Consider the following 126807-nt stretch of genomic DNA (forward strand, 5'->3'; position numbering starts at 1 on the left):
AGATTATCTATCTCATCGTGGGCTGCCTGTTTGTGGCTTTGTGGTTGCAGGCACATCAATGTTCCTGATAGCATCGGGTCACAGGGTCACCTGGCAGGTTTTGTGCCTCGTCGGGTACTGAGGGCACTTGTGATGGCTCCCAAGGAAAGATCCCTCCGAGGGAAGGAGATAGAGGTGAAATTAGGCTGGTTCAGTTTAATAGCAGCTTGATTGGGAGGCTGGAAGCCGTGTTCTTTACGGAGCCAGACTGGATCCCGGTGTGATTTTGGCTTGTGAGATCCCAGGACGTGTCGCTGGAAGCTCCGCGCTGGCGGTTGATGCATCTGCAACCACATCTGTCTGAGCATCCATGCTTATTCCTTTTTCCTCTGGCAAAGCGTGGATATTCTTAAGGAAACCATTTGCAAGTGGTTGTCTCTGCTGGCAGGTAGGATGTGTGGGAAGAGCTTGCAGAGAGAGGAGGAAGCTGCTTTGGGGGGCTCTCATTTTGGTCCAGCCAGAGCATTGCTCCATGGCAGCTCCCAATGGGACCAAACGTGACCGAGAGGAGCTCCTTGCTCCTCTAGCCACACCTGGCAATGCGGGAGCCGTGATTCCATGCTGTTTTTCCCAGGATGGAGAGGGAGAGCCGCTCCAGCGGTGGCCAAAGCCTGGCTGTGGGTTTCGCTGTCATCCCTGCCGCGTGGGAGAGGCGCTGCTGAGTCAGGTTGTTTCTTCCTTTCGTGCCGCTGCTCTCGATGCTCCTCCTCGGCCAGGTATTCGGCTCAATTTGGACCGGGCTGGGCTCCAGAATCTGCCTTTGAGATTTGGCACCGGCCTTCTTGGCCACCCCGCCAAGCAAGAGGGATGGAAACGAGATGGGGAAGGATGTGGGGGACACGATGGAGGGACTCGGCCACCTCCATCACCCACTGCGTCCTGCTACTCCCTGTGTCCATGCAGCCAGGTCTGCCTTGTCTCCTGACCTGCTCAGATGAAGGGGACACTGTCCAAAGTCCAGGGACTTTGATCCTGGCCATCTGGAAGATGCCTTGCCGGCTCAATATGCTCTCCCAGAGGAGAATGATTTATTTATCAAAGTTCTCTAATTGCTGTTTATTAAACGTGGGTGATGCACGAAACATAAACAACGAATCAGCAGTTGCCCCAAGGGATTGGAATGATGAAGCTCAGGCAAGACGGAGCCGGGGCCGAGAGCCGCGGCGCTAACGAGCGGCTCGGCAGGACGCGGTTGAGCCTCGCCGGGCACGCGAGGAGCGTCTGGAGTGACACATCACGGGGGAACGGCCGAGCGTGGGACGAGGCTGGCAGCTCCCGGCTCCTGGAGAGGTTGCCAGGTTCATTTGGGGTTAAGGAAGGCCAGAGGGGGCCTTAATTCAGTCTGTCACCCTCGTGCTGCGGCAGCGAGGATGTTTCCAGACTCCGTGATGTGCTGGAGACGGGTTGGTTTTTTGGGACTGTGATGAGGGGCTTCATTTTGGAGAGCCTTGGTCCATGCGGTGGCTCTCCAGCTCCGCCTGGCTCTGCCTGCAGCAAGAATCGGTTTTTTTCCCCCCAAAACAGGCGTCACTCGCAAGGAATGTGCTGAAGGGCCCGGGAGGCAGGCCGGGACCTGCCCACTCCTGCTTCGCACTCGGGAGGTTTCCAGCCTATCCGTGAGCTCACGTTGCTTCCAGGAAACCTCAGGTAGTGAACAAAATAATTACGCGGTGCTGGCATGGCCCGTTCCTGCGCGGGCGCCGCAGCCTCGCGGGGCTGGATTCCTCCCTGGCAGCCGCATCCTGTCGCCTCCCCACCTAAAGCGACTTGCTTTTGTTTTAAAAGCCACTTTGGGTTGCTTGAAGGCGGTTCCAGAGCCTGCAAACTGCTCTGCTGCCCGTCTATCCCTGTTGTCCCCATGGCAGCTGGGTGTTCACCCCCTGCTCCGCTCCGTGTCCTGCTAGAGGTTCCTTTCAGGACCTTTCTGCAGCTCTATAGAGCCACAACGGGAATGTGCAGGCTCCAAATCCCCTTTCCACTGATCCCTCGGGCTCCCGTGGGGAAACGGCTTCTCCTTCCCCCGTGCCAAAGCCGACGTGGGTTGCACGGATTCGCTGCTGCGGATTTCTCAATCTGCGCTTGAGCCGGTGACTTCACCCCTTGCAGCACCCGGACCCGCCGCCCCGATCGCAATCTGGCCCTGTGCTCTTGTGTCACTTTTAATTGGGCTTTTTGTTTCCGTGCTGCGTCACTCGCCCGAGGTTTGCGGTGCCAATAACGCCGCGTCGCTTCCGCGGGCACTGCCAGCCTTGGCTCCCGGGGGGTCCCTGGGGGTTTTTGGGGGTCCTCGTGCCTGTTTCACAGGGGTAGATTTCTTGAGGGGAGAAAAAAGACCCAAAGCATCGAGGCTTGGGGCAGGTTTTTGCGTTGTTTCCACACCAAGGTGCTTTGGAAAAGATGCAGCCCAGCCCTTTGGAGGTGCCAGGCATGGCACGCTTGCCCCCTGGGTCCCTGCATGGGGACAGTTGTGGCACGCGTGGGTTTTGGGGCAGGTTGGCACCGTGCACGGGCCTCACTCGGTGCCTGGAGGCAGAGGGAGGAATCGTGCACGGGCTTTTCTTGCTCCGGCCTTTACGAGGGTGGTTATGTGGCCAGGCCCCACACGTGTGCCGGGGCCAGCCCTAAAGCCAGGAGCGAGCCCGTAATCCCCGCTTAATCCGCCACCTGGGTTGATTCATCCGCATTTCGAGTCCCGAGGTCAAATCCGGCGCTCCTGATTCATGCCGGCTGCGTGCCCGGCAAATTGGCAACCTGGAAATTGGGTCCTGCCTCGAAGGGCCTCTGCTCCCCGCGGCATCGCAGAGCACCGCTCTGAGCCCTGCAACACCCACAACGTTTTTCCTTCTCTTTTTCCTCCCTGCAGCCCAAGCTCTTCCGTGTCGTCCTCGTTCAAGAAGGAATCCTGCCGCAGGGATCGCGGATGGCCCGAGGGTGGCCGGGGACGTGCGAGGGCTCCGTCATGTCGCAGCGTGGGTAGGAGCGGGTTCATTATCCTAATTATTATTGTCATTGCTGAACGTATTGATGATGGCAGGGCCTGCCCCAGACCAACCACTCCCTGTGCTTCCGTGAGCACCCCAGGATGGCTCCCTGCCAGCTCCAAGGCTGCAATCCTGCCCTTTGCTCCTACAGTAAAACTTGGCGCCAATGGTCCGGCTGGGAATGGAGCAGAGGGAATGAGGGTTGCACCTTGCTTCCAGCCTCTGGAACATTTGGGTTAAAAGCTGAATGCTGGAGCAGTGCGTTCGAGCAGGCACGGGGCCATCTGAGCAACATATCAGAGTGTGTCCCCAATAGGATGAGAGCCCTGCCTGGAACGGCAGCAGACACCTGGAAATACGGAAACCCAAATCAAGGGAGCTGCTTTGTGCTCATTCCTCCGTTCCCCTGTTTGCAAAAAATCACCCATCTCTGGGAGCTGAGCTGGTCCCTCTGTAAACAGAGATTATCATCTGAGTTTGGTTATCAGAGCCATAAGGAAACGGTCGTAAGAAATTAATCATCCGATTTCTGCCTCCTCCTCCTCCTCCCCTGACTGAGGTGCTGGTGAGGAGCTCGTAGCTCTTCCCAGTTTATCCTGCTTGTCTTTGACTAATTGCTGCTTCTCGGCCCTTCCCAGGTCGTTTGGATGTTCAGAGGCTGAGATGTTTAGAGAAGACCCCTGGGACCACCAGGGCTTTAACATGCCCCTGTTGGATGTGTCAAATTCCTGCAATTCCACATGGGGAATGGGCTTTCTGTGGATCTCTCTGGGCTTGTCTGGGAGTCGCTGTCTCTGGAAACCATATCCCTGGCTGCTCCCAAGCCCTCTCCATAGGAGATGGGCAGTTTATGCTGAGTCTGATGGAGATTTTGCAGACAAAAGGCCTAAAATTCAGACAAATATTCACAGCCACCCACTGGGCAACGTGTAGCTTTGTGCTTAGGGAGTGGAGTTGGGCGATATGGAATTTACTCCTGCCTCTCCCATCTACTTCCTGTCGTCGAGACAGTTTTTATCTCTCCAAGGCCAGGAAAAGCGCTACCTGCAGCTCAGCCTCTTTCTGCATTGCTGCTTTTTTTCCTTAGGAGCATTTATGAAGCAACAAATTGTCTTGGAGAGTTTGGATTTTGCAAAAGCCGTTGGGATTTGCAATCGGGGCCAGAGGTTGCAGAGCAGCTTCATTCCCATGTAGGCACCGGGATTAAAATAGTTTTCTATTGTGGGAGCTATTGAGAAACCCAAAATATTAAGCAGCCAGCACGGCAGCCACCCCAAATTACTGCTGTTTGCACAGCCCCTGGCTCAATGCAATTGCAAACGGGTAGTTTTGCGTGGTTGTTGTGTTGGCTACTTGGTATTTAGGGGGAAGGAAGACCTCAAAATCCAACCTGGGCTGCTGGAGATGGTTGGTGTCAAGCAGCCTGTGCCGTTGCCTCTGCCGGTGCTTTGCAAGATAAGAAATTTTCCTAAGAGCATTTGTGACTGATGACTGTGTAAGATAAGGTCCCTCCTCATCCCATGTCACTACAATTCCTGGGAAGTGCATTGCTCATTAATTCTGATCCGTGCCCGGGTTAATACCTGCAGAATCCCAGGTATTGATGCACCGGCTTTAGCTCCGCTCCTAAAAACGAGTGGCAGTGAAGCACTCCCACGGTTTCCATCTGCTCTGCATGGGGTGCATTAGTTTGCAATGCAAGTAATTAAACCAGGAATGTGGGAATATCTTCTTGCTATGGCTCTAATCTTATGGCCGTGGGCTGGAGCGAGTGAGTCACGGGCAGAGATGCGTCCGTGCTGGTCAAGGCCAGGCTCCAAATTCGGTCACTTCTTACCTGGGTTTTCCCTTTCTCATCCCGACACATGCAGTTTCCCTAAAAACTAAGCCCTGTGTCAACAGGTCTGCAGGCTTCATCCCAGTTCCCACATTGGAGTATTTTAATTTGTTTGTTTGTTTTTTCCCCCCGCCTAAGACTTTAGCTGCAGGAACGAGACTCTGCTTTCATGTAAAAAAAAATTCTCCGTCTAATTGTGATTATACATAATTATAACTTTATTTATAGTTATCCCGGCGTGATTTCTTGCAATTGTCACATCTTGTAATTTGGAGCAGAGGGCAAAAAGAGAAAGATTTTTGGGGAAGTGCGAAGGAGGCTGCGAGAGGGGAAAGGGTGGCGGGGAGGACGTCGGAGCCGCTCGCGCCGAGCGCGATCCCCGCCAGCCCGTCTGCCTGGGCTGGGTCTGCTTGTTTGCCCTGTAGCTTATGGCAACGTGCAAAGGTTCCCGTGCGGCGCCATCCGCCCCGGGCGTAAATCCGCGGTAAATCCGGGGCTCCGGAGCGGCTGGAGATGCCCCGCGGTTCCCCCGCTCCCTTGCGGAAAGCAGGGATGGAGCTGGGCCAGCGGGAGCTGTAGGCTGGCTCCGAGGCAGCCAACAGGTTTCCAACACCCGTGGCAACCTGCGGCTGTTGCTCCCGTGAGGCTGTTGGTGCAGAGAGGCCGCAGAGGCTCCCGGAAGAGCCGCCTCGTGATGAGCCGAGCGGATTTCCGAGTGTTCAGTTTGTTCAACCTGTTGATTCCACGTGTCCAGCCGCAGTGGCGATGAATTTAGAGGAATCACAGCGGGTCCAAGAGAGCTTTGCAAGCTCTTCCTGGCCTTAAGGTCCATTATACAGGGGGGATGACCAATCCTTGGAAGAAAGGCTGACAAGAAGGATGGATTTCCTCACTTTCCACCCTCCTTGGAGTCACTGGCAGTTGCCTTTCTAGAAAAATCGCTTCCCTGTAAATAGGGTTGTAGGGATGTGTCACTGCATTGAGTTTTATAGCCCGAGCAGCGCAGGGAGTTGGGCTGAGCACGTTGCTAATCCTCTGCGTTAAATAGCAGCTCTGACTTGACGTGGCTCAACTTGGGGCCTTCCTAGAGCACATAGGTGACATGTGCCATGGCACTGGGGACAGCAGGAGAGCGCGTTCGCTCTCCATTGAGGCAGAGAAAGATCCGTGTTCGTGGGAATTATTGATAAGTTGGAAGCTTTTATCATCATGCTTAAATCAGCCTAAAAGGGAGGAAGCTGCCCTCACGGCACAGGAAAAACCTTGAAAATGGCAGTTTTGTGGCTGCTGTTGTTGGCTGTCCGGGTGTTATTCCCAGCTCCGTGGTGTCACCCTCGGAAGGTCTCTTGGGCTGCCCCGCTCCGTGAGCCCCCCGTGACGCTGCCCGTGCTTCAGACCCCGTTTTCGTGACTCACGGCCGGAGCTCTCCGGATGGTTAATCTCAAACCAGGACTGCGCTGTGCAAACGCAAACCCTTACGGGCACTCCCTGCCCGAGCAAGCTTTGAATCCAAACACTGCAAACTAAACACAGCAAGAGCCAGAGATAGCCCAGGGGACACGGACGGGATGGTGAGGAAACACCATGATGTTATCAAGCAATGTAACAACATGTTCTTAACGTATAACCCTGCTTAGCTGCAGTTTTCTTCATCTTCCAGGGGAATGTGGCCGTATTTGATGATTTTAGCCCTTTCTGGACTGGAGCGGAGGACCCTGCGCATCCTTATGGAGCGGTTTCCCCTTGGAGACATGGTGTTGGTGCATGGTGATGTGCAGGGCTGGCTGTCGTGACACCGAGTACAATATTCACAGTGACAAAGCACTCGCTTCCCCGGGGTGTGGAACCGGTTCACGCTATCGTGTGTTTTAGCAGCCCTGGAGCCCTAGGGGACATTCGCGTGGCTTTGGAGGCTGTTGTTTGTCCATCCGCTTGGGAAACTACGCGACGTTACCATGGCAGCTCAGCAACACAGGGAAACTCTACCTGGGACCTCTTGGAATTGCCAAATCCTGACTTAACCTGATTCAAAACTGGGTTTAAACGTTGTCAGGGTAGAGGCTCGAGCTTGCAGCGCTGCACGGGGTGAATTAGATTTTTCCAGCCCCTATTGCATTGACTAAGTTGCTACCGACAAAAAAACCCAAGTTTTGAATGGAAGATGGACTCAACCTCCCCTAGAACTGGCAGCAATTAAGATGATAAAATGGCTTTTTGTGGATCTGACTCCTGATAGTACAAATCAGGGTGAGGTTCAGTTCTCTTTTTGCTGAACTGCTGTTCCCTGCAAGGCTGCTGAGAACAGCGCTGGCTTTATGGTGCTTTATCTGACAGCAGGACTGTATTTTCCTTGGATGGATTGCCTGATTCCAGGCCAGACTTTGAAATCTCATGGCAGGATTTATGACCTGATAGTAAAGGGAACCGTCCCTGTGCAGCTATTCAGAAATGCAGAAAGCTCTCGAAACTCTTTGCCCCTTCTGGATAGGTGCCCAGAAATTTAGGCTGCAAACTGACCTGTTCCCTTTCCAGTTCAGACTGGCACCCTGGTCGCCACCTAAAACACCCTTGTTTTAGTGCTAGCAGGAAAGAGAAAACAAATTAAAGCAATGCTGGGCTCCTGCTGCCAGTATAGTGTGTGTCCAAGGATGCAGCTGGTTTGGATTTGCGGGTCGAACCAGAAGCTGTGGCCTCTTATCTCCTTTCTGCTATTGCAAGGGGGGAGCTCAGCAGGGAAGACACAAAAATCCGTGCACGTTCCCTCCTCTTGCTCCGTAACATCCTTTTACTCGAGCAGCAGGGAACGGAGAGGCCGGGAGAAAATAGGGATCAGACCTGTCCCGTCTTAACGCCCTTCCAAGGGATCCCGGAGCAGGTGAGAGCTCGGAGCGCCGGGGAGGCGCAGCGCAAAGCCAGCTCCGAGCGCGGGGACGCCAGGTGTCCCCTTTCCGCCGCCCTTCCCAGGTTGCCGGAGGGGGGGAGGCTCCAAGGCCCGCCCAGCCAAAGCTGTAAAACCTCTCCTTCTTCTGCCCTGCAGGCAAGCCCAGCTCTCCTAACGGATAAAAGGGGAAGCCAGGCGGAGAACTCGCTCCTTCTCCGGGTCTCCGGCACAGCTTCGTCGAGCTCTTTGGAGGGAAAACGTCCTTGGAGCAGCCATGTCCCGCTCTGTGAGCTTCAGCTCTCACTCGGCCGTGCCGGGGATCAGCCAAGTGCGGGTCAGCACCGTCTCCTCGACCCGCGGGGGACCGGGTGCCGGCTTCGGCAGGTCGGGAGGCTTTGGCAGCTCCAGCCTCTATAACCTGGGCTCTGCCAACAAGCGGATCTCCCCGGTCGGAGGTGTCAGCTCCTACAGCGTCCGCTCGGGCTACGGTGCCGGCGCCGGCTATTTTCCCCCGAGCTATGGGGGCATCCAGGAGGTCTCCATCAACCAGAACCTCCTGACCCCCATCAACGTGGAGATCGACCCCAGCTTCCACCGGGTGCGGAAGGAGGAGAAGGAGCAGATCAAGACCCTCAACAACAAGTTCGCCTCCTTCATCGACAAGGTGAGGTGACAGAAAAGCTGCTGGCTCTGTGGGTGCTTCTTATGGCAGGCCTGACCCAAAGCTCAGCAGCGGGGAGGTTCACAGTGACACAAATGGGCTCAGGATCAGGTCCACAAGGGCTTGGTGTGTTTTACTTGTCCCCATCTGAGATAGCTCTTATTAAAACCCTGCTTGTGTTGCCTTCCACAAGGGGTATTACCCCTTTTAGGCCACCTTTGCTCCCCTGTCGTTCAGTATTTTTTGCTCATAAAATGGGTGCAGGCTTTAAATCTGAACCCCAGGACAACTCCAGCAAATGTAGAGGGGATTTTAGAGAGGAATTGACCCAGTAGAGCAGCCCTTGACACAAATCAGGGTTTGCTGTGTTTGTTTCCCCAGACTTGTATCTCTGTGGCTTTGCTCTTTGCAACCCATTCATCTTATGTCCTGTGCTGCAAATTTGAGCTCAGGCATCCTCAAAATGCCAGGAATCCGGACCTGGAGTTCATGTAATTGGCTGGCTTTGAAGTCCTTGCATGGCTTTGCTCAAGTGTTGGGCAAACAGGGTTTGCTTATCTTTAATTAAATAGAAAGCCTCACCTGTCAGAAGCTGAGCCCCAGAGTAGCACACAATGGGCCCACATGGTCTTTATCACCCTTCCAGTATCTAGGAGCTGCTTCTGAGCAAACCGAATTCCTCAGATGCCTTCCCCAGGATCCAAGCTCCTAAGTCACGTCCTTTGGGGGATGTGCCAGCTCCCCTTCCTTGCGCTTTCACAAATGACCCCTTGCTTGGTTTTCAGGTCCGGTTCCTGGAGCAGCAAAACAAAATGCTGGAGACCAAATGGAGCCTCCTCCAGGACCAGAAGACCGCCCGGAGTAACATTGCTCCCATGTTTGAGGCGTACATCAACAACCTGCGGCGTCAGCTGGACGGGTTGTTGAATGACAAAGGGCGTCTGGAGGGTGAACTGAAGAACATGCAGGATCTTGTTGAGGATTTCAAGAGCAAGTAATGTATCAGCTTCTCATCTAACGGTACTGTGAGCTGACACATTGGTTGGTAGCTTGGCAAAGATGTCTACAGCTTCCCTGCTAGGGAGGGAGACCTTTGCCACTTAGGTGGATATTCCAGGGAAGCTGCCTGGATTCTTCCAGGCATTGAAACACAAATCGAATCATCCTGGGGCTCACATTTCACCATTGGGTCTCCTGCTCCGCTCCAAGTGGCCCATCCAACATTTAGGTGGTCCCTCAGGAGAGGTGAATCTCACCCCACGTGAGGGACGTGGTTGTGACCACCCTTGGCAGGGGAGGAAGCCACAGGTAGTGCAGTAGTTGCTCGTTGTTCTCCCAACTTGGGAGCTCTGCATGTTGGAGCTTGTTCAATGAGCAGCTAACAGAGCAGGTGACCTGCAAAATTTAAGGGGATTTTCTGTCCAAATCCCCTTTTTCTATCTAAATTGTGTCATTTGGGAGGTGTTCTATGAAGAAAGTAGCCTTTGTCCCTGCCTGTGCCCAACCCACCTGTACAGAGGAATGCCTAAAGAAAAAAGAGCTGGCAGACTGGATCGGACAGGAACTGAAAACAAACAGATCTGATAATCCCCAGGGTGTGTTGAGGGAAAGTCAATACTCAGTAATTCCCAAGTAGGTGCCTGGGAATGATGCTTCCCCCAATCCTGCTCCGTTCTGTCCTGTATGCTCATCCGCAGCTGCTGTAAATCCACCTTGCTTCTCTCTAAAGCCACAGCAAGGAGCTGCTTTGCACCTGGGGAATTTATGGCCTTACGTTAGGTGAACACAAAGAAAGGTGCCCTGCTACGGATTTATTTCTCTAACTTCGGGTTGTCCTAGGAAGTTAAACCCCTTATTTAGTGAGGAGAGGGAAGGCAGGTAGGATTTAGGAGCCTGGGGTCCCTGGGAGGGAGCAAGGATTCAGGAACAGAAGTTTGGAACCTGCTTCTCCTTGCTGAGGATGAAGAATATCTTGTCTCTGAATGTCAAAATCCTTCTGGTGCTTCGTGGGTCTGTTGCTCCTCTTGCATATCCTCATTCTGCAGAGTAGTTCACTATTGGCTCCTAGAGCAAGGGGGAGATTTGCTCTATATTTGCACAAGGCTCCCGGGGATCATTCGGTCCCTGATTCAGTACCTAGATTGACTAAGGGTGCGGTTCACAGTAAGCCAAGGGTGGGAATGCTCCGTGTCCGTGCCGGCCACGTGGCCTGGCGCCGGGCACGCCAAAGTGCGATAGCGCCCTGGGCTTCCTGGGGCACCTGCCCCATTAACGGAGAATATGGAGCAATTTGCCAGTTTGTTGGCTGGCTCCATGGAGGCCCCCCCAGGAAATGAGTTTGACAAACCATTCCAGAATGATTCCAGCTTTCCGGCAGCCTCCACTTATTCCTGGTGACTCTTATTCCCATCTGCGCCATGCTGCAGACTGCAATACAGTCATGCAGCTTCCAGGGCATATATTACCCTGCAATAGCAATAAGTGCAGTTGCATTGACCCCAAAGGGACAAGATCCATTTATGCAAGCTGCCAGGGCAGCACAGAGGGAGAGTTTATGTGAAGACAATTGCAATTGAAGTAGCTGCCCAGAAAGCAAGAAATTACAGAGCTAGTCATGCAGGGACTGTATAAACAAACAGAGCTGTGTTGTAGCTGTGACAACAGCAATTCCCAAACAGCAGGAAAAGAAAGTGTTTCCTTTCTAATGACCCCTGCTTGACTTAGCTCTCTGAGTGAGAGCTACAAGGCAGCTCGGCTAGCTGGAACGTTGTGTTTCAAGTGCTGTGGTTTGTGTTCTCTTCCCTGTCACGCTGTTTCTTGGTTGTTTGTCAGGCAGGGTTCGGCTAGCGGATTCTGACTGTTCATTTTGGCAGGTTGGCAGCACTCAGTGCTGAAAATCAGGCTCAGATCCAGGCTTGGAAGTAGTCTAGATCAGTGGGACTCCGCTGAGGGACGTGGTTTGTAGCTGCTTCAGTTCATAGCACCTAAAGGTGAACGTGCCAAGATTGGCTGAAGCCTAAATGAGAAGTTGATGGGGCTTTGAAGTGAAACTACTGGGTACAAAATGAGAGTAATTACGCTTAGCTCTTACCAGCACGTGACCACCACCTGCAAAATGTTCTCAAAAGTCTGGAATATGGGCATGCAGAGTGACAACAACATTAACGAATGCTTTGATCATCACAGAGGAGTCTGTTAAATGTGTTTGCATCTCTCCTGGATTTGTATTCCCTCTCTTTAGGGGGGTGGCTAGTACGAAAGATGAGAGCTTCAGGACATGACTACAATTCTGCAGGTCATCTCAAGGCGCTCTCTTTTTTCTTGGCAGATATGAAGATGAGATCAACAAGCGCACAGCAGCAGAGAACGAGTTTGTCGTGCTCAAGAAGGTGAGTGTTTGCCTGTGGTTGCAATCCCATGGCCTTGCAGCTGCCCCCTCTTGTAATCCAAACTGGCGTTGGATTTGCAAGCCCAGCTCCTTGTGTTGAGCCTCCAGACCATGCAGGATCCTGCACACCAGCAGTTTCCTACCCTAGCAGATGTTTTCAAGTCACGGTGGGGCGCTGGGCAAAGGGGCATGGAGAATAGATGAGGTAGGAAACTTGATGGGCTCATTGATTTGGAATCATCTAAGGCAGTGTGGGCTTATTCATCTAAGCTACTGCAATTGTCATGGATTATCACTTGTTTTTTTTAGGATGTGGATGCTGCCTACATGAACAAAGTGGAGCTGGAGGCCAAGGTGGATGCGCTGACAGATGAGATTAACTTCCTGAGGAGCCTCTATGAAGCGGTAAGGTCCTTTCTGCAACCATGTGAGGTTGAGGTGAAGCAGTACATTTCCTTCTAAACTAATCATTGCTTTGAATTCTTGTCTGCCTCCCTTTCCTCTTCTTCTCAGGGTCTCTCTTAACTGGCTTCCAGAAGAGAGATCCTTAAAAGTCAGTGGTTAATATTATTGCTTTCAATGCAGGGTCTCTCTTAACTGGCTTCCAGAAGAGAGGTCCTTAAGAGTCAGTGGTTAATATTATTGCTTTCAATGCAACTGGCAGGAACTTCGTGAGCTGCAGGCCCAGATCTCGGACACCTCTGTGGTCCTGTCCATGGACAACAGTCGCAACCTGGACCTGGACAGCATCATTGCGGAGGTTAAAGCGCAGTACGAGGAGATTGCCAACAGGAGCCGAGCGGAGGCCGAGTCCTGGTACCAGAGCAAGGTAGGTTAATGGGGAGAGAGGGCAGTAACAGCTTCTGTTACTGCGTGTGAGGAGTGTGGGAGCCCGGCTCTGCTCTCTGGTGATACCGGTGCCTGCGGGTGCAGGGGGGTTGGACTAGATGACCTCTGGAGGTCCCTTCCAACCTTAAGCATTCTGTGATTCTATGATTCTGTTGCAGTACGAGGCGCTGCAGGTCACGGCTGGCAAGCACGGAGACGACCTGCGCAACACGAAGAACGAGATCTCGGAGATCAACCGCATGATCCAGCGGCTGCAGGGGGAGATCGAGAACGCCAAAGCCCAGGTGAGGAGCTGCCCTGGCTTTCCTGCTGCAGAACAGCGAGGTTAAACAGTTCAGCAGGAATCTGGAATTAACACACGTCTTGTTAGAAGCAGTTTGGGGATAGCTGCAATAAGGAAAAAGAGTCAACTGATGCTGAGAGGTAGTTGGGTTGTAGGAGAGAATCAGCTCCCAAGAGCCCGGGAGGGCAGAAGGTGCCTTGGAGCCATTCCCAAAGGGCAGCCTGTGCAGCACCCTGTCCCACACTCACATTCCTTGGGCCCTCTCACTTGCATCTCTGTCCACTCCCTTTTTGCAGAAGGAAGCCCCGTGTCTGGGCATGTAACAGGATTTTTACCGTTATGGGAGTTCTGTTTGCTTTCTCCAGAGGAGATTATTGCTTTATCAAAGGGATGGTGAAAGTCAGACTGGAGAGTGGTACCGACCCTATAAAAGGGTTGGATCCTGGCTATGACTAAGGAGCCTGCATGAAGCTGGAGATAAACCTTTGTGATTCATCCAGTTCTGTTTACTTGGTTTCAGGGCAGGGAGGCTTCAACACACATTTACAAGCAAATAGTAGACCCAGTGCAGCTCCCTTGAATAATGAATGAGAGCACAAAGCCCATATGTTTGTTGTGATCCCTTCCTGCCAAAAACTATCTGTTTGGAGGTGCAGGGGGCACCGCTGAGGGTGCCTTAGACTGTTACCTTGATGTGGCCCCACGGGGATGTTTTTGGGTTAGGTCTGTGTTGGTTAAGTGCAGGTCTGCTCGAGTCCGTGCTTGTCTTGGAGCTTGATGGAGACCAACAGCAGGAGAGAGAACCTGAGCCTGTGTTAACCCTCTGTGCTGTGTGCAGGTGGGCTGGGGGTCACCTGGGAGTCTTAGGCAGGGGAGAAAAGCAGGGGCAGATGAACCACCTTGTGAAGAAGATGCCTTGGGATGAGATGAGCCTTCCTTTGCAAGCTGCTCTCCCTTTGGCATGGTGAACAGCAGCGATGTGGGCATGAACTTCTGGCCATTTGGTTAGGGCAGTGACTGCAGTGCTCTGCAGAGCCCTGGAGATGTTCCCTAGATGCTGGAAGCCTCTAGGTAGGAGAAACCTCCACTGCAGGGACAGGATTCCCACTGACATCTCCTGCTCTGTTCCACAGCGTACCAAGCTGGAAAATGCCATTGCTGAAGCTGAGGAGCGCGGCGAGATGGCCGTCAAGGACGCCAGGGCGAAGCTGGAGGAGCTGGAGGCCGCTCTGCGGAAGGCGAAGGAGGACATGGCCCGGCAGCTCCGCGAGTACCAGGAGCTCATGAACGTCAAGCTGGCCCTGGACATCGAGATCGCGACCTACAGGAAGCTGCTGGAGGGAGAGGAGAGCAGGTGGGTGCAGCCTGCGGGTTTTATGTGCCAAGGGGAGCAAGGCAGCCCACCACTGAATTTCCCCTTCTTTGCATCCTGGGAACGCTGCAAGGGCCCAATTCCTATTTTTGTGGAGAATGCAGAAGACAAAATCTTGCATTTTAAACTGATTTTTTTTCAGCCTTGGAAATTTTTTTTTAGTACAAGAGCCAAACTGGAAGGTTCTGGGGAAAACTGGATACTTTTGAAAATGTTCAAGCAAAAACCAAAGGAGCTCTTCTCCAGCAAACCTTTGCTCCTGTGACAGGCAACTTCCAAATGGATCAGATAGATCCCCTTGGAGTTAGGACAGAGCTGTTGTTGCTCTATAATCCCCCCTTCTTCCCCTGAGGTGATAACAAAGCTTGTAAATGTAGGGCCAGAACAAAGCACTGGATGGCACACTTATCTTGTCTGAATTATTTACAGCAGCAATAATAATAATTTACCTCCCTTGTGCTCATCCTCAGAAGCGAGGCCCTAAGGGAACACTGAGTAATACTGTCTAACCTGTGCTCTTCCCTTTTTTTGCCTTTGTGTTTTTCTTCTCCAACAGGTTGGCTGGTGATGGAGTTGGCAACGTCAACATCTGTGAGTTGAATTTTTTCTTTTAATAATTTACAATAGTGCCTTGCGGTGCCCTCGGTTTCTGCAGAGTTAACCCCTCTCCTACATGAGAGGCCCTGGGTCAGACCTTGATGGTCTGACTCTATGGCAGACTCCAGCCCTACATTTTCTGTATGAAATTTAACTTGGAGGGGCAGGATGATCCTTTGGTTTCTTTCCTCTTGGAAAGAAACCTAACTTAGCACAGAGATAAACCCAGGGACCCGGACTGTGATGAGTGGAGGGCGCCTGGATTTTGCAGGAGCTTGCGGAGAGTTTTCATCTGACTCCTGCAATTTCAGAAGGGCCTTTTTTTTTTTTTTTTTTTGTGAGGGTGCCGTGCTTGGAAGTTCCCTTGGGCTCATGCTTGGTTTGCTTCTTTGTGTGGTCTTCTAGCTCTGGTCAGCTCCAGCGGCGGAGGTGGCTACTCCAGCGGATTGCGGGGAGGAAGCCTTAGCCTGGGAGCTGGAATGGGCAGCGGAGCCCTCGGCTTCTCCTCTGGAGGTGGCTCCACGTACACCGTGACCACAACCTCGTCCACCAGGAGAAGCACCAGGAAATAAACTTGGAAACCATCATCGGTACCCAAATACACGGGGGGGGAGGGAAACCATAGAAAGAAAAGTTGTGGTGCATTTTGTAGAATAAATTGGCTGCAAAATTTCTGCAGTGGTGAATGAATTGGAATAAGACATACCAGAGGACCTGGCCCTGCTGCATCATGCTCGAGGCTTGATCCTGCACTGTTGACCTTGGTGGAAATCATGCCACCAAGAGCGGGTTCAAGCCTGGAGGGTGAAATTTCCCCAGTGAAGCAGGTGGGATAACGCTTATATGTTACTTGTGTGCTTGGTACCCCCTGCTCAGAGCTGAATTTCACTCTTTGAAGGGCAAAGCAGTCATTTGAATGGCAAGCTTTTATGCATTTCTGCTGTGGTTTTGCAAAAGAGACCAGAAGATTATCTTCCTCTGAATATGGTTTGGAATACCTTATACCCTTGGGGTCCTTGGAAAATGCCAGCCTTTGTTATGACTTTCAGTCTGGATTTGTTTTCTTAAAATACACCAGGAAGAAAGCAGTGAAACCGTTTTGGATTTTTTTTTTCCTTGTCTTGTTTGGAAATTGGCCCAGAATTGGAATCCAAGAAGTCTCTTCAGTAAGAAATTAGCTTCACTCAGAAGACATTGCAAACAGTTTTACTTTCAGGCTCTTTATAACAATGTAACTCATTAACAAGTTCTCCCAGTTATTCCTTCCCCGCCAAAAGAAGCCTAAAGTTTAAGGGATATAAATTTGCTTAAAATTATAAATAATGCAGTAAACTGAGAGATAACACACCCTCTTCTTGGGCATCTCTGTTTACCACTCTGTATTTCAAAGCATAACTAGTGATATTTGTCTCTGCTACAGCTAGGAAAAAGCATGTTTTGTTGATGCATCATTGCATTAACTACTTGTTCCTGCCAAAATATTTCTTCAGCTTCCACGTGCCAGGGCAGTAGTTTATTACTGCAGTAGGAGGAAAGAAATATGAAATAAACGACTTGAAGCTGCACAGAATTGCTGTGTTGCAACTCAGCCCTCTCCCAGCATCGTATTTCTGGTTGAAGTTTTCCGCCTTTTGGTCTGAGAGTTTTGTCATAATAATAAAGATTCTCTGTTGCATCCTTCTTTGATCCCAGATGGGGTCCTTGTTTGTGCTGCTGTGTGTCCTGGGATGCTCAGGAGCTTGGATCACCATGAGCTGTTGTCATCTTCCTCCTGGAGTATGGGCAGAGCCCCAGAGCAGGGTTTAGGAGCTATGGGCTTTGCTTCATTGAGTCTTTCACCTTCTGGGTGAATTCTCCCTGGTTTGCACCAAGTCCTTGTCTGTGGCCTCACAGGGCCAGTTCATTCAAGCACTGAAGGTGGCCCCTGCTCAGGGCTGATCCCAGGTCCTCTCTGGGCCACCCTCTCCCTCTTCTGACCAGAGAAGAGCAAGACAGTCAAGGAGACACCCATCTACTTCTGTCCATCTGCATCTGGCCAAATCCAGGAGGGGATCTGGGCCATGCTACATTAACAGCTCCATCTTGCTGCTTTTTGGGAGAGCCTGGGGTGTGTGAAGGGCTTGTGCAGCAAGAGGAGCCATGGGGCAGACCTGGCGTGAGCCCTTGCTGGAGTCACAGGGGCAAAGGCCACCTGGAGACTTTGTGGTCATCAAGAGAAGCCCTTTCCTCTGTACTGAGGATGGTTATGAGGCTGCCAGGTTTGCAGCAGGTGCTGCATGGACCCAATCACTCCCATATCTACTGAGCCTGCATGTGGCTTTTGCTGCAGCCAGGGAGGGGAGGCACCTGGTATGGCCAGCAGAGCCCCCCAGCTCGTGCCTTTTGTGTCCTGGGCAAAAAAAAAGAAATTAAAAAAAAATCCCCTGTTGTTAATGGATGATTTCTGCATTTTTTTTTTGCATCTAACCTATCATGGGCCCCTTCCTTTCCCTTGCCAGCAGCCAAGGGTGTTGCAAACCCCCAGCCCCAGGTGAAATGAGTCCTCCAGCTTGTGCGCAGGTGGGAGGAAGAAGAGACCCATGGGTCATCTTGAGCTCTGGGGAAAAGGCTCATAGCCCTTCTCGTTGCATAGGGAGAATAGATGTGTCTGTGGGTGTGTTATTTTGCCCTGGTTGAGGAAGAAAGTGCTGGGAGGGTTTTGCCAGGATGGAGGATTTGGCACGTGCCTGCTTTAAACCCCTTCAAGCACCAGCAGCTCTTGGGATCCTGGACACGAATGAATCCTTTTCCCCAGCTGAAGGCTTCACATAAAGGTAAATGAGTTGTTCTGCTGGTTTATTGGAGATGCGAGACTAACACGAGGATAAAAGCCATTGACAAGCATCGCTGGCAAAAATACACAGAGGCATTAGAAATAAATCACTTTCCATTAGAAATCTATCACTTTCTCCTCTTTTGGTTCCCCGATGTCAAACAGAGTAAGGTACTTAATGCTAGTGCTGCAATGTGCTATGCCTTGGAGGACTAAAAAAGCACTCGGAGCTGGTCTCGTGCTCAAGGGTGGATCTGGCTCCCTTGAAGATGCTGACAGAGGATTTCGTGGTCCCTGGGACCAGTTAGAGGGATCAGCCTGTTTCCAGCCTGACAGCAGGCTCTAACCTACGGCACAAGGAAATGGGAAGAGCAGGTCTCCTAACAGTAACTTTGCAAGCAATAAGCAATGCAGATGGCGTTGGGAAAACAGCAGCGTTTTCTGCTGCTGTTTTCAGCTGGTGAAGCGAGGATCCTCCTTTCAACCCTTGTGTTTAATATTTTGCCCTGTAGGAGGTTGTAGTGGATGAGAATTTGATGCTGGAGCTATTGCTGTATCCTCCCGCGGGGGCACAGGGAGCACAGGGATCTCCGGAGCTGGGGATGATGCCTTTGCTGCAGATGCCTCCTCCAGCTCCCAGAGCTCCACTTCTCAACAGGGTCCTGCTGCTGCAGGAGTAGCTACCAGCAGCACCTGCATCCACATCGGCGGCGATTCCTCCCGTAGAGCGGCGCACGGCTGCAAAGGAAGCGTTTCAGCTCAGCTTTTCCATCCTGCAGGACAAAATCCCTCAGGATTGCGAAAAATAAGGATGTGTTTTATTACTTACCAATATTCACCGGGCAGCCACCGTCTACATATGACCTAAGGAGAGGGGGAAAATGAAGGTAAGACCCAAAGTCCCTGTTTGCTCTGTGTCCCTATAACTGGATACAGTTGGGTGCTCTTGGGATGCAGAGAGATGCTGGCCGGGCCAGGGAGGGGTTTGGACCTGCTGCAATCTCTGTTCATGCCTGTGAGGAAGTTTTCCCGAGGCCAGTGTGTTACTGGAGCAGGGAAAAGGTTTCCTTTTGGTTCCACAAGTGCAAGTGTGAGCATGTCCTAGGCAGAGGCCTCCGCTCCATCCCCTCAGTTAGCCAGGATGCCCCTTTGAAGGGTTTTGGTGCCACCTCCTAGGACACCAGTTCTCAGTGCCAAAAGGAGGTGCCGGGTTACCAGGCAGCCTGTGAAGGGGGTGGTGGTGTTGGCAAATGCATTGCAAATCCTGGCAAGCATTTTTCAGGATTGTGTGAGCTCTCACCTGCTCTCCTCTCCCTCCAGCAGCTTCCTGTAGGTCGCGATCTCGATGTCCAGGGCCAGCTTGACGTTCATGAGCTCCTGGTACTCGCGGAGCTGACAGGCCATGTCCTGCTTCGCCTTCTGCAGAGCGGCCTCCAGCTCGGAGAGTTTGCACTTTGCATCCTTGATGGCCACTTCCCCTTGCTCCTCCGCCTCAGCAATGGCTCCTTCCAGTTTGCATCTCTGGAGGTAGGAGAGACTCGTTATCGCCGCTTATTTGTGTGTGCTTTGAATAGTTCAGGGCTGCTCAACCTGCCTCTTCATGGTTCACCCATCTGCTACGTTGGACCATCCCACTTTGTTTGGATTCTATGGCTAAACCACTAACCTAAGGACGTTTCTGCTTAGCTTTGGTGTATGTGCTTCTGATGGTAGTAAAGAGGTAGGAGTTATTGGTTGTGCTAACCTGTTTATCTCTGTCCATGTTCTATACTACCAGAGTGTTGAGCAGCTGACGTGTTTTTCCTCAAAATTGGCTGTTGTTCCTTTGCTATAATAGAGGGGTTTTGGAGTCCGTAGCCTGAGAACTGGAATTGATACCTTGTTGTCCCTGAGTCATCCTCACCTGGGCTTTGGTGCTTTCAAGTTCTCCATTCAGTCTCTGAATCATCCGATTCAATTCCATAATTTCATTCTTTGTGTTGTGCAAGCTGTCGTCGTGTTTGCCAGCGGTTTCTCTCAGTTCCTCGTACTGAGGAGAGAGAAAACGCAAAGAAAATAAATAATCAGGGCAAGGAGATGAGTCAGAAGCTGGGTCCTCAATCCTGGATCTTGAGCTTTGACACAAATCTATGGCACTAGAGGGAAAGGGATGACTCACTTAGAGCGGAGCTGCTCTGTGTGCAGGACGTTATGATGTATCATACATTGGGAGAGCACAACAAGTAGGTAAGAAACAGACTTTTCAACCCAAATACAGAAATCTGAAGCAACAGGTGCTTCACAAAAATGGTACATGAAGTAGAAAGTGTCTTTCTAAGTGCTCATGGTGACTCACCTTGCTGTAGTACCAGGACTCTGCATCAGCCCGGCTTCTCTTGGCAATGTCCTCATACTGAGCTCTGACATCAGCGATGATGTCATCCATGTTTAGGCCTCGGCTGTTGTCCATTTGCACAATAACAGAGGTGTCCGGGATGGATCCTTGCAGCTGAGCCATTTCCTAGGAGAGGCATCAAACTGGTTAGCCTGGTCCACCAGTGCTTTCCCTGCTCATTTGCACTGTTTGGAGACAAGAAAATGTGTTCTCTGGGTGTTGCCACCTCACCCTCACTGCAGAAACCCCCAAAAAGGATTTCTGGAGTCTTCTTTTACTACCCAAATTGAAGCAGAATCCTTAGGATCGTGTCCATGGAGGAGTAACTCGTTTGAAATCCGTAGCTTAACCAATGTACACAGAGGGAAGAAACAGTAAAAATCTCCATGGAGGTAAGTGTTGAGCCATGGGAGTCTAACTCCATGGATCCCTGAAAGAGGCCTGGAGTAAAGGGAAAGGAAAAGCTGTTACCATCTCATACAGGCTCCTCAGGAAGCTGATCTCTGCAATGAGGGACTCCACCTTGGCTTGCAGGTCAGCTTGGATCATATAGGCACCGTCCGCATCCTGCAGCGGGTCAGAGAAGGGTTTATGAAATAAAAGAGCCTTCTGCTTAACAGCAGCGTGCAGTGAGATTGCCAACTCTCAGGGCTGCTCTTTCAAAGACCTAATTTTGCCACGTTATTAAATCATTTCCCTCTCTTGTCCTCTTAGGCACAAGAGATGATCACTAGACACGGAAAAGAGGACAAGATTTTGACCAGTTGGGGTACGCAATGAGCCAAAATAGCCAAACTCCCCTAAAACTGACTGCTTTAAGGTGGGATTCAACTCATTTATTAAAATCTTCTGCAAAGTTGGTCTTTAGGTCCCTCTAGAGTCTCTGGAGAGAGAGCGAGAGGAAGACGCTCTCTGCCTCTCTTCCCAGCAATATTGACTGCTCTTGTCATTATAAGCAGGGAGGAATCAGTTTGAAATGCTCGTACCTTTTTGAGCAGAACAAACTCATTTTCGGCACACATTCGCCGGTGATTTTCCTCCTCATACCTGCAAGGAGAAAAGATAATTTCGCACCCATTTAGTAAGCTTAGGCAAGAATATGGATCTAATCCTCCACCACCGCTTCCAAAAGCTTATCTTTATCTTTTTTTATGCTTACTTTTTCTTGTAATCTTCCAAGATATCCTGCACGTTGCTCAGTTCTGTTTCCAGCTTGGCTTTGTCACTTCCCAGAACATCCAGCTGGTTCTTCAGGTTGCTGAGATAAGTTTCAAACATGGGCTCAATCTTGCTCCTACAACGTTTTTGATCCTGCAGGAACCTCCATTTGGTCTCCAGCACCTTGTTCTGCTGCTCCAGGAATCGGACCTGAAACCCAGAAGTAAAGAATTCAATGTTGGTGATAGAGGAGAGAAGTTACAGTCTTAGAACTAGCAAAATGAGAAATGAAATCTGAGCCAGGCAAATTTAGAACTTTTAAAGTCTGTTGAGCAGCAACTTTTCATGAGAAGGTTGTTCAGAAGAACAGCTCTGCTTTTTGGTTAGGCTTGTTGAAACAGCACCAAAGTAGACTGTGGTAAATCAGAGGCAACTTGGCTGAAGTTTTGAGTTTAAGGGTCATAAAAACAGAGCAAAGCTTGATGCTCATTTGCATGGAGGCTGCTTTATACCATTCTTGAACCATGAAACTTCTCTCACCTTGTCAATGAAAGACGCAAACTTGTTGTTGAGGGTCTTGATCTGCTCCTTTTCCTGGTACTTCACGGACTGGAGGTTTGGGTCCACCTCCAGTTTGAGCGGCTGGAGCAGATGCTCGTTGACTGTGACCTGGGCAATGGGCGTCTGGGCTCCCGGGGCTCCACCAACTCTGTAGCCAAAGCCAGCGCCTCCGTAGCCCATTCCCATGCCGGGGATGCCATAGCCGAGCTGCAACGGGTGGTAGCTGCCGATGGCCATCCTAGGTTTGTAGGTGACGTTGCTGCCCACGCTTCTGCTGGTGACGTATCCCAGGCCGCGGTACCCAGCGCCGCTACCTCCCCAGCACGAAGCGGAGCTCACGGTGCATCTCATCCCGTTCCTCGGGATCACGGCGGAGCAAGAGCCAAAGCTTCGCACGGCCCCGGCTCCAGAGTGGACGTGGTAGGAGCGGCAGGACATTGCGACCCGCCGGAACGCGGACGAAGGCAGAGGGAGAAGCTCGATGAAGGCAGAGGACGGGAGCTGACCCAGCGAGAAACCCTCTGCAATGAGGACCGGAGCTTTCACCTTTTTATCTCCCAGGCAAATGGGCTTTGGCTGCACAAGCAGCCCAAAATGACCGTTTTTGAAGATGTTTATGAGCTTGGGGTGTTTGGTAATAGCCCTACTTGGCTATTTTGCTGAATAGTGATTTGGGCTACTCTTAAATGCATGCCCAGTGTTCAGTTATAGGCTGTGTTTCTAATTTAAATGGGAGGGAACCCCTGGCCCCATAAAAACTACATTTGCCAACCTCCCTTTTTTTATAGTAAACATAGAAGAAGCAGAACCAATCTTTTGATGTTTGAGGAGCATTGCAAGAGAGGAGGGAATGCTGCTTGGCTTTACAAGCAGGGAAAAAAAGAATCAGAATTAAACTGTGTGGAACATCCCAGCCCTTCAAACACAGGGTCCCATCCAGAGTTGCCCCTTCTGGGAGTCCAAGTCATATTATTCATATTATTTTTTTTCTTCTGTTTGACCTCTGTCATATTTCTAGCTGTGGGGATGTGTGACTGATACCTGTGAGACTGACACCATTCTTCTTGCTTGCAGCACCAGGCTGAAGTGCCCTGGGTTGAGTAGAGTTTAAAGAAGAACCTTGGTCATTTCTTGGTCATTCCTTTCTAGTAGATTTGTCTGGCAGATCCAAGTTAATGCAATTTCATTATTTCTTATTTTATTTTCCAGCAAAAGAAGTAGATTCAGGATGACAGTGGCACAAGACAGACAGAGAGGTGTTTCCTAGAAAATAAAACAGGTCAATTTTGGCCATATCGAAAGGCCTCTGAGCCATGGGTGGGAACCCTCTCATTTTTTTTGCCTCCAGTAGAATAACATTGAAAAACTCAGCGCTCTCTTAAAAACACATTTGCTTTCATCCAATTTTCTTGGCATTCACGATGGTTTGAGCACATGTTCTGCTCCATGAAGAGGATCAGAGAGAAGTTCTCGCATGCAAGCCTGAAAACTGCCCTGCCTCATTTAGCTGGGCAACATTTGAAGGTAAGGCTGTGTGGGAGTTGCATGTGCTAAGCACTTTTTTGGAGCCAGCCTGAAAGGACTTCAGAGAACTCAGCATCTTTCATGATTGGGCCCTGGATGCTGGAGAAGAGCTGCTACATGTGATAGTTGGCAACTTGCGAGGTGCAAGAGTGATGTTGGCTTCTCCCCTGGCTTTCCCTTGCTGGGGTTTTTAATTACAGAGCTGAGCGGAGCGCGGTACCGCCAGCTTGTCTGAGCCAGCCCGGCTCCGATGTGCTGACCCGACAGAAACCTCCGCTTGGGAGCATCCCCGCTCAGCTCGTGGCCTGGCCGCGCTCCTGGCTGCTCGGGAAGGGGATGGAGATGGCCCTTCCCGGCTTTCCTCCGGGGCAGCAGGCAGGAGGAACAGGGGCTTTGCTGCAATGCTCATACGGAGCCTTTCCAGGGAACCAGCCTTTCCAGAAGTTTAGCTCTCATGCGTGGGATCCATCTCCCCCAACTTTGAAGCATCTTATGGAGCTGCAGACAGCTCCAGCCAACTGCCTAGAGCCCTTTCGGTCCCATGCAGAGGGTTGGCGTTGGTGGGGAAAGATTCATTTTACCCCAAATTATCCGTTTCGGTCCTGGGACCGGTTCTGATGTAGGTGTTCGTGGCCAGGCGAAACCCGTCACACCTTCTGGTCCTGCTTGGTTTGACTTGGAAAAGCTCCCAAAACACTTGGGTATTCCTGTTTTGCGGCCCCTTTTTGGCAAAGGCTTTCTACTATACTTAGTGTTTAAAAATTTTGCTTGTTTAAAACCTTGTTTTAAAAAGCTGTCCTGAGAGGTGGGTTTCATTGTGGCACTCAGAGCCCGTGCCATGCAGTTCCATTGGTTGCAGTTTATTGAAGAGGTTTGATAAAATTGGTGAAACAGTTGAGCAGAAGATGAGATTCAGTGGGCTGGTTATTTTTTGGCACATAGTTCTCCAGCCCTTTTTCCTTCTTCTTTCCCTTTTCTTAGAAAAACAAGCTCAGAATGAAGGCACTTAGATGGAGATGTGGTTTTTTTCTAGGTTACATAAGATTGATGTTACCGAAGGCTGCTCTTCCTCCTTTTTCTTGGGCTGGTTCTGCTTTCCCAGATGCTGGTGTAAATCCTGCAGCTGCTCCGGATTCGCACCAGAGCATTGAAGCAGGAGGCAGCCCTGGGAATGGCTGGGCTGAGCTCTGCTGGCTGTAGCTGCTCATGGATTTTGTGCACAAAAATTAACTAGTCTTGAAGAGACATCTCTCCAAAGCAGGAAATAACAAAGGGAATGTGTTTTCCCTTAATGGGAATGAGATAACGTGACTCGTTGAGTGCTCGTTGGCTTGATGCTGCCAGCAGGAGGTGGTGCTCCACCTCTCCTGCTGCAGTGAGTTGTGACACAGCTCGGGAAGCTCCGCTTGGTTGTGGTTTTCATAGAATCATAGAATGTTTAAGGTTGGAAGGGACCTCTAGAGGTCACCTAGTCCAACCCCTGCACACGCAGGGTCACCTAGAGCACGTGGCACAGGGCTGCGTCCAAGCGGGTTTGAAGATCTCCAGAGAAGGAGAATCCACAACCTCTCTGGGCAGCCTGTTCCAGGGCTCTGGCACCCTCCCTGTTAAGGAATTTTTCCTTAAGTTCCTGTGGAACTTTTGGTGCTTCAGTTTGTGGCCATTACCTCTAGTTCTGTCGGTGCGACCAGTGAAAAGAGGCCGCCCCATCCTCCTCACTGCCTCCCTTGAGGTAGACACTGCTCAGGTCCCCTCTCAGCCTTCTCTTCTCCAGCTGAACAGGCCCAGCTCCCTCAGCCTCTCCTCATAGGGCAGATGTTCCAGGCCCCTGATCATCCTCGTAGCCCTGCGCTGGCCTCTCTCCAGCAGCTCCACATCCCTCTTGTCCTGTGGAGCCCAGAACTGGACACAATACTCCAGATGTGGCCTCACCAGGGCTGAGCAGAGGGGCAGGATCCCCTCACTCGACCTCCTGGAGACTCTTCCTGATGCCTCCCGGGATCCCATTGGCCTTCTTGGTCAGGAGGGCACCTGCTGCCTCATGGTCACCTTGTCGTCCACCAGGACACCCAGGTCTTTCTCTGCAGAGCTGCTCTCCAGAAGGTCAGTCCCCAGCCTGTACTGGTGTCTGGGGTTATTCCTCTCCAGGTGCAGGACCTTGCACTTGGCCTTGTTGAATTCCATGAGGTTTTTCACCACCCAGTTGTCCAGTCTGTCCAGGTCCCTCTGGATGGCAGCGCAGCCCTCATGCATCAGCTACTCCTCCCAGTTTGGTATCATAAGCAAACTTGCTGAGGGAGCATCTGTGCCTTCATCCAGGTCATGGATGAATAAATTGAACAGGACTGGACCAAGTTTTCCAGAAAATCCTGATGCTTGAGCTGCTTCCCGCTCCTGAGCTGAATCCCCTGGCCAAGCATCTCTCACTGCTGGAGCCCTCCTTGCTTCCGTGCTGGAGCTCTGGCACCTTTCCACTTCCATAGCTGTGTCCGGATGAGACCATGGCTGTGACGAGCAACCCTAGGAGGGGGACAGTTCATTTCTGATAGCATAAGGGAATTTCAGTCTTTGGTTTCACATGTTGATGGTTTTCCTTGGTGCTCTTCCAGGTATTTCAAACCCTGAAGTATATACTGTGTTTTTGTGGTGATAACGACTAGCTGCATGACTCCTTTGTGTGATGTTATCCTCAATTCCAGGACTTTTTAAGGAATAACTCAGTGAATACTCAATCTACTGCTTAAGAACTACATTAATTACAAATATTTGTTGTGCAAATATCTTCTCCAGGCAGTCTGGAGGAAAGGGAGGAGGAAGAAGGAAGAGATTGTTATTTAGGATGGTTTCAGTAACAGTTTGACACCAGTGATGGTGACATTCGATAACCAAATATTTTGGAGTGTTTCATGTCTAAATGAAGTGATGAGTCTCTGACAGGAAGGACAGGAATTGAAATAACACCTGTGACTGCGTAGGATGGGATGTGTATTCTGTTCCTGGTAATTTTGGGGGATTCATCCTCCTCAGTGACGCAAAATAGCACAGCCCAGTTGATGGACCCGAACCAACACAGTGATTCTTGCAGAGATCTAACCCAAAGGGTGATGCTCCTTTCTAAGAAAACAACCACAGTTAAAGGTTTAGCCAACATTCAGGCCTCAAACCACACAATGATGAATGTCCAGCTGCCACCTGGCTTGGGTTGAGTTTTGCTGGCAGTGCAATGAGCTGCACCTGCTGCAGAATAGCAGGTGAATATGAGTGAGTATTTAGTGGATAGGAGCATGTTTGGGCTTGCTGGGAAAGGCTAGACAAAAAAAATCCTGGTTTACTGGCTTAATTTTCACATCCTCACCATGTTCTGGTGCTAGGATTGAGCCTCTACCCAGCTCGGGCACCTTGATTTCTGCAGCAATATGGTCCAGGTTTGGGTAGTTTTTCATTACACCTTCTTGGGGGCAGTGGAGGGAGGGAATTAATGAAGAAGAGCTGAAGATCATCTCCAAGATGACTCCAAGATCCTGACCTGGATCATATCTAGTCCCAAGAGGGACTTATGTGAGCTCTGGATGAGGGGCTTGGAGCAAACACGAGCTATTGCCAGTGCCCGAGCCAAGGCAGCCCTGGCACACCTGGGTGTTCCTCCTCCAGGAGGAATGACTACATGTTTGCCAAGTGCTTTGCCCAGCTTGGCACTGCTGGATGAAAAGGGTTATTTGCATTCAAATGCATTTTGCCTTTAAAAACTCTGTTCATTCTTTGTTATTGGCACCTCACCTTCTTGAACAAACTCATTTTCCGCAGCCCTGCCATGGTTGTTCTTCTCATACCTGTTGGGACGTGGAGACGAGCGTTCCTTTACAGCATCCTGCAACCAGCTCCCATCCAGGACGGACACATGGGAATCCCTGCTCCGTGCATGGATTACGCGGAGCGTGATGAGAAGGAGACGCTGAGCACTAAAGCGTAGAGGTGAGGAGGAAGCAATAAGAAAATTTAAGCTCCATCCTTGCTCTACCGGGGTGCATTGTAGATATGTTGCCAGCTGCTGTGCAAAGAGAGCCCTGGGGCCAGGCAGTGGAAAGAGGCCATCTAGGAAAGCTGCAGGCCCTCATTAAAGGCACGTTTTATCTCTCCAGCACTTTTTGGTGCAAACGGGAGCCCTGTGCTGCTTTCCTCAGGCCGGGAGGGCAAGGTGGAGCCGCGTTGAGCTCATTGCACCACACCTGGGTTAGTCAGCAGAGCTGGGCGCCCCGACGCCAGCTGCCCCCGTGGCTTGGGGATGCCAGGGAGGCAAGATGAGGACTCGGAGCGAGCGCTCCTGCTCTTGGGAACGGATCAAAACTATCCCAACCGTGGCCGGATGCCCAGCGCAAATGAAGCCAGGTAAATGGCAGAGATGAAAGACAGGAGTTCAAAGGAAGGAGTCAGTGTGGCTAATAAAGCATGCCATGCTGGCGTGACCCTTCCATGGGGGAAAAGCTTCAGATTTCCTTGCAGCAGGAATAGCCGATCCTTAAAATCACACTTAGGTCCTAGCTGTGCATAGATTCGTAGCGTTCTCCACACTTAGCCACAAATACATCCAAAAGTAGAAGGTGGAGGATAATTTCTCTGCCTCAAGGCAGTCAGGTCTGTTCCAGGGCTGTTGGTGAAGGTGGCAGGAGGTGATAGACCCACGATCTCCCAAGAAAGGAAGAGCACAAGGATTTTGGCAGCATGCACGTGTCCTTGTTTTGAATTGCAGCCTGCTCCTAGCTCTCATCTCTTGTTTTTCTGGTTCAAGATTGACAATTTAAGCTCCTTATTCACGTCCATTAAGCTGCATATCCCTTGTGGATATGGTAGCAGATGCTATAGCTTGACAGATGTTTTTCCAAAGTGCAAGCAAGGGATGAGAAGGAGCAGCCTAAAGAGCCACTGAGCTGTACTGAAACCCTTAGCCAAGACCTCAGTGACTTCAACGGGATGGAAAATAAATCCTGATTTTCAGAAGTGCTAAAACCACCTGACATATCAATGCTAAGGGGCTTTATTATATATATATAAAAAAAAAAAACAGGGGATGGAAACACATGAACACACTTAAAATTAGTCTTTTTTTCTTCACAGCATGTCTCTCCTGCAAAGGAAGGAGAGACAATTTGAAATGTGAGTGCTTGATAGTCTTGCTAAGATTCAGTTTTCCAAAGACTCATCCTGGCCCTTATTAAAATGACTGCAGGGATCTGAAACCATTTGAAAAATCTTATCAGGATACACGGAGCTGTTGAGAATCTTCTCCTGAACGGTGAAAGTTTAGCCTTCTCTTTGCAACACTTGAGAAGTTTTTCTGTCTTTGGCATTAAATGTCTCTGGATGTCTCTGGTCTTTCAGCAGGTAGAGTGGTGCTGGTGAAAGCGATTGGGACCAAGTCTTGTTCGTTCTTCTTGAGGTCTCACCCTTTTGGACTGAACTTGGCTTTGGTATGCTGGGCACGTGGCTGTTCCCAACCCGTTAATCACCAGGCTCACCTAGTGCAATGGGCTGGCAACCTTCAGGCTCATAAAACGAAGGAAAATTTTCCAACCTGTACTTTTCCTAACAGTGATTACCAGGAGAAAAAAGTACCCAGAGGTTCCCTTGGGGGTTGTTTTTAACTTGGTATCAATGGCAATTTAGTTTGAAGCTGGTGATGCTGATGTTGCTACAAGAAGGAAGCTGGAGATGTGGAGAATGTCCCCTTGCCATCTTTGCTGAAGACAAGACAGATGTTGCTGCTTGTCCAGACCCAGGCAAGCTGTTCCTTGGTGTCTCAACCTGCGCTTGTCACCTTTGCAGACAGTGCCTCAACTGCTTGGACACACGGATGATGGTGATGGTAATGGGCACTTCACTTTTCTTCCAAAAGAGGATAAATTTAGGGATGTAATAGGTCTTTTCCTTTTCCAATTATGGTGATGCTGCTGATGGGATTTTACTAGCCCCTGCAGCTAGTGCATGTGCAGAACTGCCTGATCTGAGTAACCTCCGTGCTTGGGCAAAGCTAGACTTTGCCCTCCATGACTCATAAATCTGGAAAGGTTGCAGGGTTTGGGGTGTGATTAAGGTGCAATAGAGATGCCGAGATGCTCTAATGGAGAAAGTAAGATAGAAGGAGGCTTTCCCTTTCTTTGCCTGGCAGGAAGAGGAGTTCCGTGCACTTTCTTCTTTGATATGGGAGGTGCCTCTGGAATTGCAGTGAGTGTAGAGGAAGGAGGAAAAGGCCTCCACTGTTACGCACACGACTTGTGCTTCCCTTCAGCTCTGTTCTGCTGCCTTTGCCACTTTTATTTTCCCTGCAGCCCTGTAACTTATTTGGAGTTAAAAGAGGATGCGGCAGAATGAATTCCACATGGCTTTTATTAGTCAAACACCAGGAAATGAGGCTCTCACAGCAAAATAACAAACAAGAGCAGGACATGATTTGTATAAATAGGGATAGACTATTCTAAATCTTCTAAATTCTAAGTCTTTTGCAAGTAATAGAGTAGGAACTATATGCAAAACAAGGTGAAACCTGGCACACACGAGCTAACGGAACTGAGGTCTGGCTTTAATAGCATCTTTTGATTGAGGAGGTGGTAGAGACATATTTCACACTGGAGCTGCTTCCACCTCCCACGCATGATCCAGCCATGCCCTGGCCACTTCCAGAGCTGAAGCCGATTCCTCCGGTGCAGACTCCGCTGCCAACACCGAATCCACTGCTACCACCAAGAGTGAGAGAGTTTCCACTTCCATATCCCGTTCTGGTCACAGCTGCAAAGGGAAAACAACGTATTTGTAGATGTCCATGAGCACTGACCACTGAGGGGCAGAGATATGATTGCAAAGGTCACAAATCTGTCTTTAAAAGAGACTTACAGATATTCACTGCACTGGCACCTTCTCCGCACAGCCTGTTAGGGACAAAAATGAAAGACAGAATTCAAGAGGAGACCACAGACACAAACTGATTGAAAATGCAGGAGAACTTCCAGAGAATATTTCAGATGGAAAGGTTGCATGAAAGGCTGCTGTCTTCCAGGAAAGCACATCTCCCTGGGAGATTGCCTTTAAACAAGCTTAGGGTCTTTCTGAAGGTGAGAAGACAAGAGTCTGCAGCTCCATTGCAGTCCTGGAAACTAGGACCTAAAATTGCACCCACCTGCTCTCCTCTCCCTCCAGCAGCTTCCTGTAGGTCGCGATCTCGATGTCCAGGGCCAGCTTGACGTTCATGAGCTCCTGGTACTCGCGGAGCTGCCGGGCCAGGTCAGCCTTGGCCTGTTGCAGGGCGGCCTCCAGCTCGGCCAGTTTTGCCCTGGCATCCTTGAGGGCCAGCTCCCCACGTTCTTCAGCTTCTGCAATGGCAGCCTGCAAGCTGGCACACTGCGGGAGGGAAAACAGGGATTGGGGCCTCCATCCAGAGCACAGACCAGGCCAGATGCAAAAGTCTGGATTAAAGTTTGGAGTTTGATCAAATTTGTCCCCGAACTCATCTATGTCCCAGACTTGGTCGCAGCCTGGATTCAGTCTAACTTCACGACACAAGATTTATGGCCACAGGAGGAGTGAGGAACCTTCTGCCGTTTCTGCTGCCCTTTACCTGTTTCTTCACGCTGTCGATCTCGGAGTGCAGGCGCTGGACGTGGCGGTTGAGCTCGGAGATCTCCTGCTTGGTGTTGCGGAGGTCGTCCCCATGCCGGCCTGCTGTAGCCTGCAGCTCTTCATACTATTGATGAGAGACGAACGACTGGTCAAGGTAAAATCCATGGTTTTGGAGTAAAACAGTGTGTGGGGTGCAGGTGTTGCACTCAGAAGGTTGGGTCCCTTGACCCCAAATTAGCCCTTCTAAGATGTTCGGTTTGGAAACATCTGGTGTTATAAAAACCACAGTGGGACCTGCCTCCCCTTGGGAATTTGGGGGAGGGATTTGGGGTAGGGAGTGTGATTTGCCCCTTGCAAACTTGCTGGGCACCCACCTTGGACTGGTACCAGGACTCGGCCTCTGCTCGGCTCCGGTTGGCGATGTCCTCGTACTGCGCCTTGACCTCTGCGATGATGCTGTCCATGTCTAGGCTGCGGTTGTTGTCCATGGTCAGGATGACCGAGGTGTCTGAGATTTGGCTCTGCATCTGAGAAAGTTCCTGCAAAAGCAGCGGTTTTTGGGGTGAGTTGCAGCAGTGAGAATGCCTTGTGCTCAGAGGGAGGTAAAGCTGAGTACACAAAGGGTTTTTTTCCAAGAAACTTTAGGGAAGCAAGTGATATTCTGTGCCAAAAGGAAACAGAGGGGAAAATGAAGGCAATAACTTGTATATTGTGAGGAAGATGATGCTTACTGCCTCATAGAGGGCCCGGAAGAAATCTATTTCCTCTAGGAGGGAGTCCAGCCTGGCTTGCAGCTCTGTCTTGTTCACGTAGGCAGCATCCACCTCCTAGAAGAGAAAACACATCACAGAAATAAAGTGTTTTTTTGAGGAGCTGAGGAAAAGGTAGAGTATTTCTTGCTATGGGCCAGGAGACAGAGCGTCCACCCACCTTCTTCAGGATCACAAATTCGTTCTCCACAGCTGCCCGCTTGTTGATCTCATCTTCGTATCTGGGGGTGGAAATGGAGGGTTTGTCTAGGCTTGCAAAGAAGTCATTTTGTTCAGAAATATTCACAAGATCGAGCTCTGATTTCTTGTGTTTTGCCCTATGACTTTCTGCCTGCCACTTTTAGTCATGGTGAAGTGAGGTGAGTGTCTCATATGCAAAATTAATCCCGGGCATTACTCAGAAGATGATATCAGAGGAAAGGCATTCCTTTTTGATTGCACAGATGCAATGGGGAGCTGTCACAGCCCACCTTGTGCCCAGTGTGGGTCACAGGGGAAGACACTTACTTGTTCTTGAAATCTTCAGCAAGGCTTTGCACCTTGTTGAGCTCCCCTGCCAAGTTCTCCTTGTCTGCCAGCAAGCTGTTCAGCTGCCTCCTGAGGTTGTTGATGTAGGTCTCGAAGAGGGGCTCGATGTCGTTTTTGACAGTTTTGTGCCCTTGTTCTTGCAGGAGGGCCCACTTGGTCTCCAAGACCTTGTTTTCTTGCTCAAGGAATCGGACCTGGAAAGGGGAGGTTGGTATTTCAGAAAGGCAGTAATTTCAGAAAACCTTACTCTAGAGAAACAGAGTACAATCCTGCAAGGTGCAGAGTTCTTGCTGAAAGGTAGGAGCACTCAGGGAATTTCTGAGAATATGTCTGGAAACAGATATTGCAAATTTGTTGTTAATTTTCTTGTTCATACAGCAAACCCTGCCTCCTTACATCCCTGTCACTATTACCCCTCTATTAGCTGGTCTGATAATATCAGGATTGAACTAAATAACTCTGTGTGCAGGGCTCAAAACTCCCTCAAACTGGGTGTCTTTCAGGTTTTACTCCCAGGCTGAAAATGCTATAAATGGCAGTGCATGAAGAGCAAAATTGCTGATAATGACCTGTGCTGTTTTTATTTGCACTTTCCCCATTGAAGAATCAGCACAAAACAGTCAAGAAATTCCTGTCTCACCTTGTCAATGAAGGAGGCAAATTTGTTGTTGAGGGTTTGGATCTGCTCCTTCTCGTCCTTACGGATAATCTGGATGTTGGGGTCAATCTCCAGGTTGAGAGGCTTCAGAAGGTTCTGGTTGACGGAGACTTCCTGGATGCCCCCGGTTGGGATAGCAGGGAATCCAGGGCCTCCCACACCAAACCCGAAGGCACCACCAGCTGCACCACCGAAACCACAGGTAATTCCAGAGCCAGCACCGAAACCTGCAGGTCCATAGAAGCCACCACCCCTTCCAGCCACGGAGATTCTCTTGCATCCACCAAGGCTGTAGAGACTCCTGCTTCCAAAACCACCCAATCTTCCAAACCCAGCGGTGGTGCCGCAGCTTCCACCTTGGGATACGGAACGTGAGCAGAAGCTGGTGCTGCTGCAGGCGTTTGGGATGAAGGCAGAGGCAGCGCTGAAGCCAATTCTGCTCTGGTTCCTCACAGCGCACTGGCGGGACATGGCAGCGGATCCAAGCAGGGCGAGAGCCGGAGTGAGAATAAAGCAGGGAGGAGGTGGCTGAAGGCAGGAACTCGGAGCTGTCCTCCCCCAGGCTGAGACCGGCCCTTTTTTATACCCCTGCAAGCTGGGGATGGGTCTGGTGTGATGCTCATCTTCCTGATTGCCTGGGCTCGGCGCACCCAGCAGCGATGCGAACAGTGAGTTCACCGTGAGCACATGCACCTACGAAGCACTTAGAAAGTGCAAGAATTGCATTTTTCCGTGACAGTCATGGTCTACCTGTTGAAATACCGGTGAAAACACTAAAAGCTGCCTGCTCAATGCTTGTTCACAGCATTCTTCTCCCTCTCTTCCCTTGACCTCTGCCATCAGATGGTTCCCCGTGTTAAGCAAGTGCTCACTCAGCATCGTTGCAGGGTGAATCAATCCGTTTCTTGTGTAAGGGCGCATTCTTTTGCCATGCAGTGGTCCAAGGTGTGAGATCTTTGTTAGTGTGGGTCTTTGTTTTCCTGACGTTGTGTTTCTGAGTAAGCCCCAGCAGAGCATCAACATTTCAGGTCTCAACTTGTTGGGAGTTTGGACACTTGTTTTCAAAATCAAACAGGAGGTCTTTAAATCAGAGCAGATGCAGAAGAGAGAAGGAAGTGATGGAGGGACAGCCAGTTTGGTGATGGGACATTAATATGAGTTTTGGACCATCAGTTATTGCAGCTGGGGAGTGGGAAAGACACAAATGATAGTTTTCGGAATGGCATTCAGATCTTTGCTTTCTGCAAAAAGTGTCTATGTTTCGTTCTGATTCAGACGGACAGATGATGAAATACCAGAATATGCCCCGTGAAGGAGTTTCCGTTGGCTGTTACAACACAAAACCTGACTTGGTAATTTGTGCAGGCTTCTCCTTCACCAATTTTGTGCCGTCCCTTGACTCAGTGGGTGACCTTGTCTCTGCTTGGTGTGAAGCCTGTTCCCAGGCTGCCCTCCTCACACCTAGTGTCTTCCTTCTCCAGTATCTCTTACTCACAAGGAAATCTAGGTCTGGGTCTTGCAGTGCTGTTCAGACAACTCCTTGCAATGTTCCTGAGAAAAGTGAAGTAGTGATTTTCCCAGTCAAAGCCACAGCTGCTCTTAGGAACAGCCAAATGCACCCTGTGCAGAAACACTGTGCTCATGCTCACTTGTCCCCAAGCAGGTGAGATGCTCAAAGGTCTCTCCCGGTTACTTATTTGGGTACCATAACTTCGGTGATGGACCACAATCGGTCCCTGCAGCCCTTTGGGCTTGCACCCTGCCAGGTCTGTGTCTTATCAGGGTCCGTGCATGACCTGAGCACCTGCTCATCCAAGGTATTAGCAGCGCAGAGCAGTTGTGGGGAACCTTCCCCAGTCAGTAAAAAGCCACATGTTGCCTCTGGGATCTGGAGCAGGACTTTGCAGAAGCATCTTTCAAGCGCGTGTTTGTGCAGGTCGTTACGTGCTTAGAGGTTCTCAATTGAGTTTGGCCAGAAGGTCCCTGGAGGGTAATTTGCAGATGTCCCTGATCTCTTTTTTGCCTCTCAGACATGCCTTTTTTTTTTTTTTTTTACTTTTTCCTGTCTATTCTTTTAATGTTTTCATTACACACCCTGGAATGAAGCTGGAATAACTGTTCTGGGAGTGTTTCGGCTATTTGGAGTTGCAACACGCAGCAGTTCCTAAGAGAAGAGGAGGTTTTTGTGACTAAGCCGCAGATTGTCTGTGTCCTGGAGAGCTCTGTGGAAATGCTACAGGTAGCAATTAGTGATCGGGGAGTTTGGAGGAAGAGTTCCCTCTGCACGCCGCAAATCCGAGCCCCTGAGTGCAAGCAGCATTCATTTTGCTATGACTAAGGTCTTCAGCTCAGCATTAACGTGGGCTGTTCTCTCCTGCTGGAATGCAAGCCCCGGGACATCGCTGTGGCTCTGTGTAACTGGTCGAGCAGGAGAAGGCAAGGGACGTGCTGACCAGAGCCCTGCAGCAGAGCAAGGACAGTTGTCCCTCATCCGTGTAACCAGAGATGCCAAGCCATGTTCATTGCTTTGGTATCTTAAAACGTGATGCCCAGGACGTGGTGGTGTTCTGGCCTTCATTTTTCAGTAAATGAGGGGTTTTGTAATCTCTATAATCCAGATGTTGATGCAACGGGTCGCATCTGTTTGCCTTGCCTGTTGGCTGTGTACATCGAGTCCTGTTTGGTTAGAGCATTTGTTTGGGCAGTGAGGAAGACCATTATGTAGCCTTGCCCCGGGTGATGTTTGGAGGAAGGAGAGAACTTGCTCTTCCCCACAAAGTCACCATATCCTCAGCCTGGAGAGACACTGGAGCAGGACATGAGCCACAGCAGAGCCAGGGGCAAACCTGCAGGGTTCTGTGGAGAAGGAGATTTCCCGAGGGATATGGAGGGGAATGTGCAGAGTTTGGAGCACCTGAGAAAGTCACTGTGAGCTGCTGGTTCCAAAAGCAAACCTGAATACAGCCTCTCCTTCAGAGACTGTCAATTTCCTTCCACTCACCCATCTCTTCAAGGGATTTTAAGAATCCCATTCTACCTGTTCTCTGCACTTACTGATATACATGAGGAGTTGGGTGGGGTTTTTTTTGTAATTCTCTATGATTTTTTGACTCTTGGTCCTCTCCCAGGGGCAAAGAAGCCTATCACTGTTTTGTAGCTCTCAGCCAAACGATGCTTTGCTTTAACTTCTCAATTTCTCCCCATTACTCAGAACCACATCTAAAATTGCTACACCTCCTCTGGTTTTCTCCACCTTCTCAAAAAGAGATCTTGTCTCCAGTGCACTCTAGGAAAGTGAAGAAACATTTGGATGGTGAAGACTTTCTCTTCCTGATGGGTACACAGGTCACCGAAGTGTCCTGTATTTAGTTCCTCCCATCCTTAGACTAGCGTCCATCCCATCAACCTGCTCAGGAAGCTGTTGGTGCTGCTGGCCTCTAGGTTCAGGTGAGAAAGCTCCCAGTAAACGGAGTTCCTAGGTGGATTGATAGTCCTGAACAAGTCGGGTGCTTGCTCTGACACCCTGGGAGTTAGTTCCCTCTTGGTGTGTGCCTATGCAGGTACATAGAATTATTATGATTGGAAAAGACTTTCAAGGTCATTGAATCCAACCGTAAACCCATCATGTGCTCTGCACATCCCTGGGAGTCAGGCTGTTGGCCTTAGGGTGGTTGGAAGCTACAGGATAAATGAATCCAGGCCCTCCTTTCCCCCCATGCCTGGTTCTTGCCTTGGTGCATCTTGCATTTGGCTTCCAGGTGTCCTACTTGCACGGCACAAATCATATGGTTGGAAAAGACCTTTGAGATCAGGTCTAATCATAAGCCCCTCAACACTCTACCTGTTCACCTGTGTCCCTAAGCACCTCAAAGACCCGGTGTGTTGAAATCAATGGCAAAACTCTTCTTGATGCTGCACAATGCCTGTGTGTTTTGACTGCTAGTGGGGAGTCTCAGGCAACATGAATGAGGAGCAAAAATCTGTGCCTTTAACTGGGCAGGGCCCTGGGAAAAGTGCTTGTTATCTGCATTTGCATTTGCTGTTCCAGGTCTTTTAATTAAAAGATCCACACAATAGAATAAATTACATATGCATTTTATTAGACAAACACCAGAAAGTGAAGAGAGACAAACAGTCATGGGATGTATTTTATATACAAAATCTGGGCAAAAATGCTGAGCTGTAACAAGCAGGTTGCGAATTTAAAAGCTGGACTCGTGTTCAGTAGCAGAACCCTACATGGCACGTGCTAGACAACACCACTGAGAGTCCCTAAAATGAGGCTCTTGTGCAACAAGACACAGGGTTTAGAGGACTAACTCTAGGCTCTTGACCCCAACTATGCTTTAATAGAGGACCATTAAGGTGTTTTTGGGCGAGCGGGGGCGTCTCAACTGCAATCTTTAGCTTCGGTAACTTCTTCTGGATGAGGAGGTTGAGACGAACTTCACGCTGGAGCTGCTGCCGCCTCCCAGGACGTTGCTGCTAAGGCCAGGGCCACTTCCACAGCTGAAGCTGTTGCCCACGCTGCAGACTCCCCCTCCCATGCTGAGGTTGCTTCCTCCTCCGTATCCCGTTCCGATAGTTGTTCTGGTCACGGCTGCAAGAAAGGGAAAGGCAGAGCTCTCAGGTGTTGGCCTCTCCGGAGCAGAGGTAAATGCAGAGATTGGGGATTTTCAGGTATTTCAGACACTTACAGATATTCACTGGCACGCCGTCCCCAGCCAGCCTGTGAGGGGACAGAACGCAGCAAGGTGAGACATGAGCAGCTTTGACAGGGCTGATGCAGGATGTTTCTTAGGGACTTCTCAGGAGAAAACTAAAAACTGGGCATAATCCTTGGATGCTTCCCGCAATGTTATTCCATTCCCATCCTTTCCCCCTCCAGGATACCCTCTGCACTAAGGGCACTGCCTTTAGCCTATGCCCGTTAGAATTGCTGACATGTCCAGCTCTGGAATTGCTCAGAAACATCAGGATCAGAAGGGATGTATTTGCCACCTACCTGCACTCCTCTCCCTCCAGCAGCTTCCTGTAGGTCGCGATCTCAATGTCCAGGGCCAGCTTGACGTTCATGAGCTCCTGGTACTCGCGGAGCTGCCGGGCCAGGTCTGCCTTGGCCTGTTGCAGGGCATCCTCCAGCTCGGCCAGTTTTGCCCTGGCATCCTTGAGGGCCAGCTCCCCACGTTCTTCAGCATCCGCGATGGCTGCTTTCAGGTTCGCGCACTGGAGAAGAGAAACCCTTAGACAAATCCTCCATGCAGCACCTAATTTTTCTTTTTTTCTGCCTGAAATCACAGGGTCTGCTTCAAGCAGGGCAAAATCCTGTGCGTTTTCTGCTGCCCTTTACCTGTTTCTTCACGCTGTCGATCTCGGAGCGCAGGCGCTGGACGTGACGGTTGAGCTCGGTGATCTCCTGCTTGGTGTTGCGGAGGTCGTCCCCGTGTCTGCCAGCCGTAGCCTGCAGCTCTTCGTACTGTCGATGGGAGAGGAACACCCAGTCAGGGTAAAGGGAATCGGCTCGGGAGGGACCCGCTGTGTGGAGCGGGGATGTCTATCCTGGAGCTCAAACCAGCAGCGGGAATGTTGCTGCGTGATAAACCACCTCAAAGGTTGTATTATTTTTTTTTTGAAGGAGTCTTTCCTTATCAGTTCGGGAAAAAGAGATGAAGGGAACGGACTGGAAACCCCCAATTCCTTCACCTTAGTTTGGTACCAGGACTCGGCTTCAGCCCGGCTCCTGTTGGCGATGTCTTCATACTGCGCTTTGACTTCCGAGATGATGCTGTCCAGGTCCAGGTTTCGGTTGTTGTCCATGGTGAGAACGACGGAGGTGTCGGAGATTTGTGTCTGCATCTGAGACAGTTCCTGAGAAGTGAGCAGGAGATGGGTGAGCTAATTGCCTTTGGAGATGTTCTCATGTCTACAGGTGAGCACACAGATCTGGGAGAGGCTCCAGATCGTTATCTAATCCAAGGCAGTTTGGGTAACTCTGAAGAGGGAGAAGATTTAGCATCTCCTGAGGGGAGAAGTTGCAGGTTTTCAGAGAAACGGAGGGAGGGAAGCTCTTAACTCCTAGGGCTGGGGAGATGGTTGTACTCACTGCTTCGTAGAGGGCTCTCAGGAAATTAATTTCTTCAGACAGCGCATCTGCCCTGGCTTGTAGTTCCACCTTGTTCATATAGGCAGCATCTACATCCTGGAAGACATGATATTTAGGTAATGCAATCTAAACACTCTTATTATCTAGTGAGGAGAGTGCTTATCTTTGGTATAATAGTCCAGGGAAGAAGCCTTGCAAAAGTTTTTGGAATATGAACGAGCAGCTTTGTAAATGAACAGATAATTAGAGCTCTACAAGCAGGCACTAAACTGCATTCTGCGATTTCCTCTCACCTTCTTGAGTGTCACAAATTCATTCTCTGCCACTGTGCGCCTGTTGATTTCATCTTCATACCTAATGGAAGGAGGCAGAAGGAGCGTTTGTTTAGGCAAGTAGCAGACGGAGGTGATTTTACTTTGCTGGAATGAACTTCCTTAAGAACATTTTGCATACAATGCCCTCCTGTAGAGCATCTGAACCAGAGTTCCTAGGCTAAATTAGTTAAAACAAGTACATCACTTTTTTTAAGAATCTGTTATTCATTTTTTCCTACTTCTGGCCATTAGTCATACTCCTTCTGCCTTTCTTAAGCAAATTAAGGATGCTATGCAGAAACTCAGACCTAGCATGTAATTTTTTTCTCGGTAAGTAATTTAGTTAATAAGTCTTTGATCATGTTCCAGATTATTCCCCAAACGTTTTGGGTGTTTGGAGCTCCGTTGCCGTAAAACTTGAGAAAACGGCACAGGCTTTGCTATTAGGATTTTCTATGTCCTGCTATGGTTTTTAGCCTGGGTTCCCTGAATGGCTTAAGGATGAAGGATGGGGAAGGATGGCACCCGCACGGGTAGGTAGATCGCTACCTCTGTGGACTTACTTCTTCTTGAAATCCTCAACCAGGTACTGCGTGTTGACCAGCTCTCCCTCCAGCCTTCCCTTGTCGCTCAGCAAACTGTTCAGCTGCATCCTCAGGTTGTTGATGTAAGTCTCAAAGAGCGGCTCGATGTTGTTTCTAACTGTTTTCATTCCCTGCTCCTGAAGGAGGCTCCACTTTGTCTCCAGCACTTTGTTTTGTTGCTCAAGGAATCGGACCTGCAAGCAGAAATATCCTGAAGTGTTTTGAAATAGCAGTGATTCTGGGGGTCATTCCCTGCAAATTCTGTATCTTGGTGCTAGCTGAGGTGCAGAAGTGCCCTTTTCAGCAAGTCTTTATCCCCAAATTCTCACTTGGTAGAAGAGATTTGCTATTTAATTACAGGGGCTCTGCTCAGTATCACAAACTAACCCTGACTACAGATTTCCCTGCAGCATGCTTCCATTTCTTCCTTTGCTAAAATAGGACAAATTGCAAATATTTTGTGAGTGCTGCATGCAAAATCAGATAAAGATCAAATCAGGGTTTGCATTCTTAATCAGAAAAGAATAGCAAATTGAGAGTTCCCCTTCCCTCCACGCCAGATTTCCAAAATAAGGTAGCATGATCCTTGAAAGCAAAGAGGAGCTGTTCAGCTGGAACAGAAATAAACCTGGTGCCTCTCCTACCAAGAGGAAATGAGGCAGAAAGTGTCAGGTTGGATTTGCAGTTTGGAACTAACAGTCCAAACATATTGGCACTGTTTCACTGGTAGTTTTAAATGTCTTTTAGGAAAATTCACTCAATGAGAAACATACTTCTCCCCAGCTCCAGTTTGCTTTCTCAGTCCTTTTAGATGGGCTGCTCACTTTAACTATCTAAAAGCCTGTTTTGAAGGCTCCTACAGTGCTCAGTGCAGAAAGCCCAACTCGTCTAAAAGGATGGGATTGTCTCCTAGAGCTCTCTTTCTCTGCTGCCTACTAACATCAAGTAGCGAATGAGCAGGACCTTGAATACTGGATGATTAATCCATAACAACCACTACATAGTGGGTACCGTTCCCTGGAATTCCTGGAGACTGCAGCATGTTCCAGTTTAATTCCTCATTTCCAAGTTCTTTTTGATCAGCTTACGGGCTCACACAGCTCCTAAAAAAGGGTCTCACCTTGTCAATGAAGGAGGCAAATTTGTTGTTAAGAGTTTTGATTTGTTCCTTCTCCTCCTTTCGGATCCTCTGGATGCTGGGGTCAATCTCCAGGTTGAGAGGCTTCAGAAGGTTCTGGTTGACCGAGACTTCCTGGATGCCCCCAGCTGGGAATCCAGGGCCACCCATGCCACCACCAAACGCACCGTATCCGTAGCCAGTGTTACCTGACATGCCAAAGCCACCACCACAACCGTACACGCTACCAGCGCCACCACCAAAACCTGCAGGTCCGTAGAAGCCACCAGCCCGTCCAGCCACAGAGATTCTCTTGCATCCACCAACGTTGTAGAGGCTTCTGCTTCCGAAGCCACCACCGACCCTAGCAAAGCCACTGCCAGCACCGCAGCCTCCGACCCGGGTGACGGAGCGCGAACTGAAGCTGGTGCGGCAGGTGTTGGGGACAACGGCAGAAGCGGTGCTGAAGCCACTTCGTCCCCTCTGGATCCGCACGGTGGACTGGCGGGACATTGCTGCCGCTGGGACTGGGAGAAGGATGCTACGGCAAGAAGAAAGAAGCAAAGGTGCTGGCCTGGAGCAAGGAGTAGGAGGGAAAAAAAGATGAACCTGTGCTTTCCCCAGGCTCAGGAGAGCCCTTTTATGCATTTACGAGCCTGGGATGGGTTTGATGAGGTGGATCATCCTTCTGATTAATTAGGCTTGGCATGTCCGACAGCATTCTGGAGAGCGGACTCACCCCGCACACACGCCCTTCTGAAATAATATAGCCAGGTTCTAAGCAACAAGGGGATTGTTTGGAAATAACTGTCGCCTTCTGCCGTCCTTGTAGACCCTCGGCCCTACCAAGGAGTGTGAAAGCTGCAGTGAGTGACTTGGGGCACAGAGAGGAAAGCAACGTTCAAAATTCCTGCCCCTCACCAGCAAACTTTCTCCCTTGGGATTGCTTTCACTTTTTTTGTTCCCAAGTGGGGTTTTAAACTGTTACAATTCCTTGTATTTTATGCAAAGGAATCCATTCCAGGCAAAGCAGTGTTTTGCAGCGTGCCCTGCAGCAGGATGAATTGTTTTATTGTGGGTTTGGGGTGAAATGTTCTGTTCAGTTCCCTCTATGCAGCATCAAGAGATAATGCAAAAACACCTTGTCTTCCAAGGCTGCATGGGCTCAGCATCCCGAGCGCTCCGGGAAGTCCTGCCTCTGCATGTTTGTTCTTCTGGCCCTCTTAAGAAAATACCAGAATGAAAATGGAAAATTTTGAGCAAATCTCGTGTTCATGTGCAGATTTTGGCAGTGTGCAGCACTAGTGCAAAGGATGGTGCTGATACCTGGGCTTTGGGGGCTGCAATTTTGGTGTTTTAGGAGGATGGAAGCAAGCAAGCAAAGCAAAAAAGCAGGAGAAAAGATTGTGGGAATGGGAACTTCTGTGGATCTGTCGGCTGTGGGGAAATGGAGCGCTCCGGCGCCGTTCCCAATGCACCCTTATAAACACGACTCCCCAAGATTTAATGAGCTCTTTCAGGTGGGCACCACGTATCTGAAAATGGGACCTTGTGCACTCGAATTCACTAGGAAAGAGCCCCGCAGGATTCTTCCTGCCTGGAGACAACCCGCCACAACGAGACCATGGATCTTCCCTTTCTCATCCCCAGGTACCAATACAGCCCTTGACTTTCCCTTTAGCCCTGCAAACGGATCAAATCAGAAATCAAGCAGGAAATGTGAACAAAGAGCTTCATTTTGTGGGGCAGCAAGTGTTTTTTGGTCCTCATTGTGTTTCGGGGAGTTCAGGAAAAAATGATTCATGCATACTTTGTTTGTAGAAGCGGGATAAAATTACAAGCACTTCCCACCAAACGGCTTCCTCCCCTCTTATCTGCAAGCCTGAGCAGGTGCTGGCTGCAGTACAGGTATAGGGTAATATTGAGGAATTACCCCCTTGGAGGGGAGCTTGCGTTGAGCTACCCCTGCCTTGCAAGGCAATGTGCTTAATTAACCTCCCCCTGCTAAGTGCTCCGTGTCCCTGGTGTTTTCAGGCTGCTTTCCTTCAGATGTGTTGCCCTTGCAATTTACTTTTTAAAAAGGGAGGAGGGGAATAAGGCGCAATTATTTATTTTGGTGTCAATTAGAAGAGCGAGCTTTTGTTGTAAACAAGGGCTCGCTCCTGCAGTTTTTGCCCGGCAGGGCTGTCTCCCTATGTCCGTGGGAAAATTGGGAGCAAATGGATTGCAACCAGTGCATCTGCACACAAAAAGTAGGGAATTGTGGATCGATGTTGGAATTTGCCTATCAATGGACATAGATCATGGCTTGCATGCATGCAATTGATCTTTCCTTCCCACCTCCCCATGACACTTGGTTCATGGGAGCTGTAGCAAAACACTCGGAAGTGGAAGCGAGCTGCCAATGGCTCCTTTGGGAAGATAACTTTGGCTATCTAAAAGGATTTCTGTGCTTGAAATAGCCGTGATCAACAGCAGATGATGGATCCTCCCTCCTAAGAGAGATGGAGAGCGATTTCCAGGGGCTTCCTTCCATCTCCAGCACGGTGCAGGTAGACCAGCTGGCTGACTCAGGGCATACAAGGTCAGGCAGCTTGAAACCCACCCCTGGTTACCAAGCGTGATGCGTCAGGACTTTCCTTTTCCCCTCAGGGTCCTTTTTACATATGAAACTTGTCTTTTTTTGGCCAAAGAATACGCCAGCTGCGTTGGAGTCCATTGTTAATAATAGTAATAAAGCAGCTCCTCCAACCAAGTGAAAAGAAATTAATTTTTTTTTTTCCATTTCGCATTGGCACTAGGGTGGAGGTGATGTGGTTGTCACTCATCTGGAAGGAATTTGAGAGGAGAGGTAATTACAGAAGGCAGAACGGCGAGCGCCAGGAGCTGCAGCTACAGGTTTGGGGTATGGGGTGATGGCAGTGGGGCCCCCACCCTGCTCTGTTGATGAAACACCGGGTTTCCAGGCAGCTCCTGGGGGAGTGTCTCCCATGCACTCTGCAGCTTATTCATGAATTTGCTTTTTGGATGCAGGTGGCTGCTCTGATACAGCCTTTTCGTGCTCCATATCATTCCTTCCAGTGTTATTTGCATTCCCTCAAGCAGCTTTTTTTCTCCTAATTCAAAAAAAAGGGGGCTGTGTTTGGACCAGGTAAGAACCCCTCGATGTGCCCAAGGTTAAGCAGGCTCCAAAGCCTCCTTCTTCCCTTCCCCTCTTCATTTTTCCTCCCCAGACTGAGCAGAGGGGCAGGCCGATGTCAAGGCAATAAATACATCTTTGGGTGTATTCTGGCCATACCAAGGCAATAAGGGCAACTCGGACCCCCGGAGTGAGAAATTCTGGTTGGAATTATGGTTAGAAAAGACCTTTAAAATCATCAAGCCCTAACATAAACAAATCACTACCAAATTTGACTTGTTTTCTGTGTACCTGGAGAGTGATGAGATGGTACCTCCTCTCTGCCCTCTCTTGGCATCTCTGCTCTTTTCCCCAGAAATCTAGGTCTGCCTGGTGGATATCCGCTCTCAGTCTAGGCTGAGATGTTTCAAAGTGTCTCTGTGTGTTTTCCTTGCAAAAATACATATATTCATAAAATAAGAGTGTGTCTTACCTACTTGGACTGGTTCACCTGTGCTACCTAATCTCAGTTTAATTATCAGTAAAGTCAAGGCTGTAATTTAGGTTAATTGCTTAAATTAAAGCCTTTGGGTTAAACTTGGGTTGCTAACCTAAATTCAAACCGTGCTTATTTTGACTACAATTTACTACTTCATCTCCAGGTGATGACGATGGTCACCCTGAGCTTTTTTCCATGGGGGACCACAGGACTTGCAGTGTCCCTGCACCGCGGGGACAGGAACCTCCGAGAGCTCCCGAGCGGGAGCTGAGTGCCCGGGAATCTCATTTCCCGAAGGGATGAATTAGGATGAACTCCTCCAAAGCTTTCCCATAGGTGTTGCCCTGTGACGGGTGTTACAGTTCTTTGAGCCTGTTCCCAGCAGTATCTGGAGGCCAGTGAGCTATAACCATAGATGACTTTGAAGTGTAGGTGTGACCTGCTTTCTCCAGATAATTATTTTCTGTGCTTGCACAGAGACACCGATGCAGCCCAAGGTTCTGGAATAATTTCACCTTCAGTTTTGCTGTTGTTGACAGATGCTTCGTGCAGAATGGGGAGGTCCCATTTCCCCCTATGGCTTGTGCTCTGTTAGAAGAGCCTCTGGCCTTAGGTAGGCATCAGTTTGACAGCTTCATCCAGTTCTCCTGCTTAGTGTTGGTACCCAAAGAAAGTTAAGTATCTGAAATGCTGTTTTAACTCTTTGTGAAGCCAACTTTAGTCCAGGAGCAGGTCTGATGGGCTGAGATCTTCAAGGAGCTCCATGTGGAAAGCAGAATCTCTCAAGGTTGAAGGTTAGCACAGCACTTTTGTCACGTCTCCTCCTTTCTCATGGCCTCAGGGTGAGTGTTTTCTCCTGATAAAGAGCACTAGGCCCTTTGCTGCTGCAAAGCTGTTTCAGACCAGCCCTGCTCCTGCACGTGCCACGTCCCACTGCTCTCCTGGATGTCCCTGTAGAGCTTGTGTGAAGTCGAATTTCCCCTCTATGAAAACGAAGCAGAACCACCCAATGCCATTGCTAGAGTGTGCAGCTGGTGAGGTAATGAGGATTATCCATATGTCCCAGAGGCCACGCGTTTATTTACATTGCACTGCTAGATGCCATCAAGTGCTATGCTGCATGCAGCAGGATATTGCAGCCCTGTTTAAATAGCTCGACCTGTACCATGCCCTGCAGATCCTAGTGAGGAATATTGCCCTACAACTGGTTTTGCTGTGTCTTATGCACCTTCCCTGCAGTCATTGTCACATTTTGTTTCATTTTCAGGCTATATAAACCATTTAGAATTAAAGGAAAAAATAATAGAGTATGAGCTGTTTGATGGAAAAATCAGCACTTGAGTCCAAAGCTAGTGTGTTTCATGTGGAAAAGAGATATTTCCATAAGAAATACCACCAGCAAGGCGCTTTCTTGTTTCTCTTTCTCCTCTTCCTACAGCTGCAGAGTAAATTGCTGAGAGGCCTCGAGGGGTCTGCAGTTGACTGCAGGGTCCCAGGTGGGTTTTCCATATGGGATCCTTATGCCTGGATTACGGGCAAAGGACGGTGGCATTGGACTGATGGAGGCTGCAGAGCCGCCCGGGTGCCACGGGATGGATAAGGACATGGCACATCAGCTGGTAACCAGGTTTCACTGTTGATTGTGGCCCACGCTCGTCATGGTTCAGCAATGTGTTGTGTGCAAGTCCGTGCGTCACGACCCGTGCGCTCGCGCCCTCGAGACCGGGTCTCCTTCCCATGCACTGGAGGGGAGACTCGTGGGTTTGAGCCCCAGTCCCACAGCAGAACTTCAGGGGTTTGGAGCTCTTGCACAGCGCTTTTCCCTTGCTCTGGGTCCCCACCTGCTGGAGACCTGGCACTGGGTTCTCCGACCTCTGTGCTCGGATGCACTGGATCCGGTGGGGACCTGAGCCTTCCCCCTGTTGAGTTGTGCAGTGTCTTCTCCATTGCATGAGCTGCGTTTGCCCTGCAGTTGGACATGGACAATATCCCCTTTCCTGTCCCCCGGGGCACATCCGATGTTGGAGTTGGAAGGGGCTAAGAGTTTGCAGCGCGCCAGGAATGCGGGTTGGCTGACGTGGAAGAGGGGCTGCTCTCCTGCTGGTACTGATGTCGCTGCAGATCCCATCCCCATCTAATCCCCTGCAGCACCATCCCCTTCCCACCCTCGCTGTAATTTCCAGCTGCTGCCTTTGCCTCCACGTTCCTCCAGCTGCTGGCAGGATTCATGCATGGTCTGAAACGCTACAGGAATGAGAGCCAGGGAATCCCCGCGGAGCCACAGGAGGGAGCCCGGGAATGGTGAGGAGCTGCTGGATCTCCTCCATGAAGGTCTATAAAACCTGGTGGGTACTGGGAGATGGGTGCTGAGGCAGCTTGGAAGACCTCTGGTTCCATAGGAGATATCTAGGGAGACCTGTGTGTACCAGGGCCACCTGGGTGCCCAAATGCCACATGTGGTGAGGTGTCTGGAGCTTCAGCCCCTCTTTTGAGCGCTGCCTTCCTTCTCGATTGCTCCTTTTGGTTACAGCAGTGTTCAGCTCTCTGATATGGAGATCCACAGCCCCTGCCTGATGCTTTTGGGAATTGCCTTCCTTTTCCCACTCCCCTGTGCCTTGCCACTCCAATATCTGTGGTGATTCAGCTCTTGGCTCACACCTGGGGCATCTTATACTCCCTGTGGCAAAGTTCTCCATCCATCTAAGCCTCCTTTCCACTCACCCCTCTTGTCTTAGGGCCACCCCAAAGTCCAAATCCTAAACCTGAGCTTGATTTCCTCGAGGCAACAGTCCTTTCTCATGAGAAATTTGCAGAGAGCCCTCCCTCTAGCTGGGGACGGCACCCACCGGCGACCAGGCCCACGGGGGAATAAATGCAGTCAGAAAGCAGGAGATTTAAAAATGACAAATGCTCTTTATTGGACATACAGCATGGGAAGTCAAGAGGTTATAGCCATGAGGACAAAGAGTTAGAAACCAGTGTGGCAAGTCATATATGCAAAAGCAATAACCTATCCCACAGATATCTCAGAAAACAGAAGGGGCTAGAAATATCTTTAGTTGCAAACAGAACATTTGGAGGTTGTAACTCGTGTAGCAGACAGGTTTTAGAGGGCCTTGGAGCTGTTTTCCCGCTGAGGACCTGGATGTGATTTCACAAGGCTGCCGCTATGATCTTCTCTGCAGAGTTGTGCCTGGGCAGCAGTTAGCAGCGAAAATGCGCTGCAGAAATTCCCCAAATCTGAAGGAATCGGCTGTCCCCATTCAGCAAAGTGCTTCTGCTTCGCCTTAAATACATGACTCCAGAGGGGACGTGAAGTCGGAATGGAAGAACAAGGACTGTGCTGAAAGAGGGCTGCCGTGGGGACCGTCCTGCTCTCCAAAGCCCTGTCGGTGACAGAGGTTACAACCTATGCTTTAGCCAAAGGTGCTCCAGATTTTTGGATCCTTGTCTCACCCCATGTTCCTAGGGACGAGCGCGAAGGTTTTGAAGGAGGAGAGGGTCTAGCAGAGCTATTTACACCATTGATTCGCAGGGCAGCACTTGCTTTCGGAAGGCAGGAGACGCGCTGTCGCTGCAAGCCGGGGCTCGCCGTCCTTATCTGATGGTCTTTTTGCTGGTGGTGGTCTTGGACACGATCCTCACGCTGCCTCCCGTGCTCGAGCTGACGCCTCGGCCGCTGCCGGAGCTGAAGCTGCTGCCTCCGCCGTAGCTCAGGCCCCCGCCGAGCCCTCCGCTCCCGCTTCCCACGCCGAAGCCGCTGCTGCTGCTCATGCTGTAGCCGCCTCCGCCCACGCCGAGACCTCCGCCAATGCCGAGACCTCCACCCATGCCGAGACCTCCGCCCATGGAGCCGCCGCCGTAGCCCATTCCGCTGGAGGTGCTCACCACGGCTGCAAGGAAACACCGTGTGCGCCCGTCTTGAGCCCTTCTGTCTCCCCAGAGCCAGGGGCACCCATACGGTCACCCCTGCGCTGGGGGGACAGGCCACGATGGGTAGGAGGTAGATTTACTTACAGACGCTCACGGCTCCGACTCCTTCTCCCGCGAGCCTGTTGGGAAAGAAGGGAGGGAATAAGTGATAATGCCCAACCACAGGTAAGGGAAAGCTTAGCTGTTGGGAACATCTCATATGACTTCCATGGCCTTCAGGAGGGACCATCCTCTGATGGGGCATGTCTACATCCCAAGTGAAGGGGCATGGTGCTGACGCTGAGGTTCCTTAGTTAAAAAGATGCCAAGAGCTGGCCGAGCTCAGCCTTTCCTAGAAAGCTCAGAGGTTCAAAACACCTTGATTTCGGTTGTTGCATTATATCACTGGGTGTTCCTGTCCACTCCTGACGCAAGGAGAGGGGACCCTATCGAAAGGGCAGCGCCCACCAGGACCAAACACCCACCTGCTCTCCTCTCCCTCCAGCAGCTTCCTGTAGGTCGCGATCTCGATGTCCAGGGCCAGCTTGACGTTCATGAGCTCCTGGTACTCGCGGAGCTGCCGGGCCAGGTCTGCCTTGGCCTTCTGCAGGGCATCTTCCAGCTCGGTGAGTTTAGCCTTGGCGTCCTTGAGGGCCATCTCCCCACGTTCCTCCGCCTCAGCGATGGCTGCTTGCAGGCTGGCACACTGCAAGAGAGGGAAATGGATTTAGTTATTGAACTCTTCGCCTCCGTCCTGCAGCGGCTGCTCTGCCGCAGGCTGGAGCTTCCCCATCCTACCTGTTTCTTCACGCTCTCGATCTCGTTCCGCAGCCTCTGGATCACCCGGTTGATCTCTGAAATTTCTATCTTGGTGTTGCGCAGGTCGTCGCCGTGCCGCCCAGCGGAGACCTGCAGCTCCTCATACTGATGTGCAGGAGGAGGAAGAGCACGTGGGGGAAGAGGAAGAGCGTCGATTAGGGCCTGCAGGGCCTCGAGGCCGAGGAGGGTGAGAAGCCCATTGCAACACACAGAGGAAGATAAATTCCTCCCTGGAGTAGCACTGGGATCCTCTCCCTATTTGTCTTGTCCCCTGACATCTAACATGATGCCAATGAACCACAAAAATCAGCCCCGTTTGGCATGGTGGGTTACCCACCTTGTTTTGGTACCAGGCCTCAGCCTCTGCCCGGCTCCTGTTGGCGATGTCCTCATACTGTGCCTTGACCTCTGCGATGATGCTGTTGAGGTCTAGGTTGCGGTTGTTGTCCATGGACAGGACCACAGAGGTGTCAGATACTTGCTGCTGGATCTGGGACAGTTCCTGCAGAAGATGCAAAAAATGAAGTCAGATGTTTGATATCTGGAGTGTAGTTAAGAGAAGTCCTCAGAGTTCTCTTGGTCAAGCTTTCCTGATGTTTCCTCTTGTTTTCCCCTACTCAGTATGTTCTCTGTATGTCCTCTTCTGTCTTACAGCTGCATTATAACTTCAAAAAGAGACTTAAAGCACCTAGTGTGGTGGCCAGAGCTCTGTGTTGCCATATAAGAAATGACCAGGCACTGAGAGCTGTGTGGTGGGGAGCTGCAGAGGACACTCACAGGGGGCTGCAGGCTGCTTACCGCTTCGTAGAGAGCTCTCAGGAAGTTGATTTCATCTGCCAGCGAGTCTGCCTTGGCCTGCAGCTCAACCTTGTTCATAAAAGCACCATCCACATCCTAAAGAAAAGAAAGTCGAAAATTTCGGGTGATCCGAGAAAGCATGAGGGGCCTCAGGACATCGGTGCGACCATCACTCTGCTTCCAGGTCTGTTATTTTTGTACTGCTATGGTCAAGGCATAGTGTTGGGCATGTTGCTTGTGAGCCAGAACGAGGTCTTTGGTCAAAGGGCAAAGCTCTGACTCTTGCAGATGTGACCAGGAGTCAGAAGAGGACTGAGCCACACATCTCACGTTTTGTAACTGCAGGCAGAGGACCAACATGCCATATAGTCACTGTCATGGAGAAGGTCATGTCCATTCAGTGACCTGACAGGGAGCTGGCCCCATCCTCAACATCCCAGCATCACATCTTCACGCAAGACCCAACTGTGAGCTTGGTGGACCCCAAATCCCATTGGCTTTAGTTGGACCCTGTGTGCTGAATTCCTTTCAGGGTCCATCCCATAGCTTCCAGTTTCACTCACCTTCTTGAGGACCACAAACTCGTTTTCTGCACCGGTGCGCCGGTTTATCTCATCTTCATATCTATTAGGAAAAAAAGAATGAGAGGGATTTGTTGGAAATGAAGTGCAAAGCAAACATGGAAGGCAGAGATGGGACCAAAGTGGTCCCATATTATTGGTTGTGGCTCATGGATATATTCCTAAGTCACCCAGTTGTTTACAATCCAGAGTAGATGCAGCGAAAATGATTACTGACTCTGAACCTACAAAGACTCCATGGTGTGAGTAGTCCCAGCTAAAATTAACAGATACTAATCACTGCCCTTAAAATGCAGTTTATGCATAAATGTGTGCAGAATTAGAGCCCATTTCAATAGGAAGGCAGGAGCTGGTATTCTGGGTGACCTTTGCCCAAAGCAAAGTTGTGCAAAGGCTTTCAATGAAGCTGCATTGCAATACCTGCAAATATATAATAATGGAAAAATTTGATATTTGATATTATAATAATGGTAATGGCTCTGAATAACCTGCTGAGCCATTTAATTAAAACAAAAAAGTCTGTGATTCTTGAGCCATGGTTGTGCAAGAGCAGATCCTTGTGCTCAGACTATGCTTCTGTGGAACTTTTTATGGCTCTAAGCAATATCTTCTCATCAGATAATCTGGGCAGGGCTTAGCTAGAAAGTAGACAAAACATGTAGGCTGCAGAGGCAGAGACACAGATTTTAAAGGCAAGTTCATGCCAGTTCTCTAAATAAAATTTGCATAGCTATCCCTGCAGAGGGATCTCTAATGGACATGGGAAGAAGAGAAAAAAACAACATTTGACTCAGGATTAACTGCAGACTTGAAATAAAATCCAATCATTTCCCATGTAGTAGCTGCAAAATCCAGACAATCTCCTTGGTCTTTTTTGGCCTGATCATGTTTATTAAAGACCTGGTTGAATAAAGGGAGAGATTTTTCTTGCAGGAATTCAGCTACTTAAAAATTAACTGCCTTAAAACAAAACAAAAATTACCTTAAAACAAAACAGCAAAAAAAATCCCAGCAGAAACCACCTAAAAGCCCTTTTTGAGAGGCGGAGGCAGAGCGCATGTCCTTAAAAGACTCCATCCCACCCGGACCAGGTAACTTATTTTATTAGGGTAGGATAAATTGCCTCCCCTGGGGAAATCTTTTTCTCTGCTTTATTGAGAGGTAGCTCAGACCACAGCCTCAGAGGTGCTGAGCATCTTTCACGTGGCCAGAGCTGGATGAGCTCGGGTACAAGCAGATAGCCCGGGCCCTTCCAGAAAGGCTGGAATTTCCTCTGCAAAAGAGAAAAACACAGTTTTTTGGGGAGATTTTGAGAAGCGGCAGTTTATGGCTGTTTCCATCCCTTCTGCATGCCCCTTATGCTGTGCATTTTGCCTTCTCCAGATGTTTAGTCCCAGGAAAGCCATGGGATAAGACCACAACCCCTGTCACACTGGAGCAGCTTCCCGCGGGCAAATGAATTCAGTGCTAAATGCTGATCCAGCACGTACGAAATCTGGCATAACAAGAGGTAACTCTGGGACTGGATTTTGCTTCTGAATATTCATTTTGCAAATAGGGTAGGGAATCTGGTGCAAATCCCAGGCATATTCCTGGAGGCATGAATTGCCAGCCCCCTTTTTCACGGCTCTTAAGCATCTAGACTGCAGAGCACAATTTCTTACTTGTTCTTAAAATCTTCCACCATGTCCTGCATGTTTCTCAGCTCCGAGTCCAGCCTCCCCCTCTCTCCCATCAGATTGTCTAGCTGCCGCCGGAGGTTGTTGATGTAGGCTTCAAAAAGGGGTTCAAGGGACTTCCTGGTGACTGTGTGACCCTGTTCTTGCAGGAGGGTCCACTTGGTTTCTAATACTTTGTTCTGCTGCTCCAAAAACCTCACCTGGGAAGACAAAAACGGGCACGTGGTTGAAAACCACATGAGCAAGGCACATAGCCCATTGCAAAGAAAAGGAGGATACAGAGAAAAGAGAGGTAGAAAGACATTGGGAATGTAGGGCAGAAACGGCTCAGGTCTTTCTGGGCAACTTTAGGGCACCAGATATACCAGAGCACCTGAGATGCTCAATGAGATCCATTGAGGGTTGCTAAAGAGACCCAACCCCAGTATTTGCAGCTTTAGATGATCCGCTTGGCTGCCTTAATGGTTTAAATTGGTGGGATCCTATTGAATTCTGTGGAATTCACCATTTTACATCAGCAGAAGATCTATCCAGCCCCAGAGAAGCTTTTTGAAGGGGGAGACATCAGGGCAATAAGCAAGATGCTAGAAAAACTCCTTCTTGCAAAGAGGAAATTTAAGACAATTCTTAGTTTTTGGCCAGCGGGAATTTCTAAAGCCAAAGTCATGCTGGGATTAGCTCAAGAAAGTCCCCAAATCCAAAGGAAGTTTCTCTCTTTTGTTCTTTCCTGCAGCACCCGAGAATATGCACAGACCAATGGTTTAAGACCAAACTCTCACCTTGTCGATGAAGGAAGCAAATTTGTTGTTGAGGGTCTTGATCTGCTCCCGCTCCTGCGTTCGCACCTTCTGAATTTCGGGGTCAATATCCAGTTTGAGCGGTGCCAGGAGGCTCTGGTTGACAGTCACTTCGTGGATGCCGCCCGGCGGGCAAACGGGGAACCCAGGGCCACCTCGACCACCAAATCCAGGACCTCCCAGCCCAAATCCACTGCCCAGCCCGTAGCCGCCACCACCACCAGCTCCTCCTAAGCCAAAACCAGCGCCTGCTCCACCACCATAGCCAACACCAAATCCTGATCCTCCACCAAAGCTGTATCCACCACCGGCTCCGCTCCGTAGACCTCCACCGACTGAACTGTAGGAAATTCTTTTGTTTCCACCAAAGTTATAGAGACTTCTGCTTCCGAAGCCACCACCAGCTCCGAAGCCTCCTCCACCTCCGGCTCTTCCTCCTCCAACTCTGGAGACGGAGACGGAGCTAAAACTGCTCCTAGCACCACCGCTACCTCCTACGATAGCAGAACCTGAGCTAAAGCCCCTCATGCCCCCACCAGTAGATGATCTGAAAGAGATCCGACTCATGGTGGCTCCTTTAGCTGGAAATGCAAAGAGCAGGAACAAAAAAAAAAGTGGTGAATTAAAGCTGAGCTGCAGGAGAAGAGCAGAGGGCAACAGAGACAGAAACCCCTGTGATGGGAGAGCTTGGGAGCCTCCTCTTTTATCTGCTTGGAAAACTTGGCACGGGAATTCAGAACTTGACGTGCCTTGCAGCAACTTGCCTTGTCAAACACACCTAGGCTACGGCGAGGAGTTGAAAAATGCATTGTTTGCAGGCAGGGAAGTAACGGAGCGATCGAGCTCCCCCCTGCTGCTCTGAGTCACCAAATCAGAATGGGATGGGACGACTCCCGGAGATCTGCGCTTGCTCCGGAGCAGGACGCAGCACAACTCTCCCAAGACCCCAAGAGCTGCTTTTCCTTGCAAGAGCAAGATCATCTTCTGTGGGCTCACTCACTTGTGTTAACAGCACCAAAATCATTGCAAAATTCTGTTTAGGGTTTAACATATTGAGCAGCAGAAAGGGCAGGAGGGGATACCTGCAGAAATAGAGGCTAAGGCTCCCCAGTTTGGCCATGAATTCTAATCAGCTATGAAAGCCTTGAAGCCAAAGGTGATGACTTCTCCGTGCATGTCCTTGGATTCCTTTCGGGAAAGGGCCCTAAGTGATCACAGTGTGGGCTGACAGCCCTGAGCTGAGTGGCGATGGTCTCGTGGCAGCGTTTTCTGAGATCTCACCCCAAAATGATCTTCCCTTGTTGCAAGAGAAGCAGGACCCGAGTTATTACTTGGTGTGTCTTTCAGCGACAGCCTTTCTGAAATCACTCTAAACTACCTTAAGTATCATTATGGGACTTATAAAATATTGAAGTGTTGATTGAAAGGATTGCATTGCATCAGGTACTGCATTAGAAATCATGTCTAGTGCTCTTTCCCCCACAGTTTTCACATCATCTCTTGCTCTTTGAGTGGTTTTGTGCAGGGGAATTCGGCAGCGTTTGCATTCGGGTCAGCCACCCCTCCTGAGACTGTAGTGGTAAGACTTTGGTGAGTCACTTTGGGCTTGAGCTTTTGGGTGAACCATCTCCCAGGCGCTTCGATTGACACGATATTGTGTTTTAGGACAGCCTAAAGGTCTGAGAGCCGAGACCCGCTTCTCCCGTGTCCATGAAGAGCTGGACACAGGTTATAAGAGATGGGGGTCTCCTCCCAGGCACCACAAACCCTCTGCAAACTCTGGGCCACAGTTGCATCCTTGAGTGACGAGGGCCACTGATTTCCAGCAGGCCACTTGTCAGATAAGGTGTTGAGGCAGTGAGATGAAAGCCCAAGCAAGAAATCAAACAGATTCCTGCACATTTGGATACGTGAGCAATCACTGCAGGGACTTAATCCAAAATTAGCGGCTTAAGGGTATCTGTAGCATCTCGTAGCTTGTTTCTCTTGATGTTTTTCCAAACGTTGGGTTTTTTTTTTTTCTTTTTTTTTTAAGGCTGGGAACTTGAATGAACGTGAGCAGAAGGTGTTCCTTCCCTCCCTGCCATTGCGAAGGGCAAATATCCTTCGCTTCCAGCATTCCTGTCACTGCTTTATTGCCAATAAGGTGAGTCACGAGCGCCCGAAGCTGTCGGGAAGGCCTCGGGTGGGAGCCGCGTTGCAGCGCGCTCGCCTCGCTGCACCGGAGACGTCTTGATGGTAGCAAGGGGGTGCTCTCGTCTCGCCAGTGGAGACGTGGGAAGGTGCTGGCTCCTTTGCAAGGCGCTGGAAACGCAAAGTTTCGCAGGAAAATTGCACCCACGCTTGCCTGACCGGCCCGGGAGCTGCTGAGGCTGCCAGCAAGCCCTGATTTCACGTCTGATATGCAGAGGCATCAATAAGCGCGTCACATCAGAAGCAATGCCGTAAATGCTACTGATTTGACGTTGATGCTAGAAATAAGCAAACGGTGTCACAAGCACAAGAGATGGGCAGAGATTTGGGGATTTCTTGGCCTGTCAGTCCTTGGCAGATGCGAATGGGCACCTGTGTGCCCAACCCAGGGGAACGGGGCCAGGCAACGCCAGCAGCAGAGCTGCCCTTGAATTCCAAAGAACTATGCAAAGTCGCACCTGGGAATCTGCACACGGGCTGCAAACGTTTTAATTAGGGCAATGAAAAAGGGTTCGGGTTCAAGACGCTCCTCGGCTCTTCTAGGAAAGGCGCTTGCTGCAGACGGGGGTAATTAAGTAGAATATTACAAAGGGTTTTGAAGAGCAAAGCCGACAGAGGCACCAAAGCAAGGGAAGCCTCGCAGGATCGCACAGCTCAGGGACTGCAGGAGCTCAGCTCCCTGCGAGCATCTCCTCTTTTGGACCCTGTTATTTGCCTTTTCTCACCCTAAACTGGTAGAAAGATGTTCAAAACTACACGGTTGGTTAACATTGGGCTGGAATATTAGTTCCTCACACCCATTTAAATCAGCATTAGCGCGGGCGAGTGCAGGAGCTCGGAATGACTCAGTTTTAACCGGTGCTTATTTTTGGCTCCAGCAGAGGCCATGGGGCACTTCTGTCCCTGGCCTTTGCTCTCCGCTCCTGCTGCTCCTTTCCTTGTCGGATCCATGACTCCCGTTTGTCTTTGCAGCTGGAATTCAGCCGTGCTTTGCCGGAGAAGCTGCGAGCGCGTGTTGGAAAGCTGCTCCCTTAGCGTGTGCTCACTTGCTCCTTCCCGGTTGCTGCTCCGAGTTATGTAAAGCCGGGATGCTGTGAGGTCAGGGAAGAGGGAAGCGTCTGGCTCTTTGAAATGCAATGAGCTGGGAATATTTGTCTGAGGGTTTAGGGGGAGGTTTTGGGGCTGTGAGGGCTGCCCCAAGTAGCTGCAGCCTTTGTGAGCTGCTCTGGCTCCCCGAAACCCAGCCCAGCTCTAGATCCTGCGGATAAAATCCTCCCCCAGAGCCCTTTAAGGCTTGGTTTTGCTTTGCCTTTTTAAGAAAGACTGGATTTTTGCCCTAGCTAACAAAGCTGGCCCAAACCCTCCCTGCCATGAAAGAAAAACTTTTTGGATCAACCCACAAAATATGCAAAGACTCAAGCTGTGCTTAATTGTGTTGCTGCATAAACAGACAAGCAGTGTCTTCCCCCACCCCCGCCTCCTCTTCCTCCTCCTCCCTCTCTTCCCTTTTCCATTTCTTCTGGGATGACACAGCGGATCTTGAGCTTTTCATTATTTCTTTTCAAAATTTGAAAACTTTTCCTCCAAAGTTTCCTTGGGTTTGCTTTCCCCCCACTCTGTTGTAGATTCAGGAATATTTCCTGCTACTGATTCTCTCTTAGACTAAAAAGAAGCAGCCTCCAATAAATTACAATCCGGTTTTACTGGAACACGCTCCAAAAAGAGAAAGGAAGGAAAACACAGCATCATTTCAGTATCAAGTAAAGTAGAAAAAGCCACAATTTGAGGTTTTTAATGGTGCTTTCACAAAAATAAAAGGACTCATTGGATGCTAGAGGGGTGAGTGCAGCTTTTAGAAAGGGGAACATCAACTTTGGGTGCTTCTTTACCCTCGTGGCTGGGCCCCTGGGCTCCAGCTTCTGCTTACCGTCAGTCCCAAGTGCTGGATCGAAACACGACTCTGCTTCTCTGCTTTTCTTTTGGCAAGAAATCCTGCTGGTGGTGGAGAAGCTGAAATCCTCCTTGGATCCTGCTGGACACGGCCCTCCAGTCAGTTTTTTTTTGGAGTGATTTTCAGCAGGGTGGGCATTTGCCTTGATTGCTGCTACCAGCATAGGGGAGGTCAATGAGACTGAGGCTGTTGGCTGATTTTTGTGCTTTTTAAGCCATTTGCACCAAACCTTAGCATGAGACAACAGCAACCCAGGTTGCCACCGAGCACTGATGAGGATGCTGAATCCCAATGGACTTCAGAGACAGCTGCTATTGCTCGCACAGTTGGAGGTGTATTTTAAGAAGCTTGGCTATATCTGGGAGAGAGAGGAATTTTCCACTGCCACTGGGGTACTTTGGGGTGATCCCAATGGACTCTGTGCTCGTACAATGAGAGATGCTTTAAAAGGGGCCCTGGGCTTGCAAAGTGCTGCCTTGGTTCTTTCAGCAGCCTCCCAAGTTGTTTCTACATAGCAGAAATGTGTGATAAAGATGGGCTGCCTCCCTTGAAGGAATGAGTTTGGGTTCTCCCAGCAGTGAAGACCAAGCAAGTTGGATTAAAGCCACATTCCTAGCCCATCCCTGGGCTTCTGTGGACCAGAACTGCAAATGCTAACCCATGCTAAACCCTCTGCTACTGCATCTTCTGGTCTAGGTGATGGGCATTAGCTGGTGCTGGACAGCTAGCTGCAACTACAAGCAAGCTGCTCAGCCTCATTTAAAAGATAAAAGCAACCTCAAAAGCCTCCCATTTCTCATTCAGAAAATCACTCGGGCCTGTGTTTTCCTTTTTCGGGTCCTTGGAGAAATCTGCTTAGTGTGTGTTCCACTGCTTTTCCTGAATCGGGGCCCAAATTCTTAGCAACTACGGTGCGAGGAGCAGGAACGGGGTGGCAAGAGGAGAGGATGGTGTGCAGGAGCGATACAGGAGCGCTGGCTTTGTGGAGGGTCTCCCATCAGGTTTATTCAGGCTGCACGGCGTTCTTCAGGCTTTGGCTTTTGATACTCTTTTTGCTGGAGGAAGTTTTGGAGACGATTTTCACACCGGGGTTGGTGCCTTTTGCGCTTCCAGAGCTGAAGTTTCCTCCGCTGGTGCTCAAGCCGCTGCCGCCGCCGCCTCCTCCGAAGCTGTGACCGCTTGCGATGCCCAGACTGCTGCCTCCTCCCAGGCCGAGACCGCTTCCTCCTCCATAGCCACCTCCAAGACCATGTCCTCCTCCACTTCCAAAGCTGTAGCCTCCACCGCCGCCTCCTCCAAGACCAAAACCGCTTCCACTGCCTCCTCCAAGACCAAAACTGCTTCCACCTCCTCCTCCAAGACCAAAACCACTTCCACCGCCTCCTCCACTTAGGCTCAGTCCACCAAATCCTCCTCCTCCGCCAGCCAGACTTGAGCTGGAGCTGATCACAGCTGCAAGAGAAACAACCAGACACTCAGGCAGCTGCTATGGCCATCATCTGCTTCCAGAAAGCACCATATGATCCTGAATCCCTAGGGATTTAACCTGACTTCCATTCTCTGTACAAACCACTAGAGGCTCTGAACGTCTTCTATGGAGTGATTGACTTTTTATGGAGTGAAAGGGCCCAAATTGCCCTTTTCCAGAGGTTCCCAACATGCCCTGCTCCAATGGACCCAAGACAAGACAAGGTTTGTGGTACTTACAGTAGCTGATGGGGTTCAGTCCCTCTCCGCTGAGCCTGTTGGAGGGCAGAGAAGGGCAGGTTAGTGCAAATGAAAGAGACACTTGAGGAGACCAACCTGCTTGCAGGGAGAACGCGCTCTCTCTATTCTTATTGCTACAGGGATTTCATTCCCACCTGCTCTCCTCTCCCTCCAGCAGCTTCCTGTAGGTCGCGATCTCGATGTCCAGGGCCAGCTTGACGTTCATGAGCTCCTGGTACTCGCGGAGCTGCCGGGCCATGTCGGCCTTGGCCTTCTGCAGGGCATCTTCCAACTCGGCCATCTTTGCCTTGGCGTCCTTGAGGGCGAGCTCGCCGCGCTCCTCGGAGTCTCCGATGGCCGTCTGCAGGGTGGCACACTGCAAGGGAGGGAAATGGGGCGCCTCCTAATTGCTGCTTTTCTTTGTGGGCAAGAGTCACCCCAGGAATAAAACCATTCTGGCCCTGTTATTAACGAACAGTGGTTGTTAATGAGATCATTGATCCATAGCCTGGAAACAGTGATGTGATACATACAGGCTGAGGATAGAGAGTAGTAACCCTTTCTGGAGGGAATTCAGCACTCTTCAATGAAGCCTGTCATGGTCCAGAGCTGTTGAAGCCCATGAATGACAAGACAGTAGCAGAGCTGTGGTACTAAGGGACCATGGCATTTGGCTCTACAGGCTCTTTTTGCCAGTCCTACCTGGTTCCTCGCGTTCTCTATCTCTGACCGAATTCTCTGGATCAGCCGGTTGAGCTCGGAGATTTCCCCCTTTGTGTTGCGCAGGTCGTCTCCGTGCTTCCCAGCAGTGGCCTGCAGCTCTTCAAACTGTAATTCAGAAAGAAGTGTAAACTTCTTGCAGAAAGATGCAAAAATGCATCCATTCAATCTATGGGTCTGCTCACCTTGGTTTGGTACCAAGCCTCAGCCTCTGCCCGGCTCCTGTTAGCAATGTCTTCATACTGAGCTTTGACTTCAGCTATGATGCTGCTGAGGTCCAGGTCCCGGTTGTTGTCCATTGACAGAATGACAGCAGTGTCGGACACCTGCGCACTGAGCTGAGCCAGCTCCTGAAAGGAACAACACAGTCATGGTCCTGCATGTACCTTTATAGATGCCACCAACGGCGGCAAGCTCTGTGCAGGGGTTGACTGTAGGACCGGGGGAGAAGATCTGTACCGCGTCGTAGAGAGCTCGTAGGAAGTTGAGTTCATCGGTCAGGGCATCCACCTTGGCCTCAAGCTCCACCTTCGTCATGTAGGCAGCATCCACATCCTGGAAAACAGCAACTCCAGTGACATCTGCAGCACCAGCAACTCCTCTTTGCCTCAACCAAGAACCGGTGAAGCTCGGAGATTGGGCTACCCTTTCCTTGCAGCAAGAGTGCTGCCTGAGTGGAGAACCGTGCTTGGCACATCCACCTGAAGGAGCACCTAGGGTGCATCTCTTGGCCAAAAGAAGTGTTGTCAATAACCTCGTAACGGGATGAGGATGGAGTGCAGGTAACTTGGTGCGAGATTCCTGGCACTGGTGACAATCTCTGCATCTTGCCCAGACAAGTGTTTATGTAAGTTATGGGTCAAGAGTTGGAAAATAATTTGCTTCCAGCCTTCTCGATGCCCCTCATTTTAAGACTACTGCCACCTGTGAAATCTTTGGAGTTAGCTCTGCTTTGGTACCACCTTCCATCTCACCCACCTTTTTAAGGACCACAAATTCATTCTCTGCTGCTGTGCGACGGTTGATTTCCTCTTCGTATCTACAGGGATGAAAGGAAAGACGTGCTGGATCACACCATGGTAAGCAGGAAAAATTGTACAGGTAGGACTGTGAGACTGCCTGGGCTGGGGGTAAGGTTTGCAAATCAGCCTCTTGGAGGCTGCCCTGCTCCAAGCTGCGAGCATCTCTTTTCTCGAGGGCTTGAAACAAAACATTCTGGCATAATGCAGATGGAACAAGGAAGGTAAAGCAGTCTATATAAATGATTTTCCTTTGCAAATGCCATCTCAAAACTGTTTTCTTCTGGCTCAAACTGCCTTTGCTGACTAGAAAAATGTTGACAAACCTCCTTCCTGCTGCTGGGGGAGGCACCTTATAAGAGCTATATCTTAGAGGGTGATTAATGAGGTGCCTTGTGATGGGCTGGGGATACTTGTCTCCTTCCCCTCTCTACCTTAGGAGGTTTGATGAATATGTCAGACTAGATATTTGATCACAGAAAAGCCAAATTTAATTGAGATTAATCCTGCTGCATAGTGCTAAGCTAAACCACTTGCATCCCATTTCACCCAAGGGTGCTCAGGTGTGCCCTTAAAAAGGCACTCACTTGTTCTTGAAATCCTCAACGAGGTCCTGCATGTTTTTCAGCTCCCCATCCATGCGGCCCCGCTCATTGAGCAGGCTGGCCAGTTGCCGTTTCAGGTTGTTGATGTAGGCCTCAAAGAGCGGGTCCATGTTGCTTTTGCCCGTGTTGTTTTTCTGCCCCTGCTCCTGCAGGAGGGTCCATTTGGTCTCAAGCACCTTGTTCTGCTGCTCCAGGAAGCGAACCTGAGCATTGGGAAGCAGAAGGTGTTTAGTGGAAGATACCTATGAGCATGTGGACAGACAGAATCAGTACCTGAGACTGACAGATGGTACAAGCCAAGGGAATCCCGAATTGAGGCCAGTAAATCTAGCTCTATATGTCCTCCTCATTATCAAGGTCTATGTTAACCCATCCATGACTAAGCAAACCTGACATCAGTGGGCAGTTCTGCTCAGAAGCAATTTAACTCAGCAAGTTCATGAACAATCACTAGAAAATGTGAGTTCAGTTATACCGTCTTTTGCTTTCTTTAACAGCTTCCACTTTTCCCTTCCTTATAAGTGATATTTTTTCCTCCTCCTTTAAGCTAAGATTTGAGTAATACAGATTAAAAGCCAAGGAAGGATTTAACATGAGTCAATGGGTAAAGGACTGTAACTCAGAGGCAATAAAACAGTTTAGTCCTGTAGCTGTTTAGAAGTATGTTCTCTTTCGATTTCTTGAGATTTGAGGATAGGACATGCACAATAGCCTGAAGATTTATGAAGCTGTATTTTAGTAGGTGGCAGACTGTCTCACTCTGTCACAATTAGGTAGAATTTAGGCAGAAATCTCACCTTGTCGATGAAAGAAGCAAATTTATTGTTGAGGGTCTTGATTTGCTCCTTCTCATCTTTTCGCACCTGCTGGATGTTTGGGTCAATCTCCAGGTTCAAAGGTGCCAGGAGAGTCTCGTTGATGGTCACTTCTTGGATTGTACCGACTCCAGGTGGGCCAACGCCAAATCCTGAGGGACTTCTGCCACCACCCAGCCCTCCGCCAAATCCTCCCAGGCCACCTACTCCACCAAAGCCAAAGCCTCCACCAGCTCCATGTCCACCACCGAAACCAAGCCCATAAGCACTTCCACCAAAGCCATATCCTCCACCAGCACCACCACCAGCACCACCTCCACCACCAAGAGCAAGTCCAAGTCCACTTCCCAGGCCAGAGCCGCCACCAGCTCCACCTCCAAAAGCAGCCCGGTAGCTGCTGCCAACACCAATGGAAATCCTCTTGGTACCACCAAGGTTGTAGAGACTCCTGCTGCCGAAACCAATGCCACCGCCGCCGCCACCTCCTCCAATGAGCCTTCCAACACCACCGCCACCTCCTCCGGGTCGTGCCATAGACATGGAACTAAAGCTAGCCCGGCTGCTGCTTGGAATAATAGCGGAGGCCACGCTGAAGCTTTTGCCTCCCCCTCCAGCTCTCATGCTGTAAGTTTGACGGTTCATGGCAGCAGGTGATAAGAACCCAGCACAGAAAAAGAACCTGCAGGCTAGGAGAGGACCTCTCTCTGAAGGAGGAGAGCATGGCATGGCCTTTTTATCTCTCTGGTGATTGGGGCTTGGTTGCATGGAAGTCAAGAGATCAACTTGGTGCCTTCATGGTTTTGACGTGCCGGGCAGCCAGCTGTCTCATTGGACTCGTTAAGCACTGATTGCACTTGAACACACCTATGGATGCTTGTCTGCTCAGCTAGAAGAGTTATCTAACTCCCTGGTTTCTGGTGGGGAGAGCCCAGCTGTAGGGCTAAGTCTTTGTGTCCTTGCAGATGTGCAGACCCCCGCTGCCAGGCTTTGCAGAATTGCAATGTTTGCAACATTTTCTTCTTCATATTTAAGATCTCAAGTCCCTATCAGCATTTATGCATCCTGGTGGTATTGCATGCTCTGTGCACATGACTGGAACTCAATATATGCCTGCATATTTTCAGGGCAGGAATCTACATGCTCCTTGAAATACATTCATGTGCCCAAGTACTGAAAAACATAAAGTATGAGCTAAAGCCCCACTGGCTTCTCTGGAAGAAAAATTAATCAGGTGCTTCATGTCCTACTGAATATAGAAGCCCAAATATATGATTAACCCTGCAGAAGTGCTGTCAGTCAGGTTCAAACCAGGAGAGTTGGCCAAATTTCCCATTGCAGTGCCAAATTCCCAGGTGACACCAATTTCCCTGCTGCTCTTTGGGAAATGTTGAGCTAAATCTACCCAGACTGCAATCCATGGACATATATTGCCTTGATTATTTGCATAAAATGCAAAGCCCGGGCGCGATGGGAAAATGAGATTGGCTTTATGCTTTCGTGACCCCCAAAAAAAGGCAGATTGTCCCAAAGCTGACAGACGGGTTCGCATCAGATGTTAGAGCTGAATGAAGATGATGGGATTAAGGGTGCGGTTGCCAACAAGACAGAGGGAATTGCCATTTTAGGCTCCCACACTCTTCTTCCTTCAGCCTACTGCCCATAAGGTATGCAAGCAATGCAAAGGCTGGGGTGAAAACTCACAATTTCTGGACCTGGCTGGCTTATTGCATGCAGGTGGCTGCTAGGATGGGCTGGGGTTCCCAGGTTTGTGCCCAAATGTGGCTCTTTTGCACAGCTCTGGCCACTCACTTCAGCTCTGCAAGACTCAGAAATCTCCCAAATGCACATTCAGAGTGAGGCCCACCAGGATTTGACCCTCTGAGCCTGCTTGGGCTCCAACTACCCCAAAAAATCCTCAGTCTGGAGCTTGTTCCTGGCCTTCCTTGCCAAAATAGCCTGATCCACATGATCCTCCACAGACAGACAGCAAAAAAACAAAAGAAAAAACCCATGGGTTTTGCAATAGTTGGGAGTTGAGAAGGGCAGGGAAGATTAAAGGTATTTTCCCAGAAAGAGGACAGGTATGAGAGCTGCTCGGCCACTTTGGTACCCCGGGGAGCTGACGGTTATTGGTGTGCAGTTATTGCTCTATAGCTGGGTGATGATCAACATAAATAATGAGCTGTTTTGGCACCAGGAGCTTTTTTTTTTTTTTTTGTCTGTCTATTTGTGCTTGTTATTTACATACAAATGAGTAGTTGAAATCACAGGCATTGGGACAGAAAAGCTGAACATAACCATGGCCAAAGACATCCTCTCTGGGTGACTGGGAAGCCCAAGTTTGGCTTTCTCCCCAAGGGCTGATCCATGGGGTTTTTCATTATCCCCCATCCCAGATAGTGGCTCTAAAGCTTGTTGCTTATTAAAAATAATTAGTACCTGACGATCATTTGGTACCTGATGATCACATCCACTAAACCATCTTGTTTTCCACCAGAAAAGCCATGACATGAGAAGCCCAAACCCACTGCCCTCTGTGATGGACGAGCGGTGGAAGTGGATGCTCACAGGAGGGCAACCAGCAGCAGATCCATCACCATCCCACCGACATGGACAGACGGAGCCAAACGGGGTTATTTAACTTATTCTCCAGCCAGTGGAGCAAGACTGCAGTTTAAAACAGAAGTATTTAAAGAAGAAAGTGCCCAGTGTTTTGTTTTGGAAAGGAATACTTATTTTCTTTTAAAATGAGCCCGCTTTTGTTAGAAGGTCTCAGGGGTGGAGTTGAGGATTTTTTCCTACTACTTGAGCTGGTTCCCACTGATTTCTTTACACAAGACCTGCCTTTTTTTGTTCTGCCTCCAGAGATCCCAGACACTGAGGGAGATCCCAAGCAAACTGCTGATCCCACGATTGGATACATTTCCTGGTTAACTCAGCATTTCCAGACTTCCTTGTGGCTGTGCTCATTTCTGGATGGAATAAAGGTATGCAAAAGCGCATCAATAAGGACAAAGTCTCCAAAAACTTTGTCAAAACTCCAATTCTTGCTAGGTGGACCGCACCCATTTGGGGTTTTGTGTTTGAGAAAATATCTAATACCGTGGAAGGAAATAAGACCTGAGAGACGAAGCATGAATTATGCATGTAGTTTATTGAAGGTACAGCTGAAAGTTTGGAGTTGTGGATAATAAGCGGAGGATAATCAACTCTGTTCGCTTATGCATTAAAAGCATCAAATCTGTTTAACTAGTACACACACAGGAAAAACAACGCATGCATTTAACTACAGAAATATAAGGTGCTCATCGGTTTGTAATTAAAATGTGCTCTACCAAACCTGATGTAGCAACTTGGAACAATTTGCATAACCCCTACCAACCCTGTCATTAACAGGAAAAATTGGATTTTGTACTGTCATTAAGGAAGCTAAGTAATAGCTGCATCTCCGTCTTGGAGAATTAAGATGCGGCTTTTCTTTCTGAAATTAGAAAGGCCAAATTTTTTTGTCCTTTTGCAATAGCTGTGCTAAGGAAAATGTGGCAAGAACAGCCCTGGTGAAGAAGGATCCAACAGAGGAGACCCATTAAGAGCCATGATAATGTGTGAATGCAGCTATGGGCTCTCTGAAATGAAAATCTCACCAGTTTGAGATCCTGGGGGGAATTTTCCCCCAAGAGGACTGGGCAAGAGAAGGTGGTTTGGGTCCTGCAAATAGTTTTTGGCGGAGCTGCTAGTCTAGTTCTTGTGTTGGCCTGGGCACTGCATGGTTGTGTGATTCCTATAGCTGTCAAAAGGTAGGGAAATACTGTTTTAATGCAGAAATGCTAATTCTTTTAAAAAGTGATGTGCTCTTGCTCTCCAGGCTCTACCGGGTTGTTCTGACCACGCGCACGGCTGTATTGTACCTGTTTCCAGTGGCACAGACCCCCGGCCCGGGAATGATGACGCTTCCCGGGTTGCACTGCTCCACACCGGCACACATGACGGTGGCCACGCCAGGGGAGCACTGCACCGTGTCCGCCCCGGGGATCACGTCCCGACCCACGCAGCTCACCGCGCTCCTCGCCCCGAATCCGGCCCCTACTCTGGGCAGGCAGTCTACGCTGCGGGCGCTAAATCCGGCGCCGCCGACTCCGAAGGAGGAAACTATTCCCAAGCCCGAACTGGCCCCTCCGGTCTTCACTGTGCATTTGCCTCCAATTCCGGATAAGGTTCGGCATTCCCCGACCGTGCCTCCACCGCTGACCACCGCTGCAGGAGAAAAACAGGTTCACTCCCTGCCCAAGCAGGCTCCCGGATCGCCGTGAAGCTGAGCTTATAGGGAAACTTGGAAGCTTTTGAGATAAGGAAGCAAGGGGAATGTTTTGCTGACTTACCTACGCTCACGGGGTTGCCAGTGCATATCCTGTAAGGAAAAGAGGTGTCACATACAGGTATTTAAGGTAATACTCCCAAATCTACCTGCAAACAAAGCCGGTGCCCCGGCACTGCCTCCTTAGAAACCCTGCAGGTGCTTCAGCTTTACTAAGCACCCAAATTTCTGAGATGTTGGCCCAAATTTCTCCCTGAACCACTGATACCTGGATTGTTAAATTCCATAACTGTCTTAATCTCCCTTCTTTTACCGGTTCTGCAGGTGGTGGTGAGGAGAATGGAGGCAGTGCTTTCCTATGTGCCATGGGGAACTGCATCCTACCTGCTCTCTTCTCCCTCCAACAGTGTCCTGTATGTGGCTATCTCGATGTCCAGAGCCAGCTTGACGTTCAGCAGCTCCTGGTAGTCCCTCAGCAAACATGCCATCTTGTCCTTGGCCTGCTGCAGGGCGGTCTGCAGGTCGATCAGCTTCTGCCGAGCATCCTTGAGGGCACAGTCACCCCGCTGCTCCGCGTCGCAGATGGCCGTCTGCAGAGCTGAAATCTGGGGACAGCAATGAGCAGTGAGCCTTGATTTGCAGAGGTATCTCTGGTTGCTTATAAGCAACATAACGTTGCTTATGTTCCCCTGTGTTTCTCAGCTGTTTTTCTCCTAGAACTGCCAGAGTTTTATACTGGAAGTCTACACTTGGGATGGCCAGGTGTTTAGGATGCAAGGCACTGTGCCAGCTACAGGAAACATGCAGCAAACTTCTGTTGTAGCCAAGCCAAGTGGCTCCTGCTCATTTGGTGAGTGAGAAATAAATCTACCTCCCTGTGTTTGTGTCTCATTCTGCCTTGAAATGAGAAAGTACAAAAAGGAGATATTCATCCTACCTGTTTCTTCACATTATCCGACTCGCACTGCAGCTTCTGGATCATCCGGTTCAGCTCGGCTATCTCGCTCTGGTTGTTCCTCAGATCATCGCAGAACTTGCCTCTGCTGCTGTGGAGCTCCTCCAGCTAAACATCAGGAACAAGATGAGGTTACAAAGCTGTGTCACCCCTTCCAGGAAAGGTGGCCATTCTGGAATTTGCACTGATGTCTGTGGAAATACCCAGACGCGACCTCACCCTGGACAAGGCCCATTACAGGTAAGCCCCAAACATTTGCCCTTAGGGATGGGGACAGCATAGGTCTGCACAGAGGAGACCTCTCTGAAGTAGCAGTGTGGTTTGTCACACTCTAACATTATGGAAATAGTCTTTGCAAGGTTTTGGTATGACTTTCTCTAGTGAGCTGTAGCAAACACACTTTGGTGTGGCGTCTCAGCTGCATCGTGAGAGATGGAAATGGCTCTCAAGTGTCTTATGGACCAGGGGCTTACGTTGCCATTTGTGCTGGTGGTGTGATTACTCACTCTGGTTTGATAGAAAGCCTCCACTTCAGCCTTGCTCTTCTGGGCAATCTCCTCATAGCAGCACTCCACGCTTTTGATGATGCCTTCCATGTCCAGGTCCCGGCTGTTGTCCATTTGCACAATGACAGAGGTGTCGCACAACTGGCAATCCAGCTGAGCTCTCTCCTGCAAGATCCACCACATTTCAGCATTCTTCCCTCAGCCAGCCCATGCCAAGATCTTCCTGGTCATGCACGGCTAGAGTGTAGGGTTCTCCAGGTAGGTGGCTGGTTTCCAGCCAGCAGCTGGGACCTGTTGTTATGGCACAACATGGCTTTGTAGTGTGCAATTCCCTAATGAAGGGTGGAGAATCCTGGTGTAGCAACTCCCTTCATTGCTGCTTGGCCATTCCAGCTGTTTCAGCGGTTTTCTGGGCTGCCAATCCCTCAAGAGTGAATACTTTGGGCCTGACTGTCTATGGGTTTAGTTAAACTAGGTGGAAAACAAATGCAAAGCGTTGCCTCTGTGTTTTGGTAAGAATGTGTCATGTTGTAGCCCCAAGTATTGCTTTCATCAGAATTTTCTAGGCTTTTTCTTGCAAAAATACCTCACACTTTACAGCTAGATGCAAGAAAATGCCCTTTGCCTTCCTAAAGCGCGTGCAATAATGTTGTTTGTAAGTACATATGGAGAGCAAGAGTTGTTTGGGTTGCGATCACAGGACTAGATGCTCTAGGAAACCTTGCATTAGGTTTTGCTGCGACCTACCTCGGCATAAATGCACTTGAGGAACTCCAGCTGCTGCCGCAGCAGGCCCACCCTCACCTCCAGCTCCTCCTTCGTCAGGTACAGACAGTCCACGTCCTGCAGAGACAACACATAGTCACAGAAAAGACTTGGGGAAACAGCAACTGCAGCAAAGCCTGCTCTCCTGGCCAGGTTTGGAAGAAACCTCACGGCTTCCAGCCTTCAGGACTAGCTGTGTTTGCATTCTGAAAGTGCATGTTTGATGGGGATTCTCTAAATTTCTGAAATACCATCTATTTTGAGGCTAACTGCTTGGGCTGACAAGCCATCAGGCAGTGTCATCGTGCTGAACCGTGACTCTCCATTTCTGTTCCTGGCCCGTCACCTGGATTTGGGCCACTCTTTTATCCTCGTTAGCCTCATCTGTGGTGTGACTTACCTTCTTGAGCACCACAAACTCGTTCTCTGCAGCCGTGCGCTTGTTGATCTCATCTTCATACCTGTTGGAGCAAAGGAGAGGGCTGCACTGCTGAGGCCGGGCAAGCAACCAGCATCAAAGCAGGGCCCAATGTGGCAAGCAGGACCGAACCTGGGGCCTCTCCCTATGAGCCACATACTTCTTTTTCCATTTCGCTATTTCGTTTTGTCCTCCCTAAGAGTCTTCGTTCAGCATGCTAGTCCATGCTAGCAGTATGGGTATCTCACTGGTGCAAAGCTGGGGAGAGATGGCAGTAAATATGGCTAAACCACTAAAAATGCGAACCCGTGGACTTCTGCTGAAGGTTGATGTGCTGCTGCTAGTCCTGCTGCTGTGTGGGCTTGTTGGGGAAGGGTTCTTTGCTCTAGTGCATGGGCAGATTGCATCCAAAGTGCTCCGAGGAAGGTCAGGAGCTTGAGCAACCCTCCAAACTCCCAAGTGCAGTGGCCAGGAAAGCGGACGGATAATTGGCACCTAGGAGAACTTTCACAAGAGGAGTCTGACCTCCTCGCTGGTGGCTCAGGAGAGAAAACACATCTGGGATATTTGGCTTTTAGATCTTCGGAGCAGGGACTACTCTTACATGTTCTGCTATCAGGAGGAATCAGGAACCAGGAATCAAGTCCTAGTTTTATGGCTTAGACTAAAACCCAGGAAGGTTTTCAGGAATATTTGCATCTTAGATTAAAAACTGAATGCCCGCATTCCCTCTGGCAAGACGGGCTGAGCCAACTCCCAAGCAGATGATGGGGATAACGTGTTGGGTGGAGGCAAATAGACCGAGGATTTTGCAGGAAGGGATCGCACTGGGGGATCGCAGAGGAATATATTATATGGGCAATTTGATATGACAAGCCACAGCCGAGTGCAGGAGTGACAGAGGGAGGACAAGTGCTTCCCCACTGCTCTCTCTATGGAGACGCTGTGGCTGAAGAGCTCTTCCAGTCCATCAGCATCTGAGAGGACCCCAGCACAAGAAACCAGACCAGCGCTGGTGTCCTTGGACCCCAGGAGATTCCTGCATTGGCTTCATGCTCCAAAACACCTCTCCAAGCCCCAATGTGCAGCTGCTGTCCGTGTGTCCTACTTACTTGCATTTATACTCCTGAACCAGGTCCCTCAGGCACCGCTCCTCATTTTCCAGCCTCTCGCGCTCACCCAGGACACACTCCAGCTGCTTCCTCAGGTTGCAGATGTAATTCTCGAAAACCGGCTCCAGGTTTCTCCGGGAAGCTGGGAGAACATATTGCTGCAGCAGCTCCCACTTGGTGGTCAGCACCTTGTTCTGTTGCTCCAACAGCCGGACCTGGGAAGCAAGAGATGCCAAGGTCATTGCATAGTCCCATCACATCCCCCGCAAAGAGTTTCTCTGCTACAAAAAGGAAGGAAAAGGGGGAAAAAAAGAAAAAGAAATGCAAAGCCGTGGTTTCTCAGCATCTTCTCTGTTAAACCTGGACCGATCATACATCACAGCCTGAAGGACACTGGTGGGGATTCCCCTGTAACAGGCACAATCTGTCCAAATAAAGCACGGATCAGCCCAACTCTTCCCCTGGGACAACTCGTGGCTGGGGGATCCCCTGCCAGCTCCAATAGGCGATTACAGTAATGAGCCTTTTGCTGTGCTAAAAGCTGCATCCAGAATCTCATTTGGATGTATCTGATGTAAACACTAACCACGGATACTTATCATGCCTTTCATTTCTAGATTAAAGAGCCCTCTAATACTTGAGAACCTTTGAATAACATGAATAAGTCATTTTTCAATGGGAGGAGGCAGAGTGGCCCTGCTTATGTACATTTGCTTTTCCTCAGCAGAAGAACAAGAAAGTTGAGACAGAGCAAAAACTCATTTTCTAGAATACATCCCTAAATAGCAACCAACCCTCTTAGTTTTAGCTAAAATACCAATGAAAAATTATTTTAGGCAATCACCAAATAATTTTGCTGATGGGATGAGAGGACATATAAGTTATTTTAACTAGCTGTCTATGCAACTATATGATGAAGAATGCACCCTGTTCAGAAACACTAACGCTTTTGAGTGTTTGGAGAGGAAAAACTGGCTTAAAACTGGATTTAAAGCACATTTCTAGTGAGAGTTGCTATTTTGCCTAGTCACGCATGAGTGGCACAGTCCCTCCTCTTGCAGTTATTGGTATATCTGCCACTGGAGATGCTCCCATTTAGAGGATTGGTGAGTTAGTGACCGTCAAAAGTTAAAATAATTGTGCTGTTGCCTTGGATGAAGTCTAAAATCCAGAGGGTCTCTAGGTCGGGAGGACCAGTCTACGGGTGCTCAGACACCGCTGCAAGAAGGGGAGTCCTAAGAGCTTTGGATTTAGTCTCGCTAGAGGTGCCTCTCCGTCACGGCGGTAGCAGGAGGAGGCATCCCGAGGCTCACCTTGTCGATGAAGCAGGCAAACTGGTTGTTGAGGTTCTTTATCTGCTCCTTCTCGTGGGTCCGCACTTGGCATTCCTCCGGGTCGACCCCTACGCAGAGCGGCTTGAGGAGCTCCGGGTGGATGCTGACGCCCCGGATGCCTTCCGACCTGCCCCCGGCGAGGCCGATGCCGATGCCGCCGATGCCGCCGCCGTAACCTCCGACGGCGACGCCGTCCCCAAGGCCTCTATAGCTGCCCAAGCCTCCGTAGCCTCCGCAGTTCCCAAACCCCACGACGGTTCCCACGCCAAAGCGGCCGCCGCCGTACGCCACGCCGCAACGTCCCACGTTGGCGCCTCCGTAGACGCTGCTCCGGCAGCTCCCGCCGAAGGAAATCCGCTGCCCTCTGCCCAGGTCGCACACGCTGCGGCTGCTGAAGCCGCCGATCCCGCATCGTCTCCCCACGGGCTGGCACACGGAGGCCGAGCTGCTGTTGCCCCGGCCGAGGCCGCAGACGGCGGAGGCCGATGAGAAGCCCCTTCGTCCCAAGAGGGAGCTGGACGTGTAGCACTGCCGACTCATGACGGCTCGGCCGGGGTGGCGATGGCAAAGCAGGAGAGGAGCAGAGAGTGAGAGGAGATCTCCTTTAGTTTCTCCAAGGGAGAGCCCTTCTCCTTATATACATTTCAGGAGGTGCCTGAGATGCAAAAAAATTTAATTTATCCACTGGGTTTGGCCTGCCTGGCAGCAAGGAATGGCTTCCAACATTTTAAACCCACAGCAAACACTTCTATCTCATATGAAATAATGTGGAAATTAAAATAAACTGCTTTGCTTGCAAGCTTCAGTTTCAGGACTTATATTTTACTTAATTAATCTGCTTCCTTATTGTGTAATTATAGTTTAGCAAAATAATTCAAGGGGTTTTTATTCATGGCTTGTTTACGGTTCGGTTTCACCACAGCGTTTAATTATATTTCAGGACCTCCTGCAAAATGCCGCGACGATGCCGCCCCTTCCAGGGTCTCTCGCCAGCTCCAGGTCGGCTCTTGAGCAACGTCCCGTGACGATAGCGGGGAAGCAGCGCGTATCCGTCGGGACGCTGTCGGGAGCATCCCCGTAAGCGAGCGACTCGTGCGCGGTGCCCGCGGGCGCGTTGGACGGCCCGTGGGGTTGGGAATCGCAGTATTGATCCGCTCTGCCTTGTGCCCGATGGGGAAAACTCTGGGTTTGGGAACGCTGCTGATGCCCTTTGAGGGTTGGGCACATGCACACGATTGGGGACCTGAGGAATGTGGTCTCCACTCAACTTGTGGTTGAACCGTTTTGAGCATTAGGTTGGGGATGAGGCATTTCTGGGGAGCCCTTGGTTGCAGAGAGCCGATTTTGCTATTGATTTCTGTGCAGGAGGGGGTAACTGATTTTAGAATCTGGGTGTGATGTGACTGGTGTGCAGGGAGGATTCGTGCAAGCAGGAATGCAACAAAGCATTGAAACAGAGAGTTACGAGCAGGTTGAGAAATGTTAGCCGGAGCAAACCTTTTTCCTCTTATTCCTGCGACACACCTATTTGACATTAAATTATTCTAGTAATATCTGCTAATGAGAAGGTACGAACCTTTTTAATTAAAATTCTCACAAAGATTTTATTGAATTTGCTTGAAAACAAATAAAGTACCTTTTTTGCCTTAACAAATGGGGAAAATCAGAGAATCACAAGTGATTGCACAGCTTAAGAAGCCTTTGCATCTTTGCTGGAGCAAAATTGACTGATTCTGGGAAAACATATTGTAAACTTGAAGCTGATTATATTGAATTACAAATAATACAAAGGAAATATTAGATTTAGAACATTTGTGGAGTCTCTCTGGGTAGAGATCTTCCCTTTTTCTTAATGGATCTCATAACTGAGTGAAAGAAAATATTTTATGAAATTATAACTATGCAGTAGTGCTGCTGCAGTTGCACTGCTCTGAGGATATTAGGACACGAGTCTTGCAGTGAGATGTAATTTTATTTATGAGACCAAGGTAGGTGGCGGAAGCAGAGGAGCTTTGGGGCATTCCAGCCCTTCTTGTCATTCTGCCCATGGAAATCCAAGCACTTGAACCTCTTGCTAGTTAGTGAAAAGGGGATTTTTTTTTCAGAAATTTATTTCATTCAGGAAATGCGGTTTGGGTGCAAGTTTTGTGGAGAACGACTGATATGAAAGCTCAGGCATTCGGGGTGATCTTGAAGCACCATCGCACCAGGTTGGTGCGATGCTCTGGGGCAGAGACAGGGCTTCGGGGTGGTGACCATGAATGCTGAGATGCTGCATGGGGGCTCTCCCATCCAGCAGTCGCATAGGGACAGACTCCACTTCATGGTGAGAAAGATGCCACCCTTCATCCTCAAGGGCAGCAACTTCCCAGGTTTTCCAGCCCTGAGAAACCTGGACGTGGTTGTGCTGAATCCCGACTTGCCTCCCCAGCTCTTCTTGACAACTCCCTGGAGCCCGGCTGGTGCCATTTGAAGACCGTAGACCTAGATGATGCCGAGGTCTCATTAGAAAGAAGGGAAAATGCTGCTCCTGCGACAACACATCCACCTTCCTCTGCCGACCAAGAGCTCTGGGCAGGCTCTGAGGTCCATTTGCGCACCCAAAATGTTACCGGGCTCTTCCCACTCAAGCTAAGGGCAACAAACCTGCGTTTCAACCTTGGACTCCTCCTTCCAGCCCTACAAAGTGCCACCTTGCAGGGACCCAGCCTCGCACATCATAGGTGGGTAGTGCAGGACAGTGCTCGTGGTTTTGGCTACTGGGCTCTCAGAAAGCCCGTCCGCAGTCGCACGGTGGAAACCCTGAGCCCTACTTGCATAAACTTCAAAGGTGGCAACGCTCTGATGGGATTTGGTGCTCCTAGGAGCCGCGTTGCCAGTGCTTTCATTTTCCCCGCCCCATGGAGCACCAGCTCAGATCAGAAGCAAATGTTCTCCCTTTCTTCCCTTGCTTCCGCGCTTCGTCCTTGCTGATCGCAGGTCTGATAGTGTTTGAAGCATTGTAGGAAGAGATAAAACCACAGCTTTCAGGCTGATGGAGCTCAGCAAAGCTTAAAAGCAGCAGCTTACGCCCAGGTGGACTGGGGAAACCCCTGAGGTCCTTGGCCCCAAACATTCCTTGAACTGTGGTGGCTTCCATGAGTTGTAAACCTCTGAGATTTGCATGTATCCAGATGTGAATTAATTCAGCTCAAGCGCCTGGCTAAACTGGAGCTTGTTAAGTCGCTTGCATGCCTAGGGAGATCCTAGAGAATTTCCAGTCTCCTGCTGTGATTTTGGGTGTAGCTACATGACCACCAAAGCATCTGCCCACTGATAAAACCACTTGTTTAAGACCCTTTCCCAAGCGAACGGTGTTGGAGGACTCGGTCTCATGCTCTTAGTCCTTGGCCAGGCAGTTTTGTTGGCTTCCTGTGAAATGTCGTGGCTAATGAGGCCCTGGGGACCATGTTTCGTGGAGCCAGCCCTCCAAAAGCTGTTTTTCCAGGTCCCTTAACTGCAGCTTGATTCTGCTCCCACATCAAAGCAGGTTTGTGCGGATAGGGCCTGGGTGGAGGCAATGGTCCAGGCTCCCTCCATGGCCATTGGGGACCTTGTTGTCCCTTCCCATGACCCCGTGAGCATCAGTCCGCAGCCTCTCACGCTCTTCCCCCTCAGCTTGTGTTTAGTCCAGCCATTAAATAATATTTGTGCTGCTTTGGGGCAAGAAGATGGACAAGATAAGCCCTTAGGGGCCTTCCTGGCTATTCCCAGGCCATCAGTGGCCACCACCCAATCGTACTCACAGTTGAGCACCTTGTCAAGACTTTGACCCTCTTTTTGCACTTCCTTCTGCAAAGAGGATTTGTGCCATAATAAATCAGAGGTGACCAATGGGGAATGATGGCAAGATGGCAATGTTGAGCAAAGCAGAGCAAAGAGTAGCTCTCAAAGGGGATGTCTCACCCAGGGCACATGGACAACTACCAATCTGTGTCCACTGTGGTGCATTGGCCTTTCTTGGTGCCCTGAAAAAAGTCCAGGTGTTTTGTTGAGGGGGACTTTATCAAATCTGGAGAGTTCCTTATTTGTGTGGTGGAAAATGTAGGTTTGGAAAGCAGAGCTGCCCATCTCTTTGGGGGAAAACTTGCATGTTTGTGCTGGAAATGTTACCTGTGCTTGGCAGCTGCAACACGAGCCTGGCTATTCAGCTTTTAAAAAGCCTCTGTTTCGTACCAGGTGACCTCAGCAGAGAAACTCTCCTTCACAGTTCTTATTTACCATTTTGTTTTGCAAGAGACAAATAGGTTTCATACCAAGCATCACGGGTGTTTGCGCTCTCCCTTTGCAACCTTCCTCTTTTGCATAGGAATTTGCAAGAGCTTTTGCATCACCTGGCCCAGCTTCGCGCTGGCACTTGGGGCCTGATGGTGTTTTAGGGCTCTGAGTAATGGGGTGGGATTGGTATGGCAGTGGCTTGATGAAAGCAAGAGGAATATTGGGAATTGCTGCTGTGGAGGGTGATTAACCACCTGGCAAATGAAGGGAATGAGTTTTGCACCGCAAGTGTTTTTTTTTTTTCCTGGAGAGAAGGTGGGCTTTCCTTCCAAAAAAAGCAAGCCGTCAGGGAATCCCGTTTTGTGGTTGGAAATGCTGTGTTGTTGCATGGGACAGTTGACTTTCTCCCTCTTCTCTCCTACGATAGGAACTTTTGGAGCAGGCAGCATGTTCCTTCACGCACCGAGGCTGCCAGGGACGCTGCAGATGCCCTGCAGCAGCACAGGGAGCGTGTGGGAGGAGGGAAATTCAGCCTCTGAATTTCAACTAGTTCCCATCGATAGGTCTTTAAATCCCCATTTCTGTGTGTACGCACAGGAGTATATGTAATAACGACCATAAAAACCAGCTCTTTGGTGTGTGCGGTTAGTAGGGACAATTTTGCAAGCCTATAAACAGGGTTTAAAAAAGAACATAGAGACAAAATGCAAACACTGCATGTGGTTTACAGGCAGCAGGGTAAGAGATATGGAGGTTTTATCAGCAATTTGATTTCGGTTTGCTGTGTGGGTCTAAAGCACACGGCTCTGCAAAAGGAGATGTTCAGCAGGAAGCAAAACTTACTTCTGGCCTTGTGAAAATGAGTTAGCAGGTGAGATAACCTAAAAGATGAGCAACATGTCTAGTAGAGTGTTCTCTTACCTGAATTCAACTGCCTAAAAAAAGGTAGGTATGGGCTTCATTAAAATTCAATGGGAAAGCTTGATATTATCCAACAAAACGTTGTTTTGGAAAGACACCAGAGTAAGAAAACTTGGAGGCAGCAAGTTGCAGTTTGCAGGGCCACCGGTCCAGATGGGGGAGAAAAGGTGGTGGCCACACAGGGCTACCAAACTCAGCAGAATAAAAGGAGAAATATGAACCGGGAGAAATAGCCACGCTGGTCTTATGAACACCTGGCTATTCATAAAGCTTTCCAGAGATGGGCACTCAGATTAAGGAGCTTACAGAAGATATAACTTCTAGAGGACGTACCTATTACCTTAATAAATGGTTAGAGTCACTTTTGTGATTCATTTTGCCACCAGCATGCAGGAAGACTCACAATGTGTCATCCCAGAGGTGGTGACTTGCTGCATTAGCTCTATATTATGGTTCTTCTCGCTGTGCTAACTAGAGATATAAAGCAGTATTTGGCCTAGAGGAACCTGCAACCGGCTTGTCTTTATCTCAGCTCTAATATGGAACTTCAGAGCAGGTGATGCTGAGTAAAGCCCCAGCCTATCTGCTCTGGAGGGCAGCCAGCAGAAACCCTGGGCACCACAGCCCTCATTTCCCCAGCAGATCAAGCCCACAGGGTTGTGACCTCCATTTCCAGAAATGAGCTCTGGATTGCCAGCAAACCACACAGCCAGGGACATAAGGGCAACCAACGGTAATGGTTATGCCTCTGCATCGCTAACGCCTTCTCCCAAAGCATCTCTGGTCTGCAGATCTACTATCCACTTGCCAAGGTTGTATCTGGAAATGCAAAGGCACTTTGAGGTTGGGCTGTGTTCGAGATGTGGTCCTAAACTTCTTGGCTGTAATCTCTCTTTGCAGGAAAATGTTCTCTTCCGTGGCTGGAGATGTGTCTGTACCCTGTTTGAACTCCAGCCGTTGTATAATGACCATCCACTGAACCAGACGAGAGAACCACTGCTGCAGGAAAAAACCAGCACTTAACTGAAAGCTAGAAATGGTACAGAAAACTGAAAAAGAGGAAGCCTTCCAGCTTCAAGATGTGTGTTTTACATAGCTTTGCTGACAGGCTCCCTGCAATGCCCTGTTGCAGGGTAAAAAGAAATTCAGGATCAGGCAAATTTGCTACTTTCGTAAGAAAATGCAGAGTGGTATCTCAGAATTGACAGGTAAACTACCTTTGCACTCAACCCATCCCAAGTGAATTAGTCATCTCGTGTCCTCCTGAATTCCTTGGAGATTGAGCATGCAGGGAGAAAAACATTTTGGGAATTCCAGAGTCATTTCTTGAAGCAATGGCCACACAATGGTGTGTCGTCGTGTTACTCTTTGTTCTTGTTATTATGTGGTTGCTTTTTCCCATTGAATATCCTGTGGGGTAATCCACCCGCCAAGCACAGTGCATGGTACCAGGAGTATTAAGCACTTGTCCCTCTTATTATCCATGTAGAAGTGGCCCATTTGGGGAAATCCCAACAGCAAGAGCCAGCCTGGTGCTCAAACCTCCTAATAATTGTACACCTGCCCTTCCAGCTCACTCTTAGCTTCCTGCAGAGAGCATTTGGGTTTCCTCCTAGGTGTTTTTTGCAAAGAGAGCCACCAAACTGCTCAGCATCGCAAATACCTGTCTGCAGACAGGCGACCTGTCAGAGCAGCGATGGGCGGCTCGACTTTCCCTTTAATTACTGAGCGTGACAACTGTGGCTTCACTGTCCTCATTTCAATTAGGGCTTGACAAACACCGGAGGCATCGTGGCCCTGAAGCGTCATGCCCCTTTCGTGCGACTGCTTTCAAGTTAATCCAAGAATACACGATAAAAAGGAGGAGTTGCTCATGAGATCGCTGCTGGGTTTGGCATAATTGCCTGCTGCTCTGCACAGCTTTATCATCTCCTTCCCACCCCAAATCATGATCACTGACATAAGCAGAGCATTTTCAGGGAGTCTTGGGTACCTTGACCCCCAGAGCTTTATGAGCACCTTAAAATGTAAAATATTTGCTACACTTTACCCTTCCAAAATTCTGATTTCTGCTCTGCTCCTTTGAGCTCTGCACTGAAACCAGAGCTGGGGTTTCTGTCCATCTCTCATCTCTTGTCCATTTTCATGGTGATGGAGGTGTTGCAAAGCTTGTGCCTAAAGATGGCAAGAAGTTGCAGTCAGGAGCGATTCCCCTTTATTTGCATCATTCTTGGGGAAATGTAGAATTTATTGTACCATGTGAGGCCTAATCCTGCAGGTAAAGTCCAAGCTGGAGTGATTCATCAGGGAGGAATATACAACCTTGCTTTAATCCAGGAAAAGGCTAGATCCACCTACAAAATGGGACCATATCCAACTAACATGGGCGTAGATGGAGAATTCCCCACTGCAGCATGTGAGTAGCACGGAGACCTACCTGAATTCTGAAGAATATCTCTGGGGCTTTTCATTGCCATGTGCAACTATCCCATAAGTCCGATTTGTGAAAATATGGGGTAAATAGACATTTCAGCAGCAAACTCCATTTTGACCACAGCAAACTTTGTGCTGGAGAACAGAGTGTTTCCAGGAAAAAAACAAATGCTGCATTTCCCTGGGCACAGAAGAGAAGGAATCACTACAGCTCCAAACAGATTGTAGCAATTCTAGCTCCTGCCTCAACAAATCCACCTTTGCCTGCAGTCCTGTCGTGGCGAGGAATGCACCGTCCACCAACACAGGACGAGCCACATGCAGACACCAAGAAGTTCACAGCGACCAAGCCAGTTGTTTCACATAGTTGGTTTGGGTTTGGGTTCCTTTTGTTTCTTTTGAAGAGACTTGCAGATCGCATTGTCTGCGGTTAGGAATTTCCTTCAGCCACCTCACTCAAGCAAGCTGGAAAACAGTGGGAAGAAAAAGTTAAGCCTTTGTTTGTCTGTGTTTTGAGAGGAGCAGACCTGTAAAGATCACATAAATTTTTAAGGATTCGCTGGCTTCCAGATGAAAACAAATAATAGTGAGAAAAAATAATAGTGAGAAAATAATAATGGCTGGCTGATAGCAAGGAAATACTGTGCTGGGAAGTGTTGATCTGCATATACTTTGTGGGGGTAAATGAAGAAATGGCCCTAATACACAACTACCTCTTCTCCTTTCCTCTCTGGAGGACCATCATAAACTCATGCCTGGATCTGAGTCCTTTCTGATTTCCAGGTCATATTTCCTGGGACATAGAAATGGAGAAATCCAGACCAAGGAAGTTTTATTAAGCAGTGTTATGAAGGACCTGGCATGATCCTACACTGTTTGTACCCAAGGGACTAGGGAATCCTCCATCCCATGGGATGCATTTGGGCCTTTTCACAAGGGATCTGAGGTAGTTTCCCTGCTCCCTCCTGCTGGTAGCATCAACCACATCACACACAGCAGCTTGCTTTTGAGTACAGTGTGGACGTGGAGCTGTCTGGCTGTGAGGAATGAGGCTGAGCATCAACAGGGGAAGCTAATTGCAGCTAATTTTGTTGCCTGCATTTGTCCACAATCTGCTTTGTGGCAGTTCCTTCTGTATTGTTTCTTCTCACCTGCTGTGGAAAGGGTTTATCCACTTTCTTGGTGCAGGGCTGAAAATACAACCTTGCATTTCCCTTGGTGGGCAACCACCCACTTGGTTGCCAGCATGGTCTACTAGGAGTAATAATAATAATAATAGCATAGTCATAATTACAGTAAACAGTGTATTCATTCAAGAATAGAAAGCAAAGTATCACAAAGGTGGCTAAGCCACGTCATATGGTCCAGGAGTCAAAAAGGGGACATAAAACCACTTGTACTTTCTGGAAGATAGATACACGTCTTGCAAAATGGGCATTTGAAGCCAAAAAAAGGCAGATGATATTTGAAAATTTATTTCAGAAAGTCTTTGGTGACTATAAACATTAAAGGTTGGGCACTTATGGGGGTCCTATAAGCTCTGAGATGTTTAAAGCTAAAATATCTTGTGTCATTTCAGCTGCCTCCTGTACACTGTCAACCATCAAAGCTACTGGAGACTTCCACAAGGATCAGAGAGAGCTCCTGTTCCAGCAGAGCCACTGAGTTTCTTGCTGTCTCTTCTCATTCCCTGTCCTCTTCCACCTGGAAGGTATCCAAAGGCTGCACGAAACTGGAACCTTCATAGCGCCCAATGAGCAGCAATGGAGAAAGCAAAGACCTGTTGTCCAGTGCTGGATCTTGGAGCCTCCATCTGTGGCTTGTTCCAGGTAAGGAGTGAAGGAAACTTCACCTTCAGCTCAGGAAGTATTCCCATCCTTTTACAGCTTGTAATACAAGACTTAATGAATGGTTTGGAAATCATCTGAGATTAAGCTTTTCCTTTTGCTATTGGGACCAAATCTGAAGACATAGCCCATACAGCTATAGCCATAGGGGGAAAATGTCAGCCTTTCTTTCCAGCTTCGATTTGCTAAAATTATACCTAAGAACTTTTGGGTGTTGACTGACGCACTAAGAGGAAAGGTCCTGCCCTTGTTTTGGAACAGGTAGGATCATCTCTCTTTCTTCTCTCTATTATTCATTTTGCCAAAAGATCATTATGCTCCCACTTAAATTAGGCAGTCGCCTCCTGCTTTTCTTGGTTTGGATGAGAGGAGGACTCACCCTTTGTTACATTAGGAGCCTGTTTCATATTCCCATTTGCAGCTCGCCCCCGTAGGAAGAGGCACAACCCTGATGTGAATTGCCTTTCCCTTCACGATATCCCACGATGGCCTTGTTATCTGAAACTTTGACTTCACGACATTAACGGTCAGGAGGAAGAAGCTCCAGAAGACCTGGGGCTTGCTGGGCTCTCAGCTCTTTGAGGCTGGGAACGTCATGCAAAGCGAATTCCTGTTTCGCCAGGTCATGGAGGGAGTGCAAGCAAGGGCAAGACTCACTAGTCAAGTCAATCAGCAGCAGCTGGTGAGAACTAACCCCGGATCCCAAAGCTGTGGGTTTCTCCACCTTCTCTTTCCCAAGCAACCATCCTTAGCAAGAACAAAACCCAACAAAAAGCGGTCTCAGCTTAAGCCTCTGGAAAAAAAAAAAAAAAAAAAAAACAAGACTAGTATCTCCCTATGGTTAGTGAGGGGATGGCTGTGTCTCCTCCTAGCCCCAAGGAAGGACAAAGTTTCGAGCCACAGTGATTCCTAGACAGCTGTGCCACACACACTACCTGGTCATGGCCCATAGTGACTTGTCTGAGGTTGCCCTGGGAATCGGTGACGTTTAGGTAATTAACTGGAACTCCCTAATTTCTCAACTGGTACTCTAAGTGTTGGACTGTCCTTCTCAAGTTACATTTGCAAAAAACACAGTGGTGAACGCATTCAGATCAAAGATTCATCACTTAGGTGGGCTCCATCTCATTCAGCTTTAGCCACTTCCAAGTTGGATAAACTCTTGAATGAGGCTTCCTCTACTCAACAGTGAGAAGGGAGACCTCGGGTGGTGGACTGCCCATCTCACCTATTTTAGTCTAACATTCAGATGGTCAAAGCTGGATGAGAAGGTTTCCAACATAGAAATGACATGTTATGACTCTTCTCAAATGTGCTTATCTTCTTCCCTGTGTTGGCCTTTAATTTTTGCTGGGTTTTAGGTTGCAATTAGAGTTTTGCCCTGCAAGAGTACAGAGATTAGTGGTGCTGAGTGACCTGTAATTCTTCATGTGCTGGAGACAGGAAGAAATTCACTGTGATAATAGTGTCTGTGAATCCTGTGAATGACAGGCAGGGTGGATTCGTCTGACTACATGCAGGCGTCTAGCATGGTGATGTCCCATTTGTGCTAACACTCTTGCCCCAGGCTCCCCGCAGAGCCAGGAGAAATCTAGTCAACGCAGCCAGTAGAGTCTAGAGCTTGGTACATCTCATCTAAACTAGGTGTCTATGTTCAGTCAGAATTAACCTCACCATGGAAATGCTGGTTCTTTCTATGAAATAGGCCCTCAGTGACTAGTCCAAGTGTGGAGCTCTACATGGAAAACTTTAAAGCTGAGACAAAGTCAATCCCACCTTGTTACAACCAAGAGATCTTGTATTTCATCCCTTTGTCCTTGCAGTCATTCAGGAAATGTCAGAGTTTGTTCGCTCTACTGGCATTTCTGTGCCTAGAACACAGGAATCTGGTGAAGAAGACCCTCAATTACAAGTCTGTTGAGCCCAGACAGGGAAGACAAGGTCAGAGTTGGCAGTTCTGTCTTCAGCAGTGAGTGAAGCTACAGACTGCTACATTTGCCAGAGAGGAAGCCTTACAATGCTCAGAATGAGAATGACTGAAAAAGAAGTTTCTTGCAAGCTTTGGTAACAGCTGTTGATTTTGTAAAGATCATCTTGAGCTCTAAAATATCATATAGGAGATGTGATACAAGCATGTAAGTAAAACAGAACAAACACCTTTGGATTTTCCTGGAATCTGAGTCCACCAGATTTTCTAAAGAGCATTAAAAGATTTGGCTGTCCCTGTGTGGACATTTAGTCTGTGAGAAAGCCCTTCACCCATTATTCAATTTCCTTAGATGCTGTAGGTGGAAAAATTCAGGGACAAAATAGTTACGTTCAATGCAGTTTATTGAAGGCACAGTGAAAAGCTGGAAAGTTTGAGAAGTCAACGAGAGAAGCTCTGGTTATTTGGATACAAGATGTCACGCTCAGAAGTGTCATGCACCGTTAACTTCAAGAAACTTTCCTTGGTATTTTTGGGGTGGGGGGGAGCTCTTCTAAAAATCAGCATGCTTTGAACTAGCCATTCCTAACATGCAGAAGCAAATGAAAATACTATGTATTCATCTGTAAGCAAATTCCACAAAAAAAAAAGAAGCCTATGGCTGCAGTGAAAATAGCAGGTGCTTTGAAAATTGGGATTTCCTTGCTTGAAACTGGAGCTGAGATTTGCAGCTCAGGGTTTCTTCTTGGACAAGAAAAGCAGCATGCTCTTTGCAATGCCTTCTAGGAAAGTTAAACCATCGCGCTCTTTTCTGAAATGCGGTGGGAGGTGCTGCAAGAAAAAGAGGTGTCTTGTAATAAAGACTAATTAATGAACCTGCTGATTAGAGGAAAAGCCAGAGAGAGAAAGCAGGGCAACAAGCAAACCCTTAAAGCTGCGATAATCTGGGGAGTATAGACTTGAAGCACAGACACTGTGTTGAGCACCTGTTGGAGAAGCTACTAGAGATGGATCTTTAGGTTGGGAGATTCTGAAAACATACCTTGGTGGGGTGTATATGTGATGCTAATGAGGGCTTCTACGTGGGAATGGGCTCTTCATAAATGTATCTTAGTGGGCAGTGAATTTATTGTGCATCATTTCAGGTGGAGGAACCTCCTGTCTAAGCGTTACACCCTGATGTTGTGCCACCTCCGTGGCTGTTGGCCTATGGAACCACACACTGGTCTCTGACGACCCCAAAATTCCCCACCACTCCGTTGTTGCACCCCACAACCTCAGGGCTGCTGGCCACAACAACCGGAGAGCTCCCCAGCTGCCTGATGACACAGCCTTGGTTTCCAAAGCTGACGACACCACCAGCTTGGCAAGCTCCGATCCTCGCGTTCAAGCCTGGACTCCCCGTGCTGATGACGGTAGGGGCCGGGTAGCCCCCGCTTCGGGAGCTAAACCCTCCGCTTTTGCAGCTGACCCCTCCGGCTTGGCAAAACACCTCCGGGACGCACTGCTTGGCCACGGAGCTGACGACTCTCCTCTGGTGGATCCCGGCGCTGCGGGAGCTGAAGCCTCCGGTCTGGGAGCCGTGTCGTCCGGACCGTCTTCCCAGGGAGCCGTAGCCACACGCGGCCCCGCTTCCAGGCAACACCCCGCACTCTTCGGGAATGTTGTAGCCGCTGCTGACCACAGCTGCGAGACAACCCACAGGCTTTGTTATTTGGAGAGAAGAGCTGGAACGCTACTCAGAGACAAGTTGTTTCACGAATGACAGAACCGACCAAACCTGATTTCCTCTAGGTTTGTCCAACAAACTGGAGCCCCTGATCCTTCCATTCCTCCACCATGTCCCAACACATCCCCTCCCAGTTCCCACACTGCTCATCTCCCTGGCAGCGTTTTCTCTCCCAGCCCCATGCACATCTGGGCATGGCCGGATGAGCTGGTGGTTGCTTCCAAAAGGAGCAAAGAGAATGAATTGAAACTTCCTCCCTCCACCCAAATGCCAACTGTCTTGAAACTTGGAGGTGCTTGAGATGTGGGGGGATGAAAACTTCCCCAAACTTCCCCAGATTTTCAAACTGGGTTGAAATGGAAAAGGTTATTAATGGCAGAGGGAGCCAGGACAGTCGGATAATGCTGCCTCATAACCTGTCTTTCCTTAAGTGAGCACAGAAACTCTAGCCCTAGTTCTAAATGGAGTAGCCATAAGTTTTCAAATTACTTACACACGCTCACTGGGTTCCCCACACATATCCTGTTGGAGGAGAGAAGAGAAAGACACATTAAACTATTAGTTGGTGGCACATCTAGAAACGTGGAATTACACATATCTGCCAGCCACGTGTTCAGCCCTTTTGTCTCTTAATCCCTTGTTGCAACATGTCTCGCTATCCATAGGACAGGAGCTCTTTTTCCTGGTTCTGTATGGCCTTCAGCCATCTCTCCAGGCCCAATTTCTATGAGTGTGGGAGTATCCCCAAGTAAGTTCACTTGGGCTCTGTAATCATTCAGGCCTGTAGCTCTGACATTCAGGGCAAAAAGAACAAGGTCTCTGTCACCCACCTGCTCTCTTCGCCCTCCAGTAAAGTCTTATAGGTTGCAATCTCGATATCCAGGGCCAGCTTGACGTTCAGCAGCTCCTGGTAATCCCGCAGCATGCAAGCCAGCTCGTCCTTGGCCTTCTGGAGGGCGTTCTGCAGCTCAACGTGCTTCTCCCGGGCATCTTTCAGGGCACAGTCCCCTCGCTGCTCAACATCACAAATGGAGGTTTGCAGACAGGTCACCTGTCAGAGGAGAGCATAACAGTGTGGTTGTCTTCAGTGCCTTAGTCATGGGCATTTTGCCCTTGAATTAACCATCTCATTCAGCTCTAAACTGAGAAAACACTCTGTCTTCCCTAGAGCATTTGCTGTATGTGGGACTTAGCCTCAAGTAGTTTTTAGTCTACTAAGGGGTGATGTGTTTTCCTGACCCAGATTTCAGGTTTCCTATAAGACATAGCCCCTTCTGCAAGCAGCATCTCTGCGTCCCGCTTACCTGCTTCTTCGCATTCTCAAGTTCACACTGCAACTTCTGTATCATCCGGGTAAGCTCTGAAATCTCACACTTATTGCTCTGCAGATCATCACAATACTTGCCCCTTTTATCCTGAAGCTCCTGAAACTGAAATCAAGAAACAAGACATCAGTTCAACCCTGCAGCCCATTAAGCAGACTGGCTGAGACCCACATCATTCCTTGCTCACCCTGGTTTGGTAGAAAGCATCAACCTCCTCTTTGCTCTTCTGAGCTATTTCTTGGTACCAGCATTCAACGTTCTTAATGATGCTTTCCATGTCCAGGTCTCGGTTGTTGTCCATTTTCACAATGACCGAAGTGTCGCATAGCTGGCGATCCACCTGAGCTCGTTCCTGCATGTTGGGGAATGGTTTAGTCAGCTCTTAGCAATTCTCAGACTTTGTAGTGAAGGAAGGGCTGGAACAAAGAGCCACACTGCTCATCTGGTGGATACAACATGTCAAGAAATGTCCTTCAGCAGAAAATCCTCCCAGCTGGATGGGTTACCACATGTCAGCAGCTGACCTACGTGCTGACCTGCAGCAATTCTGTCCACATCAAGGGCAAGGAATTTGAGTGACTTAACCTTTAGCATCCTGTCATCTTCAGCCATTTGACTGGTGTTAATGACAGGAATAAATTGAGAGTTTCTCTAGCTCTAATCAGACAATTGCAATCCGGAGTAACTAGACGGACTCATCTCGTCCTCCAGAGGTAGAGTTAGGACACAGCCAGTTTCTGTCTGAAGCTGCATTAAGAAAAGAGGATTTGTCCACCTATTCAACCAACATAGTGATGTTAGTTTGATATTAATCTTCTAGCTTCATATTTTCAAGCGTTTGGGGCTCGGTCCAAGAGGGATTTCAAGCTGAAGAAATTTGGACCACCTGAAGGGTGAGATTGAACGAGACTTGTGGGTCAGACCAGAGCAACTCACCTCCTCAAACACGCATTTCAACAATTCCAACTGCCTTCTTAACAAATCCACCTTCACCTCCAGCTCTTCTTTGTTCAAAAAGATGCAGTCTGCATCCTGAAAGAGAGAGGAGACACCTTCCAGACTGATTTCACTAAAAATGTTGGAGAAACTCTCAGAAAACAGACGCTCTGCCAATAAAATGAAACCTGTTTCAACAAGATTTCAAGAACAGAAAGGTGTGAGAGGCTGAGTCAAGGTGCCCTGGTGTCTTCTAAAGGAAAACAAACCCATTCCAACGTGACTTAAAGAAATTAGTTTATTTATTACTTAGGATTAGCTACAAACTCAGCAGTGACTAATGAGTATTTAAATATAATTTTTAGGTATTATTCAGATGGTTTCTCACTTTGTGTTGCCAAGGTATAAAGGATTTGAAGAAGCTGTCAGGAGATATCCAACCTCTTCAACACCAAGTGTAACCTTTCCTACTGGGTCCATTCAAAAGGACCCTTGTGAAAATTTAAGGAATTCAGAGGGAAAAAAATCAGTGGGGCAGTGCTGATGCTGCTTACTTGAGGGGCACAATATTTTTACTTTCCACTCCCTTCTCCCATCTTGTTCTGACCCTGTGTTTCTTTACAGGCTTCCTGTTCTCCATCCACTCTAACACATTTTCCCAATCATCTTCCAATAATATTTATGTTTTTAGCTGGCTTCATGCCAGATACCCTCATGATAGGTGTAATCGTCCATTTATTCTTAGTTTCTCACCTTTTTGAGTGCCACAAACTCGTTCTCCACAGTTGTGCGCCTGTTGATTTCCTCTTCATATCTGTTGGAAAGGAACAGTAAAAGGGCTGAACCAGGCGTTAAACCCGCAGACACTGTTTGGAAAAAATAACAGCTTTTGGGGACTGCCATCAGACACGGGAGGACCCGTGTCTGGAGACCAAACATCAGACCATCCAAAGATCAGAAGCTTCTTCATGAACAACATTAACAATGCAAAGAGTTCCCAGGTGAGACAGGAGGAGCTGACATCCCCAAAGGGGATTTGCCGCATGTCTGGGAGAAGTTCCCTGAGACAAAATATACAAGTGAAATGACAACAGCCATAGGAAATCTAAAGGCCTTACTTGCACTTGAACTCCTCCACCAGCTGGCTTGTGGCACACTCTTCGCTGCCCAGTTTTTGCTTCTCGCACAACAAGCAGTCCAGGCGCTTCCGCAGATCGCAGATGTAATTCTCAAAGTACAGTTCAAGGTTTTTCCCTTTCTTTGGTAGGACGTATTGCTGCAAGAGGCCCCATTTGGTCTCTAGCACTTTGTTCTGCTGCTCCAGAAATCGGACCTGCAGACCGAAAAGTAGCAGTTGTTCGAGTAAAGAGAGAAAATCAATAACTCAACACTTGATTTAACTGCATGTTCTCACTTTGGATCCAGATAACGAGAATCTTTACATGTAAGAACATGTAAGAATGGGATTTTTGGAAAATGAGAAGTGATATGCCAAAATGACAACAAAATTATCTATTATTTAAAATCTAAAAGTCAGCTGTCTACATCTGAGCAAATTCCCTTTCTCACCAAGGAAAAATAAAGCTGCTCCAGAAGGTGTATGTGATGTATTCCAAGATGAGGTTAAGTCCCCAGCTGAAGGGACTTGTTTGTCCCTTTTCTCTGCCAAGGGATCCAAAGGTGGTGGCTCAGATGTCCAACATTTAGATATCTGAATTACGATTAATTGCCTTCATCATTAGAAATGTTTTGGGAACAGTTACTTTATTTAAAGATGGGAAAAGCAAACTGAAAACAGGACAGAAAAATGAGCTTGTCAGAATTGCAAATTTAGCTGAGCTAGGACAAGGCTGCAAGGAGAAATCCAGCCTGAATTCAGGCTATCCAGAGAGATGTTCCTAGAAGAAAGTTCAACACTGCTATGGCCAGAATGCACCCGCAAGTTCTAACTGAGTTTCTCCAGTACTGAAGATCTCAGCCTGAAAAAGCATAGTTCTATGGGGATCTGGATCCTCGCATGGATCCAGCACAGTGATGCCCACCATGAACTAAACTACTTCTTCTATTTTTTTCCTCCGAGAAGGGTAAGTAGGGAACAAATTGCACTCACCTTGTCAATGAAGCAAGCGAACTGGGTGTTGAGGGTCTTTATCTGTTCCTTCTCCTGACAGCGAATTTCATGTTCCAGCGGGTCGACCCCAACACAGAGGGGCTTTAGGAGCCTTTCGTCAATGCAGATGCCTTGGATACCTTCAGCCTTGCGATCTGGGTAGCCTCGCACGATACTAAATCCCCTAGGACTGCAAAGGCCAACCCTTCCTCCAACATTCCCAAAGCCTACACCTCCATAGCCAAAATCTCCATAGCATCCGGTACCGCAGACCCCGTTCACGTAGGAAATTCTTCTGTTTCCACCTAGGTTGCAGACGCTCCTGCTGCTGTAGGCTCCGCATCGGACAGGTTGGCACGCAGAGGCCGCGTAGCTTCGACCACAGATCTCAGAAGCTGAGCTGAAGCCTCTTCGTCCAAGGACAGATCTCACTGTAGGTGCCTGTCTGCTCATTGTGAGTTATTTGAAGGTGGAATACGAATGTTTAGGGGAAGTTCTTCTGCAGGAGAGGAGCAGCGATCCCGCTGAAGTGACACAGTTGATGCTACCCCTTATATATATTTAGGAAGCTGGCCTTGATAGGATCAGGACATTAATTTAAAGCGCTTAAGGGTTTGGTTTGCCTGGCAGCAATAAATGCTCCTCAAAATGCAAAACAGCCCAGCAAATACTAACTACTGAGGAAATAAAAAGGAATCTAAAAGTGCTCTGTTTGCAAGTTGGTTTAGAATATATTATGGTTTGAAGTGCTCCCCTAACTTACACTAATTATAGTTTAGCAAACATTTTTGAAGAAACTCTTTGTGATTTGTTTGCCATGTGTCGTTTGGGGTTTTACGTCTCATGGGTTTTTGTGTATGATGGCACATTTTGCAGACTTGCACTTTGTGGGGGAAATTTCACAATCTCTCCTTTTTTCTCTCACCAGGCTCATTTTGTATCCGGAAATGTAACCAAAAAAAAAAAAAATCCCACTGTGTTATGGGTCTGGATTCAAAAGCAGGGACTGAAAACGGGCTCCCTTTCCCGCAGAAGTGCTCCTATGGGACATTCCACACGGATCTTCTCTTGCAGTCAAGAAACTGAGGTACATTTCACCTTGTTGTTGTCACTTGAATAATAATTACAAATTCTTAACCAGAGATCCATTTGATGCACTTAAAGCTTTGGCCCTTACTATTTTGGAGCCTCTACCAGCAGGATGTTAGAGAATGTCTTGCTTTGTCATTTGGTCATCTCTACAGGTAACAAAAATGGAGCAGCAACACATTTCAGGCTAGTAAAATTCATCTAATTCAACAAGCAACAGCTAAAGGTTGGATAGCTTTGCCAGACATGTCCTTGACAGTCAGTGGAGAGGCACCTTCAAGGGAGAGACAACCAATAACCTCTGGATCCGAGGCTGGGGGAATTGAGATGAATCATTCTCCATAGGTGGTGATCTTTCTCCATCACCAGAGGAAGTCTCAATGAGTAGATTAGACTGGGCACCTGCGGTGGTGACTCACCTTGGTAAGATGAGGCTCTATCCGAAGTCACCAGCCCAAAGAGGTGAGACACCAGACCTATCTGCCAATTGTCTCTGTTCTTTCTTGGGGCCTTCTTCAAACCAGCAATTGGAGATTCAAAACAATAGGGCTCTTTGAGAGCAAAGTGCTCATGAGAGAAAGAGACATTATAGCACACACTCAACTCGGCTAAATGTTCTCTGCCCTTCCTGACTGAAGGGGAACTGTACTCAGAGAAGTCTACATATTGTACATTTTACATGACAGTATCTGGAGATAACTGGTAACCACCTTCACTCCTCCTGGTTAGCCTCCTATGAAAGCATTTTCCAAGAGAGAGGAGCGTAAATCACAAAAATAATGCCACATTTAGCAGACCATAGGACGTGACTACCATACAGAGATGCACCAGACTATTAATTGAGGATGTAATTGCAACTTGGGTGAGTTAGAGGGGCTGGTGGTACAAATTAGTTGCACTAACCGATGCTCTTGCTCTCCGCAAGTAGGATAATTCAGCGTATTTACAGCATGAGTTTTAGATTACACCTTTGTTTACAGTATCTTAGGCTCGCAGTTCATACTGAGTTGCCAGTACAATTGACAATTTCAGTTAAAACATAACTTTGGCAAATATTAGAGAGCTTGAGGCAAAGCTTGTATGGTCTTAAGTTCCCAGAGCCTTTAAGCTCTACATAGAGAGTATCAGAAGTGAAATGCATGTTTGACTCCAAAGAGCAGTATAAAAGGCAATCGTTTCAGCTCTTCCACCCAGTGAGAAGTAATACATGCTCTGCATAGGAAAATTGTGTCCTGAATCAAAAGTCAGACTGAAAGCTCAAGAGCCGTTGCTCCCTGTCTGCAGCCCATTATCCAGGTAGGCTGTGTGGGAGACTCTTGGAACACCTCATAGACTACAATTAATAACCTGTGAACCAACTACACGTCAGCAGTCTAAAACATCTCACCAGAGCCACTGGCTTTATGAAAGGTAAGAGATTTTTGCAGTAAGTTGTCCAGTATCGAGTAACATTTGTGTGTTGGTCAAACTCTTGCTTTTGTTGGTGGATCCCAGCATGAGGGCAGCTCTACAGAAGACTCAGTTATTGTCTTTCAGGTCTTTCCAAGGGACATTGAGTTTTCCATTGTTCTAAGTGGAATCTCTCCTATTTTCTATTTTTCACCCGGAAAAAAAAAAAAAAAAAAAAAGGTTTCATCCTTTTCATCCTCTTTCATCTGTTTTGGGGGGAGGAACTCAGGAGGAAATGAAGGAAAATATTTTGAGGAGGGGTGAGTGAGTTATTTCTATACACTTGCAATCTCTGCCTTTGTCAGCATTCTTCTCCTTGAATGTGTTGCTGAAAATGAAACTTGTTATGAGAACATGTGAAGTTCACTCATCTGTTTGTTGCCTTTGGAGATGAATCTGAACTAGCTCTTAAAATATATTTTATGCGATATTCTCAAAGAGCTGTGCCCTGCCTCTGTAATTAGACACAGACATAGAAAATTCGTTGTATTCAGATTGGACAATAGCAATAACCTATCTCTGTGAGCAGCATTTAGCAGATATAAGGTTGGGTGCCGATACATATTTTTGTGCACACAATTTCATGGACTCTATAGACTCTTGTCTATGTTGTTTATATGGAGTGAAAAAAATGATTTCATTAGCACGTCCTCATCCCCTTGGGTATTCTGCAAGGATATTCTAATGCCAAGGACATCCAAGGGGATTCAGTATGGTAATGTGTTCTTTTTTCTCTCTTTAACCTACATTTGTTATATGTTAGAAGCAGAGACAGGGATTTTCAAAGAATATTCCTCATAAAATTCATCAAACACTGGGCCTGGCTTCACCTCCCTCCCAACTTCAGCCATCCGACTAGCCATGTATTTTAATTTCATCTTTGTGACGGCCTCTATGGCTAATGGAAAGAGATAGACATCTCCAGACAGTGATTCATCACATCCTAAAATAGGTGGCTAAGAGAGGTGGGAGGAATCAACCTCCGGAGATACTTACCTCCCTCTTTTATTGACTACCAGAGGCAGTCTAGACAACCAGACAACTAGACCAGGCGCCCAACTTCTGGATGGTTAAAGTTGGGTGAAATTAGTCCCACCCTTTGGGCGCCAAATTTCTTTAGGACCTTTGAAGTCTTAATGAGAGTACACAACATCACATGCTCTCTAGATTTCCTCAGTTCCTGATGTATGCATATCATATCTCCATGCGGTGATTAGTGCCTGTAAATCTGAGGCTTGCAACAAAGCAAAGGGTTGTTTTGATCTTTTTCATGGTGGTGCCTTCCTCCCACAGAATTGCACAGTGGAAATAAATGTGGGAAGGATGGGAATCCAGGACCTTGAATGGGAAAGCATCACACTGTCTACTAAGGCGAAGACATTAGAGAAAGGACAAAAAGACACTCTTGAAATTTTGCAGCTGGTACTAGGTTATGGCAGCTTCCCTAGGGTAAGTCCACACTAGTTCTCAAGCCTTCTTGCTGGACTTGAACTCTTGGGCAGCAAAGACTCCTCGGCCCTATAGAGGGAAGGAATTGCCCATGGAAGTTGGGTCAGATCTTTCTGGGAAGCACATTCAGCTAGCAGGAGATACGCTCTTCCTTTTGTTATGTTAAATCTCGAGTCCCCAGGCCCGTGTTTAGTTTGATTTGTGTGTCTTTGTGACGTACCCATGAATTTCTGATGAAAAGCCCAGCTGATTCATGGAGTACTGATGTTCAGGGAGCCTATTTAGAGGCTTAAACGAAAACACTTGCTAAATTAATGTTTCAGATCAAGGTCTTGAAATGATGGGGGTAGAGGGTGGGTTGGATTTGGGAAAGCAGTACCAATTCTGTCATTTCATTGACTTAGTCTTCCCTTGCATACAAAGGGAGAAGATTGTCCATTTTTGATGGACGCATCATAAACTTCACGACATACTTGAACCCCTCCCAATGAATATTTATCGTTGGCCAATTGTTCTTTTCTCCATGCCTGTCAAATCTTTCCTGTGGTTTCTATCATTAAGGTTTGCACTTGTTTTCCTTTGTGCTGCTAACATTTCTTTGGAAAATGACTTCTTATCACATGAGAACTTGTGCGGTCAGAGAAAGCTCTTCCAGTTCTGAATTAAGATCATTGCCTTGGACAGCATAGACTTTCCCTCTGGATGTCCCTTTGTGTAAAACCCAAGTCTGCCTGACTTCCCTTTATCTGGTTCATTTCTTTGCTCTGCAATTGGCTTTCATCAGTTTCACAAAATGCTTCAGTCCTTTGTGGTTGATTTATGTTACTGATTTGTTGGCTTCTTTTTTAATCCACTCCAACATACAAAAAAAGAGTCTCCTTTTAATCCATTTTGAAATCCTAAGCAGGTAGTCAAGGTTCTCCAAAATGATGCTGGAAAAGTGCAGTCAAGCACATTCTGGGGTTTTTTGATGTAATGACCTTATTTGCAGTAGACTTTGAACCAGTAAAAAATGTATTTTAGCATCACACCTCAATGGTAGACATGCAATAAAAATGCAAAGAAACAGAGATCTTTCCTCTATCACTGTTAAAGCATACATTGAATGGTACTGAGTAAGAGGCAAATTTGGTGAAAATCAGAGTAAATTAGCTGACTTTAGAGGGCTTCAGTAATTTACACCAACTAAAGACTGACTCTAAACCACACTCTTTGGGCAGCCCTGGCACCTCTGCCTAAATTTTAATTAAAATTTCTAATCAGCAAATATATCTGCTCACAGTGCAAAGGAGAAAAAAAAAAGAAAAAAAAAAAAAAGAAGGAAGGTCCATGTCCAATTTAGGACTAGGGCATTCCTGTATTCTTTGGAAATACTAAAAAACAAGCAGCAATGCTTTCATATCCATGCACTTTATTGGAAGTAGAGAAAATAAAAGAACAAACAAACAAAAGAACACTTTTATGGCTCTTGAGTCATCAAGATACAAGGAATGGAGCTCTAATTTATGCGTATGTCAAAGCAGACTTTGTGTGTCAGGACACCAAGCGAGGAAACTAATGGGAATACAAGCAACATAATTACTTGTTGCTGACTACAGAAGGTGAAATGTGTTTTTTTGGTTCCTTTATGGCTTGCCTGCCTACCTATAGATGACAGACTGGTCTGAGACAGCTAACAAAGAACTTCACGAGAGCCCTACCCCTGCTCTCCATGACCACACTGTCTCATGAGTACAGCTCTGCGGACTTGCCTAAAATGACTTCATCTTGATTTTGATGAAATGGAGAGTCCTAAAGAGCTCATTTCCAGAAACACTTCCTGGAGCACTCTAGGAAAGGGATTTTGAACTAAGTATTACAACTCGTTTCATAATTAGGAAAAGTTTCATCAGAAGAAGTTGATGAGGAGCGCGAATTGGCCGATAGATGCCCCAAGACAACCACAAGCTTTAAAGGAAAAGCATATATCAAGAGGAATATGTTTTAAGTATCCCTTTTCTGAAGTGATCCTGGTGGTGTTTCTCTGATGTGGTTTCCTGATGCTACAGTGTTCTCCTTCCTAGTATGCCTCTTCCTCAAGTGCAAACTCGTGTTGAAGACATTTTTACTACTGAAAGAGGACCAGGGCTTTCATTTTTGCAACTGTGTTTTGCACAGAGGACCCATTGAAATCCTCATCCTTGGCCTGCACATCCCTTGTGGATGAGCTGAGCTTCCCGAGCTCCTCTCAGCCCTGCATCTCTTTTCATCCATCTCTTTGGTCCTATCAACATGTTCACCAGTACCCTGTGGGGCTGAGCCCTGGCACAAATAGTCCCCACTTCTGGATCTCAACTCTCCGCTCCTGGAGATGTGGCTCCAGCTGGTGGCTCCAGGGACACACCACCTATCCATGGAGCTGGCAGTGCTTCTGGAGGTGAATCCTCGTCGGCAAGCCCAAAGCTCTGCAGGGAAGGATGCTCCACCAGCACCACAGAAAGACCATTGTCTTCTGCATTGTCTACCAGCAGGGCCAGCTCCACATCCCAGGCCGGAGACGATATTACAAGGGATGCTGACCACTGTCATGGGAAGACAAAACCTGAGTCATTCTGAGGACATTTCCCGTGGGCAGAACATGGCTTTTCCCCTCCCTGTGAGAACCAGAATTGGCATTTTTAAAGTTGTAAGAAAAAAAAAAGCAAAACTTGGAATTACTTACACATGCTCATGGGTATTCCAGTGGATATCCTAAAGAAGTAGAAAGTCAAATGGTTATCCATCACAATAACTAGCGTTTTTAGCATTTTCCACCCTTCTTGTCTCTGCCGAAGGGCTCCAAAGCCTGCCCACCTCCCATACATTGTTGCAGAGGTGCCTACCTGCTCTCTTCACCCTCCAGTAAAGTCTTATAGGTTGCAATCTCGATACCCAGAGCCCGTTTGACATTCAGCAGCTCCTGGTAATCCCGCAGCATGCAAGCCAGCTCATCCTTGGCCTTCTGGAGGGCGTTCTGCAGCTCAACGTGCTTCTCCCGGGCATCTTTCAGGGCACAGTCCCTGTGGTTCTCAGTAGCATAAATGGATGTTTGCAGAGAGGACACCTATCCAGGGAGAGACAAAAGTCCTTATTTTCCTCTGTCCTTTCTCTTTCCATTTTCACCTTTAAAAGAGTATTTCTCTTTCCTTTTGAGAGTGACAAATTCAGAAGTATTGATGTCATTTTTGGGAAAGTCGAATGTTTCTAAAAAGAAATCAAACATCCCTTCTGAAATATTAGAGGAAGACTGTTCACATCTGTGTGCTGTGAGACTACCCTAAGCTTGTTTCAAGGACACTAATGTTTTGTTCTAATTGGAACTAATCATTAAGGTTTTCCATTATTTCCCGTTATAAAATATATAATGAACCTGAAAATTATACCACTTACTTTACTATGGGTGCTGAATTAGTGGTGAGTCATAACTCTACCTTACTTATTGGATGCCTTGAGCCTGTGTCGGAAGCATTGTCTCCTACTAGAATTCCTGTTGGAGCAATTGTCGGAGTTGCTAACCAATGATGTAATTTGGTGCAATTAGTTATTTACAATAATCAAAATGATCCAGCAGAAAACAGTCCATCAGATAAATCCTGCAGCACTGTTAAGATCTTAGAGCAGTGGAAACAGTCTGAACAATGATCTACATTAAAGACAAAAGGACTGTCTGGAAATCCAGAGGATTGGAGTCTTACATCCAGGGGATCCAGTGAGTAAATGTGACCCATCGTACCTGCTTCTTCATGTTGTCAAGGTCACACTGCCGTCTCTGCATGACCAGACTCAGCTCTTCAACCTCTTGCTGGTGGGACTTTAGCTCATGATAACGTCTTCCCTTTGCCTCCTCAAGCTCTTGATACTGATGGTGAGAAAGGAGAGAGCTGGCAATTAACACTGGTTTCCAAGGTCTTTATGCTACTATTTTTGACAGTGACAGAATTACGGTAGGTCACTGGGTTTTCCAACTTACCCTAGTTCTGTAGAGCGCATCCAACTCTGCCTTACTTTTCTGAGCTAGGTCCTCATACCAGCACTCAATGCTCTTGAGGATGCCCTCCACAGCAAGGCCTCGACTGTTGTCCATTTTCACAATGACAGATGCGTCACAGAGACTTCTCTCCAACTCAGCAGTTTCCTAGAAGCCACATGAAGTACTAATAAGCAATCAGGAGTCTTTCCTCCCTTGATTTCTTATCTTCATCCACCCCAGTGGAAGTAACAGTGCAACCAAGAGCTTTTTTGCAGCCACGACTCATGCTGTGACTAGACTTGCAGCTCGAGTCCCATTGCCTCCAAGAGGGAGCCTGCTGGATTGGTTTAATCAGCCATAAGTCAATATAGACAAGGAGTGGCTGGTAGGAATGGGAACAGGCAAGCAAGACCAGGATAGGAGGATCCATACCTGAGCAAACACACACTTCAGGAGCTCTATTTCCCGCTTTAGGATTTCCAGTTTTACATCCAGCTCTGCCTTGGTCAGATAGTCACAATCCACATCCTAAAAGAGTTTGCAGGTGTTTAGAAGTTGGAGACCACAGGCAGTTTCACTATGTTTTTTGGGTAAGATGTTGTGTTTAGAAAATGTGATTTGAAAGGTTGTATGTCCCTAGCACAACAGCTGAGGGGTCCCACGGGCATATACAACATTGCTGAACTCTTACTTAGTAATATCATGATTTGGGTGCTGGAATAATGAGCAGACATTTTAGATTTAAATGTAATTTCTGTGCTAAATGGCAGAGGCTTGATGCTCTCTGGCAATACTCTGTGATGTGTTTTTTCTGAATACTTATTTGTCTAATGACTTTTAATATTCTCTAGACCTGATTCTTATTGTGGAAAAGAGAGATGAGAGGAAACTCCCTGGATCTCCAAATCCAGCGTTTCCATTCATCCAAATTCCTTACCTTCTTCAGAAGCATGAACTGCTTCTTGGCAGCTGTGTGCCTGCTCACTTCTTGCTCACATCTGTCAGGGAAGAAAAGAGACTCATTCCTAGGTCATTCTGTGGTTGGAGGCCTTATTTTGGGTTTTGTTTTTAGGGGTCGTGGTGCTTTTGGAATGTACTTTTTGTTAGAGAGAAGGTCATCAAGAAACACACACAAAAAAAGCATCCACCTCCCTCATATAGTTTCTGTCCACTTACTTGCATTTCAACTCCTCAACCAGCTTCTCCATGTCATTCTGCTCAAGTTTCCTCTGCCTCCTCTCCTGCAGGAGCAAGTCCAGCTGCCTTTTCAGGCTGCAAATGAAGCTCTCAAAGACTTGCTTGAGGTTCTTCTGGGGTGGCATGACCTGCTTTTGGAGGAGGTCCCATTTAGTGACCAGCTCCCTGTTGCGCTGCTCCAGGCGTTGTACCTGCAAGCAGAAGGCAAAGCCACCCTCTTCAGGCACGTGCTTAGGTCCTTAGGGATCAGGTGAATGGGGAAGGAATTAGGCATCTTCTCCTCTGAGTCAGTGCTCTAGGGGCTTGTAATGAAGGGGACAAGGACAAAAGGGAGATGTGGTGATCTTCATAACCGAGGAATCCCAGGGCCATCAAGGCCTGATGCTTTCCTGTTCCCTGGGGCAGCCTTAAGCCACACAGCCTTTTCTGCAACTGCAGAGACCCTGAGCTTTTTAAATACATCTGCATAGCAGCTGGATGCTCAGACAGTGGAAATCACCATTTGTCAGTAGAAGACCACGTCACTTTGCAAGGTCTAGCTGTGTGGAGTGAGTGCAAGAGTGCAGAAGCATAGCAGAAGACCTTGGAGGAACAGCTCCCTTACACTATTAAAAGTAAATACAAATGCAGCTTACCCAAGCACACAAGTAGAGATTAAAATAACCTTATCAGCTAGACCAGCACCGTCTTGGAGAGCTGCCACACAGCATGGGAGACGTGTGATGATAGAAGGAGAGGAATCAAAGAGCTGGGCAAAAAAGGAAGGTTCCCTTCGTACCTAAACCTCGTTTCTTTGTGTCTCTTCTCAGATCTCACCTTGTCAATGAAAAAGGCAGACTGGTTATTGAGGCTCTTCATCTGCTCCCTCTCCTGCCGTTGGATGCACCGGATTCCAGGGTCCATCCTGACACAAAGGGGCTGCAGGAGGCCCTTGTTGATGTGCACCCAGCAAAGACCTCCACTTCTGCAGCTCCTGTCCAAGGCACATCCCACCCTTCCACAGGTGCCACCATTGCCGCTGTAATGGGCATCCTGGTATCTCCATCCTCTTCTACCAGAGGAAGCCTGTTGACATCCATCCTCATTCCAGAGACTTCGGCTGTATCTCCAGACTCCATACGCTCTCCCAAATGGTGCAGCTGGGAGGAAAATGCTGGTTCTGCAGCATGTTGGGCGGCCCACAGCAGATACTGATGAGAAGCACTTTTGGCCACGGAGAGACCTTCCAGCTGACAGCTGCTGGCTCATGCTGGGACGCTTGGATGAGGCAAGAATCAGGAAAACCGGGCAGCTGGGAGAGAGCGGGCAGCTCCAAGAGGGACTTCTGCTCCAACATCCACAAGCATTTCCTTTATACACATCCCAAAAGCTGGGCTTGGTTGATGGGGAAGAATAATTTGGGGTTTTTGCAGGGGTTTGCCTTGCCTTGCAGCAGTTCACAGGTTTCAGTATGCAAAATGTGTAACGTGAACATTTATGAAATGCTGTGGAATTTTTTTCTGATTTTAAATAGCATTGCTTGCAAACTCAGCTTGGAGGACAGCAGAGGCTGGGTCTAGTGATTTGTTTTTTTCTTGTTATTTTAATTTGTTCTCCTTCCTCCCATTAATTACAGCTTAGGTCAGAAATGACCTTAAGAGCATCTCCCATTCTGTCAATGGCAGATTGAAGAGGAATGTTCTGGTGAACAGCAAATTAGAACTGAATTTTGCATTATCTGCTCTCTGTGGAGCCTTGGGAGTCTCCAAAACTCTGCTTTTCCCAGAGGGACAAAGACAGCCATGCCCACAAGTCACATGAGGAGGCAGCCCAATGCTTGGAGACCGGGAATCACCACGTGGAAATGTACATTTTTCTGTCATGATACAAAAGGGTAAAAATATTTTATTTCAATCTTTCCTATTTGAGATCATAAAGAAAACTCAAGGTATACCTTAAGGCAAATAAAAGATTTATTAGGCTTGCTTGGCAGATGGGGAAGGAGAAGCTGATAAGTTTAATATAGTTGTTGAGAGCCTCCCAATGCTTCGGCATGGAGCCAAGTCTGCAGCTCAGTTCTCCTGGCCCCTTTCCAGGCTCTCTTTGATAACAGAAGTGTGGAAGGTTTCGATTCAGGTTTGAAAGAAACGACTTTCCCCTGCTCTTCTGCCACATTCTCGTGAACTTTTCCATCAGCTCAAAACTTGCTTAGCGTTCTTGGCAATTTAACATCTAAGGGTTTCAAATTCCCCGGAAGAGGGTGATATCTCACTTGCTCATTTCTTTCCTTAGTTTTACAGGGACTTTTTTTGCTCCCTGGGACCATTGGAGGACTTTTTTTTTTTTCACTATCTTTTGCAAGAGGCTCGTTGAAAAGCAAATCTGCTTACGAGAAGCCCTGATAGTATTCTGTCTCCAAAGCAGCTGATGCCAAAGGTTTTCTTGTACCTCATCATTTGCAAATATTCTGCACTGGAACATCTTGCCCATAGCCCAGTGAGCAAGATAATTGAGGGTATGAAGCAGCTGGAAAGACAACTAGCTTAATTGCGGGTTCTTGACAGCACTATCAATTACACCTACACACAGAGGAGCAGGAATGATTGAAGCCCTGGGTGTCTAACTCGCCTGCTTAAATACCAGCCGAGTCCATGGCAATCCCAGCTGGAAGAGCAGGATCGGAACCTTGGAGGAGGGACCTTGGCCTGGAGTCTGTTCTTGTTTTGTTTTTCTGGTTTCTCTCTCCTCCATCTCCTACTGAATCCCCCGCACTCCCCATCTCGCAGATGGGGATTCGGGATGGTCATGGTGCTCCTGCAGCCTGTGGGACTCTGCTTGGTCTTGCTGTTAGCAGCGCAAGGAGAGTTTGGGTCCTTCCAAGTGGGAAGAGCTTTTGTGTTTGTACAAGGTTGGGAGGGTCTTGGTTTCAAAGGTTTTCTTCCCATTAATGCACATTGATATGCAAAATGCTAGAACTTGTTTTTTCACATCCCTAGGGGCAGAGAAGGGTGGATTTACCCAGATCAGCCTCACCTCTGACCCTGAGTCCCAATGTGCCCTGATGACCTGAGTCCCCAAAAGGCAGATGATGCCACTTGATGCAGCCCTGGAGCTGGTCTCAACCTCACAGCAGTCCTTTTGCAGGGCAGCATCCAGCCCAGCTCATGTTGTAGTTTAAAGGCTCACACATTTTCCCTCCCAACTTCACCTCTTCCCACTCAGGTTGCTGCAGAAACCAGAGTTTTCCCATGTCCTGTGGCAGTGGAGAGCCTCTTCAGGATGAAAATACACCAGATTCCCTCCCCTTAATGGCACTCTGTGTTTCTATGTCCAAGCAGTTTGCTGTGACTTCCCTGTTTGTGGGCACAGGGAGAGTAGAAAAGGGAAGATCTCCCAGGGTAATCACAACTCATTAGGGTTTTTTTCCCCCTTTAATCACCAGGTATTTTGGAAAGAAGCCCAGAAGTAAAGAAAGAAGAAGGCCTATCCAATTTTGACCATGACTAATTTCAAAGCTTTTTGCCAAGGTAAGTGAGAAGGGAATTTTTTGTGCTGGGTATATTGCCTGGTGAAGAGTGCTGAAGCCCCAAACTCCATGAGTCGGGATGGGACAGATTTCTCCAAGCTCTGCATCTCTGTGGCACAACTTTTATTCTCCCACTAGGTGGAGGTATGTAATGTGTCTTGAGCATCCCTGGCCTGACAGGTTCTTCTTTGGGTTCTTGGTGTTGTGACATTGACAGCTAGTCCAACACTCAGGGACCTCTCAGGTAGCTCTCACCTGTAGAGGGCAATATATATTTAGAAGCCAGGACAGTAAGGGAACATTAAGTCCACCTAGAAAAAGCTGAGGTCTCCTGTGGATTTGTGCCCCAAAGGTGGCTATGGGATGTTTCATAAAGTGCATGTGCATTTTGTGATGCATCTTCTGACAGAAGGACGACACTGAGATACAAACTTCCCGACAGTTTTAATGACAACTGACCAACTGTCATCTTCTTTGATGCCTTCATTTCCTTCTCTCCTACCTGAAATTTTGCTCTTTGAGTCCCCATCCTTGGAGGTTCAAGCCATGTCTTGTCACAGGGTGTCAGTAGGCACCTTGTTTCGGTGTTACGTGATGAGCGTGTTTACAGTATTGTGCTGACTGGTGCCACCTGCATCAAGACACTGATGATACAGAGGGTCTCATCTTATGATCTTGTCCTCTCATGACCTAAGCTCAATATTTGAACCTCAAAAATCAAAAAGTCTCTGGGAAAAGGCTTAGCCAATATATCTTGTGATGATTCCCATTAAAAATAATGCTGGTGCAATATATATAATTGACATATGCAACTTGGACTACATATCTGCTGAAGGAAGGAAGCAGATGTTAATCATTTTTAAAAATACTGTATTTTGGGGTGTCTGGAATCCAGGACCAGATTTTTCACTCCTATTTAAACAGGAGTAATTTCATATGGAAGGAGGTGCCAGAACACTCATCCGCAGAAACTGGAGAGATCATTAGAGCTCAGCTGACAAGCAGAACAGGTTTTGATATACCCTTCAAAACCATTCCTTCACAAAATTAGCCCTGCACTTAAGGCTATGTACTGCCAGGGTGTAAACAGTACTTAGCACAACTTAGCGTAAGTGCTGATCAAGCCCCTTGAAGGAGTTTGGGGTTCACGATCTTTTTTTCTGAGTTACTCTCCCAAGTTACTCTTACAGTTAACCGAAGCAGATGGTTTGTCTGATCTCCAGAAGGTGATTCATTCCAGAATATGTTGAATTACCTCCAAAAATGCCAATTTTCTTGCCCCTGACTCTACCTTCCTCCCTTCCTTCTTTCTGCTGTACAAAACAGGTCAGTAAATAACCCACAGACCTGATCACACTGATGAGATTAATGCTTGGTTTCATTGGGTTGCCCTCATTATAGCTGTGAAGGTCCAGGCGTCCTCTCTACGAAAGGGGTTTAATAGTGAAACTGAAGCCCAGCAACAACTAGCAATATGCAATTCAGAAAGAAAAATCAGAATTACCTCCTACAATTTCCAGTTTTCTTGGCAGTGCCCAGGGTGGGAAGGAGGGAGGGAGTAGGGAAGAGTTTTGTCCTGACTGAGTCCTTATTTACTGTCTTGGGTGTAAATGTCCCTGTGAAGAGGTAGCTTCGCACTTGGCTTCTGAAGAGTTGAAGCGTTTCGGTGCATGACGTTGGAGCAAGTATTAGTAGGGTGAATAAACTACCGTAGCTCTGCAGGGCATTTTGCAAGACTCACGCCGCCCACTACGCTCAACCAGGGAGCTGTGAGCCGGTGCAAATGAAAACCCTGCTTTATCTCAGCAGGTTAGCTAATGCCAGCTCCAGATTTCATTAACATGGTCCTAGAACAGCTAATTGGGGTAAAGCCTGGTAGGACTTTCTGCATTTGATGGGAGCAATGATAACTTGGTTTTGCCTGGAATAGTGTGTCTGGAACTCCCCACATGAAGAGCAGCCCTAGTTTCTTTCAAACCAAAAGTTTTGTGCAGCCCTTTGGGGCTGTCTCTGAACTTTCTCTCTATTTTCATGGTTTCATGGCCATGGGCAAAGGGTTCCCAAGAATGGATTTCCCACCAGGCTGAGCATTTCCTTCCCCAGCGAGGAGCTGCCCACTGGCTCCCATCCCAGGCTGCCACCCACCCTCCCATCCTTGGATTCTTCATGGTCTCATTTCTCTGGAAAGCAGGTTGGAAGCTTCCATCTTCCCTCTGGCTGGGGAAGAGGGACATGGAACATTCCTGACATGGGTTGTGACACTCAGGTTAAGTGGAGTCTTGCCAAATTAAGATGACACAGTTATGCTGAGCTTCTTGAACAATTTTTCCCAGGAATCTCAGTTTCTTGGTTCTTCATTAGAACTTTTTATTGGGCTTAGAGTAGCTCCCATGAGAATTTCAAAAACTTTTAGCTTCTCCTGCATAGAAGTGACCATTGATTAAAAAAATTAGTTAAACAAGGTAGACCGGGTGGACCCATCCAATCATGCTTTGGGACCTTAGGGGAAGAACAGGGCTAGAGATGGGATAAGGAGACAATATTGTTTGTAGACATTTTGTTCCTTTCTTAATCAGCCAAATGCAATGGTAGAACAATGGTGGATGACTTGGACTATGCTGTGACTTTGGGAGGGACTGAAGGGAGACAGAGCCATGCATCCTGGTTAATTGACTAGCCTAGGCCAATGGGACTTGCATTCTGAAACCCTTTTTTGCCATGAGCCTGTGGTCCTCTAGCCCCAGAGGTTCATTTGAAAGAGCGTTTCTCCACATTTCCATTAAAAACTTTCTGAACTGTCCGTGTTTCAGGGTTGCACCCTCAAATAGATGAACACACACACCAGGCAGGGTTGCAGACTTTTAGTAGACAACATAAAAGGACCAAAATATCACTTGAGAGCTGAAGTGCTCAGAGCATTCCAGAAAATGCCTAAAGAAACAATAGCTGCAGCCACAATATCTTCAAGAGAAAGGATAGGTCTAAAGAATGTGTGCCCATGGCACACTGGAGGACGGAATCAGGAGACGGCAGGGCAGAGAGCACAGAGCTCAGGACTACTTGACCCATCTAGACTAGGAGTGGATCAGTCAAGAGAAGGAAAGGCACCCTTGCATCCACAAGAACTCCACGGCCCCGTTCAGGGCACATTTGCTCTTTGCATTTGCATGTAAATATGATTTCTGAGAAGCATCTCTAGATGAACCACATATCCCTGAGCTCCTCCTCCCACCAGAGCGGTTAGCCCCTGTTGAGAAAAGCTGTCTGCATTGGAAATGCACTTTCCAAAAGTGACTCCAAAGCGAAACATTTCAAAACTACGGTACACTACTCCTTTGCACTTGGCTCCTCTCCAAAGCTCACCCCAGATCCACATCCTCCCCTTCCCGAGCAATATCCTCCCCCTCCACATATGGAACTTCCATACCCATACCCACCACTTTCACAACCATGGCTTCCAGGAAAATCATTTCCTCCCCCTCCACAGATGGACCCTATACTACCGTAAGAAGATCCACCAACACCTGATGTTCCACCTCCACAAGAATCATATCCTACAACACCAGAGCTTCCACAGCCACCTCCAGAGCCATAACCACCACTTCCAGAGCCAATTCCTCCTCCTCCAATGCTACATCCTCCCCCACCTGAGCTCCCACCTCCACCTCCAGAAATGGAGCCTCTCCTTCCAGAGCTGCCGCTACCACCAGAGCTCACACCGCCACTGTGAGGACTGTGCCTGCCACTTCCACACACATGTCCTCCTCCTCCAGAGCCGTGTCCTCTGCCTCCAGAGCCATATCCTCCTCCTCCAGAGCCGTATCCTCCACCACAGATGGAGCTGGAGCTACCAGAACTGGAGCCTCCAACCCCAGAGCTTCCTCCTCCTCCAGAGCCATAACCACCACTTCCAGAGCCAATTCCTCCTCCTCCAATGCAGGATCCATCACCACCAGAGATGGAGCCTCTCCTTCCAGAGCTGCCGCTACCACCAGAGCTCCCACCACCACTGTGAGGACTGTGCCTGCCGCTGCCAGAGCCATATCCTCCACCTCCAGAGCCATATCCTCCTCCTCCAGAGCCATATCCTCCACCTCCAGAGCTGGAGCCTCCTCCTCCAGAACCATATTCTCCTCCACGACAGATGGAGCCTGAGCTGCCAGAACTGGAGCCACCAGCCCCGGAGCTTCCTCCTCCTCCAGAGCCATATCCTCCACCTCCAGAGCTGGAGCCTCCTCCTCCAGAACCATATTCTCCTCCACCACAGATGGAGCTGGAGCTACCAGAACTGGAGCCTCCAACCCCAGAGCTTCCTCCTCCTCCAGAGCCATAACCACCACTTCCAGAGCCAATTCCTCCTCCTCCAATGCAGGATCCTCCACCACCAGAGATGGAGCCTCTCCTTCCAGAACTGCCGCTACCACCAGAGCTCACACCACCACTGTGCCTGCCGCTTCCAGAGCCATATCCTCCACCTCCAGAGCTGGAGCCTCCTCCTCCTGAGCCATAGCCACAACTTCCAGAGCCAATTCCTCCTCCTCCAATGCTAGATCCTCCCACACCTGAGCTCCCACCTCCACCTCCAGAGATGGAGCCTCTCCTTCCAGAGCTGCTGCTAACACCAGAGCTCACACCACCACTGTGAGGACTGTGCCTGCCACTTCCACACACATGTCCTCCTCCTCCAGAGCCATATCCTCCTCCTCCAGAGCCGAATCCTCCTCCTCCAGAGCTGGAGCCTCCTCCACCACAGATGGAGCCGGAGCTACCAGAGCTGGAGCCTCCAACGCCGGAGCTTCCTCCTCCTCCAGAGCCATAACCACCACTTCCAGAGCCAATTCCTCCTCCTCCAATGCAGGATCCTCCACCACCAGAGATGGAGCCTCTCCTTCCAGAGCTGCCGCTACCACCAGAGCTCCCACCACCACTGTGAGGACTGTGCCTGCCACTTCCAGAGCCGTATCCTCCTCCTCCAGAGCTGGAGCCTCCTCCTCCAGAGCCATATCCTCCACTTCCAGAGCCATATCCTCCCCCTCCAGAGCCAGAGCCTCCTCCACCACAAATGGAGTCCGAGCTGCCAGAGCTGGACCCTCCAACGCCGGAGCTTCCTCCTCCTCCAGAGCCATAACCACCACTTCCAGAGCCAATTCCTCCTCCTCCACCGCTAGATCCTCCACCACCAGAGATGGAGCCTCTCCTTCCAGAGCTGCCGCTACCACCAGAGCTCACACCACCACCGTGAGGACTGTGCCTGCCGCTTCCAGAGCCATATCCTCCTCCTCCAGAGCCATATCCTCCTCCTCCAGAGCTGGAGCCTCCTCCTCCGGAGCTGGAGCCTGAGCTACCAGAGCTGGAGCCTCCAACCCCAGAGCTTCCTCCTCCTCCAGAGCCATAACCCCCACTTCCAGAGCCAATTCCTCCTCCTCCAATGCAGGATCCTCCACCACCAGAGATGGAGCCTCTCCTTCCAGAGCTGCCGCTACCACCAGAGCTCCCACCACCACTGTGAGGACTGTGCCTGCCACTTCCACACACATCTCCTCCACCTCCAGAGCCATATCCTCCTCCTCCAGAGCTGGAGCCTCCTCCACCACAGATGGAGCCGGAGCTACCAGAGCTGGAGCCTCCAACGCCGGAGCTTCCTCCTCCTCCAGAGCCATAACCACCACTTCCAGAGCCAATTCCTCCTCCTCCAATGCAGGATCCTCCACCACCAGAGATGGAGCCTCTCCTTCCAGAGCTGCCGCTACCACCAGAGCTCCCACCACCACTGTGAGGACTGTGCCTGCCACTTCCAGAGCCGTATCCTCCTCCTCCAGAGCTGGAGCCTCCTCCTCCAGAGCCATATCCTCCACTTCCAGAGCCATATCCTCCTCCTCCAGAGCCGTATCCTCCACCTCCAGAGCTGGAGCCTCCTCCTCCTGAGCCATAACCACAACTTCCAGAGCCAATTCCTCCTCCTCCAATGCTAGATCCTCCTACACCTGAGCTCCCACCTCCACCTCCAGAGATGGAGCCTCTCCTTCCAGGACTGCAGCTACCACCAGAGCTCACACCACCACTGTGAGGACTGTGCCTGCCACTTCCAGAGCCATATCCTCCTCCTCCAGAGCCATATCCTCCACCTCCTGAGCTGGAGCCTCCTCCTCTAGAACCATATCCTCCACTTCCAGAGCCATATCCTCCCCCTCCAGAGCCAGAGCCTCCTCCACCAGAAATGGAGCCGGAGCTACCAGAGCTGGAGCCTCCAACGCCGGAGCTTCCTCCTCCTCCAGAGCCATAACCGCCACTTCCAGAGCCAATTCCTCCTCCTCCCCCGCTAGATCGTCCACCGCCAGAGATGGAGCCTCTCCTTCCAGAGCTGCCGCTACCACCAGAGCTCCCACCACCACCGTGAGGACTGTGCCTGCCGCTTCCAGAGCCATATCCTCCTCCTCCAGACCCATATCCTCCACCACAGATGGAGCCAGAGCTACCAGAGCTGGAGCCTCCAACCCCGGAGCTTCCTCCTCCTCCAGAGCCATATCCTCCTCCTCCAGAGCCATATCCTCCTCCTCCGGAGCTGGAGCCTCCTCCTCCAGAACCATATCCTTCTCCACCACAGATGGAGCCGGAGCTGCCAGAACTGGAGCCACCAACCCCGGAGCTTCCTCCTCCTCCAGAGCCATAACCACCACTTCCAGAGCCAATTCCTCCTCCTCCAATGCTAGATCCTCCACCACCAGAGATGGAGCCTCTCCTTCCAGAACTGCCGCTACCACCAGAGCTCCCACCACCACTGTGAGGACTGTGCCTGCCGCTTCCAGAGCCGTATCCTCCCCCTCCAGAGCTGGAGCCTCCTCCTCCTGAGCCATAACCACAACTTCCAGAGCCAATTCCTCCTCCTCCAATGCTAGATCCTCCCACACCTGAGCTCCCACCTCCACCTCCAGAGATGGAGCCTCTCCTTCCAGAGCTGCTGCTACCACCAGAGCTCCCACCACCACTGTGAGGACTGTGCCTGCCACTTCCACACACATGTCCTCCACCTCCAGAGCCGTATTCTCCGCCTCCGGAGCCATATCCTCCTCCTCCAGAGCTGGAGCCTCCTCCACCACAGATGGAGCCGGAGCTACCAGAACTGGAGCCACCAACGCCGGAGCTTCCTCCTCCTCCAGAGCCATAACCCCCACTTCCAGAGCCAATTCCTCCTCCTCCAATGCAGGATCCTCCACCACCGGAGATGGAGCCTCTCCTTCCAGAGCTGCCGCTACCACCAGAGCTCACACCACCACTGTGAGGACTGTGCCTGCCGCTTCCAGAGCCATATCCTCCTCCTCCAGAGCCATATCCTCCTCCACCACAGATGGAGCCGGAGCTACCAGAGCTGGAGCCTCCAACGCCGGAGCTTCCTCCTCCTCCAGAGCCGTAACCACCACTTCCAGAGCCAATTCCTCCTCCTACACCGCTAGATCCTCCACCGCCAGAGATGGAGCCTCTCCTTCCAGAACTGCCGCTACCACCAGAGCTCCCACCACCACCGTGAGGACTGTGCCTGCCACTTCCAGAGCCATATCCTCCGCCTCCAGAGCCATGTACTCCACCTACAGAGCTGGAGCCTCCTCCTCCTGAGCCATAGCCACAACTTCCAGAGCCAATTCCTCCTCCTCCAATGCTAGATCCTCCTACACCTGAGCTCCCACCTCCACCTCCAGAGATGGAGCCTCTCCTTCCAGAGCTGCTGCTACCACCAGAGCTCCCCCCACCACTGTGAGGACTGTGCCTGCCACTTCCGGAGCCATATCCTCCGCCTCCAGAGCCATATCCTCCTCCTCCAGAGCTGGAGCCTCCTCCACCACAGATGGAGCCGGAGCTACCAGAGCTGGAGCCACCAACAGCGGAGCTTCCTCCTCCTCCAGAGCCATAATCACCACTTCCAGAGCCAATTCCTCCTCCTCCAATGCAGGATCCTCCACCACCAGAGATGGATCCTCTCCTTCCAGAACTGCCGCTACCACCAGAGCTCACACCACCACCGTGAGGACTGTGCCTGCCGCTTCCAGAGCCATATCCTCCACCTCCAGAGCCGTATCCTCCTCCTCCAGAGCCATATCCTCCTCCTCCAGAGCTGAATCCTCCTCCTCCAGAGCTGGAGCCTCCTCCACCACAGATGGAGCCGGAGCTACCAGAGCTGGAGCCTCCAACGCCGGAGCTTCCTCCTCCTCCAGAGCCATAACCCCCACTTCCAGAGCCAATTCCTCCTCCTACACCGCTAGATCCTCCACCGCCAGAGATGGAGCCTCTCCTTCCAGAGCTGCTGCTAACACCAGAGCTCCCACCACCACTGTGAGGACTGTGCCTGCCACTTCCACACACATCTCCTCCACCTCCAGAGCCGTATCCTCCTCCTCCAGAGCCATATCCTCCTCCTCCAGAGCTGGAGCCTCCTCCACCACAGATGGAGCCGGAGCTACCAGAGCTGGAGCCACCAACAGCGGAGCTTCCTCCTCCTCCAGAGCCATAATCACCACTTCCAGAGCCAATTCCTCCTCCTCCAATGCAGGATCCTCCACCGCCAGAGATGGAGCCTCTCCTTCCAGAACTGCCGCTACCACCAGAGCTCCCACCACCACCGTGAGGACTGTGCCTGCCACTTCCAGAGCCATATCCTCCGCCTCCAGAGCCATGTCCTCCACCTCCAGAGCTGGAGCCTCGTCCTCCTGAGCCATAGCCACAACTTCCAGAGCCAATTCCTCCTCCTCCAATGCTAGATCCTCCCACACCTGAGCTCCCACCTCCACCTCCAGAGATGGAGCCTCTCCTTCCAGAGCTGCTGCTAACACCAGAGCTCACACCACCACTGTGAGGACTGTGCCTGCCACTTCCACACACATGTCCTCCTCCTCCAGAGCCGTATCCTCCTCCTCCAGAGCCGAATCCTCCTCCTCCAGAGCTGGAGCCTCCTCCTCCAGAGCTGGAGCCTCCTCCACCACAGATGGAGCCGGAGCTACCAGAGCTGGAGCCTCCAACCCCGGAGCTTCCTCCTCCTCCAGAGCCATAACCCCCACTTCCAGAGCCAATTCCTCCTCCTCCAATGCAGGATCCTCCACCACCAGAGATGGAGCCTCTCCTTCCAGAGCTGCCGCTACCACCAGAGCTCACACCACCACCGTGAGGACTGTGCCTGCCGCTTCCACACACATGTCCTCCACCTCCAGAGCCGTATCCTCCGCCTCCAGAGCCATATCCTCCTCCTCCAGAGCCGTAGCCTCCTCCACCACAGATGGAGCCGGAGCTACCAGAACTGGAGCCACCAACCCCGGAGCTTCCTCCTCCTCCAGAGCCATAACCACCACTTCCAGAGCCAATTCCTCCTCCTCCAATGCTAGATCCTCCACCACCAGAGCTGGAGCCTCTCCTTCCAGAACTGCCGCTACCACCAGAGCTCACACCACCACCGTGAGGACTGTGCCTGCCGCTTCCAGAGCCATATCCTCCTCCTCCAGAGCCGTATCCTCCCCCTCCAGAGCTGGAGCCTCCTCCTCCTGAGCCATAACCACAACTTCCAGAGCCAATTCCTCCTCCTCCAATGCTAGATCCTCCCACACCTGAGCTCCCACCTCCACCTCCAGAGATGGAGCCTCTCCTTCCAGAGCTGCTGCTAACACCAGAGCTCACACCACCACTGTGAGGACTGTGCCAGCCACTTCCACACACATCTCCTCCACCTCCAGAGCCGTATCCTCCTCCTCCAGAGCCGAATCCTCCTCCTCCAGAGCTGGAGCCTCCTCCACCACAGATGGAGCCGGAGCTACCAGAGCTGGAGCCACCAACCCCAGAGCTTCCTCCTCCTCCAGAGCCATAACCACCACTTCCAGAGCCAATTCCTCCTCCTCCAGTGCTAGATCCTCCACCACCAGAGATGGAGCCTCTCCTTCCAGAACTGCCACTACCACCAGAGCTCCCACCACCACCGTGAGGGCTGTGCCTGCCGCTTCCAGAGCCATATTGTCCTCCTCCAGAGCCGTATCCTCCACCTCCAGAGCCGTATCCTCCACCTCCAATGCTAGATCCTCCCCCACCTGAGCTTCCTCCTCCACTTCCAGAGCCGTATCCTCCTCCTCCAGAGCTGGAGCCTCCTCCACCACAGACGGAGCCCGAGCTGCCAGAGCTGGGGCCTCCGACCCCAGAGCTTCCTCCTCCTCCAGAGCCATAACCACAACTTCCAGAGCCGTATCCTCCTCCTCCAATGCTAGATCCTCCCACACCTGAGCTCCCACCTCCACCTCCAGAGATGGAGCCTCTCCTTCCAGGACTGCAGCTACCACCAGAGCTCACACCACCACTGTGAGGACTGTGTCTGCCACTTCCAGAGCCATATCCTCCACCTCCAGAGACGGTGCCTGAGCTGCCAGAGCTGGAGCCTCCAATCCCGGAGCTTCCTCCTCCTCCGGAGCCATAACTGCCTCCTCCAGAGCCATATCCTCCTCCTGAACACCCATATCTTCCCCCTTCTCCAGAGCTGCTTTCATTTCCACCGATGGAGCCTCCACCCCCTATATTTCCACCTCCACCACCAGGGACAGATCTCCTTCTTCCAGAACTGCTGCTAGTTGCGTTGCTGCAGCCTCCACTCGGAGGATCTGGTCTCCATCTCTCAGAAACATGAGTTCCTCCTTCGTAGCCACTTCTTCCTGCAGAGCCATATGCACCCCTCTCACAAGAACCTGAGCCATAGCCTCCGGAAACATTTCCAGTGCTATCAGAATGGCATCCTCCTCTAATTCTTCCTCTTATGCCATCAGTAGAACTCGTAGTGTAGTCAATGACACCTGCAAGGAAAACATCATTTTTACCTTACTGTAATGGCAATGGAATCAGTGATAATCACAGTAGATACACAAGTGTTCACGCATATGCTCACAAGACAATCCCATATGCCCTCTTTTTCTAGGAAATTAAGTTAAAACACACATGGTGTTATGCATCACAGACAGCAAAGTGGTAATAGTGCTCTTCAGAAGGCAATCCATAACCTTGAGATACTTACAGACTGTTGCTGGTGAGCCTTCCTGTATCCTGTGAAAGAAAGGTAAAATTGAGTTAGTGTGCCCAGTTAATCTAAAAATCAGTTTAGGTCCAATCAATAGCCCAGAGAAAGAGCTCATCCCTTCCAGAGAGCAGTTCTTTTTAGCCATCTAAGTGATGGATATAGGACAGATTGTACTGAGCAGGTGGTTCTATCCAGGATGAAATGTTCGTACTTACCTTGTCTCCTCCCCCTGAAGAAGTGACCTGTACATGGCAATTTCAATATCCAGGGCCATTTTCACATTGAGGAGCTCTTGGTGGTCGTGAAGAAGGCGAGCTAGCTCTTCTTGGGCCTGCTGCAAAGCATGGTCCAGCTCCTGAAGCTTTTCCTGGCCATCCTTGATGGCAGAATTACCACGCTGGGCAGCATCCCTAATTGCTTCTTGGAGGCTGGCATTCTGTAGAAGGTATAAGCAGAATGTGTCCTTTTCCCTTTAACAGGAACAGGGTTTTCAAAACTTCCTATGAGACCTTGCAAACTAAAAGACCCGCCTCAGTGATAGCACTCAAAAAAAATCCAGCATTAGACCAGCTAAGTCAACCCAAATTAAATCCCAATATAGATACCCAAATCAAAACCTGTTTCAATTCAAAATGAATACATCATCCCTGGATTTGGCTCAAAAGGGAGGGTCACATTATTCTGCATTGGCGCTAGACAGCCGTAGGATGCATGCCATGAAAGCCTCAGCTTTACCTTTTTCTGTATGATTTCAATTTCAGACCGTAGTTGTTGGATCTGCCTGGTCAACTCTTGGATTTCCTGGTAACTGTTTTTCAGCTGCTCATGGTAATTTCCCCACATGTCCTGAAGGTCTTGGTACTGCAGAGAGAATAGGCACCTTGGTTTCTTGTCCACTGATCTCCAAGCCAGACAGATTGTTTTCCTATCTTACTGCTGTCTACTTACCCTGCCCTGATACATGGCATCCACTTCAGCTTTGCTCTTCTGAGCAATTCCCTCACACTCCCGTCTGATTTCTTCAATGATGCCATCCATGTTCACTTCTCTGTGGTTGTCCATGGACAGACTGACATTGGTGTCACCAACTACTGTTTGCAGATGAGACAGCTCCTGCAAGGAAATCAAGATTTTTGGATGTTAACACTTCAGGTGAACACTTCAAGTTATGTTATGAGGGATGAAATGGGGCCATCTATCCAGAAAACCTTTGGAAACTCCTTCCTGCCTCACACAGAGACCAGCATCCTCCAAGTCCTACAGATCAACCGCCAGTATAATTCTGAAGTGTCCCTTCCAACCTTCGGTCACACCAGCCCTCTTTTTCTACTAAAAGTTACAAAAAGGCACCTCACTAGATCGAAGGCCTAGGATGATCCGCTCTACACACTAAGCCTTGTTCCAGGGGAATTTTCTAGGAACCTCCAAAGGATACGCGTCCTGAATCACCCAAAGGAAAGTTTTCAGACCAAGAAGCATACTCACTGCCTCATACAAGCATCTGAGGAACTCGAGCTCCTGCTTCAATATTTCCACCTGCACTTCAAGCCCCATTTTTCCCAGGTAGGCACTGTCCAATTCCTATAAAGAGAGCCACAGGCGTGTTGGTATTGCTCTGATGTCAAGCTCTCCACTGAAGTGCAATTCTTGCTAAACTTGGTACATTACTTCAAATCCTTCATTCCTGTAGCCAAACAATGGCTCAAAAATCTCAGTTTTAATTTTAATAGTGGCAGAAATAGAAGTTTTTAACTCCTAGAACTGAAAAGAGTGATTTGGAAATAAATCAGAACAGTTGTGGCAACAGATGTGCTCTATCTCCAAGCTAAATCAAGAGATTGTTGTAAACTCTGCATCAAGAGATTTAGCTTGGTGCCTGGGATTACTTCACCTTTTTGAGCTCCACAAACTCCTCCTCTTTACCCGTGCGCTTGTTGATTTCGTCCTCAAATCTGTTGCAACAGAGAAAAGAAATAGATAGCTCATTGCCTATCATAATTCTTCAGTCTAGTGGATCAGAAACCAATAAAAATGATGATAAAAATAGCAGCATTAATGGCAACACTCATGTTTTCATACTACCAGTCTAGACTGGCTCTTTCAAAGGAGTCAAGTCCTTGGTTGTTCCCACCAAGGCAACATATCCTTTCAGGAATGTGGAAGCATTCACCTCTTTTTATAATCTTCAACAAGCTGAAGCATTTTGTATGCTTCCGGATCCAGCTGTTCCTTTTGGCTCTGGAGAGTTTCTAACTGCCTCTGCAGGTTGCTGATGTAAGATTGGAAGAAAGATGCGATTTTTCTGCTTTCCTCTGGCGGGACCCTTTGCTGCTGCAGAAGTTCCCATTTGGTGAGTAGAGCCTGATTCTGCTGCTCAAGGCATCGAACCTGCAAGCCAAAGCAGAAGAACATCTCTACCACTGGAAAGCTCTGGGGTAAGCAGCCTTTTCTCTATTAACAATTGTAAAACCAGTACTAGTTAATATTTGTGTTAATAACGTGAGACAGTTTAGGTAAATATGGGGACTGTAGATATATCTAGATATGTCTCATCTCAGAGAAGTAGGTTTGGAAGACCTACACTGCTCGGATTTGGGCTTTTAAGCAAACCAGAAGGCTAGCATCTCTTCAGAGGGGATGCTAAACAGGCTGTTAACCTGGCAGCTGACATCCAAAATATTTCTCAAATTAAAGGGGATCAAGAGCCCTCATATTTTTCCAGGATTAAGCATGCTTGTAACTTCTGGGCGTATCTTTCCCTACAAGGTAAATATCAGAAGTTCTTAAGCCATAATGGATAACAAATACCAGATTACTCCCTATGCAGACACACGTCACTGCTCCAACAGAGGCACATGCAAGGTCTGTGTGGGTGGAAGTGTTTTGATGGATGTTTTGTTCCTGTGGCTGTGATTAGAAAGGACTGAGAACACAACACTGGGCACAGAGATGAAAGAGTTGTAGTGTAAAGTGATGAAAGAGATAAAGGAGAAAGATTTGGGGACCACTGACTGGCAGGAAAAGGCCAGAGACTCCAAAAGAGGTATCACATATCATTTTGTGGTCTGAGGAAATGCAACATTTTGCTTTGCTTGGAAAAAAAAAAAAAGTGATGTCCATTACCCATTTCTCCTCCTAGCACAAATAGTTCTCAGGCCCTGGAATATTGCTAGCCAGGCAGATTCCCTTTTACTCAAGAGGGAAATGGATTAATATGTCAGTGACACCCCACAGTTCATTATCATGCTGCCACAAAAAAAGACTTCTACTTAGCCCTGGGATAAGTATCTTCCAGTGATTCATGCAGTGGAGTTTACAACAAGCTATTAAGAACTTGCTACTGGCCTGCTGGAATCTAGCCATTGCTGTAAATTGGGAGGAGAGGAGGCAAAAGGACCAGTTGTGTTAATGCCGTGCTTGTTCCCACACCTTTTCCAAGCAGAGCGGTGCCCCTGCTCTTTCCTTCTCCTGGATAAGAGTAAAAAGGGGACTTACCTTATCAATGAACGATGCAAATTTGTTGTTGAGCGTCTTAATCTGCTCCTTCTCGTCTGAGCACACTCTCTGGAGGTTGGGGTCGGTTTGTATGTGCACTGGCCTCAGCAGGCTGGTGTTGACACGGACCTCCTCCATGCCTCGACTAACACCTACGTGCCCAAAGCTCTTTCTGCCCCCTTGCTCATCAAAGACACTTCTGTGAAGGCCACTTCCAAGTGCCTCCCTGCCTAAGCCTCCTCCACACACACTACCAAGCCCTGCTTGAAAAGATTCTACAGGATATCCTCTTCTGCCAAAGCCTGTACCGAGATGTCTTATGCCACCAAATCCCAGGCACCTTCCATATCCTCCTTCTTCTCCGCTGTAGCCTCCACAGACATAAACATTCCTAAACCCACCAAGGTTATGCAGACTCCTGCTGCCATAACCGTAACCATAATCACCGTATCTTTCTTGTCCTCTGTTGTTCCAACGGTTTATGGCAGATGAGCTTCGCCCACTGCCCAGAGTGCCGCAGTGAGCAGAATAAGAACTGAAATCCCCATCCCAAAATCTAGAGAACCTGTGGCTCATAGTGTCACCTTCAGAGCGTTAAGTCAAGAGAGCAGGTGGAGGAGGCTGTAAAATAGGAGGAGCAACGAGAGTGAAGGAGCCTCAACTCCTCTGCCAAGGGAGATGGACGTTCTCCTTTATACCTCATGGAGGAGTTGGTCTCCATTCCATGGTAATCAGCAGGTTTGTTAATTTTATTACTGGGTTTGGTTCATCAGGCAGCAATTAATGGCTGATTGAACAGGCAACAGAGTAAACATCCCACACCAATGGAGGAATTGTGAAATTTTCCAAATCCTGCTTGACTCACAAGCTTTGCTCAGATGAGATTTCCTTATCTAGGTAGCCCGCTCTCCATCATTAATTACAGTGTGCAGAGTTTTCAGTGCAGATTACCATGGTTTCTTCTCTCCTGTTTTTTCCCACCTCTTCTGACATTTCATTTTCTGAGATGTCTTGGCGTCAAGACAGGGCCTTGGGGTAGCTCTCATAGAGCCCTCATTGACTGCAGAGTCAGGGAGGGCAGCTCAGCTTCCTTCACAGTATCCCCTAAATTCATACTACGCCTCAAGTCTATGAGGCTATGTATCAAATACAAGAGCTGGTCCCCAAAGTTTTTAGTCCAGATTGTCCCCCTGCGCATCCATCCAACCCATCCTTCCACCCTTCCCTGTCCCCGACTCCACTCTGTACCTCGATGTGGCAAATGGCCATGGACATGTTAAAGATCATTGTGGAGACGAGTCACGCCGCAGGCAATGCCACTAGGAGACTTCAGCTTTGACCAATAACTCAAGAAGACCATGGAGATGTGATGCCCTGTCACCAAAAGCACCTCTGGGAGCCATTTCCAAGTGGCAAAGACCATCCTAGTGTTCCTTGCACAACATGAGGATAAGCTGGACTTCAGCTGAAGGGGATGCACTTCCTTCCAAAGGTACCACATAAGGCCACACTGCAACGGTTCCGCTTCATAGTAGTTGTGTGGTCAGGGCTTTGCAATCCTTGGTCCATTGGGAAAGTGGCTTGTGAATCCCTGAAATTAAAGGTTTGCAGGGAGAGGTAAAAGCTGTTATTAGACCAGCTGATTTACCTACAAGTTCCCTGATTGTTTTCTCCTCTTCCTACAAATTATAATACAAAACACTGACTTGGCCTGAGAACCACAGCAGAAAGAAGGCTTGTGGTAAATAAAAGCTTCTGTAATTATGGTATTTCTAAAAGTGAATGGGGCAACACCTGGAAATGGGTCAACTTCAACCCATCCTGGGTAAGATTTATCAAAATATTAGAATTTCATCACAAGGGTGAACTATTCCATCAGTCCTGTATTTTTACTTTTATTCAGATAAATAAGTTTCTGTCAAGCAGAAAGATTCTCTCAGAGCTGTATCTGCTCCATTCAAAATTCTTCATGGGACAAAATGTGTCTGGAAACTGCAGAGACTAAGACCTGTGTGACCTAGGAGCAATTAGAAAAATCAGGAGGGCAATTTATGTTTTCCTGTCAGGAGGTGTGGAGACCCAGAGGTTGTGTTCGATGATTTTCCTTCTGTGATCTGAGCTAAAAAGTCCCCTTTGCCTTAAATAAGCATTCTTTGGCAGAAATACAGCAGTTTCTAAACACTCAGTGTTTTTCACCTGTTTGTTGAGTTTGTGGCCTACTGTTTGGCTTGGAATTCACCTTCCTCCCTGCTCCTTTCAGTCTGAGGGTGTCTTGTTCCGATGAACTCCGCATCAGTAAGATAGCCTAAGTCATGGATCTTGCAAGGAAGTGGCATGGCCTAGGGGAGGGAACACCCACAGGCCAAACAGGCCATCTTAATTTGGAACGATGGTTAGATAGATGGCTGCACAAAATCACTGCCCCAAAACCATACCTAAGCTGGCTGCATGACGCGGGCCAGGGAGTATTTGGACATCTAGAAAATTACATGGACCTTTGGGGCAGCAGAGACCCCATTGAGAAGGTCTCCTGCAGACCCTGTGCAAAGAGAGCCCACCACGTGCCACATTATCCAAGGGCATGGCATGTAGGTTGCTGTTGTTGTGATTGCCACTGTCACAGTTCAACCTTGGCACAACAGCCCAAACCACACCTGAACCCGTTGAGCTGGCTTCAGAAACGGTAACGTATCCCGGTTCAGAGAGATGCTCACGCAGCCTGCAATGAACAGGGAGCTTCTGGCCATCCCTTCCTGTTTCCTGCAAAGGGCTGGTGTTGTTCTCAAGATATACGGACATAGCTTCTGTTCTGATCCCTCCAAAGAACTAGCACGACGTTTCCCAACTCAAATATGGCCAAAACGACCACAGCTTCAACGCACATCCTTAACAAAGATAAATTGTCACAGATTCTACTCAGGAGTGGAATTCTTTAGGGACTATTCAAATAGCCACATGAGTTGGTCTGTGTTTTGGGGGGAATTTCTCTAAGACATCTTTAAATTGCATCTCAGAAATTATTCATTTATAAGAGTTTGTCTGGGCTTCTCCAATTGAGAGTACAGAACCTCTGTGGGCTATTCCTCCCACAAAGAGGTCCCAGAGACAGGTGACAGGAGTGTTCCTTTCTGAGCTTCCTTCATTGTCCATGGAATTTTGCCAACTTCCCCAGCCCACATCCGTCTCACTCCAACTCAAGTCAACTTAAAACTGATCTTCTGAATCTAAGCCACGGGGCCATTCAAAAACCACCCAGGGAGAAATCTGTCCTCAAAAAAAAAACCCTCTCAGTTTTTCAGGGTCATTTAAATCAGCTTAAAATAGAAAGGCTGAATGACTAAAATGCTGCAGATATCTGAGCAGAAAGATCTAGCTGGTTCCTGTAGCCATGGGATGAAAATCCCTGAGCTTTATGAGCTGCATCAGCTGAGGTAAGCACAGCAAGGAAATTGGCAGCTACTGCACATTGAACACAAATACAGTAGCAGGATAATAAACATGATACTTGGATTTAATAGCTACCCAGATAAGAGATATCAACATATATACATAGGATTGGAATCATATATCTTGATGGCGAGTTGCCTAAATACCTGCATAATTAGGGATATAAGCCACTTGGGAAAAAGGGGCTGTGATCACACAGGCAGAGTTAGAAAAATCTTTCTCATCCCTTTGAATTTCATTGATTTCACTGATTTTCATTCTCATTCATGAGCTATCAACTCTTCACAGTAAAATCTTAAAGCTTCCTGAAGAGAAAAGTATAATTAGGGGGTGTCTAAGAACCCGCTAAAACAGAAGGGCTCTTTCCTGCGGAGACCAATGCAAGTGGGTGCTGAGCTCAGCTCATTAGGAATGCTTGAGAGCCAAAATAAATGTTCTTTTTTTTTTCTAAGCAGAAGTGTTTTATGGGAGTGAGTGGGTTGAGTTGCACAGGAGCAGGATGGAGGTTAGGATCGGGGTGGGGCAGAGATTGCCAGTCCAAAGAGCTCCAAGGATTGATGATCTTGACACAGCGCTTGGCAGTGGTCCCTCCATCAGCACGTGAGATGGATGCGCAGAAGTGGCCTGTGGACCACAGCATTTCAGGTGGTAAGAAACATCATTTCCATGTTTTGGGGGGAGGAAGGAGGACAGCAAGTAGAATAAGATGGAGATGAAGTATGAAGGGCATCACAGATCAATTTGTAACCACCAGGAGAAAAGTGGATGGAACCAGCTGCTCAGTTCATAACCAGAGCGACATCAAGCCAAGCTAAGGAGATATTGAGGGAGAAGACGAAGAAAGGAGAGCAGCATCTTTCTCCTTGACAAAGTGATGGCTCCAGGGGACACATTGGGCTTTCAGAAAGCCAAGCTACGCAGGATGAACTTCATCTGGTGAGACCTTGGGCGAGTCACTTCCTGCCTTTGTGTCACCTTTGAGACACTTATCTTTGTTTGGGTGCCTCTACATTAAAGCTGGATTTTAGTATTGGATCTTGAACAGCAGGTATTTTTCCAATACAAAACCAATACTAATTTACCTTGTTAATAAACGATTAATGGCTATATTAATAAAAAGGATGATTATATTAGGGTAACAGGAAGGTAAACAAGTCAACACGCTAGTTGTAACCACCTGTAATATCAAGTGATCTGGTCAGAAAATTCTCATCATGCCTACGGTATCTCTTAATCTCTTACTTCTCCTATGAGAATGTGAAAGTATCAATTTAATATAATGTGTGAAAATAATTAAGTAATTTTCCTATTGCTGTTATTAACCATAACAGTGAGTTGAAGACTTAGAAGCTTGTAATTTTTTTTAACTAACTTTGTTGGGTAACCTAATGCAAAATACTGTGTTGTTTTATCCCCCAAGATCTGCTGAATACGGAGCAAGTCTTGATTCATCCACAAACAGCAAGCAAAGACAGCCAAAGTAAAGATTTTTTTGCTACGTTGAGTAACGGAGCAGGCATGAAAGCTGCAAGTTAATTGTAGTAGGACCATGGGTTGAGAAAGCAGTGGCAGAACACGAGTGTCAACACAGCACACAGTAGTTTGGCTTTTTGCCCCAGGAGACCTGGCAGTTGCTGGGGCTGCCTTCATGAGGAGGTAGTTCAGAGTCGTCCTGCACCTTATGCCCTTGAGCTGGGGCGTGTGGTGCTGGAGCAAAGCAGAGATGAAATCTCCAAAGGGTTTTAGGAGGAGCAATGATACAAGCAGGAAAAAAAAGAAAGAGAGAGAGAGAGAGAAGAAAAAAGAGGACGAAGAGGAAACTGGGTTGAACTTAAGGCTAAGTGCATTGTGCGTCATGAGCAAACACTGTTTTCAACCTGCAGCTGGAATATAGGCAACGTGCATGGCTTCCAACATGGATCCAAATGAACTAGGCAGTCATGGTTGGTTTCAAGTCAGCTGAGCTTCTCACCTAGCCATGACAGAACAGCTGGCATCTCCTGAGAGAGGCTTCTCCTTCACCCAAGCCACAACCTGTGCAGGTTCTTTTATCAACCAAAGGCATTAAACACCCAAGTAATCTTTCCCACTGTTGCTAAATATAAGGAAATCCCAGAAATGCCCTTCGCGGGAAAATTTACTCAGGGCATCTGTCCTTCCTAGCTAGACTGGGAATCAATAACACACTTGGTCAGAGTTGTGCTTCCTTTTCATCTTTTTCCAGATAGAAAGGATGTGAAAAGCAGTATAGTAGGCATCAAAGAGACTGTTGATGATTGAGAACAGTTTTAATAACAACCCTCCCACCCCAGTAGGAAGTTCAAATAACAGCTGTGAATAATTCTGGCAGACATTTAGAATCCAGTAAACAACTCGATTAGCAGCCTATCAAAGAAATGGGTCCCAGTGCTGCCTTCTCTTTGCAGAGCATCATTAGTTCTAGGATGTTCACCACACCCACACCATCATGCTTATATATCACTTGGGCTGGCCTCCTATCTGGGTTAGAGATGATAATTAATCCAATCAAGGTCAGACTGATCAATTGAATCAATGAGTCTTTGGAGTTATTGGCAATAATTGCTGAAATTATTGCAGATACAGAGATAATGATATCTGCAGAACAACAAAACGCGTTGAGAGCTGGGAAGGTAACACAAAAAGAATCAAGAGTTTTGGGCCTGCCCAGCAAGGGAAAGGTCTATAGAAAGGTCACCTAGTGTAGGCTTCATCTCATGTAATGTCCACCAATAAGTGGAGGCATTTTAGCTAATTTGGTCATTTAGGCTCCTGGTGAAAAGAGACCAACTTCAAACTTTTAATTTGACAAGAAATTTCTCTTGGGTCCCCACACAACCTCTGGCTTGAGGGAAAAAAATAAAATCCACCGAGCACTCCGCTCTGTCAGAGCACAGGTCTATCCCATGGCACAGCTCTTGTTTGTGTTGGCAGAACATCACCCACATTGTCACATGGCCCGAGAGGGCCGGAACTGAGGTGTGAGGATATTGGGAATTATCTCACCCTTCCGTCATTTCCACCCTGGCCAACAGCTGCACTTCGCTCCCGGTGCAGAATCCCGATGTGCAGAGCTGAGAGAGATGTGGAGCCTGGCAAATCTATGGGTGCTCAGGCTTCATTCTGCTGCATCTTACAGGGATAAAACATGATGCAGTAAAGGATATTAGAGTGTTCTGCATGCTTGGAGCCCTTGTTGAGCCCTCTAGTGGTGTCCACCACCTTCAGAGCCATGGAGAGCTGTGCCACTGCCTATAAAAATAACCACAAAACAGGTCCATCCGTCACAAACCTGGTTATGTGCAAATGCAACACATTGTCCTTTCACCCTGCATTGTTCTCTCAGCTGTGGGCAATGGCCGCATTGAGAATAAAACCAATCCTTCCTTTAGATTGTGTTTTCAGAGGCAACCTGAAGCTCTCTCCTCAGCCAGACCCATAATTTATGGGACAGCCAATTTGTAATCCACCTAGAGGACAAGTCCAGGTGTACCTGGGAACGGGGTAGCCTCCCTTACAGTTTGCAAGCCCTCTAGTGGCATTTTGTGGCCATTTCCACCCTGCCTTCATCCTGCGTGCCAAGAAGTCAACCCTGCTTCCAGGCTACAGGAGGTGCAGACTTTCTTCCATCCCTGCTTTTAGCTAAAAGTGGATACCCTCATGTCATGCCAGGAATTGCAACAGGGTCTGCTTGCCACCAGCAATAGAAATATCCGCAAAATGTGGAGCGTGGGGTTATGAGTACAAAGCTAAGGGAATATCAGGCAGTTCTTGGGGCAGAAGATCACCTGAATCAAAGCCATGATGGATGCAATGAGGGAGGATTGCTCTCAGACACCAATGACGAGGTCTCCAGAAACTGAATTTCTGTAAGTCTTGTCTCAATTACTCTGACAGTTACAAAGCTTTCAATATATTTGTCAAGGTGTTTCTTTACAGAAGCATTTAGGTCCTTGACTGGTGTTTTTTAAAATTCTTTCCTATCAGCTTTAAGCCCAGAGACTTAATGGACGTGCCCCGATATGCTCAGTTCAGTCTCACGTGAGAAGGGACAGAGGTCAGGAGGGTTTCTAGCTTGTATTTAAGGTAATTTTGAACTTGAATAGACAAGTCAAGTTGAAAGCGAGTGAGCTGGGGTTGTTGCCAATGCCATTAGATGTGGAGATAAGGATGCTGATTTCAGCATTTTTAAACTTTTGGTTGCACAGTCTCCTCCATGGCTGTATCCATGCCTTGCACTACTGGAGATAACAACACTTCCTATTCCACCTTACAAGTTACTTCCAGAAATTCTGAGGTTTCTACCCACCACAGCTGCAAAGAAGGGGAAGGGCCTTAAAAGTCAACACCAGGCCAGGAATTCCATCCAGGCTTTCAAACCTACCATGAATTTGGGAGAAATAAAGTGAACACACAAGATACTTGCGGATATTAACGGGATACACAGACTATTACAGAAAAGATGATGTCAACGATTCATGAAAGGTGAGTAACTGAGAAAATGCTAATCAAGAGCTGTGACCTCTCTGCAGCCCAAAACCATTGCCCTAAACGTCTCATCCTCCAGTATCCTCTGCAGGTATGTGCCATGTAAACACCGGATCAAGGAGGCAGAGGTGATAACAAAGCAGTGCCACTCATAAAGGCAAATATTTCCTGCCTACCAGCTGCTCATTATCCTGCCCAATAAGACTATAAAAGGGGTGAGTCTTCTCTATATTTGTGCAGTACCCAACCCAAGGTAAGCAATCTTGGCTACTGCTGAGGCCCTCCCATAATAAACATGATTAGTAACAATTAAAAATTCGTTACAGCTCTAATTACAGCCAATATAATGTCACCTGGATTTTTTCACCAATAAGCTCGTAAAATGAGAAGAGTATTCTATTTCTTCCCAGTGGAAGGAGCCCTTCACCTCTGACATACAGGGTTAGACCACAGACACCTACCTATTCTCTTCTCCTTCCAGCTGCACCAGGTGTCCAATCACTGGAGTCTTGCACTAAATGACAGAGAGATGAACAGGTCATCAGTCCCACATTGCAGCCCATAGGCTTACAACCTCCCTGTGAGGAGGGAATGATGGAGACTGAGCGGAAAACTCTGTGAGAGACATTTGCCATCTCTTTGCAAACCAAAAAATGACGTGAAAAACGCAACTAGGCAACAGGTCTACCCAAAAGCTGATCATTGAAAGGGTGCAGCTTGATGAGATGAGGCTGTTCCTCATTTGCTTTCAAAAAAAACAGACCCTTTGCTACAAATGTGAGTCTACTTTTTCACTTGAGCTGGCAGATATTGACATGCTGCATGGGGCAAAGGAAGGGGAGCCCAATCATTGCACTGTTAAAATCCTTTTTTTTTTCCAAGCCTGATGCACCTGAGCAATTAGCATTACTCCACTTTTCATGAGCACAGCAGATGGGAAAGATAAACCTCCATGTTCCAGCCTGGCCCGTCTCCAGGAAGAACTGAGGGAACTTATAAAAGTATGTGGTTTCCTGTGGGATGGAGCCTACAGCTGGAGCAACAGCAGGAGATCAAGGCATATGAAAGCATGATGCGAACATCAGATGAAGAAGTCAGATGCATTAACTAAAAAGATTATTTGAAGATAAAAAAAACAGCATAGAAATAATAGTAATGCAAATAAAAATTACTCTTTCCTCCTCATTCTTTTTGCCCATTTAGATGGCAATGACTCTGGAACGAAGATCTGCTCCATTTTCACGATATTTTCGCATAAACACTGAGTCTGCCCCAGGACGCTACAGGTACAATAGTACAGTCAAGGCTGATTCACCTACTGGTCCAAATCTTGCTCCTCCCAACCCTTAAGAAGAATCTAGCCAAGCCTTAATCAAACTAATTTGGTTATGATGGGATATCGTTTATGGAGAACTAATAACTAACCCAGCTGGGCAATCTGGAGCCGTAATGGTAGGTTTGGGGCTGTGGTTCATGCTTTCACACTGCTTCAGCCATGAGTAATTCCTGCCCATGCACCATCTCCAGGCCGTCCCTCTGCTCATGTACATGGTGCCAGTGCCTGTGTAAGAGCCCTGCTCATCAGACAGAGGGTGCCACTTGTCCTTGTGATGGTTGAAGGTGCCTCGATGGGGCTCAAGTGGCCACTAAAATGCGGGTCAATATCCTTATAAAGGAGTGAACCCCATACACACACTGCAGACCTGCATGCTTGTCCCCTGGTCAAGGCTCCCACTTCTCAATCTCACAACCACTTATGGAAAAGAAAAACCTTCTCTCCAAATAATTCTGCCTTTAGGAAAGTGGTGGGGACTGTGTTTTCTCAACACACCTCAGTGGTTTCCGCTGGGGCAGAAAATTGGGGTTTGGTGATTTCCACTACAAACAAGAGCCTTGCGTTGCTATTCCTTAAGCCAAAAAAAAAAAAAAAAAAAAAAAAAAAGCATTTTCCCCTTAGGCTCTTCCCCCAGGGAACATTACACGATAGTGACACAAAGACATCATTTGACTTCTCTACAGTTTATTGATAATGAAAGAATCAAGAGAAAACGGGGCATTGGTAAAAAGCAACAGTGCAATAAGACTCACTTAACAAAATACCTTGAAGCAAGCATTGTGTCCTGCTAATTCTCCTGTATGGCCATACAGACATCAGGTGTAAAGGAGAAGAGGGAGGGAAATCTCTAAAAGACTAAAGCTGCCAAAATACTCCTCCCTGGAGAAGATGGTTGTCTCCACAGAGGTGTTCCTCACGCCTACATCTGACTATGAGACTTTAAGTCATTCCTTCTGCTTATTCAAATTCCTGATATAGCCAAAACAAGCATGTAGGCAACCTGCAGGACATGCAAAAGTCGCAGAGAAACACGGGTGATCCCAAAGGGACCGTAAGAAGTGAAAGGAAAGAGCATTTTTTCTATACATCCCTACTCAGCCAGCATGGCAGCCAAGGCACAAGAGCCAACGCGCACCGCGAGGTCGGATGAATTCCCAGGGATTCGCATCCACGGGGGAGGGATTTCTTAACAGGACCGCAAACATTTCATCC

The 126807-nt window shown here is 48.7% G+C and overlaps 10 protein-coding genes across 10 annotated transcripts; 1 reads left to right on the plus strand and 9 right to left on the minus strand.

The window, feature by feature from the left end:
* Nucleotides 1-7879: 7879 nt before the first annotated feature.
* On the plus strand, nucleotides 7880-15469 carry LOC104577020 (keratin, type II cytoskeletal cochleal). The gene is made up of 9 exons (XM_010224449.2): nucleotides 7880-8402; nucleotides 9185-9393; nucleotides 11728-11788; nucleotides 12097-12192; nucleotides 12452-12616; nucleotides 12795-12920; nucleotides 14053-14273; nucleotides 14848-14882; nucleotides 15294-15469. The coding sequence occupies exons 1-9, from the start codon at nucleotides 8013-8015 to the stop codon at nucleotides 15458-15460; spliced, it is 1470 nt and encodes a 489-aa protein (XP_010222751.2). The 5' UTR covers nucleotides 7880-8012; the 3' UTR covers nucleotides 15461-15469.
* Nucleotides 15470-17881: 2412 nt separating this feature from the next.
* Nucleotides 17882-22231, minus strand: LOC104577016 (keratin, type II cytoskeletal cochleal). The gene is made up of 9 exons (XM_010224445.2): nucleotides 21773-22231; nucleotides 21234-21442; nucleotides 21061-21121; nucleotides 20546-20641; nucleotides 20036-20200; nucleotides 19604-19729; nucleotides 19001-19221; nucleotides 18530-18564; nucleotides 17882-17994 (listed from the first exon to the last, which is right to left on the minus strand). Exons 1-9 carry the CDS (start codon nucleotides 22229-22231, stop codon nucleotides 17882-17884), a joined length of 1485 nt encoding a protein of 494 aa, XP_010222747.2.
* Nucleotides 22232-29891: 7660 nt separating this feature from the next.
* LOC104577017 (keratin, type II cytoskeletal 5) lies at nucleotides 29892-33352 on the minus strand. The gene is made up of 9 exons (XM_010224446.2): nucleotides 32864-33352; nucleotides 32203-32417; nucleotides 31856-31916; nucleotides 31657-31752; nucleotides 31300-31464; nucleotides 30924-31049; nucleotides 30486-30706; nucleotides 30203-30237; nucleotides 29892-30097 (listed from the first exon to the last, which is right to left on the minus strand). Exons 1-9 carry the CDS (start codon nucleotides 33350-33352, stop codon nucleotides 29892-29894), a joined length of 1614 nt encoding a protein of 537 aa, XP_010222748.2.
* Nucleotides 33353-37284: 3932 nt separating this feature from the next.
* Nucleotides 37285-41588, minus strand: LOC104577018 (keratin, type II cytoskeletal 5-like). Its single transcript, XM_010224447.2, has 9 exons — nucleotides 41003-41588; nucleotides 39862-40076; nucleotides 39278-39338; nucleotides 38985-39080; nucleotides 38585-38749; nucleotides 38232-38357; nucleotides 37887-38107; nucleotides 37579-37610; nucleotides 37285-37481 (listed from the first exon to the last, which is right to left on the minus strand). Exons 1-9 carry the CDS (start codon nucleotides 41510-41512, stop codon nucleotides 37285-37287), a joined length of 1623 nt encoding a protein of 540 aa, XP_010222749.2. The 5' UTR covers nucleotides 41513-41588.
* Nucleotides 41589-48213: 6625 nt separating this feature from the next.
* On the minus strand, nucleotides 48214-53926 carry LOC104577019 (keratin, type II cytoskeletal 5). Its single transcript, XM_010224448.2, has 9 exons — nucleotides 53185-53926; nucleotides 52391-52605; nucleotides 50709-50769; nucleotides 50146-50241; nucleotides 49685-49849; nucleotides 49327-49452; nucleotides 49014-49234; nucleotides 48634-48668; nucleotides 48214-48509 (listed from the first exon to the last, which is right to left on the minus strand). Exons 1-9 carry the CDS (start codon nucleotides 53767-53769, stop codon nucleotides 48214-48216), a joined length of 1800 nt encoding a protein of 599 aa, XP_010222750.2. The 5' UTR covers nucleotides 53770-53926.
* Nucleotides 53927-58349: 4423 nt separating this feature from the next.
* Nucleotides 58350-62854, minus strand: LOC104577026 (keratin, type II cytoskeletal cochleal). Its single transcript, XM_010224455.2, has 9 exons — nucleotides 62195-62854; nucleotides 61380-61600; nucleotides 60752-60812; nucleotides 60233-60328; nucleotides 59959-60123; nucleotides 59756-59881; nucleotides 59209-59429; nucleotides 59054-59088; nucleotides 58350-58798 (listed from the first exon to the last, which is right to left on the minus strand). The coding sequence occupies exons 1-9, from the start codon at nucleotides 62852-62854 to the stop codon at nucleotides 58350-58352; spliced, it is 2034 nt and encodes a 677-aa protein (XP_010222757.2).
* Nucleotides 62855-65963: 3109 nt separating this feature from the next.
* On the minus strand, nucleotides 65964-72157 carry LOC104577025 (keratin, type II cytoskeletal 4). Its single transcript, XM_010224454.2, has 9 exons — nucleotides 71597-72157; nucleotides 70284-70498; nucleotides 69154-69214; nucleotides 68736-68831; nucleotides 67989-68153; nucleotides 67465-67590; nucleotides 66912-67132; nucleotides 66592-66620; nucleotides 65964-66466 (listed from the first exon to the last, which is right to left on the minus strand). Exons 1-9 carry the CDS (start codon nucleotides 72155-72157, stop codon nucleotides 66081-66083), a joined length of 1860 nt encoding a protein of 619 aa, XP_010222756.2. The 3' UTR covers nucleotides 65964-66080.
* Nucleotides 72158-84209: 12052 nt separating this feature from the next.
* On the minus strand, nucleotides 84210-89555 carry LOC104577024 (keratin, type II cytoskeletal 4). The gene is made up of 9 exons (XM_010224452.2): nucleotides 89103-89555; nucleotides 88111-88325; nucleotides 87746-87806; nucleotides 86993-87088; nucleotides 86244-86408; nucleotides 86036-86161; nucleotides 85562-85782; nucleotides 85225-85253; nucleotides 84210-84688 (listed from the first exon to the last, which is right to left on the minus strand). Exons 1-9 carry the CDS (start codon nucleotides 89553-89555, stop codon nucleotides 84210-84212), a joined length of 1845 nt encoding a protein of 614 aa, XP_010222754.1.
* A 6227-nt stretch (nucleotides 89556-95782) lies between these two features.
* LOC104577023 (keratin, type II cytoskeletal 73-like) lies at nucleotides 95783-99522 on the minus strand. Its single transcript, XM_010224451.2, has 8 exons — nucleotides 99091-99522; nucleotides 98254-98465; nucleotides 98015-98075; nucleotides 97510-97605; nucleotides 97078-97242; nucleotides 96841-96966; nucleotides 95951-96171; nucleotides 95783-95819 (listed from the first exon to the last, which is right to left on the minus strand). The coding sequence occupies exons 1-8, from the start codon at nucleotides 99520-99522 to the stop codon at nucleotides 95783-95785; spliced, it is 1350 nt and encodes a 449-aa protein (XP_010222753.2).
* Nucleotides 99523-105106: 5584 nt separating this feature from the next.
* On the minus strand, nucleotides 105107-116882 carry LOC148593717 (uncharacterized). The gene is made up of 11 exons (XM_088529759.1): nucleotides 116307-116882; nucleotides 114982-115199; nucleotides 114703-114763; nucleotides 114297-114392; nucleotides 113760-113924; nucleotides 113547-113672; nucleotides 113027-113247; nucleotides 112809-112837; nucleotides 110687-112590; nucleotides 110542-110594; nucleotides 105107-110462 (listed from the first exon to the last, which is right to left on the minus strand). The coding sequence occupies exons 1-11, from the start codon at nucleotides 116880-116882 to the stop codon at nucleotides 105107-105109; spliced, it is 8805 nt and encodes a 2934-aa protein (XP_088385885.1).
* Nucleotides 116883-126807: the final 9925 nt, after the last annotated feature.

The sequence above is a fragment of the Tinamus guttatus genome, unplaced genomic scaffold, assembly GCF_059628265.1.
Source record: "Tinamus guttatus ecotype Peru unplaced genomic scaffold, ASM5962826v1 Tinamus_guttatus_pri_ptg000344l, whole genome shotgun sequence".
NCBI classification, from domain to species: domain Eukaryota; kingdom Metazoa; phylum Chordata; class Aves; order Tinamiformes; family Tinamidae; genus Tinamus; species Tinamus guttatus.

Bases quoted from the DNA above. Each gene is read 5' to 3' on its own strand.
- LOC104577020 (XM_010224449.2), top strand. From the start codon at position 8,013: ATGTCCCGCTCTGTGAGCTTCAGCTCTCACTCGGCCGTGCCGGGGATC. The intron at 14,274-14,847 runs GTGGGTGCAGCC...CTTCTCCAACAG, and splicing joins CTGGAGGGAGAGGAGAGCAG to GTTGGCTGGTGATGGAGTTG. The intron at 14,883-15,293 runs GTGAGTTGAATT...GTGGTCTTCTAG, and splicing joins AGTTGGCAACGTCAACATCT to CTCTGGTCAGCTCCAGCGGC.
- LOC104577016 (XM_010224445.2), bottom strand. From the start codon at position 22,231: ATGTCCTGCCGCTCCTACCACGTCCACTCTGGAGCCGGGGCCGTGCGA. The intron at 21,443-21,772 runs GTGAGAGAAGTT...TCTGGGTTTCAG, and splicing joins TTGCGTCTTTCATTGACAAG to GTCCGATTCCTGGAGCAGCA. The intron at 20,201-20,545 runs GTAACAGCTTTT...TGCCTCTCCTAG, and splicing joins TGAGGAGCCTGTATGAGATG to GAAATGGCTCAGCTGCAAGG.
- LOC104577017 (XM_010224446.2), bottom strand. From the start codon at position 33,352: ATGTCCCGCCAGTGCGCTGTGAGGAACCAGAGCAGAATTGGCTTCAGC. The intron at 32,418-32,863 runs GTGAGACAGGAA...TCCCCTTTCCAG, and splicing joins TTGCCTCCTTCATTGACAAG to GTCCGATTCCTTGAGCAAGA. The intron at 31,753-31,855 runs GTGGGTGGACGC...TTTCTCTTCTAG, and splicing joins AATTTGTGATCCTGAAGAAG to GAGGTGGATGCTGCCTACGT.
- LOC104577018 (XM_010224447.2), bottom strand. From the start codon at position 41,512: ATGTCCCGCCAGTCCACCGTGCGGATCCAGAGGGGACGAAGTGGCTTC. The intron at 39,339-39,861 runs GTAAGTCCACAG...TCCTTCCATTAG, and splicing joins GTTGAGGATTTCAAGAAGAA to GTATGAAGATGAAATCAACA. The intron at 38,750-38,984 runs GTGAGTACAACC...CTCACTTCTCAG, and splicing joins TGAGAGCCCTCTACGAAGCA to GAACTGTCTCAGATGCAGAC.
- LOC104577019 (XM_010224448.2), bottom strand. From the start codon at position 53,769: ATGAGTCGGATCTCTTTCAGATCATCTACTGGTGGGGGCATGAGGGGC. The intron at 49,850-50,145 runs GTAAGCAGCCTG...CATCTTCTGCAG, and splicing joins TGAGAGCTCTCTACGAAGCG to GAACTGTCCCAGATCCAGCA. The intron at 48,510-48,633 runs GTAAGTAAATCT...GTTTCCTTGCAG, and splicing joins AGTCGGAGCCGTGAGCGTCT to CCGTGGTGAGCACCTCCAGC.
- LOC104577026 (XM_010224455.2), bottom strand. From the start codon at position 62,854: ATGAACCGTCAAACTTACAGCATGAGAGCTGGAGGGGGAGGCAAAAGC. The intron at 60,813-61,379 runs GTGAGTGCCTTT...TCATCCCTGTAG, and splicing joins GTTGAGGATTTCAAGAACAA to ATACGAAGAGGAAATCAACC. The intron at 58,799-59,053 runs GTAAGTACCACA...TTTCTCTTGCAG, and splicing joins ACTGAACCCCATCAGCTACT to CTGTGATCAGCTCCAGCTCA.
- LOC104577025 (XM_010224454.2), bottom strand. From the start codon at position 72,157: ATGAGTCGGCAGTGCTACACGTCCAGCTCCCTCTTGGGACGAAGGGGC. The intron at 67,133-67,464 runs GTAGGATGAATA...TGCTGTCCCCAG, and splicing joins CGGATAATGTGAAGAAACAG to ATTTCAGCTCTGCAGACGGC. The intron at 66,467-66,591 runs GTAAGTCAGCAA...TTTCTCCTGCAG, and splicing joins TGGCAACCCCGTGAGCGTAG to CGGTGGTCAGCGGTGGAGGC.
- LOC104577024 (XM_010224452.2), bottom strand. From the start codon at position 89,555: ATGAGCAGACAGGCACCTACAGTGAGATCTGTCCTTGGACGAAGAGGC. The intron at 88,326-89,102 runs GTGAGTGCAATT...TTCGGTCTGCAG, and splicing joins TCGCTTGCTTCATTGACAAG to GTCCGATTTCTGGAGCAGCA. The intron at 85,783-86,035 runs GTAAGCGGGACG...CTCCTCTGACAG, and splicing joins TTGAGAATGCGAAGAAGCAG to GTGACCTGTCTGCAAACCTC.
- LOC104577023 (XM_010224451.2), bottom strand. From the start codon at position 99,522: ATGAGCCAGCAGCTGTCAGCTGGAAGGTCTCTCCGTGGCCAAAAGTGC. The intron at 98,076-98,253 runs GTAAGTGGACAG...CTTCCCTGACAG, and splicing joins GTTGAGGAGTTGAAATGCAA to ATGTGAGCAAGAAGTGAGCA. The intron at 97,606-98,014 runs GTAAGGAATTTG...AAACTCTTTTAG, and splicing joins AGTTCATGCTTCTGAAGAAG to GATGTGGATTGTGACTATCT.
- LOC148593717 (XM_088529759.1), bottom strand. From the start codon at position 116,882: ATGAGCCACAGGTTCTCTAGATTTTGGGATGGGGATTTCAGTTCTTAT. The intron at 114,393-114,702 runs GTGAAGTAATCC...CTCTCTTTATAG, and splicing joins AGTTTGTGGAGCTCAAAAAG to GAATTGGACAGTGCCTACCT. The intron at 112,591-112,808 runs GTAAGTATCTCA...TTTTCCTTGCAG, and splicing joins AGGCTCACCAGCAACAGTCT to GTGTCATTGACTACACTACG.